The 132,535-nt window shown below is 41.7% G+C and overlaps 6 protein-coding genes across 19 annotated transcripts; 4 read left to right on the forward strand and 2 right to left on the reverse strand.

The window, feature by feature from the left end:
* Window positions 1–5,777: 5,777 nt before the first annotated feature.
* mycbp2 (MYC binding protein 2) lies at window positions 5,778–88,899 on the forward strand. Of its 13 annotated transcripts, none has more exons than XM_050049103.1 (83): window positions 5,778–6,476; window positions 8,581–8,656; window positions 18,167–18,382; window positions 21,335–21,488; window positions 21,758–21,954; window positions 24,250–24,492; window positions 26,283–26,354; window positions 26,652–26,748; window positions 26,858–26,931; window positions 30,804–30,942; window positions 31,143–31,219; window positions 34,318–34,522; window positions 34,648–34,812; window positions 34,946–35,104; window positions 35,230–35,434; window positions 36,117–36,262; window positions 36,782–36,892; window positions 37,271–37,375; window positions 40,487–40,606; window positions 40,764–40,845; window positions 41,567–41,684; window positions 41,800–42,158; window positions 42,291–42,463; window positions 42,887–43,012; window positions 43,276–43,403; window positions 43,595–43,686; window positions 44,567–44,701; window positions 44,839–44,922; window positions 45,443–45,539; window positions 45,636–45,828; window positions 46,390–46,664; window positions 46,782–47,003; window positions 47,166–47,357; window positions 49,422–49,628; window positions 49,740–49,877; window positions 51,342–51,520; window positions 51,610–51,752; window positions 51,864–51,964; window positions 52,052–52,270; window positions 52,361–52,583; window positions 54,450–54,568; window positions 54,769–54,856; window positions 54,989–55,038; window positions 55,148–55,320; window positions 55,495–55,639; window positions 55,740–55,946; window positions 56,183–56,238; window positions 56,315–56,430; window positions 56,523–56,620; window positions 59,126–59,242; window positions 60,506–60,646; window positions 64,419–64,643; window positions 65,702–65,834; window positions 65,911–66,036; window positions 71,425–71,604; window positions 74,935–76,563; window positions 76,663–76,832; window positions 77,191–77,438; window positions 77,546–77,713; window positions 78,243–78,400; window positions 79,010–79,209; window positions 79,414–79,563; window positions 79,658–79,818; window positions 79,991–80,147; window positions 80,272–80,496; window positions 80,735–80,800; window positions 82,303–82,542; window positions 82,634–82,723; window positions 82,822–82,902; window positions 82,988–83,254; window positions 83,480–83,763; window positions 83,945–84,041; window positions 84,175–84,294; window positions 84,393–84,494; window positions 84,594–84,722; window positions 84,875–85,007; window positions 85,112–85,215; window positions 85,367–85,555; window positions 85,636–85,743; window positions 85,991–86,200; window positions 86,275–86,382; window positions 87,262–87,427; window positions 87,536–88,899. In XM_050049103.1, exons 1-83 carry the CDS (start codon window positions 6,205–6,207, stop codon window positions 87,649–87,651), a joined length of 14,169 nt encoding a protein of 4,722 aa, XP_049905060.1. In that variant the 5' UTR covers window positions 5,778–6,204; the 3' UTR covers window positions 87,652–88,899. The 13 variants fall into 13 exon arrangements, with proteins under 13 accessions (XP_049905060.1, XP_049905064.1, XP_049905063.1 ...); XM_050049107.1 differs by having other exon boundaries at window positions 77,546–77,605; XM_050049106.1 differs by having other exon boundaries at window positions 64,419–64,535.
* Window positions 88,900–90,163: 1,264 nt separating this feature from the next.
* On the forward strand, window positions 90,164–101,925 carry fbxl3a (F-box and leucine-rich repeat protein 3a). The gene is made up of 5 exons (XM_050049117.1): window positions 90,164–90,447; window positions 92,450–92,830; window positions 92,964–93,086; window positions 93,894–94,065; window positions 95,556–101,925. The coding sequence occupies exons 2-5, from the start codon at window positions 92,450–92,452 to the stop codon at window positions 96,194–96,196; spliced, it is 1,317 nt and encodes a 438-aa protein (XP_049905074.1). The 5' UTR covers window positions 90,164–90,447; the 3' UTR covers window positions 96,197–101,925.
* cln5 (CLN5 intracellular trafficking protein) lies at window positions 99,543–106,834 on the reverse strand. The gene is made up of 4 exons (XM_050049118.1): window positions 106,617–106,834; window positions 105,779–105,953; window positions 104,028–104,253; window positions 99,543–103,840 (listed from the first exon to the last, which is right to left on the reverse strand). Exons 1-4 carry the CDS (start codon window positions 106,724–106,726, stop codon window positions 103,353–103,355), a joined length of 999 nt encoding a protein of 332 aa, XP_049905075.1. The 5' UTR covers window positions 106,727–106,834; the 3' UTR covers window positions 99,543–103,352.
* Window positions 106,835–108,353: 1,519 nt separating this feature from the next.
* Window positions 108,354–112,266, forward strand: zgc:162944 (uncharacterized protein LOC569993 homolog). Its single transcript, XM_050049144.1, has 4 exons — window positions 108,354–108,597; window positions 109,470–109,641; window positions 109,865–110,063; window positions 111,778–112,266. The coding sequence occupies exons 1-4, from the start codon at window positions 108,403–108,405 to the stop codon at window positions 111,971–111,973; spliced, it is 762 nt and encodes a 253-aa protein (XP_049905101.1). The 5' UTR covers window positions 108,354–108,402; the 3' UTR covers window positions 111,974–112,266.
* Window positions 112,263–118,068, reverse strand: acod1 (aconitate decarboxylase 1). Of its 2 annotated transcripts, none has more exons than XM_050049143.1 (5): window positions 117,947–118,068; window positions 115,583–115,744; window positions 115,104–115,193; window positions 114,805–115,004; window positions 112,263–113,374 (listed from the first exon to the last, which is right to left on the reverse strand). In XM_050049143.1, the coding sequence occupies exons 2-5, from the start codon at window positions 115,658–115,660 to the stop codon at window positions 112,414–112,416; spliced, it is 1,329 nt and encodes a 442-aa protein (XP_049905100.1). In that variant the 5' UTR covers window positions 115,661–115,744; window positions 117,947–118,068; the 3' UTR covers window positions 112,263–112,413. The 2 variants fall into 2 exon arrangements, with proteins under 2 accessions (XP_049905100.1, XP_049905099.1); XM_050049142.1 differs by lacking the exon at window positions 117,947–118,068 and adding an exon at window positions 115,958–116,070.
* Window positions 118,069–119,674: 1,606 nt separating this feature from the next.
* On the forward strand, window positions 119,675–121,340 carry kctd12.1 (potassium channel tetramerisation domain containing 12.1). The gene has a single exon (XM_050048863.1). It carries the CDS (start codon window positions 119,895–119,897, stop codon window positions 120,756–120,758), a length of 864 nt encoding a protein of 287 aa, XP_049904820.1. The 5' UTR covers window positions 119,675–119,894; the 3' UTR covers window positions 120,759–121,340.
* Window positions 121,341–132,535: the final 11,195 nt, after the last annotated feature.

Here is a 132,535-nt window from a genome sequence, read left to right on the forward strand (position 1 = left end):
CGAGTTCAGCAATTTGGCCGTCACTATCTTGGTTGTCTGAGCCAGAAGTGACCATATTTGGACAAGAGGCTGGCGCTATGGAGGAGCGAGGGGTGGGTCTGACTGAGAAGCTGAGGACATGATCAGCAGACAGCCTGTCACTGAAACCGGCCACGCCCTTAATTATGCGTAACTTCAGGTCTTAACAAAATTTAAACAGGTGAGTTATATAAAAATTCATCCCCCGACCGCCTGACCAGTTGTCATTATGGGGGAAATTAGGTACTTACTTAGGACTTAAACAGTTGACTGCGTTTTGGAGCCAGCCTCAAGTGGCCATTCAAAGAACTGCAGTTTTTGGCACTTACATGTTAGCTACGTATTTCAGCCCTGGAGGTTGTGGCTTTATTGAACAGGAGGTTTTTACAGAGAGCCAAATCATTAGCAGAGGTCTCTTCCCCTCCAAAACAAATGGATCAGGTGATTTAAACCGGTGAAAACACTGAATAAAGCAGTTTCACGTACAAATCAATGCTTCTCCGACACTGTTCAGCCCGTCGCAGACAGGCTGCTGATGCCTGCTAATGTATGCCCTCCTCTTTCCTCTGACAACTTAAGATCCAGATGTTCAGGAGGTTTTTACCTGGACCCACATTATCAGCAGAGGTCTCTTCCTCTCCAGAACAAACAGGTGCAGTGATTTAAACCAACAAAAACACTGAATAAAGCAGTCTCACATTAATTTTTTTTTCCAACACTGCTTCTTGTGGAGGGGCCTCTAACCACGGTTATCGATGACAAAATGGGCTGAGCTACTGTAGAAACATGGTGGTGCAACATGACAATCTGCGTAGATAAGGAAGTGCTCCCTATGTAGATAAAAACAACAGATTTTAAGGCAGAGGTGTATAAACTTTTTTGAATGGGTGCCATATCAGATCATGTGTGTTCCTGGGAGCGAGCTACTTCTGTTATCATACAGATTATCTAAAAAACAAAAATCACATACAAATGAAACAAACACAACTGTTTCATCTTTACATAAAAAAGTATTAAACTTTCTAGCGCTCCTGAAAGCAGCAGCCCTCGCTGTCGACGTAACACTTCTTTGTTGTGACCATGTCTGTGACCCAGCAGGAAAAATGTCTGCTGTTAGGTAACCATTCCGTTTGCTTGTTTACTGTCTGTTGATGAAAACACTTCAGTTCCACCTGCGTAATTCCCACTTGATGCATGTCTACAAACAGTATGATAGCCCTGCATCGTGAAGTGAACAGAAAAAATGCAAAGTGATCTTACTTCAATAAACCACATTATGTGCCAGGCCACATAGTATATTTTGAACAACAACCCGCAGGCCTTGTAAAATATTCTGCAGGCCACAATTTGCCCCCTTTGGCTTGTTCTAAGGTAATAAAAACATGACAATTCATATTTTCAGGTGATTGTACACTAAAGAAAACATGCTTATTATATCATATTCAATTTCTGCCAGTATACCCCCCCTACATCCTACACACTGGACCTTTAAATAACAAAATAACAACAATCAAATCTAGATTTTGCTTCTTTTTTTCATTAAATAAGAGCAGGGATGTCCAAAGATTACTTCCGACAATCAACAATAATCTCCTGCGCTCTTTATGGATGCATAAACTCAAGTGGGAATGGCTGACACTGGGTGGTGCTAGAGCTATAATGATAGAAATGACAATACTGGTTGTGCAACTGTGTTAAGACAGACAAATGTAGCAGGTTGCCCGAGGCAAGTTAGTCAAAGCAGCACAAATGAGTTCAACCAGTTGTACTGTGGTGACTGTGAGAGATAATAGTGAGTATGAAAGTCGAGACAAAGCATAAAGGCTTTAGGCAGTATGTCTCGTTTCCACAGAGATAAAACAAACTGCCGCGATAGTTTTTACCTTACTTATGAGAATCATCACTCCAGTATTTCTGAACTGAAGCACATTAGGTGTTATTGTGCCAGCTGATGACAGTGACACACTTTCATTTCGTTCCAACAACCTATCTGGACTTTGTATCCCTTTGTATCCCAGCCCCACTTCCTGGATGTGTGTATACCAACTGGATTTCATCTCCGCCAGCTCATCTCGTGCTTGTGACATTCTTGCTTGACCTATGGCATCATCTTGGCCTAGATATCCCACCCCTCCTCTTTCCATTTGCCCTAACAGCACAGAGCTTAGTCAACCAGGGGTTAAACTAGCAGCCTCTGGATGTGGCTGCATCCTCAGGCTACACAATTCAGTGCCAAACCTTTTTATATATAACCTTCTACCTAAAGACCACTGGGGAGAGGAGGGGCGACAAACATCAGCAGCTTGTGATCGTGCAAACACAATGGACTTTTAATACACTTCAGCTGAGCTGCTTTTCACGTCCAATATTTCAAGCTGAGCTCTTAATGGGACAATCCCTCAGTTTTATGGCAGTAAATTCTTGTGTTAAGAGTCACTTGTCATCACTGATACATGGTGTCACTCTGATACTGCCCATGATAATCTCTGAATGCTTTCTGGGTTGCTATGAGAAGAGGCTGTAGACCAGCCCCTCTATTGTCATTGGCCCACTGCAACGCCTGGCAGCCAATAAAGCACCAGTAGGGCCTGTGTAAATCTCTTTCTCTATTTCTCTCTGACTCTCTCTCCCTATAAACATGCATGCACATCCACACGTACATACATTTATACCACCATTTTTAAAGAGATGACATAGGGAGATTCAGTAGCATTTTGCAAATTCACTTTCTATATAGTTTTATTTATATAGCCCAATATCACAAATAACATATTTGCCTCAAGGGGCTTTACAAAGGGTACTCGACTTACTTTGCCTGGGGGCCACTTCTGCAAAATAACAGGAAACCAGGATCCAGTTAATAAGCAATTGTAAATATGCTGGTTTTCAACATTTCAACGCTTGTTGTCCTCACTCCTTTTGACCAAGAGGCAAATTCACCAGCAGCCCCATGCAGGTCAAGCATACAAGGGCATTTCTAGAGTCTGAGGGCTTTCAAGGCGTAGCCTGGACCTCTGTTGGGGGATCCTCCCATGGCAGCTTTATTTTAATTTTTAAGAGATCTTGCCTTTGCTGTAGCTGCTGTAAAGCTTTGGAATAGCCTTCCACTCTCAATTGCAATCCTGCATTGACACTTTTAAGACAAATCTTATAACGTACATGTCTTCAGTGGCCTTTGGTTGCTTGTAGTGATTTCAATATTTTAGTATTTCATAATCTTTTTAACGTATGTAATTTTTCTTACTGGTTTTAGTCTGTTTTATATTTGTGCACATTTCATATTGCTATACACTGATCAGCCAAAAAATTAGAACCACTGTCAGGTGAAGTGAGTAATATTGATCATCTTGTTACAATGCAATGTTCTCCTGGGGAACTTTTGGTCCAGAAATTCACGAGGATGCCATATGATGCGCTTGACCCACCTGAACACCTCTACAGATCACGTCGCTCTCCTCATGGCTGCAGAACTCCCCGATGTCAGTGGCCCCCCAGCAGGAAAATGCACCATGTTACACTGCAGAAACTGCTCAAGAATGGCCCAAGGAACGACACAAAAAGCTAAAGGTATCAACCTGGCCTCCTAATTCCCCAGATCCAAATCTGAGTGAGCATCCATGGGACGTGCTGGTACCTCAGAGGTACCCCTAATCCATGGTGGGGCTTTTCTGGATCAGACTTGTCTCTGACATGTCAAGGCATGGACACATGACTTCTGGAAGGTGTTCTGAGGTGTCTGGCACAAGGGTGCTGGCTTCGGATCATTTGAAGCCTGTCAGTTGTGAGGTGGGGTATCAGCACTTCCCAAGATGCTCAATCAGATTGGGGTGCAGGAGATTTGGAGGCCAGGTCCACACCTTAAGCTTTTTGTCACGTTCCTCAGGCCATTCCTGAACAGTTTTTGTGGTGTGGCATGGCGCCCTTTTCAGCTGGGGGGGACACTGCCATCAAGGAGTACTGTTGCAGTGGGTGTAGTTCTTTTATTTTGTACAGCACTTTGGTCAGCTGTCGTTGTTTTTAAATGTGCTATATAAATAAACCTGATTTGATCCTGATTTGAATAAACATACTCTATTTTGATGCTTTTGACCAGGCGCTTTGATGTCGATATTGCAGCAGTATTGCAGGGTTGACTATTGGTGCTTCCACAAAATATTTACACAATAAGATTTCTGGTAAATAATCATCAGTACTGTGGATGTAATGACTAAGTGGTGTTATGGCCCGAGGGCACCCGCAAGGTTTGGTGTCTGTTGTGTTGTTGCTGTGTGTTGTATTTTGTGTTTTTAGTATTGGAGGCAGCTGGCCACTGTCTCCAGGTTCCTATAAACCCACCTCATCCTGGTCTTCTTTGTTAGATTCTTCTCTCTGGCACCATGTCATGTTACTTTGAAGTTCTTTTGCTTGGCTCTATGGCTCCTTTTTGCATTATTCTACTTTATCTGGCAGTACGTTTTTCAGCCAGTATCGTTTGTTGGCTTCAAAATTGTTGCATTTGTTAAACTTTAACTTTTGATAAATAAAATTCCTCTGCTATAGTTTAATTCCTGCGTGTGCTTCTTTCATTTGTTATGGTTTCAGAGCCAGGCCGTAACTAATTGGGGGCTCGTCTGGGATTTGAACTCTGGACGTCTCACAGAACAGCTTGAACAGTCTGGTAAGTTTAGAAAATGACATCACTTTACTGTAATGCAGCCTTTAAAACCAGGAAAAGACAACACTATCGACTAAGATGGTATTCAGCCTCATGTCACAATATAATAAAATTACAGTGTGGACAACATTATTTAAAGACTGTAAGCACAGGCTATATGAAGAATATGGATCACACATGCACTCAGGCTTACCTGTTTAAGTGTCATGCACAGCCCTCACCTGTTCTCTGTGTCCATCTTTGCATGGCAGCGTGTTTCGGACTTTCATTTAGACTGATTTTACTCCACACAGTGTCTCCCCCTGCAGCGCTCCTATTCCACCTTGTGTCGCCCCTGTCAAAAGGTGAAACGCAAGTGTTACTATCGTTATGATGAGCATATTGCATTACTGAAGCACCTCTGTATCCCCATGCAATTTCATTATAACTAAGTGTGAGCCACTGAGCTGTAGGTAGACAGAGCTGTGTAGGCCTCAGCATGGGCCTGCTCGGTGACAAGGACCACTGTACCACTAATATTCAAATAAAATATGGCTGCGATCCTTATGGCAACTAATGACTTGTTTAAGAAGGCATGCTGGAGACAAAATGGCAACATTTCACAGTTAGTGGCCACTGGAGAGGGAAGTACAGTACTAACTCTGAACATTGTTCCAGCTGCTATTTATGGAACAGTAGTAAATGGGTTGTAAATGACAGTGGCAGGGAAGAAATGATGAGCAGTGAGGCCTTAGCAGTCTTAACAGTATGCAACACTGCTTTTAAAGGCCAGGCTGGAGTGTGTCAGTATGTTTTTTTTGCGCACAACAAAGCATTTGATCTCTTTTAAAAGTATTTCAGTGAGCCAATTTTAGATCAAACTGGGAGGGGCCCTGGATGGACCTCTGCAAATTAAATGTCCACAGTCCAACTGTGCACACAGTGCAAAATAGATCTATCAATGACGTTATATTTCACTTGATTGTGGATGTTTGTTGTAAAAAATTAAGTATGCATTAGAGGATGTATAACAGAGGGAGGTAAATGTTGAAATAAATCAATGATAGCATCGCCCGGTTATGGTCGTATGAAAATATCCCGGCATGCTAGCGACGCAACACTCAGCCGGGGAGGGGAGGGATGATGGAGCTAAGATGGCAGCCCAACTGAGGGTGCTGCCTCTCTGGGGTCAAGAAATATTCAAGGAACGAATAAAACACGACAAGGCGGTTTTTGGAAATTAACGGCGCGGTTTCTGCTATTTTAAAACACAATCTGGTATGGCTTGAGAAGAAATATTTTCGGGAGCACCGTGTTGACGCTGTGGCCGGGGATCGGAAGGACTGTACGTTGTAGTTGCACCACCAGGTTGGCTACAATTTGCGCTTATAATAACCGGGGACCGTGGATGGTAATTGTGGCATTTCTGCACCTCGGGACGGACACATAATGTGACATGCGGCGGATTCAGTGACAAATGGATCGCATCTGATGGCTAGTTACTATCTAGCTGTGATATCTGTTGTGTGATATATGCATTGTTCTCCAAAACGATGATGTGTGCTGCTGCGGCAGCGGCCGCCGGTGGAGGGATTCTGCCCTCCTCATCGCCGTCGATGGGGCTGGGTGTCAGGGTCATTTCTGGAGCAGGAGCCGAGCTCTCCACCATCGGTTCGGGAATGGGTTCCTGCCCGACACCCGGAGCCCAGTCGGATTGTCGGACTCGGTACCAGCTTTTACTCTCAGGGCGAGCTCTGGCCGAAAGATACAGGCGGATTTATACCACCGCTATCAATGATAAGGAGCAAGGGATAAATCAAGGGAGGTGAGTGCCCTAACGTGAAAAATATACATATCGCAGAGGCTGGTCTGTCATTTGTGGGGCTAGCTATGCTAACGACCGTATGCTAACATTAACCCTTGCTTAGCGGCACGTCAGTTAACATCACTTACACCTTAATTTAATTGTTATGTACAGCTCTTGAGCTAGCCTCACATTTATCACACAAGTCATTGTTTTATCCTCAAACATTAACGTTACCCCAGGAGCTACATAATTTGGGAGCACCCTGATGCAGGGGTCAGCTTGCTAGGTAGCATTTTGGCGTTGACTTCCCTAGCTTAGTAGCCAGCTAAGCTAATGTTAGTTCACCCTTGCGAGAGTAGCTCGCCCCTGGGTGCTCTGGACATTGTGTTATCGCTAAATATTCACACATGGAATTGAAATCACCACCCACCTGAGCCATAACGACACGTAAAGCTACACCATCGGCTAGTAGCCAAAACAAGCTAGCAGGCTAACTGTCATAACAGCAATTTGTTTTCAGCAATAGCCGTTACCCAGCTAAACGTAAACAAACGTAACATTTCCGCCCGTGTTTTACGTTAATATCTAATTAAACACATTTAAACAGCCACTGCTTGCGTTGTCACCACATTTTACACCACATAGTCATTTTAAATATTTTAATATAGTAAGCTGTGTGTATGTAGGCCCAACGGCGTCACTGTTCCGATAGCTAGCTAACGTTTACTAACGTTGAGGAGCATCAGCCCTTCCCCATTGATGTATTTATCACAACACCTGGAGCTGATAATGACAAGATATAAGTTTGAACACATAATAAATGCAGCATATTCTTCCAATGCACCAAATGGCCTAAAGACGTTAGACATGTATGGGTGAGGATGTGTTGGGGTGGTGGATGAACTCATTTGCTTTTCTGGCATAAGCGGGTAATACAGTTACGTCATTCAGTCAGTCTGTCAGGTTGTAGACTGAGTGGCTGGATCATTGCAGCATCCTCCCTCTCAATCTGAGTTGTTATTCTCAACCCCCATCACCATATACAATCCCCACTTTAAGCATGGGCTAATATACTGTTGAAGGGTCTAACATTGTGCTCCTTTCATAACCATCTCCTGAGTTCAAAGGTCCTGATGCCAGTCTTTCAATGTTTATGTGACAGTGAGATATGTTGCTTGTACATGAGATGCAGATTGTCCTCAGAGAGATGCAACCTGTTTTGGAAGCCCCTTAAAGCAAGTGCCAGTTCGTTTTATCTCCCATTGATTTGTCGATGTTTACCTACCACTGTATAGACGTTTTTGTCTATCTGATATGGCCAGCCTGATTTACGTTTGGTATTTTAATTAGTAAAACTAACCCAGCTTGTCCCTGCATGCACACAGGATTTAAGAATTTGAAGCTACTTTGACAGGGTATTAGAAATCAATATTCAGTTGCTGACAGTGCACCTACAGTACTAGTGATAAATCTTGTGAAACAAGAAGTGCACAGAATGATTATATCAAGCCTTTCAAAACAGCCAATTTGGGAGCAGCAGCATTGTTTTTCTGTATTTGTAGCGAGCAATAATGGTTAATAATTCATGCACTGCCTTTATTTTTTTTAGTAGTAGTTCTATTTTTGCTCCCTGGCACTTGTCACTGGCAGCCTGATTTATAAGTGAAATATTATCATTAAAAGCTAATGCAAAACACAGATTTCACAGTTCAAAAGCACCCAAAAGGGAGTTTTTGCAAAACCAAACTTCTCCTTGTTTTGAGCATTAGTCAAGATGAGAAACACTGAATCTGGTGACACCTGCTACATGCGTCTGATGGTTAAGAAGGGTATATTGTACTTAAAGGGACATGAACTCTGCCAGCTGCATAAGATGTAGGCTGAAAGTTAAAGCAAGGTTATGCTTGTAGACACTTGGAATGGATTCAAGGTTTCAGCAGCTATTCTAAAATGAAAGCATGAATGATTTTTTTCTGGCTTGAAGGATGTGGTGATGACAAGGAGCTTTACTTCCTATTCTCCTGTAATAAAGCTTGTGATATGATGCTATGTGTTTGAGTATAACTGTTACCTAAGCATGCAATATACTTCGTAATACTGAGATATCGCTATATGCTTTCAGGGGAAAGAAGGCTTTGAGTAAGAAGAAACTGAAAAGGCGACAAAAGGTCAAGTCAAAAGTTAAATCAAGAACAAAGGTAAGGAATGAACAACTGTCATTACACTTGTCCTTCTATATAAAGCCAGTATTGCTGTATTAATGTTTGGATGTTTTTTATAGATCTGTCAGTCTTGAGACTTTGGACAAAACCTTTTTTACTCTTCAACAAGGCTTGGAAAATATATTTTAAAATATTAAAGTCTTGAGTGTTTAACCTTGTAATGGGCCAACCTCCTCGCAAATTATTTTTTGAATTGAATTGAATGCCTTCATTGTCATTGCACTTTACAATTCTACGAAATTAGGAGTGCTACTCCACCGTGGTGCATACAATAAATGCAACTTATAAACACAATAACAATCATGAAATAAAGTGCAGGTGTTGACGTGTAAGAAGTGGCAGTGAGTGGACTGAATTTGGTTAACAATGTTTGTTTAGTGAAAGTGTTGCATTTGGGAAGAAGCTTAAATGGCAAACATAATGGATGTCAGAGGTAAGATCTGACAGAGCTGACAAAAAGTTATATATTTGTTGATTTCACAGAAGTCCTAGCGAGTAGCCATTTCATTTTTAAAGGTTGCTAGAGTTCTCTTAATGCTAATCAAAGTAGTCAATTTTATGCCATAATTCTTACTTAGTTTTGTCAGGATCAGAAAGCTTACCAGCACCTTAGCAACATTCCTGCCATTTTGGAAACCAGGAAGTGCCTGATTAAATTATGTTTTTGTAGAAATCGGAGTTGACTAAAAACTGGGACACATCTTGTTGGACAGTACATTTTTACACCGATATTATCAGTATGTACTGTTAGATTTAGATTTTGAAGGCTTTTAACAGATTTTTTAATTGTTTGAAGTTGTGAATTATTGTCTAGGACAAGGATGTTTTCTGGCTCAGGGCAAATTTAGAAGTTAACAGAATGAAAGCAGATCAAAATGTTTTATAAATCATATTTATTTCATATATATGAATCCTTTAAAAACAATGGGTCACCCCAAAACAGAATTAGTGCTTTGATAAGATATAATTTTAAGGGTTGTTTTAGGACATGATCAGTCCCAAATCTCAAGGATGGGTGAGATATGTTCAGAGGGCGTGTAAGGCCATGGGTCCATTGTTGAATGGCTGTTTTTAAACCATTACAAAACTGCCTCTCGATAAATACACAATGTTTAACAGCACACAGTGTTACTTGTTGTCGTATTAAATCACAGATAGGTGCAATATTTATAAGTGGGACATAGCCCTGCCTCACATTATCAGCACTACTTAAAGCCTTTTAATTAAATATCTACATGCAGTATTTTGCATTTTCTCTTTATAATAATAAGAACAACTTGACTGACAGTTTTAATTTGGAACTGTCACAGCCTCAGGTACGCACCGATAAGTCTTTCCAGCTGGGTTGACGCTCTGCTGAATTAAATTAACAGATTGAGGATAAGATTAAAGATAAGGTTAAATTCCCTGAAACCTGGAAGGTGTTTGGCAGAAACGTTATTGTCATTGGCGTGTCTGGTCAGGTGCCAGAGAGCCCCATGCACACATGTAGCCGGAGAGGTGGATAGGCAGAATGTGAAACACATGGGAGTGGCTCTGGCTTGTGCATGATGGCCTGTTGCCGAGCGACCTAATGTGTTCCACATCTCCACGGCAACAGTTGCCTGCCTCCATCTCCTTCGTCCAGAGAGGGAACCTGGTCTGTACCAGTGGATGTGGTTGTGGTTTTTGCTTCTGGTGTGGACTTTGCATGGATGACATAAAATAATTGATATAGTCATTAAATAATGAATATAATCCACTTAGATTACATTGACTCATTGTCATTTCCTTGGTATTTTTCTCTGAGAAAGAGAGAGTAGCCTGCTCTGTGGTTGGTCTGTAATATTGTTAGCCAGTGTTTGGATTTAATTCTATTACACTGATTTTTTTTCCAGCTACTTGGCAGGCAAGATAGATTGATGTGAAACTAGCAGAGAAGGACAGAGGGTCTAGTGCTTTGTCATGTTTCACCCCAAGACTATTTCAGACTGGAAATTCAACGTAGAGTGGGCTAGTCAGTCAAGTTCTCTTCAGGTTGACTTGTTTGGTGAGTTGATGTCCTGGAACAGCAGAGGATCCTCTGTAGAGACGGAGCACGGACAAGGCTGGCAAGCAGGCAGGCATAAAAAACGTGGGTAGCTACATAGGCAGTCATGCTGTATTTGTGTATGTGTTGTGCTCACTCTTGCTCTGTCACGCCTCTCACACCGGCGTAGTCAGACAAGAGTGTGGTTTGAAAGAGTGTCTTCTCACCCTTTGTCTGCCTCTGTGCTTATGAACACATGAAAGTGGAAAGAAAAGACAGTGCATAAACGCTTATCATCCGTATGAAGAGGGTGATGTAACAGCTTTTGTGCAGGCAGATCTATGTGTGATGTGCCTTTTTCAAAACCTGTAATTTTAATAATTACTTAATGGTACAAAATGATATATTCAGTGGAGTAACATCAGAAAGCTATATACTAACTATATAATCTGATCTAAAACCTACCTGACAGCAGTGGTACCTGTGCTGTTTGATTTCCAAAACCAAACTGAACATGACATACTTCATAAAGTGGATCTACAGATGCCAAGTAGTTTATAAATTCATGCTGTGGTCATCCTCACATCAAACCATGAATCCTTGATTCTGGGCCTCTCTTTGAATTTTGGGGATTCTCCACTGCCTACCACTACTTACTGTTGAGCCCAGCATATAGCACTTGCTGTTACTATGCACTTAACACTTATGTATTAGAACCTTTTAATCAGGAGGAGGAAGTGTGTGTGTTTGCTCCGTGTATACTGTTTTTATTGCCTCATTGGAAATAACTGATTTGATCTAAAAGAAATGAATTCTTTATATGAATATGTGTGTAAGGTACAGTATGCTGTCTTTAACATACAAAACAGTTTAAGATAACCAACAGTTTCTGCTGCAGATTACATTCATAAGCAGCTTTACTGCACTGGCAATATAATTTCAGCGTAATTTTAATATTTCAAGGGTTACATATCTCTTTATTGTTGTACCTGCAAAAAATTAACTGCAAACTTTTTTGAGCTGGTCCTATAATGTTAGTACTTGGGAGGGTTAGGCATCTATAACCAGTTAGAAAAATATTGTGGTCATAATTAGAATATATAAAATGGCTAAAAATGGAGATGCCGATGTTGAAGGGAAGTGCTCGTATGCACGTCCACCAACATGATCTGCATATCCTTACATTTTACCCTACTATAGATATGACACACTACTTCTTGCATTTAAACTGAATATTGCTATTCATTTTTACTGCAAAGTCGCTGCATATTGGGGCTTGGCAATATGGAGAAAATCACATGTCACAATATTTTTGACCTGATATCTCGAGATCAGTATTGCTCTGTAATGATATTGTGCATTCATAAAATATTTACATCATAAATAAATGATAAATAATCGTCAGTAATATGGATATAATGACTAAATGGGCAAAGCCAAATAATACAACTAGAACAGTCTGGTATGTTTGGAAGATTACATCACTTTACTGTAATGCAGCCTTTAAAACCAGGAAAATACATCACTTAAAATATTCTGATATCCAAAATCTAAAACGATATTTTGCCTCATATCATGATATCGATATGATGTTGATATTGATACTGTATATCTCACACTACTGTCTGCATTAAACTGAATATTTCCTTTTATTGCCACTGCAGAGTAGCTACATATAATCTTATTTTGTAAGACCGAATTGAATATCATGTACTCGTAACCTGTGGTGCACAAAAGTTATACCTGGGTAAACTGAGATGGGTATGACAAAGAACAATGGTGTTGTCTATTAGGGGAAGTTAAATGGCAAAATAAGTCGGTCAGTCAAGTAGTATACAATTGTACAGCATCTCACTTTTTAAATACTTGCTAAAGAACAACAGATATTAACAGTATTGATTATGTAATCTAAATTATTTGCCATTGTTCAGTATGAGAACTGGTAGCCCCACTTTGTGCCTCTCATGTATTAGCATTAGCGTTTCACTTAAGTCACAGAGCGAAGCATCCGTTTTCTTGAAAGATAAATATCCAGCAATGTTTGTAAAGCCCAGAAGGTTCTTTCACACAATGTACCCTTGTTCTGCAAGTATTTCTGGAATCTTCCAGTACTCTTTAAACCATCTGCATGAAAAATATTAGTCTGCTGCATAATTAAAATTATTTTTAACTCGTTTCCAAACTGGCTTTGTTTCTAAATCCACACAAACATAGTAGCCATGTGCACGGACAGACATGTGGACTAGAGGTGATTTTGTGCAATCAAAGGTTAAGTCTAAATAAACACAGCCATGGTTGCTCTTTAACACCACGATTGATTATTGGACGCCTTTAATGATTTGAATATTCCCAATCTGCTGATATGGTGATGCAAACTCACAATCACTCAGCTTGAGCCTATTCTTCGGAGGAATCCACTTTTCTTCTTATTTTTCCATAAAGCCAGCAGTCTGTAATGTGTAGCTGTCTAAGTGCGGTCAGTGACTCCATACCAGCTTTCTCCAAAGCTTTTAGATGGCCATTAAATCATCAGTGAAGTGCAGACAGAAACACAAAAGAAACCCACCAGATGAGCAGCATGTTTGGGCTGGTGCTGTTACAAAGTGAGAAGAAACCACAAAACATCAGCAGGTCACGGGGCTTTTTCATAGTTGTGTCTGCTGCTGCTCGTGCGCATTATGACGTAGCTTGAAGATGCCACTTTCAATGACCAGTTTGTGTTGATTTGTTGAGTTTTAAATTGGGGACTGTCGGCTCTGGTGAAAGCTGTCAAATACAATTTTCAGTCGCAGTGTGAGGACTGTGTTTCAGCAGCTTCGTGTTCTGTTTACAAGATGTAGCCTAACCTATCAGATATAGTGCAACATATCAGAATTGTTCACTCAATCTACAATCTTTCATTGACCTGTTATATGATGGAAACAATAACTTCTAGACTTTTAAAATCTATTGATCTGAACATCAGATTATTTTACAGCTGCCTCTTTTGTGATGATTATTTATGGGACAAAGTCCTATTGGGGCAGAGTGAGTCACATAATCCTGCCATACAGAGTGTGGCCACTGTGTCAAATGTACCTCACATCTGAGTGCTGCTCCTGGGGGCTTGTTATAAACACATACAGATGTACGCCAGCTACATCACAGGCATTTTCTTATTAAAAAATGACAGTTATTAAAATGACAGCAGCCTTAACTTAACTTTCCTGTAAATGAGGACAAGAAGTCTGTATCTGCAGATCAAAACTGTTGTTGCTTTATGTTTTTCTGACATATTAATATGGTAAATTTACACAATTGTTTGCTGAAATAAAGACATGTTATTCCTGTATTAATGTGAATTTAAAACCACGTAATAGCAGGAAACACAACCACATTTAATGTAATTGTGAGTGATAGAGGGGTTTGTTTGTTGTGGATCACAGATGTTGTCTTTAACTTGTGTTTACCAGCTTTAAAGGTCCAGAGTGTAGGATTTAGGGGGGGATATATTGGCAGAAATTGAATACAGTATATTTTCTTTATTGTATAATCACCTGAAAATAAGAATCAATTTGTTTTGATTACATCACAATGAGCTGTTTATGTAGGCAGCCGGTCCCTGTCCATGGAGTTGGCCATCTTGCACTGCCATGTTTCTACAGTAGCCCAGAGCAGACAAACCAAACACTTGCTCTAGGTAGGGCCATTTGCATTTTGACGTTGGCCATTATAGTTGGCAGCCCCTCCGCGATGAGCCGAGCAACGTTGACAAAACACCAATTTTTAATGTGAAACTGATTTATTCAGTGTGTTTACTGGTTTAAATCACCTGGTTCAGATCATTAGGCTCATGGTAAAACACTCCTCAACATCTGGATCTTGAGTTACCGGAGCAAAAAGGTGAGCACACATTAGCAGGTGCTAAGCTAGTGGCCCATCTGTGGCGAACCAAACGACACAGATTTTTAATGTGAAACTGCTTTATTCAGTGTTTTTACTGATTTTAAACACCTGGCCCATTTGTATTGGAGAGGAAGAGACTGTCAGTTCCCAGTAAAAGGAAGGAAGGAAGAAGGAATCCTAACCCAGACGTCATGCTTGGCACACAGGAGAACTTTCAGCTGGTTGCAGTCTGCAATCCTCACTGCTAGATGCCACTAAATCTTGCTTATTGCTCCTTTAACAATACTACTCCCCTATAATATGTAACAGAGTCTCCTGTTATGTAATAATATCATATTTGATCTCATGAATATGAGGTTAATGAGGTTCTTTGAAGTGCTGTCAAACAATGGAGACAGCCAAAACACTGCATGCTTAAAGGAAGTAGACAAGACAACCACCAGTATCTTTGTGGGGACTATCTTTGATTGTATGGGTCAGAAATGCTAAGCTTCCTATATCCAATGCACAGCATCTTTAATGCAGTGTTTTGGTCTATACTCCATCCTTTTGTTTTGCTGTCACCTCCCAAGAAACCCATTTCCTCTGTCTTGCTTTATGGGGTTGGGTTATTATAGCATCTCTAGGTTTTAAATCGTTGAAGTGCTCTTTCCAGGCAAAGTGCTCCTTTGTGAACGCTGCACAGTCACTTGGTCACAACTGCTCCTGTAGCAGCGAGGCAGGAGAGCAGTAGACGGTACTGTTAGACGAGAGGGGAGCTAATATCCTCCCCACTGGTTTGAGCTGAGAATGAATGACCTTTCTCCCCAAATAGATGACATCACCCTCTGTGATTGGGATGCCAAAAGCACAACACTGCAAGAGAGGCACAATCGATCATTATGATTCTCTAGAGGTTGCCTCAAGACTGGAGTTAAAAATGCTTCGCTTGGTGGGATGGAGAAAGCTTATCAATTAGTTACTTTATGAAGTTTCGGTGTGCAGTGTCGTTTCTCTAATCATAATGACGATTTGGATGTAAGTGCTTAAGCTTTGCTGTAATGATTTTATCCTAAGTCTTCCCTTTTGGCTTATCCACCTCATTTGTATCAATGAGGGTAGACTTAATATTGGAAACATCTCCCAGTATCAAGGAATACAATACAACAACACCACTAACTAAATCCCCTTAATGACCATTAAAGTGGCTGTAATGAATGTTTTACAATATAAAAACAATTTGAAAACAATGTGCAAGGAGTTGCTCTTAGTGATGAACCCACAGAGTACTGTCTCACAAAATTGAATTATCCTAAAATAAGGTATTTGTCTCATTTGTTTACAATCTGTGCAAAATGCAGTACCCTCTTTGTGTGGTCCCTTAACTTGGATAAGAAGAAACTCTTTAACAGGTGCAGAAATCTGCGTAAATTGCTAATTCAGCCCAGTTACCAGAAGAAAATGTTGGCATTGTACAGTTCTGCAAACCATTAATACGTTAAGTTTTCACGTTTCATACCTATTATATGCCTGCCAAGCTGCAGACTACTGTTTAAGATCAACAAACAGCAAAACCGCTTGTGATTTAAAGACTCATTACTGTTTCCAGCAGCTTCATAGGCACAAAAAGCAGTTGTTTTTTTACTGCTTTTCCTACCGTGTTTGTGCCCCAAAACTGGGGATTTTAAGCCAAAAGATGATGTTTTCATGACCACAACTAAGTGGTTGTTGTCCCTAAACCACACATTAATCACAATGTTGTTGAAATGTAAAGCTGCAGCGATCCGCTACATAAAAATGTGCAAATGAAGCATATCCATGGTTTGCAGAAACACACAATGCCAACTTTTTTTTTTTTTGCTGATTGGGTTGCCAAAGATAAGCTAAAACTTGCCATTCTGATTTATCAGTTGTCATTCGACTACCTTTTTGTCAACTGAAAAAATCAACTGTTTCTTTTGCATCTTATTGCTTTTTGCAGTCGTAGTAAACATCTTTTGAAGCTGTGGTACAGTTTGATTTCTCTTAAATTTAACTTAAAGGCAGCTCATTTCTTTTCTGCACTGGTTATGTAAAACATTGGGTAAGCCATTTTGTAACAGCAAAAGCTGTGCTGAGCTGATCTTGAAATGGGTAAACACTTGCCAAGCCCAGTGTGTACAAAAGTGAGCCTCCTGAAGCGGTCAAAGCAAAGTGAGGAGTCATTTCACGCCACAAATGTGTCACTGACGAGACACGAGGACACGACACATTGTACAAAGACTAACTGTGTTCACCAGAGGTTTTACGCTCCCCAACCTAGTAGTTATATAACTTTGTTAAGTCAATTGTGAACGCTAACATCTGTCCAGAGTCCCTTAGGTTTAGGAACCTATGCCTCTGAGGAATTTTCAGATGTTACTTTTCGTGTGAAGCCAGATGAGAAATTACCCCACTAATTGTACCACTTGCTTTGGTGTGTCATTTGTGGACGCACACTGAAACTGCTTCTTAGGCAGCTGCATGAGTCATAAACAGTTGAGAGACACAACCCAAAATAAACAAATTAACTGCCTTTCCATGTGATGTAATGTTTACAACTCATGGTATAAATAAGGCGGTCGAAGCATGGAACAGACAGGAACCACAATGCAGCGATGTGTCACTTTGAACCTGTGCACATCTGGTATTAACATGCGTCATGGGTGATCCGATCACAAGTGGACAGCTGTTTGTCTGTTCACACATGGCAGTAGAACGTGTCTCCATCAGATCTTGCTTCCCCACTCTATATGCAAATAAACAGATGAATCCTTCCTGTTTGCAAAGACCAAATGTATTGTTGTTTTTAACCTACGAGAGGTTTGTTGTGCTGTATGCACACTTACAGCCGTTACTATTTAGAATCTTAATTGTAGGGCTGTGTGCAGCGGACTGATTAGCAGTCTCTGTCCCCTTTTCTCTGTTTATCATGAGGCAAGTGCCGCCAAGTGACTACTGCTGCTGGAGTGTGAAGTCTGTGAAAAGTTTGTGAGAGTCGGCCCGGCTGCACACACACAGTGACAGGGCTAGCTTTTATTATCACACGGCTAACATTACCCAATGGTTATTAACAGGTAGAGCTGTTTCGGTGGTGGTGGCGGTGTGAGGTTGATGGGGCTGTTTAACAGCTGCTGCTGCTGTGTTAGCACGTGCTAACTAGGTAGGCGTTAAACTGACTGTTCGCTGGGAGGAGAGCAGCTCTAAGGATTGTCCCTCAGCTCTGCGTCTGTGTCACTGCATCAACAGAAAGTTTCTTATCCAGTGGGTAGTCAGATAAGCAAGGATGACAGCTGTGTAGGTGGTCCTTCAGTGTGGCCCAAGACACATTAGCGTACACACTGGCTGAAAGAATGTCTCTTTTATACTTTTTGAATTGTATCTACAACGTTAAGGCTTAACGTGAGGTAAATATTTACTGGCACAAGAAAACTACACTACAGGTGTAAACACAACAGACTGTAACTCTTAAAATTAGACGCAGTTATACAGAATTGACATTGCTGTATGTGAACGACTATAGGTTGTGCTGAATAGTTTACCATTACACCAAATAATATACTTGCTGACCTGCTTCACCTTCTGTTTTTCCACAGGGTGAGAGTCTAGATGGAGCCCTCTGCGTGCCGGACATCAAGCTGCACAGCAACCCATCCGCATTCAATGTCTACTGCAACGTGCGGCACTGTGTGCTGGACTGGCAGCAGAGAGAGGCCTCCCTCGTGCTGGCGTCCAGGAGCTCGGTGCAAAGCGGCGACTCAGACAGCGAGGAGGAGGAAGAGTACCGCGAGCCAGCCGTGAAGCTGCCAAAGGTACGAGCAGGAGGCAGTATTAGCTGCTAATGTGGCGGCTGCAGTGCTCGGCGTCGAGGCGAGAGCCAACCTATGCCCTTTATCGTAGGGGTATAACAATGCTTTATCTCCCTGGGCTCGTCTGCAGGGCTCATCCTTTTTATTGTTGTGATAATTAGAGTCTCTTTACCAGAGGTTTGAAACCCCCCCCCCGTCCTAAGAGGATTGCAGTGTCTGCTTGGTTTCCCCAACTCTCTCTCCCTCTTCTACTGCCAGTTTATCTTTCTTACTTCATATCAGGGCTGTCAGTTTTCATTTAAGATGCATATGGGTTTTTTCCACTGGATTTTGGATTATTGCAGAAAATAAGGTCTGTGGCAAACAAGTTTCTTTGTTCAGCAAGATAATCTTCACAAATGAACACCACTTATATTTTTAAAGCATAAATGCAATCGGCAGAAGTAAAAAGCTAACGTCAGGCTATAAACAAACTACACCACTGGTGCATCACTTAACATCACCACCACAGCAAAGGCTTTAAAGCCATGTTTGGTGGTTGACGCTCTGTAGTTTCATTTAGCCTCTTGCTAGCAACTGCCTTTTCTGAGACACCTAAAACATTCAAAATCCATGATGTATTTTATGTCATAGACCAAAATGTGAAAATCCCTTAAGCTTGTATTAACCACAGACCGCATTTCATGCATTTAACCAAAAACACGTTAAAAATAAACCATCAGGGTGCCGAGTGGGAGCCCCATGTGCAAAGGCTATGTCCTTGCTGCAGCTGCCCTTTGCTGCATGTCATCCCCTCACACTCAGCCCCTCGATGCCACCACTGTCCCATCAAATAAAGGCCAAAAAGCCCAAAAGGATGACTTCAGGATGAGGGAAACAGAAGTGCTAAAATGCTAACTAATTTCCGGGTTTTACGATTAATCTCTGCAGCACTCTGTATCTCTATGTTTGATCTGTAACTGCAATAATTTTCTAGTTCTCTGTCTATAAGCATATTGCACTGTTTTAATTAATTCGCTCAATTAGTTGTACTCAAGTTGGGTGTCTCTAAAATGCAAAGTCACCTCAACTTACTGCATGCCCTAAGTCCCTGTCTGTACACTCGGCTATTATTGCTGTTCTCTTTGATTGCATAAAATAGAAGAGACTAGAAGGCCATACTGACCAGACAGTTATAACACCCAAACTTCTGAAAGGCAACGTGTCAAAGGATCCACTTAGGTTCTGTGACATAATGAAAGAGTGAAGGCTGTTGTTCGCTCTCTTTTTAAAAGGAAACTGCTTCCCAGCACCACCGCAACAAATCTGAGGAGTCATATGTTACATCAAAGGACTGTTCAAGCAATTTCACTGTTGCAGACAAATTTCCATTGTTGGAATAAGGTCATAACCAAGCAGAGAGTAGACATGGAGAGGAAGATTAGGAGAAACTAGTGGAGTTGTAGAGTGAAGTGTTATATTCGGCGTGTATCTGATCCATTAACCAGCGCTTATTTTGGTGAGAAATCAATTTTTGAAATGTTTGCCTCTCATTTCTATGGTCTGCTCTCACTAAAACAGTGCAGCTAACCAACAGAGGCTGGTAGTGAATCAAGGGAACATAACAACACAAGAATACTGTCAACATATAACGCCTTTTATCTTGTGTGTCTTGAGTTATGTGTTTTTGCGAACGAGTAAGGATGAGTTGATATTTCATTTTTGTCAGACTTTAGTCTTCTCTTGTATGGTAGGCAGTGGCTTGTCACCCAAGTCATGCAGCAGGGGCACCATGAACAATTGTACAATATAGTTTAGTATTGGGCCACAGGTGGCTTCAAATTACCTGAATTATGCCCCACTTTTCTTTATCACTCATGCAGTCAGTGTTTAAGACCTGCTGCTTTAAATGGCTCACTAAACAGGACAAACCTTCCTACAGTGTGACAGCACAGTAATTGAACAGTCATTTCAGCTCGTGTTGATCGCACACTGTTTATATTTGTTAGCAGGTAAATACTGGAATGTCATGGATGGATTGGATTAACTTTTAGTCGTCATTATGGGTAACAGGAAAGGCTGTATGCATTTTATCCTGTGTCAGACAAATTAAATAGGCTGCTGTTGATATATGTTCGGGTGATTTAGTTTTAATTTCAAAGCATATGTTAAGAGCCTTTGTTGTGTGTGTGTGTGTGTGTGTGTGTGTGTGTGTGTGTGTGTGCTTTAAATAAGTAACACTGAATGAGCACCTGCCTTGACAAAATATTATTATGTCATGTACACAAATCTAACAAGCTTAAAGATCACATAAATTAATCTATATCTATTCAGTTAGGTGTACGTTATTATCTTGATATATCTTTTCTAACTGGCTGTATCTTTAAGTTTTTTTTATTACTTATACACTGATGCTGAGCTCTCAATTCTCTGTTACAAAACAAATTCTTCAGGGAGATAGGAGGGAACATTGGAGCATAATTTGATTCACTAACAAGCCATACTGAGAGCGAGCGGCATCCTTTTCTAGGCCAAACTCCTTCGCCAGCCTCCCTTCTCCCCGCTCTCAAGTGGGTCTGTCATTATACAAAATGTTAATAGTGGATGTTGAAGTCAGCGGTTGTAATTGTACATACTGCGAGCCCCCGGGTAAATGTAGGTTGTTCTACTGTAGGATCATGAGGCCGTGCTGTTACAAGAAAAACATCCGCTCCAAGCTTCTGTTTATCATTTTGGTTTCGTTTACAATGAAAAGAAAGACATTTCCTATAATCAATAGTAACAAGGCAATTAAATGTAAAAATAAAGAGCTGACAGGAAGTGGTGATTGTTTTTTCATCTATGCAACATGTTGGTATGTTTCATCTTAATTTGCTATATAAAGTGGCATCACAGCTTTATAGACCTGGGCTGTGGTCCGGCAGCATGGTGTTCATTAGCTCATAGACATATACTCCTTTCTCTCTCTGTGTACAGATCATTGGCATCGGCCTGTGTGGGGTATTTGAGCTGATAAAAGAGACTCGGTTCTCTCACCCCTCGCTGTGCCTGCGCAGCCTGCAGGCCTTGTTGGACATGCTGCAGGGACAACAGCCTGAGGGCTTTCAGACTGAGCCTCCTGATGTGCTAGGTAAGGCTGAAAATGCGGACACATGAGAGTTTACTCGGTGCATGTGTAGAATCTAATGCAATCTAAAGCACTGGCCTTGCAACTGATCTTTCTTGTGAAGCTTAAACTGTTCAGTTTTATTGTCAAAGATCATTTTGAAGGAGCAGCTAGTTGCAGTGTTGTCTTGCACTGCATTTGCTGCTAGTATTTTCTTCAGCTTTACGCACAGCACTCCCACTTGTCTCTTTTTATAAATATCTAACCTGCCCACCTCTTGTGTGCTTCCTCAGAGTCTCTTTTCCAGCTGTTATTGGAGACCACGGTCCGCAGCACGGGACCCAACGACCCGACAGGACAGGCCATCACAGCTCTGTCCTGTGCCTGCCTCTTCAGTCTGGTGGTGGCCTGGGGGGACACCGGCAAAATCCTGCAGGCCGTCTCTGCCATCCTCACCAACAACGGCAGCCATGCCTGCCAGACGATACAGGTAATTAACAAATTTAATTCATTTACGTTGCATTTGTAAATGTGACTGCAGAATTGCCTGTGTTTTTCATCTTTTTTAGCATCTCAGTCAGTTATTTTTTTAGGCTTCCTGGCACGAGTAACTACTGTCAGTCAGATGACAGCATGTTGTTTTTATACTGATCACCTGCTCAGATCACTATCTTACCAAGGGCTGGGCGATATAACGACCATGTGTGATATACTGATACATATTCAAGCAAGATATAGATTTAGACAACACTGTTTATGTTGATATAGGGTCAAGTTGGGTTACATAACGCCACTCTTCCAAAGAGCCATGTCAGTGTGCATCTCTCCTCTCTCTCACTCTCCACACAGCTCCACCCCACTCACTCACAAGTTCTTCAGCAACACTCAGAGAGACACAGAGCTGCTACTCTGCTTAATCTCTCTGTTAATTACTCCACAGTGCGAGATCAGTCTATATGTTTCACCTGCTACGCTAAATCAGTCTGTGGGGTGAATAAAATTATTGCAGTAGCGCCTGTGCAGCATGTGCAGGAGACAGAGCAGTTTAATTGTGTCAGGAGAGCGTTTGATTGCTAGTTTGTGTGTGAGGTGGATCATAGTGCATCGCTGGTCTTCTTGTTAGTTGTCTTCGGTTTTGGGACATGGAGACAGTGCCTGGATGCAGGCGACAACACAGACATTTCATACACAAGATGTTAATGATGTGGACAAAGTGTCTTTCGCTCCTTCCCTCCCTTGGCTTCTTTGTTCATGCTGTGTACATAAATACGATTAATAGACCAGGTAAATAAAAATATTTGAATCATTTTCCAGCACTAGATTCATTTAAAAGGCCATGGAAAATGACTTTAAACTCCCCCCACAAAGATATTTAATTGTTCCAAACTACAATGGATTTAGACCTACTTCATACCTTTATACTCATGGTATAGTTTGTGTCCTGTGCAGCAAACCTTTAAACCTATGTAGCTCCAGTGCTGTGTGCAAAAAGTTACCCTACAGCCCTGCTATGTTGTGCAGCTGCATATTTTCAAACAGGGAACAAAATTCCCGTCTTTGCATTTTATTTTGATCACAGTCTGTTTTTATAAAAGTGCTTGTGACATCTCAAATGTGATTTTGACTTGCATCTGAACATGTAGAGCATACCGAGATATATATCGTGTGTCACCATTTAGCCTGAAAATACCGAGATATGAATTTTTGTCCATATCCCCGGCCCCATATCTTACACTAAACAGACATCTTTATGTTAGATGAGAAATTCCAGGTGTTCTTGATGCTTGTATTTGATGAAGCACAAGCTGGATGGTATTGTTCTCACATACCCAATTGCATTTTCCAAACCACCTCCACCAGGAAATATGTACATCTCTGTTATCCCTTGAATTTTTCAGATCAGTAGAATTGCTTCAGATCACTTTGGTGGCTTAGGTTTCTTTTTCAGAGAAACAGAAACCGAAAGAAAACTCTGGCTCCACCTAACATTTCCTCTGAGCGCAGTGACTCAGGGCAGCGTCTGGACTGCACAAATTGAGTTTTGGAAAATGTCAAGGCGCTCTGAGTCACCTGTTTGATTATGTTACCCTACCTGCATTCTTACGCCAATTAGCTGCTCTTCAGTGGGCTTTGATCTGTAGCTCGTTCTCCCTCTGTTTCTTTCTTTCTGTTTTTTTTTATCTGCTTTATATCAAAACTGCTCTTTCAAAAGTTTGGGAGTAACCTAAACAGAAAGCACTTTATTTAATTTCGTAGGCAAGCTGTTTAACCATAAAATAGTTTCACCTCTACCTGCATCCAGATAAAATTACTGCACTTCACCAGCTTGACTTTTTAGCCTAACACATCTTTCCCCCACAGATGTAGATGTGGGTGATTTTTTTTTTTCCTGGTCTTCATCTTTCAGGCACGGACTGGACTGTGAATCATCACAATGGCAGGCAGGCTGGCGGGAAGTGTGGGCTTATGAGCTGGACGTGCCTGTGTGTTTGTTTGCATGTGTGTGAGATCAGCGGTGTGGTGTCATAGCTGCCATGGGACTGGTGTGAGAAATGTGTGTGTGAAAATGCTTTCAGGCGGACTGAAAATAGCGCAGATATGCAGGTACAGTAACCACAGTCTCAGTCACTAATATGAGACTTTGACTCAGTAGCAACAAAGAAGCTCAGAGGCGAGTTCCTACCTGTTGCAGTGTACTTCACTGAATACACCCCATTATGTCACATTAGATGTTTGCAGTCCTGCAATATTTCATCGCCCTCCTTGTCTCCCTGAATCTCACCAGGTGCCCACCATACTGAATGCCCTACAGAGGAGTGTACAGGCTGTCCTGGTGGGAAAGATTCAAATCCAGGATTGGTTCGGGAATGGCATCAAGCGCGCTGCCCTGATGAACAAGTGGGTCCTGAAAGAGGTGGCCATTGATGAGGATGAGCGCTGTCTTCTACAGACTGATGGCTCCTTCCTGTACTTGCTCTGCAAGGACGGACTCTACAAAGTGGGCTCTGGATACAGTGGCACTGTCAGGGTATGTAACATTCAAAGCCGAATGTTAAGTGATAATCAGATACTTTATCTCCAGATTTGGTGATTCAGGTGGGTTAATGAATTGAGAAAATTGTCTTAATTCTTAAGATAAATTAACAGTTAAACTGGATTATTTAAATAAATGCAGTGTCACAAATCTAAAAGGAGGGCTGCATTTTTTGACTCAGGAAAAGTTTACTTGTTAAAGATACATGGGTTTCACAGGATAGCAACTATAGCTCCCTTCCCACTGGACAAAAATCCCACTAACACCTGCGAACAGCTGGCTTTTGTATTTAATGGGAAAGGTTATAATCATCATTTACCCCCAGTAGTCACAGATACTTTAGCTCCAGCTCTGATCAGCTTGAGTGGCAGCCATGGAAACGTACCCCTTTGACGGCACAATTCATTGACAAGCCGCCACAAAACACCTTTAGTGTCCATCAAACAGTACTCAAGCATCGTTACAATTTAGTCTGTAAGGAATTTAAGATAGAGACTGAATAATTTAGACATAGAAAAAAGACGTAACCAACATAACATTTTCACCGGCCTCCATGTTGCTTTCTACTGTTTACCAACTGGATTTACAGCCTGTCTTTGATGTGGAACTTGATACACCAGAAAAAAAGACAAACGCAAAACTGAAAGGCATACTCTTGTACCCCTGAGCCGTGTACACAGCTCTGGTCTACTGGCAGTTGGAAAGGAGCCTGTTTTTCCTGGTTTTCCTGCATTTGAAAAACCTGCATACACATGCTAATTTTGGTGAAAAAATGGTTGAAGGATACTCTCTGAGTTGCCACTTTATTAGGCACACCAAGCTAAAAACAGATGCAGTTTAAAGTCCTATATGCACAGAACAAGTATCACCTGGAGACCTCTAGTAATTTATAATAATTGCAGAGGTCGTCTGTGATGTATGTCCATGCAAATCTGCCATGTTCGTAGTTTGTCAAGATAAGTTTCCACTGCAGATTACCTACCCTATTTTGCCAAACACAGAGGTCATATGATAATATTAGTCCCGTGCGAATCAGCACCTGCCTTTTGTGCATCTTTCTTCGTGGAGAATTGACATTAACACCTGTCACCGGCCATTACTTTCAAAGTACTAGAAAACAGACGGCTACTTCTCGTAGTCATGGGTGTTGTCATTGTCCATTGCTTCCAATGTCTGTGGCTGTGATGGACGGCACAATTAAAACCTTGACGTGATATCTGTGGGGACAATGTCAGGAAATATCCTGTGTCAATGTGCCACACAAAACACAGACATGGTGGAGGCAATTTCAGATACACCCAAGGTCCCCAAGTAATACTAGTCCTGTGCAAATTGGGCTTAATACAACAGGCCTACAATAAATCCCCCCTTTATGAAGGGTGTAATGTTCTGGTTTTGTTGAAACTGTTTTGGACACAACTTTCTGGACATTTTGGATGACGTAGTTTGTGGTGCTGTTGAGCTGTATTTATACTGACAGGTGTTTCTATTATTTTTGTCCAATCCATTTATATCAACGAGGCTAGACTAAATAACAGAAACGCCAGAAACAGGGGAATGCTACTAAACAGCCATAGCACTGCCTTAAAACAGAATATGCTCTTGCTTTTAAAGAGGTTAATGACTTTGATGGGTGTTAAATAAAACAGTTTTTGTGTGTGTTTCTGCCAGCATTATTATGCCAGCGTTTGTAGCTGTCTGCTGATTTTCCATCTGCCAGCAACACATTAAGGTTTGTCTGTGTTTGTGGTTTTCTGCTCATGTGTTCAATCGATGCCTCACAGGGCCACGTGTACAACTCCACGTCTCGTATCAGGAATCGGAAGGAGAAGAGATCATGGCTCGGCTTTGCTCAGGTACGTAGAGGAGCTATCATCAAGATGCTCCTTGCATACATTTTCAGTAAAAGTGGCCTTGATAAGACTTGGAGTATGTAAAAAATTCAGGTCACGTTTAAAACTTAGAGTTGACCTCCATAAGACTTTGGTGATGTTGGTAATTTGTAATCAGGGAGTACATTTCAGTTTAATAATGACAGATTTAATCACAATATCATCTTTATTACTATTAACAATATGTCAAAGTCTAAGCTTCAGTTAGAAATAGTCCGTACAGATTGTCGATCAGCAGCAGTGTTTGTCTTGTGTCTTCAGGGGTACTTGTTGTATCGGGACACAAGTAACCACTCGATGTCTGCCATCAAGATCAACCCTGAGACTCTGGAGCATGAGGGGACTGTCACCATGCCAGGTGCCAATAAAATACTTTTTTATTTTATTTTTTATTTTGACTTGTTTAAAAAAACACCCCACAGAAGCTAAAATTAAAATATTCACTGTCACTTTGCTTCTCTTTGCAGGTCAACATTCAGATGGGCAGAACATAATCTTCACAGACGGAGAGTACATCAACCAGATCGCAGCCTGCAAAGACGTAAGTTTAAAGTTCCTGCTAAAGTTGCTCATTGCCATGATGATATCCATCTATTGTCTTTTTAGGCTCTTCAAAAGAACATTTTAAATGTGAAATTGAATCAGTGTCAGTTAGGGAAATTCTCAGTGTTTCCACTTCTTCCCCGACATGTATAATTGAATTTAGAAATACTGCCTATGCTTGAAACATGGTGGAAGGAACTGACTTTATCATACACTTCAACTATTCACATGGCAGGGCTTAATGCTCAATTCAGATTATTTCCCCAGATCTGATCCTTCTATGTAGACTGTTCACTTGCATGTCTGAAGTGACCCATATCTTACATCAGTGTTAACAGATTTATGTCCTGAAACGCCTCACATGCAACCAGTAACGTCACACACATGCACGTTGGGACAACAATTTAAAACAAAGCTAACACAGGCATTTGGAGAGAAAATGACATACTGGTTCAAGTTTCATCTCCCCAATGATCACTACAGCAGGAATGTCCGATGATGTCATCCCCGCATAATAATTAGCCACGTGCTTCTGTTTGGAAGAGTGTGCAGCGTTTTTGGGAAAATGGTCCTTCAGAGCAATTGGTGTTTGTTTTCGGGATAACTGCTGTCACACAAATGAGCTTTCGGTCCACTAGCTCTATCAGCAGCTATTACTGGTAGTTCTGTGGAGACAGAGGGGTGTGGATGTGGCTGGGAGAGGAGTCAAGAGTGGTGGGGCTGTGATGTGAAGGGTTTCACAGAGGAACAGTTACTCCAGACCCAAGGATGTTCAGGGCTACATTCCAATACTGCGGTCACAGCATGTAGGCAAGCGGTCCCCGTCACAAAGCATCTAGCAGTCGGGCTTTATTGGATGGCGACTGCAGCAGCGGTACAGCTACAGCAGCCTTCTGTATTTTGAACAGACTGCTCCGTTACTGTATCGTAAATGATCTGTGTCTGAACAGTGAAGTACAATGTGGAATGACAGTTCTCACAGTGTCCAGTTTTTGGGTATGTATCGGATTTAGGACCATGTACAAAACAAGTAAAGTTCGCACACCAAATTTGGTCGGAGCAGTTGTCTTCAAAGAAAGAAATGCAAAGACCATGTTTGTAGTGGCCATTTGTCGTTAACGCACACATGAGCGCAATGAAACCCCTTCGTGCTCATCATTTGCCGTCTTTTTCATCTTGTACAGCTGAGTAACGTCTCTCTCAGAGGTCGTGTTAACCGAATATTTTCCGTCATTGACTGAATTATGCTAACAATGATGGAAAAATCTGAAGGCAGTCTGTCACTTCAATTCAGGCCCCTGTGCATTATGATTAGCTATTGTCCAGTCCTGTCTTTGAGCTCACGTGCATGACCTTGTGGTCTAGCTGGCTTAAGCCATCTCATTGGTAGGTTATATCGCTACGTACCACTGCAAAATATCACGGCAAGTCAGTAGCCGAAGTTTCTTTGCACGGTCGGTATCTCTGTGTATCTTTTCTCACCATGACCTTATAATAAAAGCATAATCTATAACCTTATTCTGTATATTTATTATTTTAAACATGCCCGCGCTGTCAAAATGACAACGAGAAAGTCAAAGGCAACCTCTGCTGTCTTTTAAATATGTGTTGTTTCCCTCTTGAGAACCAAATCTTTTGTTAGCTAAAATAAGCGTAGTAGTCCCTCTTGAAGTGCCCTGTGGAGCATCTGTCACTTCCCCTGCTGTAGAGGCCGCAGCCTCTCTTTGGAGGACTCTCAGCTGATCACCAGCTGTGCCATAGAAGGGGGGGGTTGTAGCTTTGTCTGTGTTTATATATGTGTGTGTGTGTGTGTTGTGTGTATGTGGGCGTGGCAGTGAGGGCAGTGGCACCAGATGTGGGTATTCTCCAGAGAGCTTAATCTCTCAAGCAGTTATCTGCATAAGCACTATGTAATGTCAGTGGGGGAGGGGGCGATGTGAAATCCATATATCTGGTGTTGCAGCTAGCCCGATAGCAGTTTCTAGATCCATATATCTGGTGTTGCAGCTAGCCCGATAGCAGTTTCTAGGCTAATCAAAGGGGGCGGGATACTGTATGGGGGGAGGATGGGGGAGTCCTCAGAAGCTGCTTGCATTTTTAGTGAGCAGCCAGCAAATGCAACCGCAGCGCAGACCACTTAACGGTTGAGGAAAACCATTCGAGACACACAATGAGGGGGTTTGAGATGCTGGGAAGAGGAAGAGGATGATGTGGGTAAACTGTAGGAGGTCATGGTGACAGTCAGGGGAAGGACTTAACATGTAGAGAGGAAAAGTCAAGAGGTGGGGGGTAGAGCTGGCCGGAGGACAGGGGCGCTTTTTTTAATGATATGAGTGGCACATGTGCTCCGCTCTGCAGGAATCACAGCACAATAGATGAGTGCGTCATCATTACCACACAGCAGAGACCAGACTATCCCCACGCAACCCTTCATCCTTCTGTTTATATCCCTGTTGTCTCCCAATTATTTTCTTGTTGTGCTCCTCTCTTTACTCTGTTGCTCCCCTGTAAATTGTCCCTTTCAGCCACGTCCCCTGCAGTCTGACAAAGTCACATCTCTGGCAGTTGCATCATCTGTTATGTGCCATGTACTGAGTCAGTGTGTGAGTTGTGGGTAGATGTCACACCCTGCTTGGTTTTGTGAAGAGAAATGTAAATGCTTGGGTTTTAAATTTCTGTGTCACTTATATAAAAAAACGTATGCACAGGTTTTGTACCACCAGGCCTCACCCTCAGTAGATTGATCCAAACATACTGTAGCTCCAGTTGATAGACTCCTCGATGACTCCAACAAGGTCATAATCCTCATGTTAATCCAATGCATATGTAGTGATTTACCACATTCACCACTGATGTCAGTCACAGAGTATTACGTCCACAGTGTATCCCCAGGGCTGTGATTAAGGGTGTCTCAGTAGCGCCGTATATGCGGTATTATTGCCACATTTTTTTCCCAAATCACTTCTTTTATTCTGATTTTAGTGCTTTCTTGCTTTATTGTTAGGCTATTATTGGGTATGTTGTTGTCTTTAAATGACAAAGGTGACAATTTTAAAACAAATTAAATACTCAGTCTATTGTAAAATGTAGAATACAGAGGGGCAATGAGGCGTTTTCTCCGCTGAGAGGCTTTGGTTGTGACTGGTTGCTATGATACAGAATATCCGTCCAAGTATACATGTCGGCACAATGAAAGTACCTACTTTCTCTGGATGAAAGGAAGTAGAGGGCGGACCCAATAGTCTGTGTGGGTTCAGTATTAATTTCTCCTCCTTTGTTGTTGATGTTCAGTGATGTGACAGTTGGTCTTTGAGGTATTTGTTCCGCCCCTCCTCCACTGTGATTGGACAGCTGATTAAAAAGTGACAGTGACAAATTTGTTTTCACCCATATTTGAATATTTTTCAACTTCCTGTGGGCAAAAAACCCCCAAACATGCAGCTTTAAGTGCAGAAGAGACACTCAGCGCCTCGTCACGCTGCTGGTGTTTGTAGCAATGTGTAATATAGCTGTAGTGACAGCTGCTTGCATCCCCTGCAGTTTGCTAGTCAGTAGCGCAGTATTGGAATACTGTGGTTATTGCAACAGCCCTACATGTTATTGTGATTTTGCTTTTTTGTTGCCCTCATGTATGTACTCTAAATATTCATATCTAGTGTGCATACTGTGACGGAAATATATCTTCTCTCTCCTCTTTGATTTGTTATGACTGTCACACTCAGTCAGGTTTTGTTGTACCAATATCTTTTCATGAAATCAGGGACTTCCTGTGTCCTAAAATGGTTAGAAAGACTCTTAAGTGCCACACTGTAGCAATGTCGATTCATGACACTAACCAGCGTTTCCTCCTGTCGGCCCTGACTCCTGCAGGATGGTTTTGTGGTGCGGATCTATACGATGAGCTCAGACCCGGCCCTGCAGCAGGAACTGCAGCTGAAGCTGGCAAGGAAATGTCTGCACGCCTGCGGCATCTCTCTGTTCGACCTCGAGAAGGATCTACACATCATCAGTGAGTGAAACAAAATATATGTGTGTGAGGCTGAGGGTAGTGATTTGTCATGTATATACGTACATCTGCTACAGGCATTTCATGCTGTACGTACGTCTACAAGGTTGTGAATGTGTCAAACACAAAGGAAATTAAAAAAGCACACTTTCCAGCCTTGTCTTGTTGTGTATTTGGCTCTAAATAGTATGTTGTTCTCACAGGCACCGGCTTTGATGAAGAGGCAGCGTTGCTGGGAGCAGGCAGGGAGTTTGCTTTGATGAAAACTGCCTCCGGAAAGGTGAGAGTGAAAAATCTTCTCTGGTGTGCTGTGCCTAAAATGTTTAACAAAAATGAAAGTTGGAACCGGTTCAACCGCTGAGCGTTAACAGCTTTTGTCTCGCTAATGACAGGCCAAACACTTTAGAGGTCGAACCTGGGGAAAAAGCCTCTAAATTAATTGTTTTCCTGCATGCGTTTTGTTCCGTCTTTGTCACACTGGCCACATGAAGCCCATCATAGAAAATTACCTTCCTTTTGTTCATAACATCTGTGTGTAGTTAGCTATAGTCAGAGTTTCCTAGGATCAGGCTGTACTAAGGCATAACAATAAGACACGTCTTCTTGTTGTGGAAATATTTGGTGGCCGTTGAAGCTAAATTGCCTGTAAATAATACAGAATGAGGGAGCTATATAGTTTTTTTGGATGTCTTATGGTGTTTACACTGTTGATTGTGCTCTGGACCCAACTTTTGTCAGCGGTTATATGAGTTATATGAGCTTGTATAGTGACATCTCTGCTTAAATAACTGGAAGTGATTAAAGTATTTCACCCAGCTAAGCAGTAGCTCTGACCTCATGTCCACTTTCAGGAAAAAAACACCAAGGCCGACTACAAGTAAAGCTTTCTGTGTTTATGAACTTGTGCAAAAGTAGAAACACAAACATGGAATAACAAGAATTAAAGGGACAGTTCACCCCAAAATTAAAAATACGTATTTTTCCTCTTACTTGTAGTACTGTTTATTAGCTTAGATTGTTTTGGTGTGAGTTGCAGAGTGTTGGAGATATCAGCTGTAGAGATGTCTGCCTTCTCTTGAATATAATGGAACTAGATGGCACTCGGCTTGTGGTGATACAGTTGGCGGGTATAGTCTAGCAGAGAAAAAATAGTTCCTACATGAAACTGCTCTCAGCAAGGTCTGTGGATTATCTTGAATAACCAGGTCATGATTTCTGGAAAGAGACATTGCTGTCGAGTGTCAAGTGTATTTTTTTGGCACTTTGAGCACCACACGCCGAGTGCCGTCTTGTTCCATTATGTCAGAGAGAAGGCAGACATTTACAACTCTCGGCAACTCAAAACAATTAGACTGATAAATAGCGCTACAGGTAAGAGTAAAAATGTATTTTTGATTTGGAGGTGAACTGTCCCTTTAACACGTTTTAATGAAGATAGAGTAAACAGTATGGATATAATGTTTGTGTCTGTGCGCAGAGGAATCGACCCAGCATACCGTTTGACTCAGCGTTAGACTGCAAGCTCTGTAATCAGGCAAAGTAGGTCCAATCACTGTAGGGAGGCCTTGCTTTGTTGAAGAAGATGTGTCACATTTTTTATGCTCTCTGTATCAGTAAGAAGAGAATGCTAACTATGTAGTTGGTTGGGCTGTGTGGAGGGTGTGGTTTTGTGTATCAGTGCTGTAGGTGTGGTACAGCTTGCCTCTCTTGTAGATAGCACTCCGGGGCAGTTGCCTGTTGCACATTTCTGTGTCTGTGTAGAAGCCCTAATCTCACAGCACACTTTATCTGCAGATTACCCTAACCCAGACCGACTGGATGGGTAAAAATAGGAGCAGCTGACCTGTATCTTGGGACAAAGTTCACTCATCACTCGGGCTGGTCATTATGCCAGACACGTGATACAAAGAAAGGAGTCCAAGGCTCAGTGTTTATGGTCTACAAGCCACTGTGTTGTGGTTATGTAATTTGCAAAGTCAACCTCAGATGATTTGAGTTATAAAACATCTCCTCCAGCAGCAGCCTTTGTACGTGTGTCGTCACAATTTACCCCTGCTGTTTGAACTGTGTATCAAAGGTTACTTTAAAAATGGATTCCACTACAGATTACTGAATACCTGACCTATAATTTATAACAAATAGCATTAGATTACTCAAAGTGAGTAACATATTCTGAGTGGCAACAAAAATATCAATATTTTTTAAGTGTTGTTTTAAGTATTGTTATTACAACATGGTTCATATTGTGATATTTACTGGAAGAGGCATCCAGTATAGCCAGCAACAAGTAGGTTGTTATTAGCGACGGTCATTTTCCAGGATTTTTCAGCTCCCTGGCGATCTCCCTCCAGCCAGCTGCCACCTGATTTAAGCTTTTGTAGTGAAATGAGGAGATGTTGTGTATGTAGTGCCTCATTTCAACATCACAAATCAGCCATTCTTCGTCCATTGCGGTGCTTTTAAAGCAGCCAATTAGGATATTACAATAGAAAGCAATACAATCAAACTGATGTTTGCTCCCATTGCATTCATTGAGGACAGGCTTTAGAGCAAATAAAAGAAAAATAAATAAAGTAATCCCTTATAAAATGGGAAATGGACTGCCCTTGTATAATGCTTTTCTAGTTTTTGAACCACTCAAAGTGCTTTTATACTACATGTCACATTCACCCATTCACACACACATTCACACACTGGTGGCCGAGGCTACGATACTTGGTGCCACCTGCTACTCGGTAACCTTTCACAAGCTCTCACACACTGATAGAAAAGCCATCGTGAGCACTTTGGGGTTCAGCGTCTTGCCCAAAGATTCTTCGACATGTGGGCTGGAGGAGCCAGAGGTCGAACTGCTGATGTTCTGATTAGTGGATGACTGTCTCTATCTCTGAGCCACAGCCGTCCAAGTAATCTATTTTTAAAGACGGTAACTGTATTCTGAATACCATCAATTTAAAGTGTAACTATAATGGAATACAGGTATTCATGTTTTGTATTTTAAAAACGTAACGCCCTGCCTTGTTTTCTGTTTCTCCCCCAACCCTGTTGAATTGTTAAAACACTATGCACAAAGGCTCAGGCCATGCTCAGACCTAAAATAAAAACAGAGTGTCCTCATTAATTTCACTAAGGAACATTGTGTTGATGCAGCAGGCATGTTGTCTATCACACTGGCCTCAAGCAAAAGATTCTGAGCCGTCTGCCAAAAAAAATTAACCCTGGCTAAACTTTTGCCACAGCTTAGTTCAACGAAATGTACATACTGTGGATCCCCTACTCCCAAAAAACGACCACTTAAAGAAAACAGGTCCTCATTCCTAATTGTCTTTCAAATTTTTGCCATGCGTTTGATCCTCTGTCTTCATTTTTACCTCACAGATTTACTACACAGGAAAGTACCAGAGCCTGGGTATAAAGCAGGGTGGCCCGTCAGCAGGGAAATGGGTGGAACTGCCTGTTACAAAGTCTCCCAAGATCATTCAGTTCTCAGTGGGACACGATGGCTCTCATGCGCTGCTTGTGGCCGAAGACGGAAGTGTGTTCTTTACAGGCTCTGCCAGCAAGGGAGAGGATGGAGAGTCCAGTAAGTACAACTTTAAACCATCAGCAAAGATTCAACAATTCATTCTGTTCAACCTTTCATTAAACGCAAAATTAAAGCCATCTTAGTTGAATTCTGAAGGTGATCTCTGGTGTTTTTCTTTGCAGCTAAAAGTCGCAGACAGCCCAAGCCGTACAAGCCGAAGAAGATGATCAAATTAGAGACCAAGACGGCAGTGTATACAGCGTGTAACAATGGCAGCAGCAGCATTGTCACCAAGGATGGAGAGCTCTACATGTTCGGCAAAGATGCTATTTACAGTGACAGCACTTGTGAGTTGACTCATGCAAGCTATGTCAAATTCTCAACTTCAGGGAATGTCTGAGATATTTCAGGAGTTTCTCATCTTTGCCTACATTGCTTTGATAAAGACTTGGATCATCATCACTACTTTGTTGTCCACAGGCCAAGTGACAGACCTGAAAGGTCACTGTGTAACTCAGGTTGCCATGGGTAAGGCCCATACATGTGTTCTGACCAAGAGTGGTGAAGTTTGGACATTTGGGGTGAACAATAAGGGCCAGTGTGGCAGAGACACTGGAGCTATGAGTCAGGCAGGGAAAGGTGAGCAGATGGACAAACACAGACAAACAAATGCACATAACAACAAACTGTATCTGCATATATGCACATTGTCTTTGTACTCCACTCAATCTGATTGCTCTTGCCTGTGTGTGTGTTTATCGTAGCGTTTGGTGTAGAGAGCATGGCCACAGCCATGGATGAAGATCTGGAGGACGAGCTGGAAGAGAAAGAAGAGAAGAGCATGATGTGCCAGCCAGGCATGCACAAGTGGAAGCTGGACCAGTGCATGGTGTGCACGGTGTGTGGGGACTGCACCGGCTACGGTGCCAGCTGTGTCAGCAGTGGACGGCCGGACAGAGTACCAGGAGGGTAAGAAGATGCAAAAACTGGAAGGGGTGAAGGTGGTCATTGCCAGGGTTGGGTACCATTCGTATTTGAACAGATACCAGGAAGATCATATACTGGTTCCGATACCTGGAATCTGGTACCTCTTTTCAGTTGTTAACTTTCTCTGTAATAACAAAATTTAATCTTTGAACGAGTGGCAGGGGTGATATAGTAGACTAAAACGCAGTTCTGCTCCTCTGCTTTCTTCTAATCACACCTGTCTGCTTGTGTGTGTGTGTGTGTGTGTGTGTGTGTGTGTGTGTGTGTGTGTGTGTGTGTGGCTGCATGTCGAACATTGATACTAGGCTATTACTTGAATAATATAGAAAAGTAAAAAGTAGATAGTCGAGATGCCCAAACTATTACGCTTCAGGGATAATTTTGGTTGCTGGGAAGCCAATGGAGTGTCAGCAGAGTTCAGTGGCTGGCTTTGGGGTGCTTCCTCCTCCTGTCTTAAGTTGAATCCGGCGGCTTTGCAGAGCCCTGCTGCTCGCCTCAGACCTCCGTGGCTGACCTCCAGGCTTCGGGGCACTTCACAACTCTTGTTAAAGTACCGAGTTCGGTATCCAACCCTAATAACTACAGTAAAAGCTGTTGGCTAAACAGTTTATTATAATGTAAGTATATTTTTTCTCTTTGTGTTTGTGTGTTGTCCGCCTACCAGTATCTGTGGCTGTGGGTCTGGAGAGTCTGGCTGCTCCGCATGTGGCTGCTGCAAGGCCTGTGCCAGAGAGCTGGATGGTCAAGAGGCCAGACAGAGAGGCATCTTTGATGCAGTGAAGGAGATGATTCCACTGGACCTGCTGCTAGGTATGCCAACTGATATATGACTTCATGTTCCCCCTGTTATACTCTTTCATATAATATACATTTCACCTCTATCACCATTCACATTGTTTACATTTAACTGAAAAGCACAAAGTCTGATAAATCATATCATAAAATGTCATACACATAGACATGTGATGTGATATTCCAATGATCAGTGGTTTGTTACGTCCTCCATAATTGTTCAGAATGAGTTACTGTCTTGAGCAGGGTTGTGTGCAAGCTATAAATCCTTCTGAGCTGTGCCAGCGTGCTGTTTGTGCCGCACACATCGCACTGTCTGCTGCATTCGCTTGGACGCAGTATTTCGCACACTTGTCGTCGCTCATCCTTTTTGTTTGATTCATGTGTTGTGCAGTGTCATTGCTTCGCCATCACGTCTCTCCATCATTCATTGATGTGTGTCTTGTTTTGTTCTGCTCTGCTCCGTCTTCCTTCCTCCTTCTCCTCCTCCTGCATCCTGTCTTGGCTGCCTGTACCTGGGGCCTTTTTTGTTTTCAGCTGTGCCTGTCCCTCCCCCTCCAGGAGTAAACATCGAGGAGCACATTCAGATTCGCCAGGAGGAGAAAAGACAGAGGATCAACCGTCGGCACAGGCTGGAGGAGGGCAGAGGTATGGATCTAGGCTGAACAGAGGTGGGGGGGTGTTTAGGGTAGGGATGTGTGGGGTTTTTGGCTTTATGAATTTAAGATTTCTGAAACAGAGAGGTTAATCATTAACCTCCGCTCAGTCTGTAGCCTCTGCACTCTTTGTAGCTTCACCGTATTCATTTAATGAATACGGTGGAGCGACAAACAGTCCATCCCTTTTTCGCTGTGAGTAACTTTCAGGTGCTTTGTGAGCTTGGGTGTCGTGCCTTGATGACTTCCCCCTTGCTTGTGTCTTTATAATTTTTTCAGTGTGCGTGTATTGTTGTGGTCAAGTATTATCATGTGTTCTTTCCCATTTGTGAGCATTGTGCATGCATGTGAAAGTTTCTTTCTCCCCCAGGCCCCCTTGTTTTTCCTGGTCCCATTTTTATGAACCAGCGTGAGCAGGCCCTAGCCAGAATAAGACCCCTTCAGGCACTAAGGCATAAACGGGACAAGCACAAAGGTACTACGGTCTTCACTAACTCAACGGGTGCAGAGACACCCCTTTGACTCATCTCCCAATCTGGCTGTCCCGCCCACCTCCTCTCTCACTCTCTGACGGCAGGACTCTTATGTCTTCACCAGGTCTCATGGTAACAAGCAATGTAGCCTGTTGGCAAGACTGACTCTGTGGAGAAATGACTGTGAAGCCACTGAGGACCCACCTCAACAGGCTGGTTCCCTTTAGCATTTAATTAAGTTTATGCTACCTCAACGTAGGAAAGGGCTAAGGTACAATAAAGATTTGGTCTGTTAGGCTAATTCATTTTCTGGTTTAACAGTTCTAATCCTCAGAGTAGGATGCCTGCTCTGCTCACTGCTGTTGTTTGACCTAAATAGAAATCAATGTCCTTGCCTAACTGGATTTACCATCACTCCCGTAGCAGCCGATTTGTCACTTCATGGGTACACATGAAGCATTACACATTACAAGCAGACGAAACAGCCAGCACTAGGGAGAGCGAGCTTTGATGAATAATAAGCTGATAAATATGACACCGAAGGAAGGAGGCAGGGTTGTTATTTTAAAAATATGCGTGCTTTTAGATGTGAAACATCTCATGGAAATGGCTAAGAAATCACTTAACATCCATCAGACTAGTGAGTGTATGTGCTCATTGTCTGGAGTTTCTTTTCTGAAGCTAACTATTCAACCAATGAGCAACTTAGATGTGAATAATTCCACTAAGACCCACATTTATACTTAAGCTGCAACTACGGACTACAGTCAGCCTATATCTGCAGCTTACTTGCTTTGTTTTTTGTCCTCTGAATCTCAGCCTCCTAGGGTTTTTTCTTTGGGAAAACAAAATCTGGTTGTGACTAACCATCTTTCTAATGTAACCATAAGGAGGACAGAGGACACACGAGGACACTAATGCAGCATTTCCACTGCATGGTACGGCATGACTCAACTCAGGGCTGCCCCCTGAAAGTCAAAGATTTGAATCATCAATTGGAGATCACTCAGTCCACTGAGATTCTTATAGTCAAGCAGTGTTTTTGGGGATGTTTCAGACCCCAGATTTAGCTACAGAGTGAACACTCCTTGTGTTTACACTGCTCTCTAGTAAAGGCAGCTGTGGACACAGACTGGTGGGAAAAGAGGCTTTGTGGTCAGGCTCACAGATAACGTTACGTTACGTTCTGCTTAAAGTGGTGAATTAACAGCTCACAGCTACCTAACACAGTACAGTTTCTGGCTTTTGTTTGATATCTAGTGTTTGGCAAAAAAGGTTGTTGCACATTTCCAATCTGCTGTTAGCATAGTTAGCTCACATTAGACCAGAGGGCTAACTTAGTGATGTACACGTATTATAATAAATCAACCGTCACCCTGAACGTCCTGCAAACTCTGCATGGAATTCAGAGATTCGACTCACTTTTGGTCCCAGGTCCTTTTCTCTATTTTGCTCCCACTGCGAATTTTACCCCGTCAGTGTGGGTGATATTCTCAGACAATTGCTATAGTGGCGCCATGTGAGACTGGGTGACATCAGTGTGGCGCTTGCTGAATCCTTTCATTGGCAACCAAAGAGAGGAATGTCTGCACTCCATCAATTGTATGGCTTCGGTTTGCAGGCTGCCAGTTTTCAAAATCTTGGGGTTGTGACTATAGCTTGGCTGTTTCAAAATGGCGGGCTTGTGCAGGATATCCCGTGTTGGTACAAGTGACTTTTCCGTCTGATCGCTCAGTGGTCTGAAGTGCTTTAATCCACCATCTAGTAATTGCTCACCTCGCCTGGGACCTCGAATGAGGTAGTACCAAATAAATTCACCAAGTTCTATCCACAACTTTTGCCAGTGGAAAACAAAAAAAGATCGAGTCAGGTTGAGCAGAGCCGTGCCCGCCATGCAGTGGAGATGCAGCATTAGAGCCTCCTGAACTCCCTTAGTGCTCAAAACAAAATTTACTTTAGTTGACAGAAATGGAAAATATTTAAAAAGTCCACTGTATCCCTACACTAGCAGGTATCTCTGTCTTTGGACTGTGTACATCAACAGGTCTACATCTGCCTATCTGAGCTGCTGATGTTGCTTTTCTTGCCAATAGGTGGGGCAGGTTGGAGTGGAACTGCAGGTCTGAAACTGCTAGTGGATGACAGTAGCTAGGCTTGATTTTGGGTGCCTAGCACTGTGCCTGTGTTGATGTAAAGCATTAATTTAATGCACAATTTGAAAACCTTCCCAATGGAAACTAATTGTTGAGGATTAATGGCTTGTTTTATTGTCCTGCTGGTACATGTGGAAACAATTATGCCACAGTGAATTCTGTTTCACAGCAGCAGTAGTTTCATCCTGAATCTCAGTTTAGAAATTGAGGCTGTTCTACTTTGCTGAATAACTTTTCCTTTTGTGGAACCATTCATTGTGGTTGCACAGTTGTCAGGCAGCCGTAGGTTATTTGGCGTAACACCCCTGAGCATCCTGTTTCATGGTTTTAACTCGTGAAGAGGAACCGGTGCTCCAAACCCCCTCACCAACAATACTGGTGTTTCTGTTTGTGACCTCCTGTAAGCTTTAATGGTACTTTAGATGTCATTAAGAGCACTTCTGTTTTTTAACTTACATTGATGGCTGTCACCATGAGCTAAACTTTCAACCCTACCTTATACATTTGGGCCATGAGCCAAACCACAATGAGCTGGTTCGTGGTCCAAAATGGTTATTGACTGTTATTGTTTTTACAGTAATGCATGGGTCTCTATTCAACTTTTTCCCCTCACACACCACAACTGGTACCTCTCGCACAGGGCTCAGGGTAAACCAGATTCCCTCCTTCTCATTAAGCACAACAGATGTTGAGAAGAAAATCAAATTATTTGCAAAACAATCTGTAATGGGACTGGTTACCAAAAGCCTCTCTGTAATAGAGGTGTTGTTCTCTCCTTTCTTTTTCGGCATGCTTCTCCCTTTTCTCCCTCTTTTTCTTTTTGAATCCTCTTTTCCCTACAGCTCTGTTTTCCAGGACTGCGCAGAGACATCCACCTCTGTGGTCTGAAGTCACTACTAAACCTCACTCTTCCCCCGATTCTCTACTCAAATGTGCTGACTTGGAGTGTTTGTCTTGTAGATGGTAGCAGTGAGCGCGGAGAGAAGGATGCCAGCAAAATCACCACCTATCCCCCAGGGGCTGTGAGATTCGACTGCGAGCTGCGAGCTGTGCAGGTCAGCTGCGGTTTCCACCACTCAGGTAGGTTGATTTCCCTCATGGCTGCCTCTGGTCAGGCACTGAGGTAGATTTGTCTGCGTATTATTTTAAGAATATGTTTAAAACCTCTTAAGAAGTTTGGCTGACCTTGAAAGAAAGAATGTCAGTAACAAACAGTCATGATTATGTTGCTTTACAGTGGTGCTGATGGAGAATGGAGATGTCTACACGTTTGGTTATGGCCAACATGGGCAGCTTGGACATGGAGATGTCAACTCCAGGTACTGCTTCTGTTGCCTTCGTGTTTTAAATTTAATGGGAGTCATGTTCAAATGAATGAAATTGTTCCTAATATATAAACATAGTTCATCGGAAAAAAACCATACAGTGCTTTATTGCCATTTAATTAAGCGATAACAGAATGGAAACTACAGGAAATACTACATGACCTATAATTTTAGCACAAAGTTTTTTGTTGTTAGATGTATGTTAAGGATAGCTAGCTTCTTGTCGTGGGTATTAGGGCCCTGACATACCAAGCCGACAGTCGGCTGTCGGCGAGTGGCCTTGGGTGAGCGTGTGTTGCCCTAGTTTTCGTGATGTGTCCTGCATCATTGGCACTAGAGTGAAATTACTCTGGTTGGCTGTTCAGCTCAGTGCACAAGAAGAGAAACAGAAGCAAAGAAAGCAAACAAGCTAGAATCAAGAGTAATATTTGGAGAGTTCTTTACTTGTAGCCACCTAGAACATATGCTCTAGCTGGCTATTGGATGACACAGGCGACTCAAGGCGACGCAACAGCCTTAGTCGCCTTTAAATCTTTGATGTCGGTTTTGTGTGTCTGGGCCTTCATAGGCCTACTTTTGCTGATTCAGCCCATTTGTTCTATAAGGGATTAATAAATGTAAGTCCAGATTCTTGCTTTGCCATTTTGAGGTATTTTGAATAAACAAAACTGCACTCACGTGGACACACACTTAAAACAATGCTTCTACCTGCCAGGGGTTCTCCAACTCTGGTGCAGGCCCTTCCAGGTCCCAGTGTGCAGGTGACGGCGGGCAGTAACCACACGGCCGTTCTCCTCATGGATGGGCAGGTGTTTACGTTTGGCAGCTTCTCGGTAAGAAAAACACTAAACTGCATTTCTGAACTAAACTCATTTTTAAAAATTGTTTGTTGCTTTATACATATAGTTGACCACAAATTGAGTGAATATGTATCTTATTGTTTTTCAGAAAGGACAGCTGGGTCGGCCCATCCTGGACATGCCCTACTGGAATGCCAAGCCATCTCCCATGCCCAACATTGGTGCCAAATACGGACGGAAGGCCACCTGGATCGGCGCCAGCGGTGACCAGACGTTCCTGCGGATCGATGAGGCTCTTATCAACTCCCATGTCCTAGCCACTTCAGAGATCTTTGCCAGCAAACACATTATTGGCCTTGTGCCCTCCTCTGTGTCCGAGCCGCCTCCATTTAAATGCTTGCTTATCAACAAAATGGACGGGAGCTGCAGGACCTTCAACGACTCTGAGCAGGAGGACCTTCAGGGATTTGGCCTGTGTCTGGACCCTGTGTATGATGTCATATGGAGGTCAGCACAAGGACTATGCAGAGCAGAAATGCATATTGTGTGCTATTTATCCAACGTTTTAAGATTCAGTAAATCACCTGTAAGATAACTTGTCCTTTTCTATTTTTAACTCCTTCTTCTTCGTGCTTTCAGGTTCCTGCCAGCTGCCAAAGAGATGCTGTGCTACAACGCAGTGATAGCTGATGCCAGGATGCCCTCAGCTACAGATTTACAGGCTCGCTGTAGCATCCTTAGTCCAGAGCTTGCGTTGCCCTCAGGATCACATGCCACCACTACTCGCTCTCACGGAGCCCTACACATCCTCGGTAATCCTCTGCTCTAACCATTCAGCAAAGTGCTTTTGGTTCCATGAATCTTTTATGAATGTAGTATTGTCTTATGAATATGTACGTGAATGCGATGACACAAATGATGATGGACAGTTTGGACATCTGTTTCTTCAAAGCAGATGTAACCAGTGTCTAAATCCCCACACCTCTGATCAGGCTATTGTGTAGTCAGTGTAGCTGCCATATTTTTCATGTAATGGGCCTTTCATTGATGAGTGATGCACTTTCTGTTCTCCCATCAGTTTCTCTTTCAGATCGTGGGGAAATTGATTTTAGAGACAAATTTGCTCTTAGATCATAGCCAATATATGATTAAGTGTTTGCAGGAATGCGTAGGTTATTAATTTATGTTTGTCATCATTCAATGCTAAGAGGAAGTACACTTGGTTGTCCACTTAGGTTGCTTGGATACACTGGCAGCCATGCAAGAGCTGAAGATGGGTGTAGCCAGCGCAGAGGAAGAAACCCAGGCAGTGATGAAGGTCTACTCCAAGGAGGACTACAGTGTGGTGAACCGCTTTGAGAGTAAGTGGGTTCTTTGAAGAGGATTCGTGGTAAATGATGTATGATACAACACACTGAGAGATGCTTTTATGTATTTGGGTTTGATCTTGTAATTATATCAAACTAGACTAACCTTTAGCCTTTTAAGTCAAAGCTGCTAAATATGTGAAACACTTCAGATCAGTTTATTATCCTCCTTAGTAAACAACCAGAACCACTGAAAGTGGATAAACAACTTCTGTGTATCTTGCGTAACCTTATTGATCCCGTGTGTGCTGTTGTAGGTCACGGTGGTGGTTGGGGCTACTCAGCCCACTCTGTGGAGGCCATCCGCTTCTGCGCTGATGCAGACATCCTGCTGGGTGGGCTGGGACTGTTCGGGGGACGAGGGGAGTACACTGCAAAGATCAAGGTAAGCCTGCTTGTGACCCTAAACAAAAATACATTTAGATATATGTATTTTTTTGCCATGTACATAATGTTCATTTCATGCTGTTTTTTGTCCTACCTGTAATTTTAGATTTCACTTTATTTGTCATAGGACACACAAGACTGCCAAAAACATTGATTAGATTATTAATTAACAAAATTAACATTGTGCAGCTTTTTGAGCTGGGACCTGACGGCGGTGACCATGAGACAGATGGTGATCTGCTCGCTGAGACTGACGTGCTGGCCTATGACTGCGCTGCCAGGTAAAGTTTGTGGATTCCTTACGTTTCTCTTCTGTTCTCACAACTATTTCTTGTAAAGAAGGAGGAAGGATATTGAATATCTATTTATGTTGGTCTCTGTTTTTTTAATGTCTCCACACCAGCGAAAGCCTCGGCCGAAGGCATTATGTTTTTGGGTTGTCCATATGTCTGTCTGTCCATCCCTCTCATTGTTAGCATTCTTGTGAATGCGACATCTGCACACAACGATTCACTGATAAAATTTTGGTGGTCAAATGTCAAGGTTACTGTGACCTTGCATCCATCTCATTCTCGTGAACGTGATGTCTCAAAAACACCTTGAGGGACTTTGTGACATTTGTCACAAATGTTTACTTGATCTCAAAAATAAAGTGATTAGAATTTGGTGGTCAAAGGTCAAGGTTACTGTGACCTTGCATCTGTCTCATTCTCGTGAACGTGATGTCTCAGAAACACCTTGAGGGACTTTCCTCGGAATTGTCACAAATGTTTACTTGGACTCAAGAACGAACAGTTTAGATTGTGGTGGTCAAAGGTCACAGGTCAAGTTCACTGTGACCTCGTTTTTTCCACAACTCAAGAATTCTTCAGCTAGTTATGACAAAATTTGACGCAAATGTCTGATAGAATAAGATGTCTCAACATCATATCTCAGGAACAGAAGGGGTGACATTTGGTCAGATGCTGAATTGGTGACACTAATCTTGGGTGTCCACCTTGAAACTGTTGATTGTATAGATCTTCTGTGCTGCTGGGGGGAGATGTGTGTGTGAAGCATCCATGTTTTCACAGACAGGGATATAAACTGTAAATGCAACTTGACTGGTCTGTGGAGGCATACAACCACAAAGCGGTAATTGTTGTTTATTGTATTTTTAAGGGAGAAATATGCCATGATGTTTGACGAGCCGGTGCTGCTGCAGCTTGGCTGGTGGTATGTGGCGTGGGCCCGAGTGTCTGGACCCAGCAGTGACTGCGGCTCCCATGGACAAGCTACCATTACTACTGATGACGGGTAAAACGGATTTCACAATATATATAATACTTATGAACTAATAGGCATTTTCCATATGTATCATTAGGCCACATTTCATGTTTTATGAGTTGATGTTAACAGCCCTTAAATTTGTCTTTTTTCCTGTTTCTCTTTAGTGTGGTCTTCCAGTTCAAAAGCTCTAAGAAGTCAAACAATGGTACAGATGTTAACGCGGGTCAAATACCTCAGCTACTTTACAGGTAAGTAAAATTCTTTAAATTTTAACAGTGTTTAAAGCTTATTTTGTCTCAGGGCCAGGGTGTTTCAGTAAAAACCAAGGTATGACAATGTGACATGATATCAATGACCTACTTTGCTGTTGAAAACTATTTTAACAGACATTTAGGCAGCTTTCTCTCACATTCACAGTGCCTATTGTTTACATGTAATGCACCACTTAAAAGGAGAGCAGTGAAAACTGCCTTTCATCGTGTCAATTTTGGTACATATTTTAGCACCATGGACAGAGAGGGCGGTGTAATTATCATTTGCCATTTGTTTAACTACACATAAAATAAGAAATTCATTGAATAACATGCAAATTTTTACTAGAAAATGTGTCAAGCACAAATTATCATTTTTAAGGCAATACAAATGAAATCAGTTTCTTATTTTTTATTTTCCATGGCAGCTGCCATCCTTTGCCATATGCAGCTAATGCCTATGCTATGAGCTTGTCAAGTAAATGATTCTAAATGTGTCTTCATATTTTAACCTCAGGCTCCCTTCAAATGATGGCAATGCATCTAAAGGCAAACAGCAGACCAGCGAACCAGTGCACATCCTCAAACGCTCATTTGCTCGTACCGTCTCAGTGGTGAGTAATGTCTCCGTTTCTACCTGCTTGAGTGTCTTGACAGGTGATTGTTTAATACACTGTGTGTGACCTGTGTCTACCTCTGTCCTTCCGTAGGAGTGTTTTGAGTCTCTGCTGAGCGTCCTTCACTGGAGCTGGACCACCTTAGTTTTGGGTGTGGAGGAACTGCGAGGGCTGAAGGGCTTCCAGTACACGGCCACCCTGCTGGACCTGGAGAGGCTGCGCTTTGTCGGCACGTGCTGTCTCCGCCTGCTCAGGGTCTACATCTGTGAGATCTTCCCCATTGCTGGTAGGAACATAGAGACCTTAAAGAAATACTTCACCCCCTTGGTATGGGCTGCCTCTTTGGGAAGTTAAACACGGACCCCTAAGGCTTCCATTCATTAAGCATTTTCTCCACTTTGGGTTCTTCATTCATGTTGGAGGCATTCGAGAAAAAGTTGTCTTAATTAATTCAGTGTAACACGGGGTGAGTAATTGATACACAAATGGTCGTTTGGCAGGAGAAATATTCTTTCAACAGCACTTTATCCTCAGCAGTATAATGGCTGCTTTCAATCTACTGGTGACAATGCTTTTTCCTGTTCAGTTATGAATGTCTTTGAATGAAAAACAATCGACAGTATTCATTGTTATTAATTTTAGAATGGAATACCCAGACTGCCAATACTTCTACATGTGTGACCCAGAAAATATAAAAACCTTATTTCGGTTTCACAGATGTAAAATAGTAAACTGCAGAAAGATTTTTAATGTCAAAAAGTACATTTCCATTGAACTCTCTATATAGAGTGTAGCTTCTGAAAAGCTCTCACAATGTTTTCTCTTTTTCTCTTTGTTTGATTTCTAGCCAGCACCAAAGCTGTGGTGGAGGAGTCGAGCAAGCTGGCAGAGTGCGTGGGAAAGACACGCAGCCTGCTGAAGAAGATTCTGTCAGAAGGCATGGACAACTGCCTGACTAAGCTGGACAACGACCCTCAGGGCTACTTGTCTCAACCTCTGACCCTGCTGGAGGCTGTGCTACAGGAGTGCCACAACACCTTCACTGCCTGCTTTCACTCGTTCTACCCAACCCCGGCTCTGCAGTGGGCCTGCCTCTGTGACCTGCTCAACTGCCTTGACCAGGTCAGCGACGGCAGACCATGTCATTGTAGTTTTAAATAGGATTTAAGTGGTTACAGTATTATTCTCATCAGCAATAATAAAACCAGAGATTCATTCTTGTCCTCCCTGTTTTTTTAGGACATTGCCGAGGCCAACTTTCGCACATCCAGCAGCCGTCTGCTGGCAGCTGTAATGTCAGCTCTGTGCAACACCTCAGTCAAGCTGACATCCATCCTGCCCATCGCATATGACGGGGAAGTGCTACTGCGTTCACTGGTCAAACAAGTCAGCACAGAGAATGACTCTGCCCTCGCTCACCGCTTCCCCCTGCTGGTGGCCCACATGGAGAAACTAAGCCATGTGAGTCATTGCACATCATGCACTGTACAACAGGTTTCCTCACTTCAAAATGGTGGACATGGTTGTGGTCAGTGACCCAGGAAATGTTTGGTAGATGGAGAGGATATGGTCTTTATAACATTGTGTTCTCATCAAATACCAAAATAACTTTTCCTCCTTTAGACGGAGGAGAACCTGATGGGCATGACCAGTTTCCGGGAGGTGCTGGAGAAGATGCTGGTGATTGTGGTGCTGCCAGTGAGGAAGAGTTTGAGGAAGGAGGTGGAGCTGTTCTCTCCACACTTGGTCTCCAACACCTGTGGTCTGCTGGCCTCCATCGTCTCTGAGCTCACTGCCTCTGCCCTGGGCTCCGAGGTAACTTAACTCACGCTGATACTCACATGCACCCGCACAAACACACACATATATACGTAAGTAGGGCCAAACAGCTTGGCTCTGGCAAATTTATACCCTAGTCTAGAATCTTTTTAAGATCCTTAATCCTGATGTGCTCTTATTGGGGGGGCTGCTTCCACTGTAATCAGTGAAACTGGCTACATGTGAGAGCAGCACATAAGTTTTGCATATGTGCCACAGAGACCCGCTTTACAAATGTAAAAATAGAAAACACAGATAGAAGACTGGCCTTTTACATGAGGTGTGTGTGGCCCTTATACATGGAAATGGGCCTACCTACCTACCTACCTAAATGAATGAATATGAATTTAAACATTAGCTGCATTTCCGTAATGCCAACAAGTTGATGAAAAACTCCCATTTTAAGTCAGTATTTTCTTTTAATGTATAATTATCTTTGATAAGTATGTTAGCCATACTGTATGTTGGCAGCTTTGTATCAAACAGGGCTTCCACTTTGAGGTCTTGATCACCTCTTGGCATTTTTTTTGCAACTATCAGCTGGCGGTTGCTTATTAACTTTATTCCTCACAGAGTGTACTGTAATAATAATAACAATAATAATAAAAATAATTTGTTATAAAGCCCTTTTCAAAACAGAGTCACAAAATGCTTTACATGGTTGAACTCGCATTCAAAATAACGCAGGATTTAACCAAATAAAGTCAGGCCATTTTAAGAAATATAAAGAAAAAGGAACCCCAACAATAAAGATAAATACAAACAATGAAACAATAAGCCTTTTTTGAGCAGAGTTGCAAAGTGTGAAGAAGTGATTTAAAAGATGTTACTGATTCTGTAGTCTGTAGATGTTAACGTACTGATATTACACATATTTCACAGTGCTGTGCTGGGTCCAAAAATTGAAGAAACAATCCCAAAGCTAAAGCTCACTGTTTTGTTTTGCCTGTGGCTCACACAACACTAAGGTGTACTTGCTCTGCAGGTGTAGCCAGTGAAAAGATACATTCCTGTGGCACATCCACTCCACGAACGACCCACATCCATCAGGTTTTCAGCGTAGCCGAATTGTGGAGCTTTTTTGTCCAGGAACATAAACAGAATCTGTGGTGTCTCGTTTTTGTTATCCTTTGTTGTCTTTGTACCAGCCATTCACATTGTAATCACAGCCCTTTGACACATTCATTTGTTGTGTTTTAAACAGCCAAATCACAGTTGTATCCACTCCTAACTTTGTTAAATTCATCACAGTGTAGCTTTATACATTAGGGATGAGATCTGACATCAAGACTACTTTCTGTCCTCATTCTTCTTCCGTCCTCCTCCTTCCTTGTGCCATATCACTTTATGTAAAGCTCTGTTGTTATCAGACACATTTTTCACTGTGACAGCTTTTGCTTGGAACAAGGTGGAGCTTTTTCTGATGCCAAAAAACCAAAAACACAAAAAAAGGAAATTAGATTTTCTTTATTGTTTTGACGGCATGCTGAGTCATTAGGTGGGTGGGACAGATGTCCGTCACCCTCCCTCTCTCACACTCATTTAATTATCGTCACACACGCATACCCTTGTTGCTGCAGTCAGGACTCCTCAACTTGCATTGCCATGGTAACTGTCACTTGGCGGCAGCGCCCGACACCACTGTTTTTCTGTTGAGTCTGTTGTCAGGGAAACAGCTCTTCCTCCCCTTGAGCACCTGGATCTGTCCCTTTGCTGTTGTGTCTGGCTTTCTGTTGTCAGCAGGGTGATATAAATAGTTTGTACACACGCCAGACATGAGGTGTTTTTATTTTAGACTTTATTTTTCAGTCTATTTCAGACAATTTCTGTTCTAGGGAGCATCCATTTTCTCTCTGCTCTGTTTCTGTATCTAAATAAAGGACATTTAGATGACATCCATTATTTGAACAGCAGTATTAATGTGTATATATACATGATTGTGAAAGGTCTTTATTTAGGATGTTATTGCTTGCTCATATTTGCAGTAAAACTCCTCAAATGTGGTTATGGACTTAGTTTGATATGTTTGGCTGCATCTCTCATTGTGTTCTTGCGTGTCAGGTTGATGGACTGAACTCGCTCCACTCCGTGAAAGCATCCCCCAACCGTTTCACCAAAACCAGCCAGGGCCGGAGTTGGAACACGGGCAACGGCTCTCCTGACGCCATCTGTATGACAGTGGACAAGCCAGGCGTTGTGCTGGTGGGCGTCTGTGTCTACGGAGGAGGGGGCATCCATGAGTATGAACTGGAGGTGCTGGCTGATGATGTAAGTGATTACAAATCATTTTCAGCTTGTATTTTCTTATATTTCATAAAGTTTCTGGTGTTGCTTGACTAGTTTTCAACCTTGGCAACCTTTTGTTCCCTTTCTCTTCAGGCGCAGACAGAGCACCCAGGGGACTCAGCACATTCTCACAGGTGGACGTCCCTGGAGCTGGTGAAGGGCACCTACAGCACTGATGATTCTCCCAGTGATATCGCTGAGATTCGCCTGGACAAGGCCGTGCCACTTAAGGTACATAGAATCTCAAGAATATAATACAGGCATATGATTCACTGTTGGGACACAAACATTAGGACGCAACATGCTCTAACTGTTTTCTAACTTTTGTGTGTAATTGTGTGCTGGTTTTGTTAAGATACATGTAGTCTCATGATTCTGACTTTGATTTTACTCCAAACAAATTGGATGCGAGCTATAAGGGATGGGCTAAGGGGGACTTCTCCTTATACTGCACCTTTTTTCATCAGGGGACACTGAATGATTTTCAGACATTAACAAGACTACACTGGTTAAATAATTGTGACTTTTTTTTTGGTACACCATTACATAAAATAGTTCTATGTTAGAGAGTTAAAGGGGTTGAAAACAACATTGAAAGTTGTTCTAGGGCCTATAGGACAGATTCAGGGCTTCAAATGATTTCAGGACCACACAGGGAATTTAAGGAGGTTGAAAAAGCAAGTACCAACATGAAAGGTAACATAACAGTTGCATTTCAGAGGATATCTGGACAGAATGTTGTAAATGTAAAATAGAAAGTATCAAGCTCAGCTTTATAGAGTGTTTGGCTGGAAGAGTCACTTGTCACTCAGGCTCTTAAAGCTACTGGAGAAACTGTGGCTCCCAGTAAGCCAATCACTACCACTTGTTTTGGGCCTGTCAAAAAGTAAATGCTTCTTTGGCAACAGATTTATACAGAATAAGTAACTATATGTGTGACAAATATTACATTTAAGTGGGACGAACTCTTACTTCTAACATCTACAAATACTAAAACAAAATACTGATTGTAGCTGTTAAAAAGCAATTACAAAGAAATAGATTGTGCCAGAAACCCCATCTTTAGGGAAATATTATGATATAATTTACCCTGCACACTGCTCTTGCTTAGCACGACAATTTATTGGTTGTACAAACATTTCGGTCCCTCTAGACTTCGTCAAGGGTATTGAAATATCTAATGTCTTCTATTATCTCCAGTGGATGATATTCCTAAGATGTGAAGTTCCCCTAGTGTTTTGGTCCCTCTGGTCCAAAATGTTAGTTTAACAAATAAGTTGTAATGCTGAGCAAGAGCAGTGTGTGGGATCCATTTGAGACAGTATGCAAGTCCATTTGAGACAGAGTTGGATGGGCGAAGATGTGCGTTGAAACATGATATGAAATCTTTGTAAAGGAAATAATTACCTTCATAAAGAGGATCCAGGATTAAATTTAAGGAAATTTGGAAGAAGTGAAAATTGTATATTACTCCGAAACTCCTTTCTTTTGTTTAAATTCAATTCTATTTATTTGTCTTAAGTGAAAAATGCTGCATGTTCTATGTTTGTTTTCAATAGTTACATTGTAAAAACCTGATAAAGATAAAGATAAATCACTGTGTAAAAGTATCTAACTAAACATGACTGTGTGAACTGTTGATATTAAGGATAAAAATAAATAAAATGCATGTCTTACTGATTTATTATGTTGCAGGAGGGTGTCAAGTACGCTGTGCGATTGCGGAACTATGGCAGCCGGACAGCCAATGGAGATGGAGGTATGACCACAGTGCAGTGCTCTGATGGCGTGTCCTTCACCTTCAGCACCTGCAGCTTGAGTAGCAACGGCACCAACCAGACCAGAGGGCAGATCCCACAGATTCTCTACTACAGGTAAACACAAAGGCAGCATTTTGTCATATTTAATCTCACAAGTATTTGGGTTTTGATTTTTCTGACTTGAATGTTTCTCGTGGCTCCAGGAGTGAGTATGACGGGGATCTCCAGTCTCAGCTGCTGAGCAAAGCCAATGAGGAGGACAAGAACTGTAGCAGAGCTCTGTCTGTGGTCAGCGCCGTGGTCAGAGCTGCAAAGGACCTGCTTCACAGAGCTTTTGCTGTCGATGGTAAGCACAACAAACATGTATTACAAAAGCATTGCTGTAGAGCCATTTGTGTTGAATTTGGATTGTACCTGTTCAGCCTCTCTTCAGTTTAATGTCCTTTATTATCTCCAGTGGATGATATCCCTGAGCTGTTAAGTTCCTCCAGCCTGTTCTCCATGCTCCTGCCCCTTATCCTGGCTTACATCGGCCCTGTCGCTGCATCTGTACCTAAGGTAAGAGGTCAAACCAGGAGGGCAAACCTAAATTGTCTGTCTCTGATGTGGCATTGTGTGTTGAAATACCTCTTGTTCCTCATCCAGGCTGCTGTCGAGGTCTTTGGACTTGTCCAGGAGCTGTTACCTGCTGTCTCTGCCCTCAACCAAAAGTACGCCCCACCCACCTTCAATCCTAACCAGTCAACAGACAGCACGACTGGCAACCAGCCTGAGCAGGGCCTGTCTGCTTGCACCACCTCAAACCACTACGCAGTCATTGAGAGTGACCACCCGTACAAACAAGCCGGCGTCACACAGTACAGGGTAAGGTGTCCTATGGCATGCTAAATAAGAAAAAGTAAATGACACAGATATAATTTAATTCTAAACTAATCTCGTCTCACCTTGCCTCAGGTATCGTTTCCAGACTGTGTCCGCTGGACCACCATTGAGTTTGATCAGCAGTGCGGCACTGCGCAGCCAGAGGACGTCCTACGCCTGCTCATCCCCAGCCGGACCCTCCACCTGTCCAGCCTGGGGGGCAAACCTTTGATCCATGACACCATCAACACCTGGACGGAGCTCAAGAAGTTCTCAGGCTCCACGGGCTGGCCGACCACCGTACTAGTGCTGCCAGGTAAGAGAGCATTGAACATTTATGAACATCACGACTGCTGTTTTGACGATAACAGAATCACAATAAATCCTAAAGTTCCAAAAGCAGAGAGACTCAATTTAATATACAGCAGTGAGGTAGAATAAAAACAGTTTACCAAATTAAATAAAAGATACGTTCCTTATTTTAAAATCAAGTTATCAACCTTTATGAAGACAATTACACTTGGCAACTTCTGCTTTTCGCTGTAAGTGCTTTTTAACATCATCACTGGCTAATAAGTGATAAGATAAAGATGTTGCGCTTTTCTGATATTTAACTTCATCAGCACTGAGACTGCTTGTAGCAGTATTTGACATTCATTTTCATTTGAAGTGTTTGTTAGACTTGAAATTCAGGCTTGCCTGAAGTTCGGCTGGATGGCCAATCATGGCCTGTGGCTGGTGTTTCAAAATATACTATATGTAGCTCACCACCCAATATTTGTTTACTCAAGCAAGTTCACTTTGCATTTTTTCCATTAGCCTCACGATGGCAGGACTGTCAAACAGTTTGTAGACATGCACCAAGTATTAACTACGCAGATGGAACAAATAATTTTCATAAACAGACAGTAAACAAACAAACAGTTACCTAGCAACAGGCATTTCTGGCTCAGTATGAGACATGGCCACAGCAAAGAAGCATGAACTCGACAGTGAGGGCTGCTGCTTTCAGGAGCGATGGAAAAGTAAATACTTTTTTACTGCAAGATGAAACAGTTGCGTTTGTCTTATGTGATTTTTGTTAATAACAAAAATAGTTTCACATTAATTCATCTGGCACCTGTTAACCCTTTGAAACCTTGGCTTGATCTCTTTTAAAAACATGGGAAGACAGCAATGAACAACAAAAGAAATTTAGCAACAAATTAGTAAAAAGAGAAAATTGAAAACAAGAAAAATTTGTAAGATTAAAAAAAAGAAAAGTTAAAAACAAGGAAATTACCTTGAAAGAGTGCTCAAAAATTAATTTTAAAATGGAATAATTCTAATATTTATAAATCTATTTTTTCTAGCTTTTTCTATTTTTTTTGTAGTTTTTTTTTTAATATAATTTTCTATATCTTCAAAAAAAATTTTTTTTTTTTTTTTGCAATTTGTGGGACAATTCTTACCAAGTTGCTCAGTGCCTTTTTTCTCATGTTTTTGAAAGAAATCGCTCCAGTTTGCTCAGGGAGGATTCAAAGGGTCAAATACTTGCGTAATGCATCTGAAAGCAGCACCAGAAAAGTTTTCAAAGGGAAAAAAAAGTTTGGATACTCCTGTGAAAGCAGTCATCCCAAACATTTATTAAAAAGGTCTGGAAAAGCATGCAGCTTTATTATACTCTTGACAGGATAATAACTTGCTAAGCTAGCATGTATTGCCCAACCAACTTTATTGCCCTGAAGCTGGCCTGTAAAGCTGCAGTCTGGTATGATGTGCTACATATGTGTCTTAATGGGGAAACTGAGGGTAGAAATTTCCAAAAGCTGCCTCTACTGTGGTGAGCAAAAAGGCAGATTCTGTACTGAGCAACAGGCAAACACGTATTCTTTATTGAGTCAATGCATTAATGGATAAATTGACAGAACTAACGATAATCACGAAGAAATGTGCAGTATGATGGAGCATAAACAAGTAGTGATTGAGCAATAACACCCCTCTAAACAGTTATTCTTCCAACCTAGTTATAATTCATTGGTCTAAATTGTTCTCATATGTGCTTTAATCTCCTCACTGATGCTTCACTGAGCCACCTGCCACAGCAGGCAGCCATTAGTTTACCAGTGATTACCAACATAACTCTGCCCACCTGTCATTCGTTTCTTTTCATCTTTGAGTTTTCTGTCCTCTTTACTTTCAGGAAACGAAGTTCTGTTCTCACTGGAAACAGCCTCGGACTACGTTAAAGATGAGAAGGCTTGCTTTTATGGCTTCAAGTGTGTGGCTGTGGGATATGAGTTCAACCCTGGCCCCGATGAGGTACAGAGACACTCATGTATCCCTCTGTCATTTGTGTAGCAGGCTGGTCTTCCATCTGTCTCTGTAATGAGTCTGAGATTCCTTAGATCTCATGACTGAGCTATGTCATCTGTTAAATGTTAAGTTTGTTCATTGTTCCAGGTAGAAAAAATGTTGAATTTTACAATACCTTTATAAGCATAGCATTATGGACGTTTCAGGGTATCATCCAGCTGGAGAAAGAGTTGGCCTACCTGGGTAGTGTGTGTGCTGCAGCTCTGATGAAGAAGGACCTGGCGCTCCCTATAGGTATGGAAAACAGTGGATGAGATGAATTTGCTGTGATGATACACGTTGTGTGTGTTACTGCTGGCTGCAAATTAATATTGTATAACATATCGAGTAAATAATTAATTTGTTATTCTAATTTTTTAATTCAAGGTAATGAATTAGAGGAGGATCTTGAGATTCTTGAGGAAGCCTCTCTTCAGGTGTGTCATCTCTTAAATTCAGAAATATTCTTTTGGACTTATTGTGGTCTTGTGAGAAGGCTTTTTGTGTCTTCCCTCCTTGACTCTTATTTCCTTTGACCTCACTCAGGTGTGCAAGGCCCACTCAGGGATCCTGGGGAAGGGTCTGGCCTTGTCTCACTCCCCCACCATCCTGGAGGCCCTGGAGGGAAATCTGCCCCTGCACCTCCAAACCAATGAGCACTCTTTCCTTGAGGATTTCATCACGTGTGTGCAGTCCTCAAGCGGAGGACGTCTGGCAAGGTAAGGGTTTGTCTTGTCAAGTCTAGCTAATTCACGAGAGCAGAATATGAACTATGCATTTTACGTTTTGAAATGTGACTTGTTTGAAAATTTTAGCTTTCCCTCTGTAATTTAAGTGTTGATTGATGACTCTCTCATTACAAATTTACAACCCTGTCCTTTCCCTCCGTCCAGGTGGCTGCAGCCAGACTCCTACGCAGACCCCCAGAAGACATCTCTGATCCTGAACAAAGATGACATACGCTGTGGATGGCCGACCACTGTGGTCGTACAGACCAAAGACCAGTATGGAGATGTGGTGCACGTTCCTCACATGAAGGTCAGGATGATTGGCTTTTCTGCTTCCAAGACATAAATATTTTATATTTGTATAAATGGAACGACAGAATCATTGTGTTTCTTATCTCTCTCATGTCCAGGTGGAGGTAAAGGCCGTACCTGTTTCACAGAAGAAGTCGATGCAGCCTGACAATGTGAAGAGGCTGCAGCGGTTACCTGGAAGCTCCTCACCTTCGTCCTCTGGCCCTGACCTAACCTTTGGTGGTTTGCCGATGCCCAAACTGGAGGCCACATACGAGCCCATGATCGTGAAAGAGGCTCGATACATTGCTATTACCATGATGAAGGTCAGCCTCTTGTAATTGGCTCATAACTCTTACTATGTAAAATAAGATTATTATGATAAGATAAAATTTAATTGGAGAAGAAATAAAGGAGTGTTAACTGTCTGAATAAAGACATGAAGATTAAAATGGCTGAATAACAGCCAAATATTTAATATAAACATAATTTATAGAGTTTCAAGAGCCTGGGATACACATCATAGACCTGTTAATAAGTTTTGTACTCTTGTCTTTTACAGGCTTATGAAAACTACTCATTTGAAGAGCTGCGCTTTGCTTCCCCTACCCCAAAGAGGTAAGTAAGGTGCTGAAGAAACAAAAACACATTTTCCAGTAAGATACAATCTACTTATAGATCATTTCCCACACAGACCCAGCGAGAACATGCTGATTCGTGCCAACACTGATGGAACCTACAGCGCCAACTGGACTCCAGGAGCCGTCGGACTCTATACAATTCATGTCACCATTGATGGCATTGAAATAGGTATGTCGATGTAATTGCTCAAGTATTTCTGTCACAGTGAATAGAGGCTGTGCACTGACGACCATCACCAAACCCCCCTTCTTTTCTTTTAGATGCTGGTCTGGAGGTAGAAGTCAAAGACCCTCCCAAAGGCATGATACCACCTGGCACTCAGATGGTCAAACCAAAGGCTGAACCTCAGCCAAGCAAGGTGAGCTTTTTCTTTTGATTACCCAACCAAGGGGGCATGAACATGCTCATAAACACACCTGTGTGCTCATAAACACACCTGTTAGCACCTGCATGCTTGCTTGCAGTCACCCATCAAATACACCAGAGACCAGGAATGGTTTGCCCTGTCTTATTCACCTGTCAACTCCAATTTGTGGCTTTAATTAAACTCTCACCCTAAAAGCCGCATTAAAGAAGTAGTAGATTACGTTTTTGCTTTAACTTATCATTATGAACTAAATGTTGATTGCACAATGTAATGGCTTTAGAATAATGACTCCATCATCATTTAGACTGGTTCCCTATAAGTCTTACTTTCACTATACAATTCTATCTGCCTCCTGGGAAAATGAATGCTCAAGTTACGACACAAAGGAAGTTTGTCATTCATTGTGCAACAAAAACAGGAAGGGGAAAGCGCTTTTGTTTTCCCCGGTAGTTATCTGTAGCTATCCCCAGTTATAAAAGAGTATCAATGTAGGTTCTTTGCAGTTACTATCCCCAGTAGCAGAAATGGCGGATGGTGGAACAGCCAAAAGAACTGAACCAACTTTGGTGGTTGCTAGGTTGTAAAGAAAACACAAAGCATATCTTTGTGACAGCAAAGCGCCAAGGATTCTATTTAGAAATGCCGGGGGGGGGTTGTGTATTTCTACTTTAAGCAACACTGAGACAAGGAACTCCCTGTTATGTGAAAGGGTTATTAGTGCTGCCCACTCACACTGAGAATCATCTTATTTTGCACCTCTGTGCAGCTTTTAGCTGTTTCCACCTGCTTGTTTTTATGCCTCCGTACCAGCAATAGCCGTTGCTAGAAGGAACATGTTTTCGGGTTGTCTGTCCATGTGTTCGTACGACCCAGTCTTGTGAACACAATATCTCAAGAAAGCCTTGAGGGAATTTCTTCAAATTGGCACAACGTCACTGTGACCTCACAAAACATGTTTTTGAACATAACTTAAGAATTCATAGCCTAATCATGACAAAAGTTCACACAAATGTCTGATAGGATAAAATCATGAAGTGATGACATTTTATATCCAAAAGGTCGAAGGTCAGCTTCACTGTGACATCATAATATTCTGCATAAAACACTTTTCTGGCCATTTCTGAACTTCATATCTCAGGAACAGAAGGGGACGCGTTTGGCCAGATTCTGAATTAGTGACACTAATCTTGAAATTGTGCTGATTGTATAGATCATCTGTGCTGTTGGGGGGAAGATGTGAAGCATCCGTGTTAAAACAGGCATGGATTTAAACTGTAAGAAAAACTTGACTGGTGTGCGGTGACATACAACGGCAGGGTGGTAATTCTAGTTTTTTGTTGGTCTGACACACTAATGCTGGTCCATAGAAAGCGATGAACAAAAACTGATGGTAAGCTATCTGTCCAGTGTAAGGTGATGGAAATCCAGAATAAGCTTGACATTTGGAGAGGTAAAGCAAGGTCAGATATTTTTAGCAAGACTTGGCAGACTAAACCAGTACTACAAGTCTCCGACCTCCTTTGTATTCATTAGATGATAAGAAGGAGAACTCCACTGAGATGTTGCTTTAATTTGTTGAGTGTGCAAATAAGCAATTGTCATATACTGCATTAAAGCTAATCCCTGTGAGTTTATTGAGTCTTTTTGTCACGTTGTTGTAGGCCTGGGCAATATGTTAATGTTATATTGACTTGTGTTATAAGACTAGATATCATTAGATTTTGGATATCGTAATATTGTCAGTGTTGTTCCTGGTTTTAAAGGCTGCATTACAGCAGTCAGTAGTCAACCCTACAATATTGTCGACATTGAGGAAATTGCTTTTATCATCGAGGTATTTAATTTTCTTCCTATCACCCAGCCCTACTTTGTGGTAGAAAATCCCAGTGTAGATTTAAATATGGTTATTTGCGGTACCCGGGTTATAGTGTATATGTAAACACACTGACTGTTGGCACTGTATCTCAACCTCGTCATCTATTCAAGCTGCAGTGATTTATTATTACTCATATTAACAAGAGTAATCAAAAGAGTGATTTCAAATTTCGTCACATGCAGATGATGCATTAAACTGATATTAGGCATGTTGGGGTCATCATCATTTGTGAAACTTGTCCTGTTTTGATTTTTCAATACATAATGGGGAAACAAGCAAAATTACGCACCTTAAATTCGCACTTTTTACATTCCTTCTTAACGTGTGTTCCATGGTTTTCCACACACCAGTATGAATGTGAATTGGAGTAACAAAACAAACGTCATCCAACTGGTGCTGCTGAAAATACATCTCTTAAAGTTTCCACATCTTTCGCTGTTTGTATGTGTGTACTTGGAAGCAGGCTCTGTGTGGGTTAACGCATGCTATCTCCCACAGTCGACTTGTCCTGCTTCCTCTTCTCTCTCCTCCTGCTGCCCACTTCTTGTCTTTGTTTTTTCTTTCTTTATATCCTTTGCCTCTGCTGCTCACGGTCTCCATCTCCCCTCTGCTTCTCTCAGGTCCGCAAATTTGTGTCCAAGGACAGCGCAGGCCTGCGTGTGCGTAGTCACCCCTCCCTGCAGAGTGAACAGATAGGCATAGTGCATGTCAATGGCACCATCACTTTCACTGACGAGGTAATTGACTCTAGACCAGGCAGAATATAAGTTGTGTTATATAAGTAGACCAGCTGGAGCACAACTTATTTCTTTTATTCTGTTTCCATAGTTCTTCTTTTAATCAGTAAGGACAGAATAATAAATATTGTAATCTTTTTTTGTCTAGATTACTAGTTTTAAGTAGTTTTGAATCCTGCTTCGTGGCTTCTGTGTATTATATGTTATTACCTCTTCTAATTATGATAATTACTTTTCTTTTAAAGCTTATAAATTTGTTGCTCTTACTTTAATTTGCTTCATTCTCTTGCAAAGCACTCTGAGGCTACATGAAAGGCTTGAGCACCAGCACCATAAATCAAAAGGATGTGATGCATTTAAAAAACTTAAAACGAAACTTAAAATCAAAGCATTACATAAAGGTCCAGTGTGTAAGCTTTAGGGGGATTTAGTGACATCTAGTGGTGATGATTACCGATTTCAAGCAGCTGGAACTTCTTCCGGTTAGAATTCCTGCAGTGTTGATTGTTCAGGAGGGGTTTTTTTGGTTTGAAAATACAGGCCAGTGTGGCAGCGATGCAGAAATCCGCTCGGGACTAGAAAACATCAGCAAGGAGATAAGAGGTTTAAAAGCTGAGATGAACGCTGACCAAAAAAAAAACAGTTTCAAATGGGAAAAACATCAGTGTTTTTCCAACACTCTTGTGGATTGTCTTCTGACTATGGTAACCAACGCAAAAACACATTGCCGCTGTCTAGTGCCAGTGTTTGGTTTGTCCGTTCTGGGTTACTGTAGAGACAAGGCAGTGCAACCTGGCAATTTCAGTAGATGAGGAGCAGCTCCCTATGTAGACAAATGGCTCATTCTAAGGTAACGAAAAAGCAACGATTCTTATTTTCAGGCGATTATACACTAAAGAAAACATACTTATTATATTATATACATTTTCTGCCAATATATCCCCCTAAATCCTACACACTGGAACTTTAATGATTGTACTGAAACAAAACACATATTCAGCATATTTGCCAGTCCTGAACAATATCTGTTCTCATACCCTTTAGCCTTCAGCACACCTGACATTTTCTATATGTCTTATGTCAACCCTGCTATGACCTCAATTTACTCTCCTCTAATTTGACTTGAGACTTTCTTGCAACCTCAGAGGTGGTGTGTGGGTGTATGTGTGTGTGAGGGTGTGTGTGTGAGGGTGCTGCCCATCCTGTTTCCATAGTAACAGGACGGCATGGCTCTGCTCTGCTCTGTTGCTTGTTTTCCCGTAGATCCACAATGATGATGGTGTGTGGCTCAGGCTCAATGATGAAACAGTAAAGAAGTATGTTCCCAGCATGAATGGGTACACTGAAGCCTGGTGCCTCTCTTTTAACCAGCACCTGGGCCGGAGCCTACTGGTCCCAGCCGACGTAAGTAGAAGAAGGCCTGCCGAGCAGTCTGTCCCACTTTAATAATGACAGAGGCTCCTGTGCTGTTCATTGGGGGGGGGGGGAGCTCAGAGATCATCTTTATTGTTTGACAATAATGGTTTTTCAAGGACTCTGGTGTTTGGCGCCCACTCCCCAAATGTACCCGCAGCATGGTAACTTGAGAACTTCACCAGAGTTTAACTGTTGGGGTGTTCTCTTGCATGAAACATCAACTTGAGCAACACTGAGTATGAAATGTTCACTAACGCACTGTACAAAGGAAACAGCAGCTGGGAGCATGCATGCATTAACTCATGTATGAAGGCAGAAAGTTTAACATAAAGTAACCACAGCACTTGGAAATGCTCACATGCTTAGGTTAGTATATGAGTAGTGCATTGAAGTGAACCCCAATGCAGGAATTGACAGCCAAGGTAAAAAGGTAGTAAAGGAGCAATTTCATCCTGTGGTGAAGTTGGTTAGTCTGCACTGTTCAGTCTTCTTTCCCTCATTGCCTCTCACTCACAACCCATAAAACACTTGCACACCACGGCATGTTGAAATAATAATAAGGGTTTCTCTCACATTTTGCTCCATGCCACAAAAACCGCCACGATATGCAACAGAATAAAAAAACTAAGGAATGTGACTGGGTTTAATTTAAGATATATTACTGCAGTTAACAGTTAAGTTGTTAATATCAGGGTGGTTTTCTGTCATGAAGCAATCACTGGTCCACAAAAAGTTCTAATGGGAAATTGTACCTCTACTGCTCTACAATTCCACCTTTGCATTGGGATGCTTTAGGTGCTACGAGGCTTCCATGTAAGGTCTCTGTCTGAACAGCATGACACACTACATCATCCAAGTGGGGAATTTTTTTGGAAGTTTCTTCTTTATATGTATGGAAGGATTTGGAAATAACAACCCTGTGGTGTTTGGAGTGAAATTTTAATTTTATTTGTGCCCCGGAACGGGGTTTTGTATTTTTCTTTTCAAATGCATTTGGTCCTACACTTATTGTTAAGTGTTCAAACATGTGACTTGGCCTGTATTTGCAGTTCCTCTTGCCCCCTTTTTATCAGTGCTCCACAGTTTCTGGACAATCAGATTCTGTCCTTTCTTCTTCACCTGCTCAAACAACCTCTGATGCTGAATTCCAGAGGAGCCAAGCCAAATTTCTTTTTCTTCCAAAAAAATACACAAGCGCCTTCCCCCATCCTGTTTTCTCTCCTCTCTCGAGTCGTCTACTGTTTCTTGACTGTCTTACGATCTGTTGCTCAGAATGTCTTTAACGCTAGCCAAGGAGTCAGAGATATCGGCTTTTTGTCGTGGACTCCCTTAACTATATTCCCGCCACAGGTGAGTTGTATGGAGGGACACATAGCTTGACTGCCCCATAGCTTATCATCTATATGTGACTTTACCTGTCCTCTTGAACCCCTTGTGACTCTGTAGTCTTTCCCCACAGTGTTACAATCAGGCATAAGAGGTCGAACCACAGTTGCATGGTTGTCTGTTTTGTTAAATTTTGATGATTACAATATGTCAGCGGCCACTGGCCCATAGATTCCTGCAGTGATCACAATTACTGTTCAAGCTTGTATGTTGCATGGGGTTGAAGATACTAATGTCCAGTGTGTTGCATGAGGTCCTGACTGAAAGGCTTGTCATACGTAGTCCTGTATCCTTGTGTGTTATAGCATGCCTCCCTTTAGACTGGATGAAAATAGGTGAACATTCTGCTGATTGTCTATTGGTCATTCAACTGCATCACCACAACATTGACTGTGTTGAGTGTTGAATTCTTACGCTGTATCCACTATGAGAACATGGATCTTTAGTTATATCAAAACTTGTGTAGTGTATGTACACTACATGCATTTTAATATCAAGGGGAATAAGTGTAGTTTTGTAATACCACTGATAAGGTGGAAGTTGAGGTTTTCAGTTATCCATGTCTAGTAAAAACAAAGAGTATCTCATCTGAGCATGACAAAGCCTCTCAAAGTACTTCAAAGGAATAGTTTGACATTTTGTAAATATGCTTTCTGTTGAAAGGTTAATGAGAAGATAGATACCTCTCTCATTCTGTAAATATAAAGCTGCAGCTGGCAAGAGTGGAAACAAGGGAGAAGGTGCAAGCCTGACTGTCCTGTAACAAAGTCCACTTACCAGTACCTCTCAAGGTCACGATTTAACATGTTATATCTTGATTAATCAATACAAAAACTGAACTGCAGAAACAGCAGGTCGGGTTTTATCAGGGTTATGAGATGGACTATCTATTTGTGGGGAACAGTAACAAGAAGGTTCCAAGAACTTGAAATGCCTGGCCAAGAAATAGTCCCATCCATGACCCGGATGTAAAACTACAACTACAACTACATTTTTACACTTGGGCTCTTGTACAGATTAAACGTGGGAACTGTCTGTCACTTATTGAAGTTGCTCTTAATCCCCGTCCTCTCCTTCAGTGCCCACCAACGAAAGACACTCTTGTTTTGGAACGAGCTTTACTGTCTTGGCATTTCACCTCACTATGTTTGCGTTTTTTTCACCACTGCGTCTGCAATTTTGGTAGCTTATTCTTGGATGCAGGCTGTCACTACTTGAGTCTTGACCTTAGCAGCCCGCTGTTATTGGAACACACCCAAAAATGTCCTGAACACAGCAACATAAGAAGGAGATAAGGAAATAGAGGCAGAGGGCAGAGTGTCTGTTTGACTTGCTTTAGTTTCTTGAAGACGTTTTGTCTGTCTTCCAAGAAGCTTTTTCAGTTCTAACGCACTGGTGCGGAGTTGCAGGCTTTAAAGTCTGTGTGGGTGTGAACCCTTTCAGAGTCGTTAAGGTCACATGTGAGTCGTTGACCCACCTGGCCATCTTGTGTGTCATTAGGGTTAGATGGGTCCAGGTGTGAATGGGTGTTAATTCATCTGGGGAGGGATCCCAAGACTGCATTGTGGGTTGGTAATAAGTGCCTCCTCTGTTCAACCATGGTCGCTCCGGTTTGATGGAGCTGGCTACTTTCACGCCTCTTTCAAACCATCTGTCTTCTCTGGCCAAGATGTGGACATTGCTGTCCTCGAAAGAGTGTCCCTTCTCCTTTAGATGTAAATGGACAGCTGAGTCAGATGTCCGCACCAGTCCGTTAGAACCAAAGAAGCCTCTTGGATGAGAGGCGAAACTTCTTCAAGAAACTCAACCAAGTCCAGTTGCCTACAATATAGCCCTTTAGATTGCCATGACCTGGATGACTGAGAATCTTCACCGACAAGATTGAGAGGAATTACCTGTGTATAGGTAGCACACCATTCAATAAACAACATATAACAGTTAGGTGTTTCCAGTCTTTGTGCTGAGTTAAGCTAACTGCCCGCTGGCTGTTGCTTCATATTTAATGGACAGATATCGGAGTCGTATCAATCATCTCTAACATCAAGCAAGAAAGCAAATAATTCCAAAAATGTTGCTTAAAGGCCTTGAAGATCACACAGCGGGCATGTCCAGATGAATGACTTCTGACTGCTCTATGAGAAATGAACTAGGGTCCACAACTTAACAAATAATTTTATTTTTACAGGGTAGGTTGGCTGAGCAAACATGCTCTTGTCCCTGTTACACTGCTAACAGCAGCTCTTTACCATAATATTTCAGGACTTAGTTTGAAACCTGTCCTGGACTTATACTTTTTTTTTTTTTTTTTTTTTTTTTGCAGCCTGTTGTTGTGTTACTGTGCTTTGGTTTTAATCCATGGTCTTAACTCTTGCAGGAGGTCAGGGGCCCATCGGAGGAGAACGTAAAGGAGGTGAGCAGCTGCCCTTCCCACGAGGCCCCCATTCGGGTGCAGAACAGGGCAGGGCAGGGCGGCGGCCCGGGGCTTTATAAGGTAGTGAAGACCGGCCCCTCTGGTCACAACATCAGAAGCTGCCCAAACCTTAGGGGTATCCCCATTGGAATGTTAGTTCTTGGCAACAAGGTCAAGGCCATAGGCGAGGTACGCACTCACCCCAAATAATGCAATGTATTTTCTGTGGCTAGAGTTGAATAAATCAGCCTGTTTAGATCACGTCATGTAATATGTCAGTAGATTTTGGCCTTAATTCTCAGAAATCAGAGTTCCCTCTTTGCCTAAACTGAACTGATTTTGAATGTAAAGAATGTAATCTGTCTTTCTAAGGGGAATACATCAGGTGCTTCTGGGTGTGGGTGTGTGTTGTGTATCTTTCCACCCGTTGAGGTCTTACCAACTCCTGCGGCTGCAACATTTACGCGTGCTTCCTGACTTACTAATTCCAGTGTGTCTATAAATCCATTGCAGTTTCAGGGTGTCATATTCAGCTGCCTCAAGATTTCTCAGTGGAAGTCTGATCACAAAATGCTGGAGCCTTTCCGTGCCTTGACCGTATCTTTCTTGCACTTTTAACAATCCTGTCAATAACTTTGGTACTTAAAACTTGCTAAATTGTGTTTGGCTTGGTGATGAGTGGAGCCTCCCCCTCTTTTTGGATATCATTGGCTGCTGCTGTGGTGTGTCATGCTGTTCAATAGTTTTCCTCTCTTGAGCCTGTACTGGAATGCCCTGTCTGAGACCTGAGAGGTGCAGCCTGCACATACTAATACTTCCGTCTATGTCTGTTTTTCCAAAATGATAATATTTCAGGGAATTGAGAAAAAACAACCTCATGCATTTACCTTTCAATAAGCTACCCCTTTCTTAGAGTAAGTTTATTTTTAATTTTAGCTACATCAGTTTTGTCCCGCAGTGTCTGCTGATACACAAAATCAAATTCATGTGATCTACTGCTTTAGTTTTTGTATGTGTAATCAGATGAATTGAATGTTTGCATGTTAATGATCTACTGTAGTTGAGTGTGTGTCATGGTTTTGTCTGTGCATTAATAACATGGATGTACTGGGGTTGATGATGAAAAATGGCTATGACTGTTTTTTTTGTTTTTTTAAATAGATGAGGGTTTGTGTGAATGTGCTGTGTGTGTGTGAAGTGTTCATTGTGTTTGTGAGTATGGATAAAGAGTGTTGTTTGTGTACCAGGTGGTCAACTCAGAGGGGACCTGGGTACAGCTGGATAAGAACAGTGTAGTGGAGTTCTGTGAGAGTGATGAAGGAGAGGCCTGGTCATTGGCCAGAGACCGCGGCGGAAATCAATACCTTCGCCATGATGACGGTAAGCCACACTCAATCGGGGAAACCACTGAACCTTCAAATGTGATAAACTCTAACAATTTATTTTGCTCTTATAGAACAAGCACTGCTTGAGCACGGGGCCCAGACCCCACCGCCCAGCCCTTTCTCTGTGCAGGCCTTCAACAGAGCCACAACCTCAAATGGAGCACAGGGCTTTGACTACGGCATCTCCAACAACAAAGGTGAGGTCAACTTGGTGTAGAGTTTTTACTTTCTTTAACATATCCTTAATCTGCATATCAACTTGCTTTCAACATCCACTTTGCTTTCTGCTGTCCATTTACGTCAGAAGTCGTATAGTCGTCAGGCTGTAGTTAAAGATTTTGAGTGATGTTTTGTCGTTACTGATGTATACCTCACCTCTGACTTCACTCTGCACTCCCTATCTTTATTACTCCCTGCTTTACTTTAACATACCTTATATCTGACTCTCCCTGTGCTTTGGACTGAGACTTTCACAAGTTCTCATGCAGCTGCCATTGTTGTGTGTAGGCCTGTCACGATAATTAGCAACTTATCACAGTCACCAAGAATGGTTGAGGTCATGTCCATATATTGTATGATATTACATAAAATATTATTGCCTGTTCAGGAATAGCTCAGTATATCTCTTTGCTGAATGTATATTTATTTAGGTGCATTTTCTGTTAACAGGGCCTGAGGGTCCATTTTATTTGTGTTTTAGTTGTGTGGTTCTATATATGTTTTATTTCTTTAAGCTGGGCTCAGACTACAGGAATTTTAAGATCCTAACCCATTTTGAAATCAGGTTGCGCATAAGGAAGAAATTCACAGATGTTCTTCTCTCTAATCTTAAACATGCCCAGGCAACAAGGTTTGAAAATAATTGCGCATTACGCACTACAGGATATTATTAAGGTTATCGTGTCACAGGGAGCATAAATGCGCCAACCCATGTGATGTCATGGGGACGCAGATGGAAACAAAATGGAAACTGACATGGTGCGACATCTTGCTGTAATGTAAACAACGCTTTGCAGTGAGAAAACAAAAAACAAAAGAAGAAGACTAAATGAGTCTGGGTGAAAAAAATGGTAGACACAGATTGTCTATTCTTCAGTGAGAACTGAAGGTGAGATATTAACTCTCAGTTTTAATACATGTTAAGAGTTCATGCTAGCTAACGTTAGCCTCAAGGCCTAGAATGTTTACCATTGCTTTGCAACACTGTTGGCTGCTCTGTACCGATGTAATCATTATTGTAATCATCCAGATTTTTAATCCTAAATATCAAACATGTTTGAAATTATGGCAACGGCCCCGATGAGTCTGCGGGCAGTTGAGGAAATTTAAGAATGTATCTGCAACCCTCTGACATCACCAGAGAAATCTGGACCAAATATCAGTACTGACCAAGGTCCCAGACCAGATTTCTCCTGTAATTCTTGGGAGGGGTGAATGTGGTTTATATCATCCCAAAACTCCTGTAGTCTGAGCCCGGCTTTCGGATATATTACTTTCTCATTTCAGTGTCAGAATATTTAAAGTTCATTGCTCTTTGACAGGGTGTACTTACATTATTCTGCTGTTACTTTAGCATTATATCAGTGCCATAAAATGGTCTAAATCACTTTATTTCAGTGACAATATATAGTCCAACAAAAGTAGTTATCATGACAGGCCTAGTTGTTTGATACATTACCCCATGTTAGTTGTAGAAATGTAGAAATTTTCACCATCTTTGGTTATGCAGTTATATCACAATAACAAGTCAAATCAACACTCACTTCACCTCCATACTTTATGACAGCACAACCACGAGGTATATGTGATCCAGTATGGGTCAGTCAATCTCTTTAAAATCACAGATGCCACCAGTCACTGATCTATCATCTCTATTTTGTTTAAGCATGCTTTAATCGTGTCTACTGTTGATACTTCATGCCTAACATCTCTGCAATGTCAGGCATATGTGTATGTCTGTGTGCATGGGTCAGTCAGTGTGCTTCCATTCATTTCGATGACTCTGGGCTCTGTTTGTTGGGCGCTGTGGGCTCGCCCAACACAGATAACTGGCCCTGGACATGTGTCGGTGATTTCACCCTTTGCCCTTTGTTGCCTTAAAGGGTAACTTGGGTATCTTTCAACCTGAACCCTATTTTCCCATGTTTTGTGTCGAAGTGACTAATGGGAACAATAACTTTTGAAAATGGTCCAGTATTGAGTGAGAACCCTGCAGCCACAAAACAAGCTGCAATGATGCCACTTGGGGCAAAATGGCACCATCATTTTGTTGTTCCAATTAGTCACTTAGACACAAAAACATTGGAAAATCGGGTCCAGGTTGAAAAATACCAAAGTTTCCCTTTTAGTTTAGTCTTTTAAAAACATTTGATCATACACATAATCCTTGTTTTCTTAAGAATTTTGTTGAACACTGAACACATCACTTGAATGAACTCATCAGCTCTGCTACACCATGAAAGATTGGCTGGCCCCAAATGTGTCTGTGTATCTTTTCTGCCTGAATATCATGCTGTGTCAGTCGTTTTCAAAACGGCATACCTCTTCTTCGCTGCTTGAAAAAGGAGGCTGACCTGTTGAGACACTTCGCCATGCTAATCAGAGAACCATGGTTTTTCAGATAATGCAATGTGATCGTACAGTAGAATAAAGGCTCCATGCAGACTTGTCATTTCAAGTGTCTGGATTAAAGCCAGATGCAATTTTATACTTGGACACATTATGTGTCTTTGTTAGGCAGATCACAACTCTGATTGCCTTTTCCTCAAGTGTGCCAAATGCAAATCTGTGTAGGCTTTACTCCATTTGCTACACAGAGCACTAACATGCTATTAAGCCTTGTGTTTGACTGCCAATGTTTCTGCTGCTTTAACATGACAAGTGGAAAGATGACTAGTTTCTGTGTCAATTTGGCTGACATTGACACAGGAAAGATCCTGTAAATGGCTGCTTGCACAGACCAGCAGAGAAGTAAAGACTAGGTTTGTGACATGGGAGAGATGGATGCTTTTATGCCTTTTCAACATCACCTTTTCAAGGTGGTTTGAACGGTTAGATGGCACTAGGTCTCGAATGCGTCTTGATTGCATTCACGCTGGGCGTTTTTGATGCTGGATGACCAATCTGCCCTGCAGTGCATAAATTGGAAAAGTGTATTAATGCCCAGACACACCAAACTGACATCAAAGAACCAGTGGCAACAAAGGCAGACCGTTGCATCACCTGTGTCCTGGCTACAAAGCTGCACTTGAATTCACAGCAAAGACTACAGCTAATGGCCAACTAGCACGTACGTTCGGTACCTGTGTGAGAGGAAATGTCTCTCCATACTAGTCTAGCAGGCGGCGGTAGTCTGTATTCATCATTCAAAAAGGGAAACCAGGAACCGGAAGACCAACAGGATAGATTCAAGACCCCTCTTGACTTTTGTCATTTGTTTGCTTTCCTCACTTCCATTTCTTTTCTCATCCACTGAGCTGAACTGCCAATCAGAGTGATTTCTCTCACTTATGGGCTCCTTCATCCCTGACACAGATTCAGCATACTGAATCGGCCGAAAAGCAGCCAAAAATTGCTAACTAGTGCCAATGGTGCAGGACACTCTGTCACTGACGGCACAACATTGACCAACAGCATACTGTCTGTTTAGAGTGTCACGGCCCCATGAGGTGAATGGTTTAGGCTCCACTATTCTGCTTTAGAGTGGACAAAGTGTAGACCCTGCACTCAATACAGAATGAGTCAAAAAAGTATTGTGACATTTAATTTTGAAACCTCAGATGTTTGTCGGCCATCACATCCTCCTCGATCTCCAAACACCCTAAGTACGCTGCATGTCTGTGCAAGCCCTTAGGAGGCCGCAGGCCTTCGCAACTCCAGGTGAACGTCATAGCTCCTGCCGTACAATCTGATGGAAGGTTTGAATCACTAGCCCACCTGTGTGATGGATCCATCATGCTGTGAGGCAGCATTACAGAATGATCGCCTTCAGAATGGTCAGCTTGAGGGCCAGCCTCTGGCAAACCTCTTTGAGCAAGTTGGAGAGCAACCTTACTGACAGGTCTCTCAGGCTCCAATGTTCAGCCATTGTGGTTGATTTCCCCACCTCGGCTTCATCCAGGCAGCTTCCCTTTTCTGGATCCAGCAATTGATGAAATAGCAACACACACAGACTTCTGTTACATGTGACAAGAGTTCTTGAATCAGTGTCAGCTCAACAAACAGTATATGGAGAAAGGTCCAGTTTCTCCCAGCATATTTTTGGAACTTCTAATGAGGACTCACAGACGTTTTTTTTTTTTTGTTTTTTTTTCCCGAAGAGTGACTCTTGAAATGAATACTCTGCCCCTCCCTCAATATACCCTTTTCCCAAATACAGCTGTGAAATGGGAGGAGCTGCTGGTTCCGAAAGCATTTTTTGTAGAACCTTGTATGAAAAGGTTTCTGTTGATAATATCATCAGTGCTCTGCAGTACAGGAACACAAGTTTTACTGGATAATTTGAAAATAGTATGAGTTTTTGTTAGTTGCATTTCTTTCTTTTTTTTTAGTCTGCTACAGCATACATTTTCATTCTGTGAATCACCTGTCTTGTGCTCTCCTCTAAGGAAAAACTCAGAAACCAAATAGGAGAAATGTTGATTTTTTTTTTGTTTTGTTTAATGGTGCCGGCCCAAAGTTTTGCATTAATTTGACGTTCCCAATACTGATTCCGAAACCTAAACTTGTGTATTGGCTGATGCCTTTTTACAGGAACGCGGTTACTCTTGGCCGCTTTAAAACAGTAGTTGCCAGTGGCTGCACAGTGTAACTTGCTATGTGGGCTGCTGTTTTAGAGTGTCAAAGAAGAATTGATTTTACTGGAAGACTGGAGTTTTATCCGGTTGTGAAATGACTTTTAAGTTTATTAATTAATTGTATGGTATCGGTTCAGTGCTCGTCAGTACCTGATCCATCATTTTAGGCATTATCAGAGGCATTTCCGATACTGTTATCGGTATCGGAACAACTCTGGTGGAGAACTTATTTTGAAACAACTAGTCAAATCTTGCATAAAGCACTTATGTTAGAGTGACCATCTAAAGTTGCTAAAGTCTCCTTCTTATTTAATTCACAAACATGAGCATACGCCTCGTCCTGTGCCTTAGCGAGCCATCAAACATTCACTGCGGGAAAGAGTACTGCTCATTAAACATCATTTGAACTTGGCCGCAGATGTTATTTGCTAATGTGTCTTGGGAGGTGTAGTTCAGATCTTTCCTTGTGTTTGTCACCCCGGGATGGTATCTTTTCGGCTTTTCAATCATACAGTAGGACCAGATGATTCTTGACCCATTTGCTCACTTTTTGGATTCCCATCCAACCCTTGGACGTGCTCCTACTGTCAGTCCTCTTACAGAAAACAAATAGGACTTTCACTTCTGGGACCTGGCAGCTCCTCCCATTTCGCACATATGTTGCGTCCTAGGAGATGACTGAATGACTGATAGAAGATAAACTCTGAATGATCCTCATCCCCCCTTTGGAAACCTCAAACCATAGTATAAGCTGTAGTTTTTCCCCATCCTCTGTCTCCATGTTTGCAGGTGACCGGTTGAGTGCCATACTGAATTCCATTCAGTCTGGGCCCTTCCTCTCAGCAGCTCCCTCCTCCTCCGTATTTGAGCAAGCCGCCCAACCTCCCTCCTCCTCCTCCCTTGTCCACAGCCCATTTGTGTTTGGACAATCCCCCTCCCAACTGTCTCAGCCACAACCACAGCTTCTGAGTAAGTCTGTCCTGCTTTCTGACAGCGCTTGCTTGCACAGGTGTTGATCCTTTTTCCTCCCAGCTTTTTGTTTTCCTAATTTGTTCTGTATTTATTTATGTATTTTCTGGGTAGGGCTCCAACGATGTGCGACACATAACAGCGCAGTTATGTTCTCCAGTGCAGAAATATCCCCAACAAGCCAACATGTCTGTTATTTAATGTTTAAATCTTGTTTATAAAAAAACAAATCAGGTGACAATGCCTTCAAAAATATGCATTGAAGGGTGTTTTCACTTGTTTTTGAAAACAAGATTTCAAACTTAAATACTCGACTAAGCGTTTTGTTAAAAGGGATATTCTTGCCATGTGCTGAAGTAACAGGCTGAACTGCTTATTTTTCTGCTTGCTCTCTTGTTAAGTCAGCTTTATTCTTCTTTTCCTCATCTTCCTCGCTGCTTTGATTTCAGATCTGCATTTTTCATCCCTGATTAACAACTGGTTTCATTTTCTGCCTCAGCCAGCCCAGGGCTTCACTGCAAATGTAAAACAGTACTCTAAATAGCTCAGTCTACGATAACCTCCTAAAACAGCAAATTTCAGCCCAGTAATTAAGTGACAATATTACATATAACACATTTTAGTAGCTTGTACTTTCCCTAGTTAATTCAGATACAAAGAACCACAATTTAGTATTAAGATTATCTTAGAACAGGATCCAAAATATCTGTTTATTTGTATATGACCTTTTCAGCCTGTGTAGCTCTCTCTTCCTGTCGGTCTTTTCTTCTGTATTGCTTCCTCTCTACTTGTGGTCATCTTTTTTTTTTCTAATTTAACCTGGTTGCCTCTTTCATACGGAGCCCCAGAGGTGAGAGACAAAACTAATTTGTGTGCATAAGTTAACAATCTGTGCTCTTAATTTAGCTTACAGGTAACTTATCACCTTCTTCCTATCAGTCATGCACCCATTCCATGCACTATGGATCACTTTAGTGGATTTAATGCAGTTTTATTTTGATCCTGGACTGAGATTTTAGCTGTTAAAAACAATGCTTTGAGACCTCTTAAGTCTTATTTTACAGGATAAAGGACTGTTTTGCCATTTGATCATACTGAGGATGTTCATAAAAACTCAGCTTCAGGGGTGTGGAGCACTTCACAAAGGTTTTCTTTGTTGTCTTCAAACTTCCAGCTGACTAAATGCAGCATGTCAAAGGTTTGCTGCCCTCTACAAGCAAGGAAGAGGGAAAAATATATATGATATTAAATTGAGAGCATAAATTGTGTACACAGATTAGTTTTATTTCCATGTCACCTCCAGGGCTCTGTAACTTCTTTTTCTCCTCTATAAGTGTCTCTTTTCATGTTTCTATCCGTTGATCTTTCCGTCATTTTAACTTGTTGTCCTCTTTCTACTCCACCTTCTTGACTTGACCCCATTGCCTCTCTGTGCCTCTGTCTTTCTCTCTGTTGTGGCCCCTCTTTGCGCTCCATGCCTTGTTTGTTTACCTGCTCCACTGTTTTCCGCTGTAGATGGTTCATCGCGCAGCCTTGCTTCTCGCGAGCGTGTGCACAAAAGCAATGTGTCCGTGGCTGGGCATGGTACTGCTCTCTCATCTCTCGCTCTAAGGCAAAAGGGTGGGTAATCACAGCATGCATGCCTCCCTCTGACTGAACAGAGGGTGGGTAGGAACCCAAAGAAAAAACAACAGTCTGCTCTGTGACGAACAAAGGGCTTTGTATTTTAGCTTGTCAAAAACATTTTGGGCATCTTGTGTTAGTGCCAACTTTAAAAACTGTGGCCCTAAAGTGAGACATGGCCAAACACAATATTACAATAAAATTGAAAAGCTGAAGGTGCATAAAAAACACATATGAAAATAGGTGGACCTTAAGTGCTGTTGACTTCCAGGATGTTTGTGGTTACTAAACTGATGGTTATTAAAAGTTTCCACTCTTAAGTTAAAGGGATAGTTCGTATTTTTTGATGTGGGGTTGTATTAGGCACTTATCTATAATCAGTGTATAACATACAGCAGATGTTGGTTGGCATGCCCCCAGTTTGGAGAAGCAGGCAGGAGTACCGCCATGGAAGCTACACAATGTACCGCTGTGGACGGGGGCAGCAACGAAATGTATTTTAGCTACCTCAAAAACGTCCTATCTAAAAGTCAATATCAGATAAAGTATATGCTATATTTAGAATATTTTCACTGCTTTATCTTGTCGTCAGACAGTAATTTCCGACAGGCAGCTGAAGCTGTTATATCACTCTCTTATAGATGAAGCTGCTTCCCTGTTGGAAAAGGCTGTCTGCAGCAAGGTGAAGCAATAAAGATATTCTCAGTATACCGTACGCTTAAACTCAGAGGTTGACTGATAGTGGAATTTTCAAAGCTGATATAACAACAATAGTTTCGGACAAAGAAAAGGAAAAAGCAATAGCCGATCAATCAGCCAATATCATCTCCCACTATATTAGAAACTGAATACCTGTTGAGCAAGTGAAAGTAATAAGTACCTAAATAAATAAAAAAAACTGGATCTCTAAATATCAATCTCAAAGTCTGGTATCATTTGAATCAAATCTGCAACAAGATAATGGAAAAAATTAGATGGCAGTGATTTTTCAAAATTTTTAATGTTATTTTCCCTCAAAGTCAACCTCAGATCCTCAGGTACACATAATTTTACCTTGACTTCGTGCATGAAGCCTCCATGCAAAATGGTGATCACAGATGGGTTGTATTTCTGTTACTTGTATTTGGAATATGTATATTTTGAATTATGTATATGGTTGCTGCCACCCTTCCACAGCAGTATGCTTAGCCTCTGTGTCGATTCTTCTGCCTGCTTCTCCAAACTGGGGGCATGCTGACTAACATCTCCTGTATGTAATACACTGACTGGATAAATACCTCATACAACCCCACTTTAAAAAATCCAAGTGATCCCTTTAAGGCTAGATCCAGTATTAGTATTAGAGGTCCCAGGACTGGGCTGGAATCCATCTTTCATCAGCTCTTCCATGGTCCACCAGCTATCTTCATCCATATCAGAGTTTTTGTCTCATACAGTAATAGACAGACCGAGCTGTGGGAGAAACACCCAGCTTGTAAAGTAGAAAATATTTTACTCACTGTTGCCATGTGCTTTACAAGACTTAACATCTTTCACCTTCTGGACTTACATTCTTCTGCCCTTCATTGCATTTAATTTTATACTTTCAACATTACATTTTTTCCCACTCAGGTTTTGAGTGTTGTGTTTAGAGTTACATGGTTGCACTCTTACCGCTGATTTAGTCCTCTGTTGTGGTGTAACTGTATTTGAAATGTTAACGTTTAGGTGAGCGAGGGAACCTGATGCCCGGCGCACGGCCAATGTCCCCAGCCTCCAAACACCGCCAGGAGAATCGCTCACCCAAGCAGGACAGGCAGGGAAGCCGCTCGTCAGAGCAGAGCAGGATCAAGCAAGGGGAGGGTGGACTGTCGGCCAGTGAAGCCCTCATCCTGCGGTCAGACACAGCCAAACTGAGGTCTGACTCCCACAGCCGCTCTCACTCGCCCAATCACAACACTCTGCAGGCCCTGAAGGCAGACAGTAGAACTCCAGGACTTCGGGCTGAGTCCCCAAACCCTGGCTCTCGCTCCTCCTCTCCCAAACAGAAATCCTCTTCAGGCAGGTCTAGTCCCTCCAGCACCTCGTCCCAGCACTCCTCTTCATCCCACCATGACAAGAACCTCCCACCTAAAGTTAGCCCTTCCTCCAAAGCCCGGCTAGACCCTCCCAGAGAGAGGTCCAAGTCAGATTCATACACTCTGGACCCAGACACACTTAGAAAGAAGAAGGTTCCACTTACGGAGCCACTTCGAGGCAGGTCTACCTCTCCTAAACCTAAACTGTCTCCTAAAGATCCAAATAAAGGATTGATCAGTAATGCAGAGAACCGTGTTCCTTCTCCACATGTGACCCAGGAGAACCTCCACAGTGAAGTGGTGGAGGTGTGCACTTCTAGCGCACTCCTCTCAGAGGACGGAAACGATGAAAACGCAGAGGCCCGTAATGCTGAGGAGGGGTCATGCAAGGTGCACTTCAGCATTGGCAAAGCTCCTGTGAAAGAGGAGCTAGAGAGCCGCTCTTCACCCAAAGTCAGCCGCAAAACCTCCAGTCGACATACACGCCCTAAGAAGGACAAATCTGGGCCTCTGTTTAAAGGTGAGAGTACATCCAGGGCCACAGAGCCCGCCAAACAGGCCATGTCACCTTCTGTGGCTGAATGTGCGCGAGCAGTTTTCGCAGCATTCCTGTGGCATGAAGGGATCGTCCACGATGCCATGGCCTGCTCCTCCTTCCTCAAGTTTAACCCAGATTTAACCAAAGAGCACGCCCCCATCCGCAGCTCCCTGGGAGGACAGGGTGCTGAGGAGAAGGAGAGCAAGTTAAAGAACCGCCACTCCTTAGAGATTTCCTCTGCACTTAACATGTTTAATATTGCTCCACATGGCCCGGACATCTCCAAAATGGGAAGCATCAACAAAAATAAGGTGCTGTCCATGCTGAAAGAACCTCCACTGCCAGAGAAGTGTGAGGAGGGGAAAGGAGAGGCCACTTCCTATGAGATGACCTCTCACCCTGCTATGAGGGCAAAGTCAATCTTACCGTTGACGTTACAACATCTGGTGGCATTCTGGGAGGACATCTCTATGGCGACCATCAAGGCAGCCACTCAGAACATGATCTTCCCGAGCCCGGGGTCCAGCGCCATCCTAAAGAAGAAGGAACACGAGAAAGACAGCAAAAAGGCGAAGAAGGAGAAGAAGAAGAGGGAGAAGGCAGAGGTGCGTCCAAGAGGGAATCTGTTTGGAGAGATGGCACAGCTCGCCATGGGCGGACCGGAGAAAGACACCATCTGTGAGCTGTGTGGGGAGTCTCACCCTTACCCTGTCACCTACCATATGAGACAGGCTCACCCAGGTCAGAATACAGAAAGTTTTGGTTTGTGTTTTATACTCAAACATCTTTCCAAAATGTGCTCTGTGCCTTTAACATCCCTCCTTGGTATTTCTGTGACAGGTTGTGGCCGCTATGCTGGAGGCCAGGGCTACAACAGCATTGGCCACTTCTGTGGTGGTTGGGCTGGGAACTGTGGAGACGGAGGCATAGGAGGCAGCACCTGGTACTTGGTGTGTGATCGCTGTCGGGAGAAATACCTGAGAGAGAAACAGACTGCCGCCAGGGAGAAGGTAGCCTACTTTTGCAAGGCTGTGGTGCTAGAAGGGTAACTTCAATGTTTTCCAACCTGGACCCTATTTTCCCCTGTTTTTGTGTCTAAGTGACTAATGAGATACTCTTTGTGTTCATGATGGTGGCGGCATGGGTGGCGGAGAACACAAAAATGATGAAGTGGAGCCTGTAGTTAAAGCAGCAGTCCAGGGAAGCCAGCGAACATGTCACTTAGACACAAAAACATGGGAAAACAGGGTCCAGGTTGAAAAATACCGAGGTTACCTTTTAAATGCATGTCCCTTTTTCACTCTCAGATTCTTTCATCATAATGGCTTCTTCAACTTAACTCAAAACCGCTCTGCATGTCTTTGCCAGGTGAAGCAATCCAGGAAGAAACCCCTGCAGGTGAAGACTCCTCGAGCGCTGCCCACTATGGAGGCCCACCAGGTTATTCGGGCAAACGCTTTGTTCCTGCTGTCCCTCAGCAGCGCTGCCGAGCCCAGCATGCTCTGCCACCACCCTCCGCGGCCCCTGCACTCCCACCTGCTTCCCAGCCTCAAGGAGGGCGTGTCGGACGAACTCCCCAATAAAATGGGCTGTCTCTACCTGCAGACACTAGCTAGGTAGCTAACAGCTCAGTTAATAACAGGGTGTTTTTTATACAGCTCAGAAAACCCCTACAGTAGCATGTGCTGACATAATGATTTATCACTCTCTTCTCATCCCTCAGGCAACACACTGAGAACTTTGGGGCCTACCAAGACGATAACCTCTTCCAAGATGAGATGAGGTATTTGCGTTCAACATCTGTTCCTGCACCTTACATTTCAGTTACTCCTGATGCCTGTCCCAATGTGTTTGAGGAGCCAGAAAGCAACATGAAATCAATGCCGCCCAGGTAACACATCGTAGTACGACATTACTGCTTCCACCTGCTTGTTTGCATGCTTACAAAATGAGTAAATTGTGGATGTTATTATTAAAGATTTTCTCATACACCTACTGTTCATACGTGACATAGAAACACATACATGCATGATATTTAAGTCGTGGCAGATCAGGTTAGTTGTTAAAATATCGAAGCATTTTCTCCTGCTGATATATGCTGTACAAATAGTTAGTTCTGTGTCTCCCAGTTTCGCCCCTGCACCCTACCGTACATAGTTTGACAGCAAGCTTAATTATCATACGTCCTCATCATAACCAGCCTCATTGTGTACAATACAAAAGCGCCTGACTGCTCCATTCTCTGTTTAATGTAAGTGTTTGGTGTGAAATTAGCCTTCCTTAGTGGTGGCCTGTATCTCCTTTGCTCCTTCTAGTGCTGTATTTAAACTCTCAACAGTTAACGTCTTTATGGTCTTTGTGTTGTGGGCTAAAGTGTGTCCTCATCTTGTGTAACGTAAATGCTCTATGCTCTCTTTTAGTCTTGAGACCAGTCCAATCACAGACAGCGACACAGCAAAGCGTACAGTGTTTCAGAGGTCTTACTCAGTCGTAGCATCCGAGTATGACAAGCAGCACTCACCGTCTCCAGCCCGGGTCAAAGCTGTGCCCAGACGCAGGGTCCATAGCGGAGATGCAGGTAATCACACATGATCGTTTCAGAAGTGATACTTGAAGGGGAAATTGTGTGGATGTCCAGTGTTGATGGTGAATATAGTTGATGGAAGCATTAAACTCCTCAGTGTGTGCGTGATAGTGACTGAGAAAGCCGAGTACTGCTGCTCGCACTGCCTACATGTACCAAGGTGCATTACATGTGAGCTTCTGGCATCTATAGCTGTTACTAGCCTATTAGCATATGGCCGTCTTAAGCTTACTTTGTTGGCCAAAATACAGTGTGACTTTTGCTGTTGAAACTGAGCTAGTGTGCAGTACAAACTAAGAGAACACGGGAGTTCTGTTTTTGAGCAACATCTAGAGCACGCCCCCAGGTTACCTGAGGCAAAATCTATGTCTCTTTCACGTCGAATGACAGTGCTGGATGCAGGAAAAACAACAGATTTTACAGCTGCAGACTGACCCCTCTTATTAGATATTGCAGGCACTGAGGAAATTATTATTTCAATTTACTACATTTACCTTCAGCACTCATTGGACATCCACATAAAAGGCAGTAAGTTTTCTTTTTCTAAGTATTAGCGAGTTGCAACATCATTTGTAACACCCTCCTGCTCTGTCCCCCACACAGAGGTGGGATCTTCCCTGTTACGGCACCCATCTCCTGAGCTGTCCAGGCTGATCTCGGCCCACGGCTCCCTCAGTAAGGGGGAGAGGAACTTCCAGTGGCCTGTCCTGGCTTTTGTTATCCAGCACCATGACCTGGAGGGACTGGAGGTGGCCATGAGGCATGCGCTGAGGAAGTCTGCCTGTAGAGTGTTTGCCATGGAGGTACAGGCTGCAGAATCTCTCTAAATCTCAGAGCTCAGTCATGCTTTAATTGTTGCTATTTATCCAGCAGTGACTCAAGGTTATAGGCAGTTAGTTAGTCAATTAGATTTGTACACTCAATTAGCTAATAGACATAAGTTGGCTTGTAGTATTGTTTGTACATGGTAAGGAGACTAATTATTTTTCTCTTGGTGTCCCTGTCAGGCATTCAACTGGCTGCTGTGTAATGTGATCCAGACCACCTCCCTGCACGACATCCTTTGGCACTTTGTAGCATCTCTCACCCCATCGCCCTTTGAACCTGAGGACGAGGAGGAGGATGAGAACAAGGGGAACAAAGAAAACATTGAACAGGTAATGAGTGGTTAAATGTCAAAACCATGCAGCATTACTTTTGCTTTTCTTTTGCTTCCTCTAAGTATGACCACCTCCACTCTGTGCCCTACAGGAAAGAGACCTTGGCGTTTGTGAACACCCGCTGTCGGACATTGTTATCGCTGGGGAGGCAGCTCATCCTCTCCCGCACACCTTCCATCGGCTCCTTCAGACCATCTCAGACCTCATGATGTCACTTCCCAGTGGCAGCTCACTGCAGCAGATGGCACTTAGGTACACTTCCTGAATCATTTAAAAATGATACTGATTTCAAATTACATTAACTTAGGGGCAATGTTATAGATTTCGCCTTCTTTCTCTATATATTTCTCTACTATATTTGACATGTTAATTCAATCAGAGATTCATGCACATATCAAGATATCTTGGTGACTTGTTCTTCTAGGTGCTGGAGTCTCAAGTTCAAGCAGTCTGACCACCAGTTCCTCCACCAGAGCAACGTTTTCCATCACATCAACAACATCTTGTCCAAGTCAGATGACGGAGACAGCGAGGAGAGCTTCAACATCAGCGTGCAGTCAGGCTACGAAGCAATGAGCCAGGCAAGACAACAGCCAACCTTACTTGAGATCTATCTTCTATTAGTCAACACAGGTTGAACCAACATATTGTTTGTTATGCATCTGTGTTAATGACATGCCCTAATCCGACTGTGTGTGACAATAGGACCTCTGCCTGGTGACCTGTCTGAAGGATCTGACCAGTGTAGTAGACATCAAGACGTCCAGTCGTCCCGCCATGATTGGCAGCCTGACAGATGGCTCCACAGAGACCTTCTGGGAATCTGGAGATGAGGACAAGAACAAAACCAAGAGCATCACCATCTCCTGTGTGAAAGGCATAAATGCCACCAATGTGACTGTTCATGTGGACAACTCCAGAGACATCGGGGTGAGAGGGAACAGCAGTGTCATTATTATATCAGAGTGTCTGCAGGACCTAAAAAGTCTATTTGTCCAAAAATCAGTCCTAAATTTGTTTAAAATTATCTTAAAAGGTCTTAAAAAGCATTAGATATACGTGTTTGACACTTGTAGACACCCTGTGTATAAATGCAAAGTTAAAACCAAGTTGAAATTGATGATAATATATTTATAAAAGTTGAATTTTCCCTCTGTCATATCCACAGAACAAAGTCACATCAGTTACATTCCTATGTGGCAAAGCGATCGAGGACCTCTGCAGAATCAAACAGGTAAGTTTCTTTGGTATTGTGGGAATACAGTGTAACCAGTGTAATGTGTGCTTTAATAAATGCTGTTAGAAATGTGTCTGTTTAACATCTGAACACCCGTGGTATGCTGCAAACGTATTCCTTTGTCCTTCTCTAAATCCAATGACTTCTTAAGTAAAGAAGTAATTAAGTATTAGAATAGGGGCTTGTTTTTGTAAGGTGTGCCTCAGTTAATCTAGTGTAACAATACTCTACAGATCTACGTGCACATTGAGCTCGCTTGCGTAGTCAGTGTTACTGGTGTAAAACATCATTTGGGCATACACTGGATTACATTACTTGCCTGCCTCCCACCATCGTTTTGCTGTTTTGAAATTTTTTAATCAGTACTTAGTTGGAACACGGCCCTTTCAATTATAAACTGGAAGTGTCTGTTCCGTACAGCAGCAGCAGAGTCGCAGCACAGGGTAGCAGAAGTCAGATTTCATTTATAAGGAGAGACAAGACGATGGTGAAGGATTTAGTGTCAAAGCAAAAAGCAATATTTCAGATTGGAACCTAATGCTAATAGGGAACCTGAAAATGAGTGAAAAGGAGTCTGTGACATTGCTAAGAAGTTTGAGGTGTGCAGTCTGTTGCCTGCAGCTCATCATCTAACAGCCCACTGTGGCTGCTCCTTCTTGTTCCATTTAGGGCTGGCATGATACCAGATTTTTACTACACAATGATTGTGGCCAAAAGAGTTCACAATAATGATTTCTATAAAAAATTAGAAGGAAAAAATAATAATGTTATCAGTAAAAATCATTGACATAGCTTTTCGTACTGTGCATATTGTCTCTTTTTGGCAAATGAAATACACTCAAAAAATGAGTGTTGGGAGGTGAAGAAAGAGTCTGTATCCATAACTGTACAAATGGACACTTAATGGAAAGTGAAAAGGCAACAAGATGGTATTGGGGGAGGGAGAGAATGGAAAGAAACAGAAATTATTTAAGAGGCGCTGGATTATTTACACAATATTATCATATGTATAGTATTAACATAACATTTAATTTTTAAATGTCACGGTTATTGTCAATACAGGTATGTCGCAACACCTGTCTTCCATTGCTCTATGCAATATTTCAAACTGATGTGCTGTCAACAAATGCTGGAAATGATCGTCGTCTTGTTTTGTAGAGGCATTTTTGATGAACGGTAGCTGTAGCTGAGTTAATCTCACTGACAAACACCTTGCATTTACTGTTACGACTTAATAATGAAAGTCAACTCGTGTTTTGCCAATTAAATGTTTTCAATGTGAAGCTATAGCCGTGAGAAATGTTCAGCTTGCAATAACTTAATACAGCACTCAATACAGATATTGAGCATCATTGATGAATATCGTTTCTTGTAAAATGTCCAGTGTAATAGGCAACGTAAATGTTATCATAAGTTTATTAACTGGTGGGAGAATTTCCTCACCGTGGCATCCCCACATGTAGCAGAACACTGAACATCCCCATGCTTTTTCATCCAAGGTGGACCTCGACTCGCGTCACATGGGCTGGGTGACAAGCGAGCTCCCTGGAGGCGATCATCACGTGATCAAGGTGGAACTAAAAGGTCCAGAGAACACCCTGAGGGTGCGCCAGGTGAAGGTCCTCGGCTGGAAAGAGGGCGAGAGCATCAAGATTCTAGGACAGATCTCAGCCAGCATGGCCCAGCAGAAGAACTGCGAGGCCGAGACTCTCCGAGTATTTCGCCTCATCACCTCACAGGTCTGTCCAGCAGCTTCATAGCTATGACTTATAATAACCTGACAGTATATCAGGAGTCTCTTGGAAACTTTACTTTGTTGTGCACATGTAGGTCTTTGGAAAACTTATCTGTGGAGACGCAGAGCCGACTCCAGAGCAAGAGGAGAAAAACCTCCTTTCATCACCCGAGGGAGAAGACAAGGTCTGCACTGTGACACCTTGTCTGTGCTGTTTAACTGACTCACATTTCGTGACCTTTAAGCTGATGATGTTTTACACTTTGTACAATTTCATGAATAGGTGCCATCTGACGCAGACCTTAAAGAGCACATGGTGGGAATCATTTTCAGCAGGAGCAAACTCACCAACCTCCAGAAACAGGTGAGCAGTCAGATCCTGGGACCGCTCAGCAGGATGAGTTATTACAGTCTCAGGCCTCTTATCTAACGCGTGTATTCATTCCCAGGTGTGTGCGCACATCGTTCAGGCCATCCGCATGGAGGCCACGCGTGTGAGGGAGGAGTGGGAGCACGCCATTTCCAGCAAGGAGAACGCAAACTCTCAGCCCAGTGACGATGACGCCTCCTCAGACGCCTACTGCTTTGAGCTCCTGTCCATGGTCCTGGCTCTGAGTGGCTCCAACGTCGGCCGCCAGTACCTTGCTCAGCAGCTAACACTCATGCAAGATCTGTTTTCTCTGCTGCACACGGCTTCCCCGAGAGTACAGAGACAGGTGGGTAGTGTACACGCACACATACAACTCGAGGTTTAGTCATGTGCAACTGTTTCTCCTCTTAAAGATATTTTAAAACCTGTATTGTTAGTGTTCAGGTGTAACACTTTCTTTCAAATAATGTGTTTTATAAGCATCTCTTCTGTGTGTACGTGTTAATGTAAATACCTTGTGACGCTATTTAAATTATGTTCTTGTTTGTCATCTGATCTGACCTTACCTCAGGTCACATCACTGCTCAGACGCGTCCTTCCCGAGGTTTCACCAGTGCGGCTTGCCAGCATCATCGGGGTGAAGGCTCTGCCACCAGCAGACATCAGCGACATCATCCACTCCACAGAAAAGGGCGACTGGAACAAGCTCTGCATCCTTGACATGTTCCTGGGCTGCATCGCAAAAGCCCTCACCGTGCAGCTGAAAGCCAAAGGCACCACCATCTCTGGCACGGCCGGCATGGCTGCGGGTAAAGGGGTCACCACTGTCACTCTGCCCATGATCTTCAACTCCAGGTAAGTTAGTTTCTACTAGACCTACGCAGTGACAGAGAGAGTAGATCTGCTTCTAGACCCTTTTCATAGTTTTTTTTCTCCACTATTAATGTGGGAAAACCATGTTAAACTAAATATTAATCATAGCAGAGGCAAATTGACTTTTATTTTAATACTTATTTGCCCCTTTTTTCATGCTTAGCTACATCCGCAGAGGGGAGAGCCACTGGTGGATGAAAGGCTCCACTCCTCCTCAGATCGCAGAGATCATCATAAAGCTGGTTAAAGACATGGCAGCTGTAAGTTCTGTTTTTTAAATGTACCTTTCCATCTAATACTCTGCAAACCTAATTTGATATGGACATCCATTTTTATCTTTTGTGTTGTATTACACTTTCAAAATACCTCTAAGACCCTCATTTGTATTTTTAGGGCCACCTTTCAGACAGTTGGTCCAGAGTCACCAAAAATGCAATAGCTGAGACCATCATAGCCCTGACCAAAATGGAGGAGGAGCATCGGTCTCCTGTGCGCTGTATCGCCACCACAAGGGTATGAACTCAAGTATCGTCACATACAAAGCATGTTTTTATGTTTACAAATACTCTGCATTCGTTAATCATAAATTAAATCCCCGTTTGGTCTCGTAGCTGTGGCTGGCCTTAGCTTCACTGTGTGTGCTGGACCAGGACCACGTCGACAGGCTGTCCTCTGGTCGTTGGATGGGCAAAGACGGACAGCAGAAGCAGATGGTGAGAACGATATATAAGGCCAAGAGCTGCACTGTGTGAAAATAACTGGCAGATGATCAAAAGAATAAAAAGTTGATGTCCTGCTCCTTTTATCCGCAGCCTATGTGTGACAATCACGACGATGGTGAGACAGCAGCCATCATCCTGTGCAACATGTGTGGCAACCTCTGCACCGACTGCGACCGCTTCCTCCACCTGCACCGACGCACGCGCTCTCACCAGAGACAGGTCAGTGTTTCCATGAGGATTCTACCACTAGTGTCAATATGAAGTCCTTCCAGGATTATGAAGGCTGTTTTTGGAATTGCTGATTTCATGGCAGCTTTTCTAAAAGATTTAAAATGAGTAGTGTTTAATTTTGTCCTTATGGCTGCATTCAGGTGTTCAAGGAGGAAGAGGAGGCCATAAAGGTGGATCTCCATGAAGGCTGTGGGAGGACCAAGCTCTTCTGGCTCATGGCTCTGGCCGACTCTAAGACCATGAAGGCCATGGTGGAGTTCAGAGAGCACACAGGTAATGAAACAGCACAGCATACCACTGTGTTTTTTAGATATATATTGCTGCGAATTAGTTTAAATTGTGTAAGTATATTAATAATAAAGTTGTTATTTTTGCAGGTAAACCAGCGTCCAGCAGCTCAGACGCCTGCAGGTTCTGTGGTACAAGGAATGGAACCGAGCTGTCGGCGGTCGGCAGTGTCTGCTCAGACCCAGACTGCCAGGTACTGAACGTCAACTCTCCACACTTGTCATCTGTGTAGTTCATTCAAATGTGATCCGTGCAATCAATTCAGTAAAATTTTTCAATCATCATCATCATATTTTAAGCCCTGTATTTCCTAAGCCTCACCAGTTTCTCTGCTGTTATCCCAGGAGTACGCCAAGCTAGCCTGCAGTAAAACTCATCCGTGTGGACACCCCTGTGGTGGAGTCAAGAATGAGGAGGCCTGCCTTCCGTGTCTGCACGGCTGCGACAAGAACACCGGCTGTCTCAAACAGGATGCAGACGACATGTGTATGATCTGCTTCACAGAGGCTCTCTCTGCTGCTCCTGCAGTACAGGTAGCTGTATACGGAGTGTTTGTCATTCAGTCGGAAGAGTTTCACTTCAAATCTCATTTAACTCCTTGTTCTGTTCTCAGCTGGACTGCACCCACGTGTTCCACCTCCAGTGTACCCGTCGTGTTCTTGAGAATCGCTGGCTCGGGCCACGAATCACGTTTGGATTCATGTTGTGTCCCATCTGCAAGGTAAGGTGTTACCTGAGCCGCTCTGATTGAGGAGATTAACTCAACAAAGAGGCTGTCAAGTGTCTCCACCACACCTTAAAGTTGATTCAGCTCAGTTTGCTGACATACTTTGTCAAAGCTCAGTCTACTGAGTGACTGTATGACTGCTTTGTTCACTGTCAACACTGTAAAATGCCGTTGACACCATACAGTAAACTCAACAGGACTACATTTATGAACATGGGCTGGTTTGTTTGTTTCTCCCCAGAACAAAATAAATCACTCAGTCATCAAGGACCTTCTCGACCCTATCAAGGAGCTCTATGAGGACGTGAGGAGAAAGGCTCTGATGAGGCTGGAGTACGAGGGTCTACATAAGAGCGAGGCAATAACTACACCAGGAGCACGCTTCCACAACGACCCTGCAGGCTTTGCCATGAACAGATACGCATACTATGTCTGCTACAAATGCAAGAAGGTACTTAAGAAACTGTAATTCATATGTTAATATGTAAAGGGGAAGCTAAAACTAATGGTTGCCCTTATCTCCAGGCCTATTTTGGAGGAGAGGCTCGCTGCGATGCGGAGGCCGGACAGGGAGATGACTACGACCCCAGTGAGCTGATCTGTGGAGCTTGCTCAGATGTCTCCAGGGCTCAGGTGGGTTAATATTAGTTTGGCAATGCACTTTCTTGCCAAGAGTTAGATGAGAGGATTGATACTGACAAGAAGTGGAAGTGTCACTAAACACCCGAAAGCCAGGAAGCCAGCCACGGAGCTCCGCTGCTGCTGTGTCAGTTTTCCAGTGAGCCAGAACTGCTGCAGCTCCGATCTGCTGCCACAGCTTCAATGTCTCATCTATTTTCTTTTCTATATTATTTTAGTAATAGCCTAGTGTCACTGCTAGAGGAGCAGACACACACATTAGCTCTATATGTGATTAGAAAAGAGCAGAGGAGCAGAATTGGTTTTTGGTCCAGCCCATCACTCCTGCAGCTTGGTCAAAAATTAAATTTAGTTATTACAGAGAAGGTAAAGTACCAGAAGATATTGGACAGAATTGTCAAATCGTTACACTCTGTTTCCATCTTCAGTCTGACATAGCGTCCACTCTGATATCCGTGGGAGAGGGGTGATGATTTTCCCTAACCAATCACAGGAGACCCACACAGCCATGAAAATGTACCTGATATGCCAGGGTTGTAAGAGTGGAGTGGAGTGAAGAAACAAACTACGATGTCAGGCGATATTAAGAAGGCATGCCCCACTTTGCTCCCTCAAACAAGCATGTTAAGCGACACTCAACTCCTGTCTGTGCAGGAGACTAGAGAGAAAGGCGCTGATTGGTTAATCGTTTGTCCCTCTTTGGCGCACATTTGCTGTTTGTTATTTCAACCGAAAATCTGTTGTTTCATGTCTTGATGCCAGACCAGAATCGGTCAACTACCAGATACCAGTATTGGTTCAAACGTGAATGGTACCCAACCCTAATGCTTAAATTTACTCTTCCTCTGATGATTCTTCTTTACTTGTCACCAGATGTGTTCCAAGCACGGCACAGACTTCCTGGAGTATAAATGCCGGTACTGCTGCTCGGTGGCTGTTTTCTTCTGCTTTGGCACCACACACTTCTGTAACGCCTGCCATGATGACTTCCAGAGGATGACCAGTGTCCCTAAGGAGGAGCTGCCTCATTGTCCTGCAGGTGCTTAACAATTCTGTTGACTACACTTTTCTGGAAAATAATAAATCATTTAGACTGACAGCAAATAACTAAAAGAGAAAAATGTCATCCTTGTCATTTTTATTACAGGGCCCAAAGGCAAGCAGCTGGAGGGTACTGAGTGCCCTTTGCATGTGGTTCACCCACCAACGGGGGAGGAGTTCGCCCTGGGCTGTGGGGTGTGCAGAAATGCCCACACCTTCTAAACTTTTACTGAAAACCAGTTTGTCTACTGTGATTTCTGGCTGATGCTGCCGAAGCTCAGCCGTGAAGCTTGGCTCTTGCATTGTCAAGTCTCCTGGACACTGGACCAGGTTTCTGTCCTGCGCCAAGAGTCCTCAGGTCTGCTCTCCTTACCAACATCAGTATCCGGGCTCTGCCACAAACATGGGCTGTGGCTCCTTTGGATTCAGAGTAACCTGAACGAAAAAAAAAAAATGAACAACAGAATTTTAAAAAAAGAAGAAAAAAAAAATAAAGAAAATATCTTGTGACGTGTTTGCATGCGGCCGTTGTATTCCCTCGGCTTCTATAGACGTTGCACACCTCCTGATCACTGAAGTGTAACAAGATTAAACATTGAATACGAAATAAATTTGCTTAAAGGCAACTGTGGATCAGCGTTGATTTAAAGAAAAGAAAAAAAACAAACGGAACAGGCCGTATTTCCAGCTTCCTAACTATAAATTTAAAATATTGTTGTATGTAAACTTTTTTCGTAATCTTGTACAGTATTCTCCACTGTCAAGTGCATCCGGGGTTGACGGACAAAAAAAGCGGAGGTGGATAAGACTGTTAAGAATACTATGTTTGGGAGGAAAATAGTGTACGATTTATCTAATCTTGTATATAATGATACTATTCAAAATAGCTGTATTCCGAAGTTGCTACTCTTCACTTCAGTTTTGTTTGATATTCTGGGTTATGTTTTGAGCCAGAACTTTTAATGAAGTGCAATACTGGGTGTGCCTCCTATTTTGCAGCTGTTTAACCTATGGAATGTATGTCAATAAAGCCACTGTACATTTTTATACAGTAGACAGTCGTAATTCCCCCCCTCTTCTAAATGTCAGATCTCTTCTGTTGTCTGGACACGAGAAGGAGGAGCCTGGCGCCTGCAGTGAATGACGGTGGATGTAAATCCTGTTTGCAGCTTGGTTGAAAAAAAAAAGAAAAGAGTACCAAAATCTTACAGTAATACAAAAACAAACAAAGAACCTCACAGTGAGACTGATTACAGCTGAACGATTAGAGGGGCCAGTCGTCACACCAAATAAAATTGTGCACCTGTAATGCTTTTCCCTAGTAGGAGGCAGGGGGGTCGGGGAGAAGAGAGTGTGGAAAAAAGCAGCTGCTGTTATATAAAAAAGCTTAATACTTGTGAATCTGCTCTGTAATATCTGTGGTGGATGGAGTTGAATGGTAATAAACCAGGTTCTCTGTTTCGCAAAGTATACATGGTGTCATTAATGAGTGGTGACGTCTCAATTAAATTATCTGCTGTAACTGTGGGCCTGTGGTTTCTTTCATAGCAGGTGTGCCCAAATTTTTATTCTTGGAGGACCATAACTGAAACTTAATGGTGGGCCAGGGGCCAAAAGCAAACACCTATTGTGGTGAATTGTGTTTTTAAAAGCCGCTGTCTCTGCCTCTCCATTGTTTTTTTATTTAATTGAAACTGACTTCCTGTGCAAAGTGTTCATATTATGAAAAAATATAATAATTAGGGATCCTACAGATTTAAAGGTATTTACCCCACAAAAGAAAAACAGCATTAACAGCAATTTATATTATTATTTCTTTTAAATTATTTGTATTCTTTTTAAACATGGGAAAACCAGCTAAAAATAAGCTGTAGACCTCTTTTTTGCAAGTAGACTGGTGCCTTGTATGCAACTCTGCAGCAGACAAATAAAAACCTGGTGCAGACTTATTTGGAACAATGTTTGAGCCCTGCTTGGGCAGGGCCAAACTGTATTTTGTAATGGCTGGTTGTTGCATCTATGCTGAAGGGGCTATTATGCTAGGGGCGGTTATGAGGGCCCTCTACAAGTCCAGGCTCAGGGGCCCATTGTTTCATAGTCTGCCTGTGGCTGCAATTTATATCAGTTCATTCAGAAACAGATAACCAATTCTTTATATCACAACAAAATGATATGTAAATCATTAAAAATATCAAAAAGGAAAAAAAAAAAATTAAGGAAAAGATGGTGTGTGTTTGACATGATCTAAAAGTGAGTCCCTTTCACTTAGGAAAATATATATATATTTTTTTATTATCTCTATTTTGAGCTTTTTACATAATGTGAACAAAAACACAGATGCAGTGACTTCTGACCAAAAGTTCAATGTACATCTATAATATTTAACATTATAAAGAAATGTTTCACTGGATAAAATCTGTAGGTCAATTTAAATTAAACTTATTCCCCTTGTTTGTTAGAAGAAACTTGTTGTAAGGACCAAACTTTCCTCCAGTAAATATCATAAGAAAAGAATATATATTAAAATGAAATAAAAAATAATAAAATGTTGCTGCAGGAGTAGAAACCATGTTGTCTTGAAACAAAGCCCTTATTCTGGAGTTGATAGCGCCATTAAAGGGAAACAAGACAAGACAATGGCTGACATATGTGTGTATTATTTTAACCACAGAGTGAGCCATCTTCCTTACACAGACGATCTTTACCAACAGCCATTTCGCTTTGCATTTCCCATGATGCACCGCTGCTGTCACAACAACACTTCGCCATTTCAGAATCAGGGGGGCCGAAACAACTCCCGCGAAGGAATTAGGTCAACCGAGTGGAGGTGCCACGCTTCATTGAAAACATCTCTTACCTCTTCTTTAGCGTCAGACGGCTTGGCTACCGGGTTCCGATGCGTGTTATCTGGTTGGTGCGGATGAGCTTTCCCAGCGTGGGCCCGGGCTGAAGTGTCAAGTGTCAGTTGTCGGATTTTTCTGCTAACAGCTAGCAAGCTAGCTGTGTGTAAACAACAAGGTAGGATGGGTGGCAAAGCTGGCTAGCTGTTTTGGTTAGCTGTTTTGGCTAGCTGAGTTGTAGTGAAATAACTCAGTAGGAAACTAACTGCGGGTCATTCTGTTAAAGTGTCGAGTATTATATGGACTATATATCATTATGAGGCTCGAGTTTGTTTCATAGCTAGCTTAAAATACAATTAACGTTAATACTAGCTAAGTAAGCTAACAGCTAGTTACCTTAATTGACACTGTCACTGCGTTAGCTAGCTCGGTGAGTCATGTAAGCAATGCCTTCATTCAGTTTAACCCGGTCATTGATGCACATAGCTAAGTTTCAGCTATTTGATACTGATTGAAATGTTTTATCTTGCGTGTAATTTCAATATATTGACGGTTACATGCTCAAGCATGGTCTCGGGCTAATGTAGTTTAACGTCATATCAGATGACAGATACATTGTGTCAGATACAAGCAGTGCCAGATGTAACGGTACTGTGTAATAAAACAACTTCATATATATATATTTTTAGAAAATCTGGAACTAACTTAAACTATTTACATCTTTCATATATTGACCATGCTCTCCTAGGGTGTCTGCAGTCCATTAAAAGGTCTTAAAATGACTTAAATTCAGTTTAGTAGACTTAAGACCTCAAAGGTCAATAAATAGTTTTGAATAAGACTTTGTGATATCTTAAATGCAACAAACATATTATCTTATTTAATTTAGCCATCTTTTAATTTCTCATTGTCTGATGAGTCAAGCCTCCTGCGTGAAAGCCCACATTTCTGTTGTTAGAAAATCTGAAACAAACAGTGTCTTTTTAATTCATTCTTGCACTTACCTGTTGGCAAAATATAGATTAATCTAACTCACTTTAATAACCATGTTGCTACATCAAACCTACCATTGCATGGTACTTCATATATACTGCTTACCTGTAGTGCTTGAAGAAGAAAAAAAAACATTATTTGTCCAAAAATCAATCTTAAATTTGCTTCAAAAATGATCTTGAAAAGGTCTTATAAAGCATTTTTAATATAGGCGTCAGATACCTGTAGATACCCTGTTTCATTTTGTTCTAAAATGAACCTATCCATATCAAAATGTAAAAACAGTAAGTATTGACGCACACTTTGAAACAGCTGTATGATACATAAAGGATTCATGGATACATCTACATATGTTTAAATTTACAAGTGAAAGCACACCTCTACATTTACATGAAATATCAAAGGGTGTGATTTTTATACTTGATAGATAGATAGATAGATATTTTATTGATCCAGAGGGAAATTTAGGCAGCCAATAACTAATGACACATACAAAACACAGAAACGCAAGGTAATAGAGAAGATAAACACATGACTAAAAACATACAAGAAAAAGCTGTGAAAATGATAGTCTGACCACCAAGACTACTACAGAGCTGTTAATAAAATAGATGTGCTAATGGCAATACTGCTTATGTAGATCTTGACAGTGCAGGTATTGCAATGTAAGGAGATTAAATTGATATGTAAGGGCAGTGCAGGAGTAATGACGGCTATGGATAATATAAAACACAAATGCTAAAGCTAATTAGTCAGTGACTTGAAGTCCATTTTTTTTCTCTGAAGGTGTTAAAAAGTAAAATTCATGTGAAAATTTGAAATGTAAAAAGTAGGTAAGTATCTAAATAAATACAAATGCAAAGGTTAACATAACCATTAAGTGAATGACAGTCCAGCAGCCTATGTCAGAGCACAGGTGAGCATTTAAATTATAGGGTGTGTTTGTTTTGGAGAAGGAGAGACCTCTGCAGATAATGCAACTCCAGGTAGAAACCTTCTGAATGTCTAGATCTTAAGTTATATATTTGGAGAGGGGATTGAAATTTGGAACATGCAAGGTGAAACTGTGACTGTTTGGATCTACTTTCACATCAGATGGAGTTAAACTGAACTGACTTAAAAATCTGTATAATTGCTGTCTAGTTATGTGCTGGACTTTAACAGTGTTATTATCTCCATTTTTCAAGATGAAGCGGATGAAAGGAGGAGAGGAGGACAGCAACAGCTCCTCCAGTAACAGCCCACCGGAGGCTTGCAAGAAGGTACGGAAGCAGACGGGCGAGGAGTCAGAAGCAGTTGTGGTCAGTGAGTCACCACAGAGTGACTGGGCACGACTGCCTCAGGAGCTCCTGCTACACGTCTTCCAGTACCTTCCACTGCTGGATCGGGCTTATGCCTCTCAGGTGTGCCGCGGGTGGAACCAGGCTTTCCACATGCCTGAGCTGTGGAGATGCTTTGAGTTTGAGCTCAACCAGCCAGCCAGCTCTTACCTGAAAGCCACACATCCAGACCTCATCAAGCAGATCATAAAGAGGCACTCCAACCACCTGCAGTATGTCAGCTTCAAGGTAAGGGTGGAAAAGTGGTTGTGTCTGTGTCAGAATATGAGTTCTGACACTGGGCTTTAGTGTCAGAACAATTTGCAGGCACGATCGTTCATGTTCCTGAAGTGATGTTCAGTCTTTGCTTGTACTTTTCCAGGTGGACAGCAGTACAGAGTCTGCAGAAGCAGCATGTGACATCCTTTCACAGTTGGTGAATTGCTCACTGAAGACCCTTGGGCTCATCTCAACAGCCAGGCCCAGTTTCATGGAGGTTCCAAAGGTACAATTAACTTTATCCCCAAGGGGGCTGAGTCAGATATATGAGGAAAATCAAAGGAATTCTTGTCACTGTAGTTTAGAATTAAATTTTAATATACACTGCCAATGCCTTTCTATGGTGGTGTCCTTAAAGCTGAGACTCAGCATGTTGACTGGATAGGCTTTGCATTCTCCTCTTATCTGAGCATGCGGCTGTAAAGCAGCGTCTGTTCCCATGCACAGCCAAGGACAAAGATGTTATTGCTTCCAGGGCCTCAGAAGGACACAGGATGTTATTTCTGCAAGTTTTATTTTGTCTGTCTCTGTGCACTGTGAGATTCTTTTTATGAACTCTTTAAAAATCAAACTACCCTGGGAAGCTGTCACCACATGTCCACTCACACATGTACAGTCTACAATACAGGTGCGGTTCTGTTTTATATGGCTCACACATCCTGTAGTTATCACACTTGAGGTACAATGAAGTGCACCAAGGCTCAAGAGCAATTGTTCAGTTAGTAGTTGTTGACCAAACCTGAGGAGGCAGAGTGCGGCAGCTGATGCACCCACACAATGGACACAAAGACTTGTTGCAATGTGTTCTCACCTTGTTTAACTTGTTTGCCACATCTTAAAAGATATCTCTCTAAATCTGGAAGTAAATAACAGATCTGGACAGGCTTGCGTGAGAAAAAGACGTTTGCTCATTGTATTCTAAACCTTTAAATACATGAACTTTGAAATGTTATAAATGTAGTGATCTAAATTTATCATGTTAGTTTTTTATTGATTATTATACTTGTCTTTTGCTGTCTTTATCCCTCCACAGTCTCATTTCATCTCAGCTCTGACCGTGGTGTTTGTCAACTCCAAATCGTTGTCTTCACTGAAGATTGACGACACGCCGGTCGATGATCCATCTCTGAAGGTGCTTGTGGCAAACAACAGTGACACCCTGAAACTGCTGAAAATGAGCAGCTGCCCTCACGTCTCCCCTGCAGGTACAGAGAGCGCAATGTCTTTAGTAGCTGTTTTAGTGCTTAAGATAAGAAGAAGCAGCTTTGTCATGTTTGTTTTGTTTTGTTTTTTATTGTGGTTTTTGGATAATATTCAAAGCAAAATATTTTCAAGTAGGGCTGCCACGATTAATCTACTAATCGATGACTAATCGACTATTAAAATAATCGGTGACTATTTTAGTAGGCGACTAATTGGTTTGAGTCATTTTTCATAGAAAAGCACTATAAAAGTACCCCAAAATACTCTTATTGCAGCTTCTTACATTCAGATATTGGCAGCTTCACACACACTCCTGTGACAGTGAACTAAAACCCTTTGGCGTGAGTATGAAACAAGACATTAGATGACATAATTTTGGGGTTTGGGAGAGACAGACCGACATTTTTCAACATTTTAACACATTTTTTCGATGAAATGATTAGTCGACTAATCGAAGAAATAATCGACAGATTAGTCGACAATGAAAATAATCGTTAGTGGCAGCCCTATTTTCAAGCCATGTCTGTGTTGCACTTTCAGTCATATGTTTTCGATTTAACTTCAAAAATATGAGTCACGAGGCTGTGTGTGTTTTCCATCCAGTGGCTTATTCAGAGCCTGTAATTTTTGGTCTGCCCTCGTACAGTGTTGTCATTTCATGTGGTGGAAAGGCAGAAGTCGTATGATATATTGTGAATGAACTGTATTCTGTTTCTCCCTCTTGCATACATTTTCCTGGAACTGGTGTTTAATTGTCAGCATGATAATGACTGCTGATTCAACTGCAACATTTCTGGCGAATACAGTCGACCTTTGAATTGTTCAGGAGCAATATTTATCACCAGGGATATTCCTAATGACTTAATTCCCAGATGTTTTGCACCATGCATTAAGAACATGGCACATTATCCTACAAAACATGACAACTCACTTAGTCAAAGTTACAGTGTATTTAACGTCCTGACTCATCTTTATTCAAAAACACTTGCGCTAACTCTGTCATGCATGAGTGTGCATGCAGATTGACACACACATGTCGAGGCTTCTCAGGATCTCCCACACGCCCAAAAGCACCACTCTCATTCAGCCTAGTGAGAAGACATCCAGGCAGTGTAAGTGTGTCTCGGACATTCTTTCCGCGTTGACGCAGCTGTCCGTGGTTTCATCCACTGAGTCAGAGAGCACGTGTGTTTGTGTGTGTGTGAAATGCAGACAGAGAGAGGGAGAGCCGTTGATGATCAGAGCTGCTAGTTAGTTGCATGCTAATCCAAACTTATTTTCCTCTGGGTATCTTAGTTATAAGATCAACCAACTAGTATTTCCGGTGCCAATTAGTGAGGGTAGCAACATTTGATCGACTACCTGACTAATCGTGCACATTCCCTATTTTTCACCACTGTTACTCGCCGTGTTTTCAGGAATTCTTTATCCTTTGCAGAAAAGAGAAAAACTCACAATGAGTTGGATTAAAAAAATCTGTTCATGTTTGCAGGGATCCTGTGTGTGGCAGACCAGTGTCACGGCCTGAGAGAGCTTGCACTAAACTACCACCTCTTGAGTGATGAACTCCTGCTGGCCCTGTCCTCGGAGAAACACGTCCACCTGGAACACTTGCGGATCGACGTCGTGAGTGAGAACCCCGGCCAGCACTTCCACACCATCAAGAAGAGCAGCTGGGATGCCATGGTGCGGCACTCGCCCAAATTCAACCTGGTCATGTACTTCTTCCTCTATGAGGATGAGTTTGTCCCTTTCTTTAATGACGAGATCCCGGTCACGCACCTCTACTTCGGCCGCTCAGTCAGTAAGGAGGTGCTGGGCCGCGTTGGACTTCACTGCCCTCGTCTTGTGGAGCTGGTGGTGTGCGCCAACGGCCTGCGTCCTCTGGACGAGGAGCTGATCCGCATCGCCCAGCACTGCACCCAGCTGTCAGCCATCGGCCTGGGCGAGTGCGAGGTGTCCTGCAGCGCATTTGTGGAGTTTGTCAAGATGTGTGGGCGCAGGCTTTCTCAGCTGTCCATCATGGAGGAGGTGCTGATTCCAGATCACAAATACTCCCTGGATGAGATCCACTGGGAGGTCTCAAAGCACCTGGGCCGCGTCTGGTTCCCGGACATGATGCCGACCTGGTAAAGCGAAGCCAAAGAGGCACACAGAGTTCAGTGCGTCTAGTGTCGTGGTGTGGAACATTCATGGCCTCCATGTTTGCATAGAAAAGCCTTTAAATGCTCAGCTGTAGTGGAATGTTTGGTGCTAACATGGAGGGCATAAACTTGCTAAGCTCCTGTGTGGAGGGTAGGGTAGGGCAGTGATGTGATGTTGCACCTGACTGCTACACAATGCTATCATGACATGCAAACACCACAAAAATCTCTGCCTGCTAGCTTCAAAATAGACTGTGGAATCCTGTTTTGCCTAATCTGAAGACAGAACTCGCGAAGCCGGCTTCTTTACATATTGAACAATCAGCGCACAGACCAGTAGGTGGAAATATTGACTAAAAAACAATGTTTTTATAACTGCAAATTGAGTTATATGGACATTGTAGCTTGGTTGTGATAATCTATATATGAGAGATGAGTGTATGTGTATGTATGCATATGTGAGTGTGTGTTAAACGTTTTTTTTTAACATTGTGGAGTCATTTGAGACGATTAGGTGCACAGTTGCATGTTGTAACACTACCACTTGGCCTGTCTGAGATAGCAGATCTGCACTCTAACAAAATATGGCATTGGACGTTTTCAAACGGCTGTGATGTTATTTGTACATAGCATGTGACAGAAGGTGTTTTGCAGGTGTAGTCGAAGGGGAGGATTCACTTAATTTTTGCAGAAGTGGCTGGGTCCGACACCGCCATTTTAATTCAGTCATAGACAGCGGCAGTGGTGTTGACGACATCTTGCTTTTCCTCCTCGCCTGAGCTCAGTCATGCATCAAAATAGAAGACATGATTGTTAAAAATGTTGGAAGTTGGCCGAGGGAGACAGTAAAATGTGTATATAGGTCTCTATCTTTGTGACGTGAAGGTGTACAGTGTTGATGTCATGGGTTTTTATTTTCTCCTGATTATGCAGATTTTTTTGTTCTTTTCATGCATAGCACATCGATTGGCTGGACAAATGAATTACTCAGTTTAGTTTCAAAGAAGGGTTCTGTACAGTAGATTATTTTAAGCACCTTAAATAAATACCAAATGATAAGCGGGACAAAACAAGTCCCTTTGACCGAACGAAAATAATCTTTATAATGCTTAAATTTAGTAGGTGGACCCAGTTTTCAATGATGATTACTCACACTGTACTGAGGTTCTGTTGAATCAGATACTGTGGACAGTTTATTGAAGTAATAGAGTTATAATTACTCATATAAAAAATAGATATAATTTTTTTATGTAAATATAGATAGTGCACAGATAGTTTGAATTTGGAGGTAGAGATTGCTTCGCAATAATTCAATAGACTTGTCTCTGTAGCTATTTGCTTACAATGCACCCTGGGAATGATCAGACAGAGCGTGTTTTTCCAGCCTGACGCAACTTTTCCTCATTGTTTTCAATCAGTGCGAACCGTATCGCTCGCTGATTTTGCTTTGCTGAGTGCCTCACATTTTTGTAGGTGCACCCTGAACGCCTATTAGATGAAAAAATAGAAACTCTGAGCAGAAAAGCGAATGACATGAGTGGCATTTTTTTCCTGTTGTCCAATCAAATGAACTGAGAGGCAGGCCTTCTGTGGGGGTGTAAAGTGTTGGTGCATGCAGGCGAGCGTGACCATCGCCTGCTGAGGCGATATTCGTGCTGAATGTGTGCAGCGCCGATTTGATGCACATGGAAAGCTAGCTTGCTCGCTAATGTTAGCTAGCTTGCTAAAATGACTATAGCAAAATCTGATATTTTCAGTGTTGTTAGGTTCCATGCCTGTCTCCTGACGCATCTCCCATGCTGTTTGAGTTTTTCATAGCCAATATCATACAGCATCAGCCCATTGGGTACAGGAACAATCAGTGACTGCTCCACACATGTTTCTTTGCCATGGGTTGAGGCTGTGACTTCACTAAATTTGAACTCCACGTGATGTGAAGATGCGAATTTGCTTTGGCCGGAAGCAAATGTTGTATTTGCCCCCTTTGCTCGCATTGAAGGGAAGTGAACGGGCGGCAAATATTTGCCAATGATAATTTCACTCACGTGTGACCATCCTCTTAAGCTAATGCTCACTTTCATCATCGCCCTATTAGTCAAGCTGCAAGACACATCTTGATCTGACCAATTTGTAGCCTCAACTACTTTTATAATGTTTTCTCAGCTGTAGTTAGGCCCGACGCTTCACAGCAGGTTGTCAAAGTGTCCACAAATAAACCCTGAACCAACCATCATCCACGTGAAGCTCCTGGACCAGCTGCTGGTCCCTCCTGAGGGTCTCATGTACCCACACAGGTCTCCGTTGACCTGTGTCCAGTTCCCAAATGCCCTCTGCCTGTCCATTTTTTACGCAGATTTTAAGATACAGATCTGCGAATTAGCCTCACAACAAATTAGCGGTTCGTGGTTGCAACAATAATAAAAAAGACGCAGCAAGCTACAAAATGCGCCCTCTGTCTGATCAGGTCTGAACCCTCTGTGTGTCCCAGGTGCATTAAATGAGTTTATTTCCCTATTAAGAGGTTTCATTTGTATCTTCTGCTATTTGCCTGTTCAAGCTCTAAACCCTGGCTCTATGTTGTGAATACCTGCCCTCCTGTTAGCCCACGTTCTGCTCTGTATCATGCAACCACATCGTACATACAGGAGAGGATGCAGTATTCATGTTGTCATTACCAACACTATCTTTGCAGACATCGCCCCTGACCATAAAACATCCATTCATTTCAGTCGAAAGAGATTTGGCAAGTCAGATGAGTGAAACAAAAGTTTTTTTCCTTTAAGAAGGAAGTCAAAAGGATTCTGTATATAAAATGCTGTGTGTTTGATTATTCTGAATAGAAATGCACTTATTTCTTTATTTCGCCCTCTGTCAGGGTTTGAAGTTTCCTTAACCGGCGGCTTGTGTCTTTTATAAAACCAGAGTGCGAGTTATCCTTTACTAGATGGATCTTTTTCATACTGTAGTCACTAGAGAAGATGAGCTATGTAATTTATTGATATGGATACTGCTTTTGTAATTAATTTGTGTTTTTCAGTTATTCAAAAGAAGCAATCATGATAATAACCAGCAAGCAGATAAGACCAGCAGCGCGAGTAGTTTTTCTGGATTTGACAGTTTCACCTCTGTCACTACGATTTTGTTGCATGTGGGTGGTCCACAAGTTTAGAGTCCACTGTCATGAGCTTTTAATCATGCATCAACAAATGAGAGATTTTAACAACTAATTTTAATCCAAAACAACAGAGTCATTACTTTAAACATGTATTACTTATAAGTAATATTACTCATTATTCCCTGATAAAATTAATTAGTTATACTACTTGGTATATTACTTTTTCGCTACACCCCCAAAAACTGTTAATTGCATCTTTCCTTCTGTAATTTCAGACTTGCATACCTCTGTGTAAATGTCAGGATGATTTCTGGTAAGCACAGCTGAGGCTGGACAGCTTGTAAATTATTTTTTTATCAGGGCTCTGTTGCTTGTGACCGGTATTTTAGCAAGGAGCTGTTTGAAAAATAGAGAGTCAGTCATGGAGATAGGCAACTTTTTATTCATCACATTTTGGCCACAAGCTTTCCCACTGTCAGGTACATCCTGTTTTTCTGGTCTGGAAATAGTTTGGAGTTAACTGATTGTTTGAACATAAATTGTTTTGGCTTTTGTTTAAAATATGTCAATGAAAATCCCAAAACATTTTTTTTTTTAAATTTAAAATAAGTTTCTAGTATCACTAATTGAAAATCTTGTGCTGCGCTGTGTGACAGTTGAAATGTCAGTAGTGTCACATGATACACATCAGCATATGCAGCCAGTTGGTGGTGGGAATGTCTAATGAGCAAGTAAAGTTAGCAAGTGCTAGTGTTATCTTATCTGCAAATGCCTGGGAAGACTGAATTTAATAATTTATGGCTTTCAAATGACAAATATAAAACATGGCTCAAAAGAGAGGCAGACCATAGCTGCACCAAAACGTTTGACGTTTCCAACATGGGGGAGGAGCTGTGGTCAGCCATGCTAAAAGGAAAAACATTAAGACAACCAAAAGGCGGCACAAAGGTCTGCCAACCTGTTTTAAACTACTTAAAAAGTAATGCAAACAGAATACATTATTATGGAAAATTTGTGGAAAAGTTTGGAAAATTCATTGGTAAAAATATGTGTGAAACCCTGTTAGCCTGCAGCTGTCCAAGATTAAAATCCTGTTCTGGGTGTTCAGCCAGGGTAGAGCTACAGCCATCCTACAAGGAGGGTGTATTTCTGCAAGCTTTATGTGATTGCACTGTCGGTCATACTAGGTGGTTCAGGAGGTTTGAGGTTGTGTTTTTCACTGTGGAAATAGTCTTAGTACGACTAACTGGAACGATGACGTTCTTGTCATCTTTTCTCCTGACAAAATATAAGTAATGGCAATATTTTCAGCTCCTGAATGTAAATGTTTTCATCTTTCAGACATGCTTGCTGCTTGGTGACGTGCATGTGCGATGATTTTGAAAATGAAGTCAGGGATGTAATTGGTTGACTTTCAAATCAGTAGGGGGTGACAACAAAAGTAAGGCTGTTATAAGTTTATTTTGGGGGTAACTGTAGTAATATTACTGACATTTTAGTAGTAATGTGTTGAAAGGAAAAGGTAATACTAGTGATGTCTCCAACACTGCTTAAAGGTTACACTCATGTTAATAAATCAAACCCTGCACTCTCAAATGGCACAAAAAAACCCATAGTAGGTCTACAGCTGTTGAATTTCAGGAAGAGAAATAGTGCTGACCTCTATGGCTTTCTCTTCACAGTCACCAGATCTGATTCTATCTGATCAAATTCATGTGAAAGTTAATTTAACATCGGATGAAACTTTTCTCAGGCTTAAAGAAAAACCCGCCAAAATAAAAGAAAAACGTGCAGAAAGGGGTAGAAAGTCAATCAAATAATACGAAATTATTAGCAAAAATCACAATCAAACTATTAAAAAATGTCATTAATACATGTCATCAGAAGATAGATAATTCGACATCATATGTATTTTCATTAAAAAGTTATCAGTAGTGGACAAACTTTTGGACCACACCGCATGTCAACGGCATCTAGATTTTCGTTTTCTACCAGACTTCATTCCTTCGATCCTTGTCGTACTACACGTCATGTAACCAAACAGTAACGTAGATTAAAACTGAGACACACGCTGCAGGAAGTGCAAACTCTAGTTTCATTGGACTGACCTAACAGTCTATTGATGAGTAATCGGTGTCTTTATCACTGACGTTAGATACCTGTGCTGATCGTCTGTGCTCTCGTGCATTAGCATCTCAGTGGTACAGTAACATATCTCCTGATTTATCTCTCAGAATTTGTGCAGTGCGTTTAACGGTTGCGGTGACAGCAGCTCTAAAGTGAAGGTTGTGTCTCAGTACTGTACTGGTTTAATCATTTTCCTGTTATTGGCTTTTATTGGGAGAATTCAGTTAAACACAGATAAGAGGCATCTTAATGAGGTGTGTCGTCAGCGACTGTCATTTGAACCTGATTTTTACAGAGAGTCCTCCAGTGAAGTTTCATTAGGAGTAAACTGGTGTTGACAACGCTGTCCTTTTAGTTTTGCTTCTGTATGACAAATGCTTTGTCTACTTTGCTTAACTGGTCACCTGTCTTGAAATTAAATTTATTGTTTTGGACATATGATCTTATACTGGTTAATAAAAATTTGTGAATGTAAACTTTGCATGTCATTTTATTGTTTTCTAAACACTCCAGTCATTACAGTTATTAAATAAAATGCACGAGTAGGCTCTGTGAAATGTTATGCAATTAAAAAAAATTGAAAACCAAGTTGACATATTTAACAGGGGGGGGAAAAATCTATACATACAATTAACCTGAACAAATCTGAATGTTAAACATTAAGGCCACACCTGATGAGCTGATTAATTGACACTATATTAATGTGACACATCAGTGCAAAATCCTAATAATCAAAAAGTATCTTTAGTGCTTACATTTGGAGTTAAAGCGTAAAAACATCTGAAAATACCACTAAAATATTAGAAATGCAGAACATACAGTCCTTGTTGGAGTCACATTGGTGAGCGTCACTTCCTGTGCATTTGCAATACTTTGTGTTTGTATTTATCAAACATCTCAGAACCTCTGCTGGGAAATGTGCCCAACTTGCAATAGTTTAAGAGTATGACATGGGATAGTTACGATATTCATGATACTCACGACAGATCCAGAAAAACTTCTGATGTAGTTTTCTGTCCTTTAGTTGTCATGATGGAGGGAATAATTATTTCACTACTGTAAACTGTGAGTAGTTTGTTTCTATAGATGGAAAAATTCATAAAGTAAGTATTTTCTTTTCTCTTTTGTGTTAAAAGAATCCCTTTTCTTCCAGTACCTGAGTAGTTTACAGTATTAAAGTACCTGCACGAGCTGGGAAAACATCTGACCTCTTCAACTGGTGCAGAAAAACTTACAACACGTCATCCCATCTCATGCACATAGACCCTGCCAAACTTGACATCATAAACCTTGTAAATGGGTCTCTTTGTATTTCCTGTGGGAATGTTTTGCTGTGTTTGTGAATGACATCATCTGTCAGGAAGTAAACATGGATCCAAGCTGTTGCCTAGCAATCCAACTCCAGTGAAAACCTCTAGAGAATAAACTTTGCACACATTTCCCGCTATGAGACATTTGATCGATACAGACTGGTCACATTCCATACAGAGAAAAAGAGTAGTCAATTAATCAGTTATAGCATTGACTGAAAATTTCTCAAGCACTATTTTGTTCAATAAATAGAAATAATCTCACCACAGGGTCCATTTAGTGGACTTCTCGTACATGTTGGCTCAAGATTTGACTTTCAAATGCAGCAGTGCACCAACAGAGGGAGGGAAGAGGAGGACTGCAAGCTGACAAATGGATGTAAACAGCACAATTTAAAATAAAAAATGTTTTATGCGCATTAAATGGTTGAAAAAAGCTGGATTAATAATTTGTTAAAGTCATTCATGAAGCAAGAATAACTTCTCAGTCACTGTTTTAAATTCTGAAACGTGCACTTCTGATGTTTGTCTTTGCTTCTTGTTGTTAAAATCTTTGGTTTTGGCTTAATAAACAAAAACATTAATTATTTATGTCATGGTAAAGGCACCTCTTCATATGTAACACGCACATATGGAGGCTTCATGGGCAGATGCCAGTACTCGAAGTTGTAGTAGAGGTAGAAGCTCTTGTCCAACACCACCTTCTCATACGCCTCCAGCAGACTGATGACCGCCTCTGTGAACGACTGGTGCGGTCTGAACGTGTGGTAAAATTTACGGATGTCCACGGCCAGATTCTTCAGGGCGGGCTGTCCGAAGATGGCGCTGTCGTTACCGAGGTAGGTGGGCTCTCCGCTGTACAGGTAGAGCTTGGTGTAGTTGGTTTGTGACCTGCTGGACAGCTTGGCTCCCAGCTCGGTCAGCTTCCTGAATGTGCGGTGGACGAACTGGGAGCAGTCGTAAGACTCGAACCACACTGTGGCGTTGGGGCCGGGGTCGGAGAGCACAGTCCACGTCTCATAGTAGATCCCGGTCTCGTTGTCGTCCTGGATCCACTGGGCCACGTCGTTGAACTGGTTTCCTGGACAAAGACATATTAAAGTATTTTAATTCCAGAGAGGTGTCGAGCAGAGAGTCCAAGCTTTGGTTCCAGTTTTCCCCACAGTCCAAAGACATACTGATTAACTGGTGACTCTAAATTGGCCGCAGGTGTCCACTCTCACTTTTATTTTGGCCTCTATGAGCAAAGACACAAGATGAAGTCTCACCTGTGAGTTCTCCTATTTTCTCCAAGGTGCCATTTTGGGACCAGTGTAAGTCATCGATGCCTTCAAAGAAGCAGGCAGCTCCCTGGTTGCACCAGAAAGGAGCGTACATGTCAGGTCTGAGGTGAGGGAAGGTGCAGTTCCCCAGCTGAAACAGCTCGTACCACTCCACAGTGAAGTTGGCCCCAGTTTCTGAGCTGCTGAACCCGATGGCATCGTGCATGATGTGCTGTGAACCGAGCAGAAACATTACATTAGCTGTGTGTGTGTGTGTGTGTACAGACATCTGGAGAGAGTGAGCAGCTGTGTTTCTATGAATAAAGTCACAAGTTGCACTTCCATTTTAACAGCTCTGCTATGTTTTTGGTAATTTGGTAATATTTTACCAATATTTTTCACTGACAAAAGCTCAAAAGCTGTATTTCAATACTGATATTAATTAATTTTATTTTATTTATTATTGTTATTTTGTTTATTATTCATTTTTTAAATTTGTTTTTTATTAATTTTGATTAATTTTAATACTTAAATTAATCAATAGTGAACACAGGATGAATTACTTTACGTAATAAAAAAAGGTACATTTAAAACAAAATCCTTACACAGTGACACATTTCTTATTTCAACTTGAAAACTACGATTTTCAAGTTCATTAATATTAATAATATTAATAATAATAATAATAATAAAATTAATAATGATAATACAAAAAGAAAAATAACAGTTCCAACTAATTTCTGCTTTCAACAAAAAAGACAAATTATTTTTAGTGTTGTCAAAAATATTCATTTATCAATATACATAATTCTGAATATTTCAAACAGTTCCAATACTGATTTTCTGCAGTATCAACACACCTGTGCCAGCTGCACGTTCACATTCATTCTGCTGTTCTCTGCTACTAACCAAGAAAATCAAAGTCACTGTCATTATGTTATAGCCTTGTTATTTTTATCTTTTAATACCTTTTTTAAATGTTATGCCTTCAATATCAATGTTCTCCATGGTATCAAAATGGTATTGATATTTTTCCAGGGTACTGTATTAAAGTCTGCGGTAATTAAATGAAATGAAATACTTACAGGAGCATAGTCTGGTGTGTGGACTCTATTTTTTTCCTCTCTTGGATGATCTCTTGTCCAGTAGTTTTTAAAAATGTATTAATTGATTTTTTATTGTCTGGACATATGTGCTTCTCTAAACTTATTGTATCTAGGGTTGCAACGGTATGAGATTTTCACAGCACGATAACCATCTCAGAGGATATCACAGTATCACAGAATTATTATCATTATCAGTCAGAATGGCCCTTAAAGTAATGGAAATGGAAGGGTTATTGCTGGTTGAACAAATGTTAAATTACTATATTTGAAACTTGAAACCATTTTTTAAATGGATGTCCATGTAGAAAAAGTCTCCCCTTAGAAAATAATATACACAGTATGATAACCATCAACATTAATATCACAGTATACCTTGAAAGAGGTATACCATTGCAATCCGAATTGTATCCAAGTTAGAAATTCCAGTATGACACTAATTCTTTTTGTGATTTTATTCAGGACTACAACATACAGACAGCATATTCCTTCAGATTTATTCTGATTTTAGTCCAATAAGTCCAAAATTAAACTACAGCACATAAAGATGATGTATCTTCAGCAGCATCACCAGGTTTTTTGATGCGTTTCTACAGAAAGTGACCTCAACATGGTGAAATATCAGCTGATAACAAGAGGATTAAACGTACTTACAATTTTCCCCAGCAGATCTCCATACTTGAATTCCCACACGGGTGTTTGCAGTCGATAAACTGAGATGACATCGCTGTCTCTCATGTAGGGGATCCGTCCATCTCTGTCTCCAGTGGGACAGAACGGGTAGAGGGCTTCACAGTAAGAGTCCACATCAGGGCGACGATCAAACCGTCTGTGGATGAAGATTATTGAAGCATTAATGTGTGTGCATCACTTTAATATTGCAGGCTATGAATGTGGGGATAATTTTCATTTATTCATATTTTATATATTAACTTAAAATACTGCTGGATAGTTTGAGAATTTCCCCCTAGGTATCAATCATGTCTTATTGATGTAACAATTAATCTAGAAAGCAGCAAGTAAATAAAGGTATATTTGTGTCTGACATGTGGTGTTGTAACAGCACAGTATAAAGTACCATAAAATGGAAATACTCAAGTAAAGTACAAGTATTTAACAATTAAACTTAAGTATTTGAGTAATTGTACCTATTTTTCCCCCACTGATCAAATTCAAAACAGCCATTGTTCAAAACTTGTTGTCTCACACGTCACTCAAATTAGATTTATCATGTGCTGCTGAGATGCTCCAGAGTCCAGAGTTCCCAAAGTCATATGAACGCACCACACATAACTTGGACCTCAGATCAGCTAAAAGTCCATTTACACTAAATAATGAACAATAATCTTATCCGAACACTTAGTCAATCGAAAGTTAGGTCAGAAACTTTAACGTTTAAACTTTCACCAAACAGATACGTTATTATTTTCTAGCTGAATCTATCGCAACAGAGCAGAAACAGCATGTAGAGTAAAGGTTTATGTCTTCCTACCTGTAGGGAACGGGCCACTGCTGCTGTCCATTATGACTGAACTCAGCAAGAACACGTAGAAACAGCAGCAGCAGCAGGTTTAAACACACAGCAGCCTCCGAGTGAGTCATGTTAGAGCCCCAAAAACTGACAGAGGAAAGAAGAAGTTAGCGTCTCAGCCAGAAAGCGCTCCCATGATCCCTCTGCACGGACTTCCTCATTACTGGTCACGTGGTTTTGTTGATGATTTGAAAAAAAAAAAAAAAAAATCACATGACGGAAGTTACCCACGTGAAAGTTGTACAAACATGCAGAAATAGGTTTGAAAATATAAATAAATAAATTAATAAATATGAATACACGCGGAAATAAACTAATACAAAATAAATATAAAAAGAAATCAATACATTCAGGAAAATATAAATAAATATTAACACACGTGGAAATAAATTAATACAAAAAGAATTATAAAAGAAATCAATAAATGCAGAAAAAAGTTTTAAAATATAGATAAATATTAACACCCATGTAAATAAATTAATCCAAAATCAAATATTAAAAGAAATCATTAAATGCAAGAAAAAGTTTAAAAATATAAATAAACACATAAATAAATAAATAAATATATATATGTATATATATATATATATATATATATATATATATATATATATATATAAATGTTAATACATGTGGAAATAAATTAATACAAAATTGAATAGAAAAAGAAATCAATAAATCCAGAAAATAAGTTTAAAAATATAGATAAATAAATATGAATGCATGTGGAAATAAATTAATACAAATTAAATATAAAAGGAAATCAATAAATGCATAAAACAGTTTAAAAAATTAAATAACTGAATGAATAAATAAATAAATAAATATGAATGCATGTGGAAATAGATTTATACAAAATTAAATATTAAAAAGAAATCAATGAATGCAGAAAATAAAATATAGTGTCACTTTTGAGAGCAATACCCTAGGATTAACTTGGACAAGATTATATTGAATCAATTACTAGATATATAATAAATAATAATAAAAATAATAATAATAATAATGATAGTCATAATAATAATAATTATATATATATAATGAAAATAAATTAGAGAAGAAAAGAAAGCAATATTTAAATCAGTAATTAATAAGTAAAGTAGTAGAAAAAAAACATGAGAGAATTAAGGCAAATCACTAACACATATTCAGAATAGATGCAATAGATGAGTAAACATTATGCCCTATGTACTCTAATTTAATTCTGCCATCTAGTGGACTCTTTTGTGAATACAATGTAAACCGAATACTATTAATCAGCTCCCCCTCCGAAACTGGTGAAATGGTTGCACCCAATATTAAACGTTAAAAGCAGAGTGATAGATAAGGACAAAAGGTAACAAATAAGATTAATTATTTACTATTATTATTGTTATTATTATTATTTACTATTTATTATTTACTTTATTTAAATGTTCTTATCCATCGCTCTGGTTAAAAGACGTTAGAAATGTACTTGTTAACAGGGTGTTTTCCGTCGTCTTAACGCGTTATATTTTTACTTGTTAAGACATTTTTACTTTATTTTTATATATTTTTTTATCTTTATTTCTACCGTCTATAGTTAAGAAGAACAATTTTGACTTGTTAATACGAACAAAACAGACGTTAAGAGCCCTTTCAGTGTTCCACTTGTTGCAGCAGTGCTCAGGTTCAGACACAAGATGGCGCCGACCAACCGTTAGCTTGTTAGCGCAGAGGAAGAAGACGTAGAAGAAGGGGGCGTCCTCTCCGCTGACAGTCCGCCATGCTCACCCTGCTGCACCACTGTGGTCGTAACTTGCTGACATTCAGGACCGTCCAGACAGTCAATAAAAGTTACTACACGACACAGATGGGTAAGCGCGTGGCCGTGGTGCTGGCGGGCTGCGGGGTTTATGATGGCAGTGAGATCCACGAGGCCTCCGCTGTTCTGGTCCACCTGAGCAGAGGAGGTGCAAGTGTAAGTTCGTTGAGACTGGTTTGATCTGCAAGTATTGCATTGACTGTGCTGTGTGTTTTATTTGAGATATATGCACATTTATATACATCACTTTGTTATCAGGAGCTTCCTGTGTGGCCTGATAGAGTGCAACATGTTTGCTCTTTCATTATTTTTATTGTTTGTGACTACATAAAGTTAATACACATGCTGCAGGGTTTGGGGTCAGGTCATGTAGCTCAGACTGTGATTCACATTGTTGATGCACTCTGACTCTGGTCGCTGAAGTTACACAAATTGTGTATAACTTTTTAAAAGGGGCTTTAGGGGCATCTAGCAGTGAGGACTGCAGATTGCAACCAGCTGAAACTTCTCCTGGTTAGAATTCCTTCAGTGTTCATTGTTCAGGAGGTGTGTACCAGGAGCCATATCATCCACAGAGGTCCCTTCCTCTCTAAACAAACGGACCAGGTGAATTAAACTGGTAAAATCACTGAATAAAGCCGTTTCAGCCAGGAACACTCGTCATAGATTTAATCATTTATTGCAGCAAATGGAAATACAGTTATGTTTGGTGCTGAGGACTCCACTGGGTTGGACAAGCAGCATTGATGGGAAAACAAAAGCCATTATGAGGCTTCAGCAGTCCAAGTTAGACAAAAAAATAAAGTGTGTGTCAGCCAAAGTTTCAGTCTTTTTACTATCCTCCTTGTTTCACTTTTAGGTAATAGTAAATTGAATATCTTTAGACTAGAAAATGTTGGTCTGACCAAACAAACAAGTAGCAAACATCATGTTGGATTTCATGTACTTATTGTGATGGACATTTCTTTCAATTAATTGCTAATTAAAAAAAACTATAACCAGTCGTCGCCTTTGCTTTTTCACTGCAGGTCAACATGTTTGCCCCAAACATCGACCAGATGCACGTGGTGAATCACCTGAAAGGCCAACCGTCTGAGGAGAAGAGAAACGTGTTGGTGGAGAGTGCAAGGCTGGCCCGTGGAAACATCCAGGACCTGTCTAAGCTCAGTGTCAAAGACCACGATGCCATTATATTCCCAGGTTTGTTCACTACAACACGATAGCCTGCTCCCTTACCACCAGGATCTCATCATGCTGTGTTGCTTTGTTGATACACTGCAAAGTCCTGGAGGCACTCAATTTAATAAAAGATTGTGTCCATCCTGATTTAAAGCCCCATGAGACTTAAGTTTACCAGTTAATATTCATGACTGAAAACATCTCTCCATGACCTGAATAATCAAATTTTTGCAATGTCTCATAGGTGGTTTTGGGGCAGCGAAGAACCTCTGCACATGGGCAGTGCAGGGGAAGGACTGCTCTGTTAATGACGAGGTCAAGGCCACGCTGCAGGCATTTCATGGCGAGGGGAAACCCATCGGTCTCTGCTGCATCTCACCTGTCCTGGCTGCCAAGGTGTTTCCCGGCTGTGAGGTCACTGTCGGTATCGAGAAGGATGAGAAGTGAGTCTAACTGGCCTGAGCACCCCAAATTTATAGCAAAAGGGAACTCCACTGATTTTACACATCAAAGTTAGTATTGGGGAGTACAGCTGCATATGTGAAAGCAGTTGTTTAAAACCCTTTGTGGCTCCAGAGGGAGCTGTGTGAAGTCTGACAAATTGACGTCAAGTTTGAAAATGATGACTGAAAATTAATGGGTGTGGAGTTAAAAAGAAATGAGCTTACAAAACCTGTGTAGCCCGCTCCTCATCTCTGCTTCAGGCTAGAAACTTAAGGATGATACTACTATAAGACTGACTAGATGCATTGTGGGTAATGTAGGCGGCAGAATATGTGTAATAAAGAACACAATATACAGTGTTACAGTCAAGGGGTTATCTCTGGGTCTGAAAAGTGATGCCAATGCAGAAGTGCCTAAAGCGCATTCTTTCTAATGACCAGCAGAGGGCGGCTCCATCTGATTGTATAGAAGGCTATGGGAAGAAGACCCAACTTCTTACTTGATTTATAATTACCTCAGTAAACATTTTCCTCATGAGTTTATAGTCTTAATCGCTAGTTTCAAGTCGTCTTCTCTCTTTGCAAAATATCAACTTTTATCAACTTTTAATTGGAACTTATACCAGATTTGTGTATTCATGTGTAAATATGTACATCTTACTCATGACTTGCCAGGGTTTTGCACAACCTTTTAAAGTCTTCCTCAGACATTCACTCATATTCCACAAAGCACTCTTACGGACTTTTATCTTCCGTGGACTTTCCTTAATCAATATTTATTGAAATACAAAGGATCATCTCTTTGGAGCAAACTACTTCCATCTCTACAATCAACACTTATATTATTATTTAAAAACATCTGAAAAGGACTCTAATGTGAAAGTACTCTTAACACTTTGTTGAATCATTTGTACAGCGACTAAGCCTAAACTTAAAGCCACTGAGGGGCTGCATTGACAGGATACTTACTAATTGAAACGCTAACCGACTGCTACTCATCAGGTGAAAACACTCCTTCTTCTTTGATGCATACTTTATTTGTCACCACTGTAGTCTTTAATGAATCTGTGTCCATAAACCATTCAAAGGTACAAACTTTCACCATTACATTGAGCAGCGTACATCTGACTTGATGTTTTCCTCAGTCTAGCAACACCAGTCCCTCAGTGAATGGTTCCTACCTACATTAGCAGACACCCATGACAGTACAGTGACCCCTACTGGACAAATTAGCAACCTACACACGCTTCACTCCATGGATGGCTCCTATAAATTGTAATGCATTTTAGCTTGTGAATATTCTAACATTTTTGTATTACTGCTTACACTGGAACTCTTGTTCAATTATGCAATCTTTGTTTTTATCTTATTCTTTTTATATAGGATTGTAGTTATTGAACAGGGGGAGGTATCTTCATATGCCATTTTTGGCTTCTGACCTCCCCTGCACAATGATTAAACCTTTAATTTATTTTTCCCTGTGTTTTCTTTCTAGGTATGTTCAAATAAATTAATCAAACTTGTAGCCTGGAATTTGAGAGTATTTGATTTTACAGTATAGTAAAACCTAGAACTGTGACACTTGTCTTTTCTAAAGAGCATGACACGTCTTTTCACTACACATATTGTTTGTGTGTGTGACATATAAACCTCTGAATCCTTTAAAGCAGTTAAATATTGTGCAATGCTTCTTTTTCTTCTCTCTCTCTCTCAGGTATCCCGACACTACCGACACTGCAGCGGCCATCAACCAGCTGGGCTGCAAGCACGTGAGTAAGGGCGTCGGCGAGAGCCACGTGGACGAGAAGAACAAGCTGGTCACCACGTCTGCATTCATGTGCAACGCTCCCATACATGAGATATTTGATGGGATTGGAGCGATGGTGAAGGACGTGTTGAAACTCGCTTAATTGCACTAATACCCAAACAGAAAAGAATGGGGGGCTGTCGTTTTAGAGAGCTTGTGTCACAGTAACTCCTTCATCAAAAGCACGTTCAGATGCTCTTAAAATATACACGTTTGTACAAGTAATGTGCACAACATGGTCTGATTTATTTTGCAGAAATTTCTGTTTGACTCAGTTTTACTGGATTATGTTGTGATGCATTCGATCAGCATCGTGTCGGCAATGTTAATCACATTTTAGAAAATCAACAGCAGCTGTGGTGAAGTACAAACAATGCAATAAAACAAAGAAGTTCACTTTTCAGTTCCTTTATTTCTTAGTCCATGAAAGAAAAAGGATGAATAAATATTTACATTATGATTCTTGTGGAAAAGTTAAAGTATTATTTGACATCACACACATATAACACACTCACTACACCGGCCTCATCACACACTGTATAATCACACTCTCTGTGTGCTGTATAACTGCTCCTGTTGACCACTTGTCATTCTCAGATATGAACCCAAGACTGAGCACCTTCTCACTCTCTCAATGTTTCCTATCACATCAATCACACCCTCCACTCCCTCTGAGCACAACACTGAGGAAGCGTTCATGCAAAACTTCTCCACCAGGTCCTCCTGACTGAGCGGCTTCCTCCAGTGGCCATAAAAGGTATCACACCTGGCTGTAAAACTCTGCCCCTGCTCTGTTTCTATCTCCACCTCACAGTACATCTTGTCAAAGCTGGGCTGATTATCTTTCGGGGTCTCCACCTCCACTTTGGACAAGAGCTCCTTCAGAGCAGGCTGGTTAATCTGAGCATCACTGAAAGAAGAAACTGTCACTTTGTTATCCAGCAGGGCGGAAGAGGCGTTGAACTGGAATGAGTGCCTCGCTTGGTGCTCTGTGGCAGGTAAGGGGCAGTCAACGTACTTAGATGGAGGCACTCGAAGTGTGACATGTCTGATCTGGCTGAGGTCAAAGTGCCCCAGTGTGTTTTCAAGCTTTTCACGGGCTGCCAGCGCCGCATCCACAACCCAGTGCATCCCCAGGTGAGCAGGGATGCGCTTGATGGCCACATCCTGGTCTTCCAGAATCCATTTAAAGTCAGCAGAAGGAGAAACTTCCATGGGTGAAGGACTGTAGTCTTTGTAGTAAACGCCAAACCCAGAGTTCAGATCCAGGATTGCCGGATTCCCCTCCAGTCCCATCTGGGCCAGCCGAGCGGCCTCCAGGCCTCTCTGAGCAGCATTACCAATATGGAGAGGTTTGGTTTGTGTGGCGGCGTTGGCTAAGGGAGCCCCAGCGGAGGAGGCTGCGACAGCCAGAGCATGACTGCACTGTGCGGGGGACAGACCCAGGAGCTTAGCTGAGGCTGCGGCACTGCCCATCACGCCAACAACACTGGGAGGGTGGAATCTGAGTGTGGGAAAGAGAAGGAAAGATGAAGAGAACATTCAGATCTAACTGAGTTTAACGACTGAACTGATGATGATTTGAGCCAGATGATTGATGTTGATTTATTTATTAGCTGATTGACGGAAAATTAATTGGCAGCTATTTTCAGAATCAAAATGTGAGAGTAACTTTTCCAACATAAATGCTAAACATTTATTGTTTTCAGTCTCTCAAATTGGAGTGTTGATGAGTCTTGATGAACTGAAGTCATAGGGGTCTGCTGTTAACAACAGCAGAACTACACCTAAAACATTGGTGTATAAACTGTCCCACAACTGGTGCAGTATAATTCAAGTCTCATTTATCATTGTATGCTCATCAGCACTTCCCAAACACATGCATTTTTTGCAAAAACAGTACCATTTAGCTTAAAGTAAAATTTATCTTTGCGCTCTTCAAAGCCAGACTTCATTTTTAAAAAACAGTAATTTTACCTTGCTGAACACAGGAGCTGCTGGTCTACCACTGCCTCAATCAGTTAGTTTGTGTTATTGTGTGACTTTGTTAAATCGAAACTGACTGTTTCACACATCAAAGTTTCTGAAAATTACAGTTTTTCTCAATGGAGTCTGGCTTTGAAGAGAGCACGGATAAGTGTCAGTTTTAGTTCCTCATCGGAAAAAGCTGTGTGTTTGGGGAGTACAGACTACAGAGCATAAGACTGGATAAATGAAACTTAGATTACTGCATGAGTTGTGTGGGAGTTTGTAAACGGATGTTTTAATATAGTTTGGCTAATGTTGCACGAGGAACCCCGATGACTTTAATTCATCAAGTAGTTTCATGAAGAGTTTTTGGATTCTTTGGTCACTGTAGAATCGTGGGAGAAATTAACAAAGTCAAGGTAACACAGGGTGTTTAACTGATATACAAATGGTCATTTTGTGGGTGAAGTATTTCTTTAACAGAATTTGTGATGGACATTTTTCACTACTTTCTGACATTTTATAAGCTGAATGATTAATTGATTTGTCAAGAAAATATTGGATGCAGTGGTTAACATTGTTGCCTCACACCACGAGGGTTCCTGGTTCGAACCCCAGGGTGGGGGAGTCTCCTTGTGCGGAGTTTACATGTTCTCCCCCGTGTCAGCGTGGGTTTTCTCCGTGTACTCCGGCTTCCTCCCACAGTCCAAAGACATGCAGGCTAGATTAACTGATGACTCTAAAATTGTCTGTGAGTGTGAATGGTTGTCTGTCTCTATGTGTCAGCCCTGTGATAGTCTGGTGACCTGTCCAGGGTGTACCCGACCTCTCACCAAATGTCAGCTGGGATAGGCTCCAGCCCCCCAAATACCACCTGAGGTAGGTGTTGTTCTTTTAGCAATCTGGGTGAATCAACCCTTGAACACTCAACAGTGTGATGTTGGTTAATATGACAAAATACCTCACCTCTCTGGGATGTTGTAGGCCTCTCTGGAGAACCTCATGAGTCTACCCTGCACCTCGATGCCAACGTTAAAGGCCAGCAGCAGGTCGAGACCAGAGGGCTGACTGGGCAGCGTCTCTGCCAGAGCCAGCAGGGCCGGTAGCACAGCGCCTGAGGGATGAGTAGCAGGGTGCCAAGTGTCGTCAAAGTCCATGGAGTGAACCTAAACAATGTGACAGAGCGGATAACCACAGGTCAAATCACCACCATATCATGCTTATGTTTACTTTATATCATAATGCACTTATTTGACCGAGCTTACCGCGATGCCGTTGACAAATGCTGCATAATGGGGAGGAAGAGTTATCTCTGATCTACCCCAAACACTGCTCCGCTCATGAGATGTGAACAACTGCAATCAGGCAAGGACAAGTTTGCAATTAAATATGGATGTGAGCTCAACAAACAAAAATGATGGACAAATAGCAGCATAAAAGGGATTGTATCAGCTAATTGGACTAAGGAAGCAGACTTATAGTGTCAACATCCCATAGAAAGGGAAATTAATCACAGTACACAACAGTTAATTAGAGGTTTTGTTCTGTAGAAGACAGTGCCTGAGTTTCTGATCAACACAGACAACTTCTGATGAGGCCAAATAAATAAAAAATGGGGACAAATATTACTAGGACAAATTTTGAATAAAATATAAGCCATCTTCTTAGTGTTTTAAATCAAATCTGTTGTCATATGCCATGTTTTAGTAGGTACACACCACTCCAGTCGAGCAGTTTGCCATACCTGGCTGTACGTGAGAGCCTTGTTAAAGACAGCTGTCCTGGTTCCTAACAGCCCAACGCCCAGGTTGTCCAGCATCATCCTTTTGCTCCTGTTAATCACACCATCTGTCAGCTGGGTGATGTTAAGGGCATGGATGGCAGCTCCAAAGCTCTCTGTAATACCCTGGAAAGGTGAAACAGGGTCAGTCAGATGCAAACATCCCCAGAGACAGCACAGTTGTTCAGGATGTAATCAGGCTCAAATATGCAGCATCTATTCGTCTTTAAACACAAAATACTCTCCAAAAGCTGCCTGAGGATTATCTCAAACAGTGAAATGCTGAAAAAATAATGCAATCTATGGAAAATATCTAAGTATGAATGACAATAGAAATACCTTGCGTAGCATTGTTGTAGCTCAACAATGTCTTCAAGTGATAAAGCATCCAAGTGCTGCCACCTTTTATACGCAACAACACAATCTGAGCACTGACTGGCCAAATTTCCAGAGTGGCTAAAACTCACCATGATGAGAAGTGGGAACTTTCACAATGACTGGCCATCACCACATCGAATTGGGAAATGAGTCTCCAAGCACTCACAGACAATCACATGACAATGAAGATGTCACATTTTTAAACAGCTGGGAAAGTAATAATTACTAAATACCAGCTTTGACCCCAGCTGTGGGGTCCTAAAAGTTTGTGATGACTGCAGACCCTGTAGGCTGCTAAACTCAGATCTAGACCCATTAATGTTTGCACGTAGACACAGGAGGAACAACTCTGACCAACTTTCAGTGGTTAATGAAGTTCTCAGGTCCTTTATTTAAGTGGAAGTGGAAATACTGTGGTCAGTTAATGAGGGTTTATGTTATGTCTTAACATTGGAGGGGGATACATATGAAACGGGGGAACTGAGGGGCCTCTACCAGCAATTAATTACTGCATCCTGATGAATTTTTATGCACCAGTTTGTAAAAAGTAACTTTAAGTGTCAAATAATTGTAATGGAGTAAAAAGTACTGACCTGTAATTAAATAGAGGTAAAATGTAGCACAAAATAGACATATTCAAGTAAAGACCAAGCATGTTTAAAATTAGTCCTCTGTAGGGGACATGACACTGAGGGCTCTAATTTTAACACCATGCATGCAGTCTATTTGAGTCCTGATGAACTGTACAAAGGACATCTTGGACTTTCTAGTGATGTAACGCACATGAGGATGTGACCAACAGTGTCTCTTCAACATGGTGGGAATTTTATGACAGTGAGAGAGATCTGGGAGCAAATTAATGAAGATATATTGTTTTCATAAGGATGTTTTTTTTTTTACTTTAAAAAGTCTTAAGTATACAATATTAAGATTTTAGAAGTCTATGTTGATTTAAAACATATATATAAAACATATATATGCCAATCCATTTGTTTTATTTATCAAACCATTTCCAAACTCCAGATACTCTATTGTTCTATAACTGGGCCCAATCATTGACCCTGACCTGGGGAGCACACTGGTTGTTGCTGGTTGTGAACGTTAAATTGTGGTTACTGTACTTCGTGTTGCTGTAATTTGAAGCATTGTCTGGCACAAGAATTTCCTTCAGGATAAATAAAGTTCTAGTCAATTGAACTGAACTAAATTAACCAAAGGAACACAAGATGTTAAAGTCCTGGTTGTCTAGGATTTAAAGTCGCTGACCATGAATTCACAACGCCTTAACAGCGTATAAATATCTGATACAGACAAAGTGTAACCACTGATTTAGTCCCAGTTCATAAGAAGCACTGCTGTCAGTTCACACAGTCACGTAAAGAGAACTTATCCTCCATTTGTTGACAAAAAGCCAGACCTCACAAGGTTAACTATTTCAAGGTTAAGGTTTCTGGTGAAGATTAGGGTTAAGTGAAAGTTAAGGAGAGGTTTGGGGTTAGGTGAGTCATGGTTATGGTTTATCTTAAATACGTTTTCAGGGAATTAATTTCTTTCAGACATCAACACAACGTCCTCTTTGGTCTGAGTCATGGTTATTATAGTTCACTAAAACTAGGTGTTTCACAACACTGAAATACTGAATTGAAATAAAAATGAAGACAACTTTAGAGATAAACAAATGAGCTGAAATGATATTGTATACTTAAAACATAAAATAAAATAAATTATACAGGAAATCTTTAGTGTTAGTCTTTGTCAGTTTGGTCAATATTTGTTAGCACAACAAGCTTAAGGAAGATGAGGAAAAATAGGGAAGTGGTGCACTGGGTTAAAGCCCTGTGTAGTTAATTGTAAAAAAAATATATATATAGATATAGATATATATATATCAGATGTTCTTCAAGCATAAGGCAAATAATCACATAAAGATGAAAGAATTGGCCGGCTCACTCAGTGTGAAAGTCCATGGTGCAGGCAGGCAGTCCACAAATACATCCGAAGCACTCTGACTGTAGTTAAAAATCCATTTTTGATACATGGATAAACCAGCACGTTTTGACTAGAGAGTCTTCATCAGGGTGTAAAATGCATTGGAAACAGGTGTGCAATGACAGAATTCATGTGGAGGTCATGTGACACAGGTCCCATGATATCTGAAAGGAATTGCAAAATGAGGGAAATGCACTCTGCACACATCTAGTAACAAGAATTGTTTTATATTGTGACAAACCTGCACATTAAGTGAAGCAAAATGAAAAATATCCGGTAAAATATATGACAAAGACAAGAAACAATATGTACAATAGTGTGGACAGACAACAAACTCATAACATGTATATGGTTGAAATATTCATAAAGAGTTTGATAACTAATTAAAGGACATGACGGTAGGGATATACAGTAAGCATGAGGAGGTATTGGTGCACATTTTTATTGAGGTTTGAATTTCTACATCTGAGGCAACTGCCTTCACAAAGTGTTTTGTTTGTAATATTTATTCTGAACTTCCTAAATCTTGCCCCTGACAAAGCCACCACCCTAAAACTATATCGAAACTAATAAAAACTAAAGCCTAACTTTTTTTCCCCACAAAAAAACTGAACTGAAACGAGGAAACACACTCTAGGAACTAACTGAAACTAGACTGAGCTGAAAAATAAAAAAAATAAAAAAATAAAAGTTAATGAAAAATAAAAAAAGACTATAATATCTCTGGTCTGAGTTATGCTCTGGACAAGAAGGTGCAGAGCCACCTCCTCTTCCTCAGGAGGCTCAGATCTTTCGGCTTTTGCAAGGATTTGCTGTTCAGGTTTTATGGTGGCAAGTGCCCTGTTTTATGCTGCAGTCTGTTGGGGAAGCAGCATGACAGACCAAAACAACAGACGCCTGGACAGGGTGGTTAAAAAGGCCAGCTCAGTGATGGGCAGGGGACTGGACTCACTGGGAATGGTGGTGGAGGGGCGCACATGGAATAAGCTGCAAGCCATAATGGACAATGTCAGCCACCCTCTCCACAACATCTTGGCTGGACAGAGGAGCAGCTGCAATGAGCGACTGGTCTCACTGCGCTGCAGGACTGAGAGGTTTAGAAGATCACTTTACCCTACAGCCATTAGGCTTTCTAACACCTCACAACACGAGTTCAGCAGTATGGCTGGCGCCATCTTGGCTTTTTGGAGCCAGTGGTGACCATATTGGACAAGAGGTTGGCACTTTGGAAGAGCAGTGAGGTGTGGACTATCTGTCTATCTATCTATCTATCTATCTATCTATCTATCTATCTATCTATCTTCTGCTCTTGTAGCCTACCTCTAACTTCGTGGGTGCCTTGATAATTGGTATTTTCACTTCACCAGAGGGCTGTTTGAGGGTGTGTGTGATGGCTGCATTTCCATCAGAGCTGCAATAGGTGTCACTCTTTCCATATTTTGCAAACATGTCTTGACTTCAAAGCTAAAATAACTGTATTGTTGAGAACACACAATAAGAGATATTGTGTGTTCTTGTGGATTTCTGTAACACATGTCATTAATTAAATAATTACCAGGAGGTGAACTACATTTATATTTGTGCCAGACAGGGCAGGAGAAAAACTAAATGACTCATAACCAGATGTGGATGTTTGCTCAAAGTGATGCTGGAAGACACACACACACACACACACACACACAAAGACAGAGAGAGAAGGCTGCACATGCACTGACACACGAGACCGCTCGCTTATATTTTGGGCAGGACCGTCATGTCATAGTTACATGTTAATTTTACAGTCAACCCCTCCGTCGCGCTCGCGCACTCACGCACGCACGCGGTAAGCCCAGGCTTTATAAACACGCCGCTGCCACTTAGTTGCTCAGTGTTTCCACTGATCCCACATCAGTGCAGCGGCTCAGAGAAGATGGCACTGGCCGACACAGAGCGCGGAGTGTCCAGCTGCGGCGGTGACTCCCCGTTCTCAGAGATCATCGAGCTGAATGTCGGCGGACAGGTTTATGTCACCAGGCACAAAACTCTCATCGCAGTCCCAGACTCGCTGCTGTGGACCATGTTCAGCAAGAAGTCACCCAAGGAGTTGGCGAGAGACAGCAAAGGGCGCTTCTTCTTGGATAGAGACGGGTTCCTGTTCCGCTACATCCTAGATTATCTCCGGGACTTGAACTTGGTGCTGCCGGACTACTTCCCCGAGAAAAGTCGGCTGCAGAGGGAGGCTGACTTTTTCCAGCTGCGGGACCTCGCCAAGCGCCTCAGCCCCCGGGTGAGTAAGGACAACTCAATCAGCGAGGAGATCAGCCAGAGCGACACTGAGGAGGGCGCGCAGCAGTGCGGCTCATCCGGCGGCATGGAGACTTTACGCGCCATGTCGGTCAGCGGGGCCATGCGCTCCCCATCCCTGGACTCCAGAAAGTCGGGCTATATCACGATAGGATACCGCGGCTCGTACACCATTGGCAGGGACATCCAAACCGACGCCAAGTTCAGGAGAGTGGCGCGCATCACGGTTTGCGGGAAGACGTCTCTGGCCAAAGAGGTGTTTGGGGACACGCTGAATGAGAGCAGGGACCCGGACAGGCCCCCGGAGAGATACACATCCCGGTACTATCTCAAGTATAATTTTCTAGAGCAGGCGTTTGACAAGCTGACAGAGGTGGGCTTCCACATGGTGGCCTGCAGCTCCACAGGCACCTGCGCCTACACCAGCAATGATCCAAACGAGGACAAAATCTGGACAAGCTACACTGAATATGTCTTCTGTCGGGATTAACAGCAGCAGCAAACACGTCGAGTTGATGTACATAGACATTTCATAACCTAGAGGGGAATGTCTTTACATAGTCTTGCATTTGCTGTGTTGAATGGTGAAATTTGTCAAGGGCGACTGCAAAAATATTGCTCCATTATTCTAAGAATAGCCAGTATTACCACTTCTGTGGTCAAATCAGAGACAAAACATCCCTAAAAAGATTCATGGAAATTTGGATGTTCAAAGTGAGCTGAGCATTGTTTGAGTTTGACACACCCATGCTAAAAAACACCCAACAAAATGCCATCATGTCCACCCCACAGAACTGCATATCAATGTTTCAGTCACATCTGACTCAGTGCTGTGTGAATTGAGCGGCATCCAAGAACAGAGAAGCAGCAATTAGTATTCAGTGTCATTGTAACTTCTAGGCTTGCTTGATCACGTTTTGGCCAAGTTTTGTATTATCTAATAGGGTCTTCTTATACATAGCAGTTCCATCGCTGACATGACTGTAAGTGTATGTGCTTGCTTGGTAGAGTTGTGCTTGTTAAACCTGTTCAGATGAAATAAAATCTTACACTCGGCTCTTCTCAGCCCCCTTTTGCCAATCATATCGTCTTCTTGAAACGTCTCTGCACAGAATAACAAAAGTGCTGGCATTTATCTCCCTCCAACCTTTTCAACTTTACTCAGTGGAGAATCAAAGAGTCAGCCTCAAAGAGAGATGCCCTACCCAGGGACGTCAGCGCGTCATGGCACTGAAGCTGCCAGCTCAACAAAATCTGTCACACGGTTTTAACCCCAGAAGAAGCTGCACAGAGCTGAAATGTGATCAGCAGCAAGGATGACTTAGAAAATCCTGACAGGAACTTTCCTTTGCTCTGACTTCGTCTATCACGTTGTATCTATTTTCTCTTCGGCTCAGCCCTGTTATTAAATCACCCAAGCAGAAAACCTCCACATCTGAATATAGTTTGCATGTAAATACTGGAGGAGGAACCGTGTCCACCTATTTATTTTGTCACACACATTCAGTCGAACGCCATGTGGATGCAAATAGTGCAGCTGCGCACACATGATGTCATTATCATTTCAAGTGTAAATAATGAAAGGGTCCAGCTGCACACAAATAGGAGGGTCCAGTCTGCCAGGGAGAATGAATGGAGAGCGGATTGGTGCACCTCTGCAGCAAGAGCAGAATTGCTTGACTGCCTAGTGTACAGCCAGCTCTGGATTATGTGTTTCATTCAAACAGGCATGGAAAAAAATGGCCTTACATTCAGAGCCATGAGTGGGATGATAGAACACCAGAGGCTTATAGACCAGATGCAGTGATGTAACCCCCAGTAGGGGTCCGGGGACATCCTCAGAGGGGGAACATCTTCAGTTTCATGTGCTAAATCTGTCAGTATGGTTTGGCTGAATTTTAGTTATAAAAAGTTGGGAAATCTGCTGTTTGGACAGGATAAAAAAAATATCTCTGAGACAGAGATCTGCTCAGTTTAGGGATCGTTGTGGATACAGAAATGACTCAAAAGAAGATTACTGTAATTATCTAGGCAGGCCTTTTTCATTGAAGACAGTTTGGTCACAGGTGTAAAAAATAAATTCAATGTTAGCTACTTCAGTTTCAGGGTGCTGGTGTTGTGCGTGCTGGCCCACTGTCACTGTGTCATGGCTTACTGGGACACCTGAATAGAACAGAGACATTGCTATTGTTATTAGTGATGTCTGTGCTTTCCCTACAATGACAGGTTGACCCAGAGGCCGTCTTGCAATGGAATCACTCCAGCTGTGACTTAAAACATTTTATTATTTATTGTATTTAACCAGATAAAAACCAACTGAGATAAAATGTTCATTAATGGTGACCTGGCCAAGAGGGCAACAATCGATTACACGTCGATTATATGTCGATTACATGTCGATTACACATTGATTACACATTGATTACATGTCGATTACGTGTCGAGTACACCCTGATGAGACATCGATTACATACTTAACACAGAATACAATACAGCACATCATAATCGGTATTTTGCGTGCAGGACAAGAAGACGAATGTACACAGATAATGTACAAAACATACAGATAAAAAGGCATTAACACATGTTAAAATTGTTATGCTTTGTAGCAACAACAGTTTGTGGTAAGGACTTCTGTTGGCTTTTGTTTAAATCCATAGACTGTAAAAATACTGGACGTAGCTACTGTGACATCACCCATAGTTTGTGGACTCCTGTGCATCAGCATTATGGCTGTCACCATCGCCATCTTGGCTTTTTGGAGCCAGAAGTGACCATACTGGGCAAGATGTTGGCACTGAAGAGCAAGGGGTGGACTTGACTGAGAACCCCAGGACACTATCAGCAGACAGCCTGTCACTCAAAAGCAGCCTGTCCTTAATTATACTTACCTTTTAGCCTTAATAAAATGTAAACTGTTGAGTTACATAAAATAATTCATTAGGAAGGGGGGAATTAGCTTTAGAGATCAAAACCTTTTTTTGTACTAGGCTGTAAATGTGCTGTAGAGAAGGGCGTTTTAACATGAGGGTTTATGGGGATTGACTGGCTTCTGGAGCCAGCCTCAAGTAGGAGTCTAGATTAAGTCTAGCCTGCAGGTCATTCCAAGACCAAGGCCCCCCCCCCCAGTCCGCACAGGGGCCACCTTTAAGTAATGTCAGCTGGGGCCCCCCCACACATGTAGAGTTTTGTGACTGCATCTTGCACAGTTGCATTGTTATTGCCTTGACAAAAACCTGTCCACAGACAGACAGACATATGTGGTGGTTCTCGCCACAATAGATGTCTCCAGAACGACATTTCACCATGATGACACACACACACAGACTCACTAGGAGAAAACAACACCAGCTGCGTCACGTTGTTGCCACGGCTGGTAAATATCTGGTGTGAAAATGGCCTAAATGGTCAGCTTCAACTTCATAAAAACAAACTTAAATCAAGCGTGACGAGCAGTTTGTCGTCCTTTACAAGCACGTTGACAGTCGGTCAACAAGTAAATTAAAAATAGACATGACTGAGCTTTGATGCTTGCCTTAACACTAATCTGGATTTCCTGACAGTTATCTTGAAGTGAAGTGGATGATTTTGGGGAAGCATGCTTTATTTGAATACCTAAATTAGCTCCATTATTTGTTTCAGTATTACAACAAAAAGCTTAAATGTACTTGTGGCTTCTTTGAGTTAAATTCCCAAAAACATGAGGCAGTCTACATGACTATGCAGGTCAACCGTATCCAGATTGGGTGACACACCGCAGAAGTAGCAGCTGTAACTGAGATGATTGTCCACGGACATCTGCAGAAATATCAACTGTGATACACACAAATATATCTGCTGCTGTAAACCGATAGCCAAGATATTGTCACACTTCATGTAAATTAGTCTTTGTCCTATAGGTGTTGTTTCAACAAGCTTTAAATCAATGTGTTGCATCCTCGAAAACAAAGACTTCTCAGACACAATCAGGCGAAACAATCAGGGCGAACACATGATGTCTCATAAAATATGTCCAATTTCAAACAATCCCATTTTGGATGGATTTTGTTTGCCATGGTGTTCAGAGCTGGCAACACATGTAGTGATCTTGAGATTTGAATAACTGTAACGCCAAACCCTGCACGGTCCAGTTCTCTCCAGACACTGATAATATTAAAATTTGGAAATAGGCCCAGAGCTTATATTAAACCTCTTTGATGTTTTTTTTCTTGTAAATGTACAAAAAAAGTACCAGACAGTAATAATTACTCTGTATCAGCTTTCATCTGACCACATACAAGGAAACACACTGAATCTGTCACCAGTCCATCCCAGATATCAGCCTACAAACAATCACTGACTCACACCCACATTTACACACAGTACAGTATGAGTATCTGCACAACACTTGCATATCTCTGGACTGTGGGAGGAAACCCACTCGAACATGTGCAGCAAAGGCTGTCATTCAATGCTGAACAAAAAACGTTCAAGCTGTTGCAACACATGCAGATACAATCCCATCGTATGCTTGCGGGAATGATTACATTTCAGCCAGGATTTTATACCTCCCCTACGGATGCTTATTATCTGTAATTTGAATTAAATGATAAGAAAATACATAATAAGAAAGTCCAGTTGAATATAAAGACATCACCCCACTATCCCTCTGCTTCACTCTCCACTGCTGTGGACTGCTTCCGTAGGAGGAGACTGGGCAGCAGCTTGGGAGATGGACCTCCAGTTGGTGGCTGAAGCACCTTGAATTTGGCCAGCTTAAACCCAACAGTGCTGGGCGTCACAGCAGGTTGGTGGCCAGCGGCAGAGCTGGGTCTAACTTGTGTAACTGCAGCAACAGGAAGTTTGCTAATCCGAGGAAAGTTGGGGCCATGTACTATATGATAAAGATGGAAGACATGACAACTTCCACAAAACTGAGGCCAAAACATTCAGGCATTCAGATGTCCTGTCCCCGACAGCTGGGGTTAGCATTGGCTGGATTCGGGTTGCTTCAGCCACTGACTGAGGCTCAGTCTCCGGAGCTGCTGCCTGCTATCCTCGTGGTGAGGTGGTCTGTAGTGGCAGGGAGTGAGGCAGAGAAGACGCAAGGCTCTAGCTTACGTTAGTTACATAAACATGAACTTTGATTAGCCGCAGCCACGCACCTTTGGCTTTGGCTAGCACAGTGGTAGGCAACCTGCAGCACTGGAGCCATATGTGGCTCTTTAGCCCCTCTCCAGTGGCTCTCGGTGGCTTTGACAAAAAACATCACATGAAAATGAATAACTTTCCTCTAAATTTTTCCAGACCTCAACAGCGGTGGCTAGTCTTGAGCCTCCCTAGCTAGGCCAGCAATGGATTCCAAATCCATAAAAGTAAAAGTCTCAGAGGAAAACACAAATCAAAATATCATAGATATCCCACTGCAGAGGAGCCATCTTGTGTAAAAACATGATTTAACTGCTCATGTAGACCTATAGGCTAATTTAGACCTAATAATACCGTAAGGCTCAAATATGTTTTGCGACTCCAAGCAGATTTTTAAAAATTATTTCTGGTCAAAAATGGCTCTTTTCATAGTTAATATTGCAGACCCCTGGGTTGGCAGAAAGCTAAACTCTTAATATTTTCTCTTAATTTCTGAAAAGCTTTGCTTCGTCGCTTTTGATATGTCCTTCTTCCTTTTTTGGGTTGCTTTGCAGTGCTGGCAGGTGTTGCCAATGCTAGAATAGCAACTTTGTCTGCAGAAATCTCAACCACTGAATCTGTCTTTCGCTGAAGGGAAGTGCACATGCATCAGAACAGCCAATAGGAACATCCTCTCTCTTTGAACTGACCTGTGACTCCTGGCTAGATTTTCTAAAGTCTGAAAATAGAGCCAAAAGCAGGCTCAGTTTTCTCCCAGACCACCTGAATTACAATGTGCTCAAAAGTTTTGCCTGGTGTTGCCAAATGAAACTGCCTACCTCACCTTTAATGGGTAATTATTTGGATAGGCATGTTATCTGATTGTAAACTGAATGTTATTTCTTCATTTATTTTCTGCCGTTTGTGTTGAGAAGTTCTGTTTGACAAATATTAGAGAGGAAAAATGGAAAGAAAACAACAGAGCAAAACAATGTGACTTCAGTCCACAGTATGATATAGTAAACAAGAATGAGTTACTGACAATTACTTAAAACCCCCATGACTGTTACCTCTCAGTGAAATGGAAATGCAATAAATGGGTTGTCAGGTTTTTCAGTGTGAGTGATGACGGGATAACAAAGAACAAAAGACGGGAGCTGTGAGACAAAGTGAGTCAAGGACTGGAGGAAAATAGCAGGATTGAGAGTGGAATTACTTTTTATTGTCAGCCATTGTTCCGGTTCTTTCCTCTTCTCCTTATCTCTATTTGCAATATTCATTCTTCTCTCTGCTCTCTGTGCGCATGTCCCATGTTGAGCTCCCCGACATGAACCTCAGCAGATCAGGACTATTTGAATTCCATGCATGGGTCCAGGATGCGTTTCAGCTTCCTGAGTTATTTTAGATCAAAGTCGCTTTCATTAGCACATCACAACAGTAACTCCGGACCAAAGGCTTCATTATTCTAATGAAATTCTGAGTCGGAAATACATTTTAAACTTGACTTCACAACAGGGGATATGCATCAGTCAGTGCTCATAGGAGGATAGTTCCCGCTGTTGTGTGAAAGCATAACATTATGGTGTTTCACGGGGTACAAAGGCTCATGGTGTTAACAGAGCCCAGGAGCCAAAGAAAATCCATCAGTGAATGTGGTATTAGAGGATCAATCAAAAAATATTGCACATCTATTTTTGGTTTTAAACACAATCTTCTTTTACAGTCAAATGCATGACACTTGGATTTTTGTAATAAAAGAACGTTGATATCTTATTCCTCAACCAAGTTATCATCACTCACTGCACATTTATCCCTCACAGTTGAATGACAGAACAAAGGCAGGGTCTCTACAGGTATCAGACACTTAAATTTAATGCTTTTTAGGACAAATTTTAACCATATGAACACTGATTTTTGGACAAATATTTTTTTTTTCTTATTCAAGCATTGCAGGTAAGTCAGTAAATGTGGTCCGTTGCAGAGGTAGATTTATTGTTAGTATATATATCTGGTTATTGAGGTGAGTTAGGTAATCTACATTTTGCAAACAGGTAAGTGCAAGTACAAAGTAAAAAAATGTTATGGATTCAGCTTTGCCTCTCCCTTGAGCTTCCTGTTCCCCCTTCCCAGTGTCTCATGTTTGTTTTCAGAGTGGCTGAATCCAGATGTCCGCCCTCTGGACTTGCAGACTGAGCCCTCGTACGTAGTGTGACGTATTTACTGTCATCATGTAAAGTCTGCGAGGGCAGACACTGCAAGCGGCTAATAGACAGCCCTTGACTGTTTGACTCATTGCCGTGGAAACGTTCAACTATTGCTGCTGTCATATTCATATATATGTCATAAAAGTTGATGAACAGTGCCTACTCATCTGTCCCTGTAGATAACAATATATATATCCCATGTATAGCCTAATTTTGTGACCAAATGAAAATGTATTAATACATCTCTATATAACAGGCTACACACGTTTAAAAACAGAAATGTTTGCACATAAGGACAGGACTATAACTCAGTAATTGGGCATTACTTCCATTTAAAGACCATTTTTTGGTTGTTTTTCGGCCAGTTATTTTAGCCTATTTTACTGCGCAGCCTGATGGGCCGCAATTATGAAATGTTTTATCAGTCCCTCTACAGCCTATAGTTATACATATCTCTGTATCATGCTGTGGTTGAATGTTATTTCTGGCACACACAATTCAAGCAACATTTTAATAGCCCTAACTATATTAACTATTTTACACATTTAAAGTTTTTTTATTTTTGGGGGGGGCAGACCAAAAACCCACAATATCACATCCTTATGGCAATGAATTGTGGGTTAATAAATCAGTGAGGTCTGCACCCCAAGCGAACTCTCTGGCAGTCTGCACAAAGTCTGCTTGAGGCCCCTTGTGGACTGGTTGAATTGTGGATTTAGACAGCCCTAAGCACTCGCAGACTTCCCAGGAACGCGCTGGCAACGTCTGCAACATGTGGATTCAGCCTCTGTCTCTGTGTGTTTGCTGGCAACGTCTGCAACATGTGGATTCAGCCTCTGTCTCTGTGTGTTTGCTGGGCTTGGCCTTCTGGTTCCCTCCTCCTGCCAATCCTCCTGACGACCAGCAGCTGCTGAACCTGCACACCTGAACCTCATCTACAATCAAGCCACTGCAGTGTAAAACACAGGCTCAAACATCCAGACTCTGCCAGATCGTTCAGACTTGTTTGCAGTACAGACATCTAGGCCAAGTTTTTTGACACTTTTTTTTGTAGTTTTTGTACATCAATTCACACTCTGTTCTGTGTCTCAGGTTCACCACACTAGCTTCAACCATAACCCACCATGTCCAGTCTTGTTCTTGTCGTCTGCCTCTGGATGTGGACTGCTCGGCCTGCTCTGCTTCACCATTCCCTGCCCACCACAGCCATCATTTCATTCAAGCCTTCAGCTCCACTTATTGGTTACACAAGAAATGTGGACTTTGACCAGAGGAGCTTGACTCATTTTGGCAATAATAAATTGAAAGATGGATAAATGAAAGTAGATAAAATGTTTGTGACAATTAAGACCTCACAAATAAAATTTAAGACTTTCATGACTTTTAAGGTCTAATATTTATAAAATTGAATTAAAGACTTTTTAAGGTGCTGCAGACACCCTGACAGGTCCCCTACTAAAATCGAACCAGGAGGACACTGTGTATCATATGCACCCCAACAACTCGGGAACATGACACCCTTTAAATGGCATACTGTTGTACCTTGCTAAAAACAAGAAGATTACTGATTTCTCATAGTATATGAACGAAGATGCATTATTTGCTCAATTAAAGTATAAAATTCTTTTTACATAATATACACTTGCCTGTAGTCTCGCAAGGCTAGCTATGGATTCTAAATCCAATAAAGGAAAAGTCTTAAAATAAAGGATTTAATAGAGTGTGGACAGATTCATTTGCTTTCACCACCAACGCTGCAAAGTTAAAGTACTAAATAATTATAAATAGCCCACGGCGGAGTGGTCACCTTGTAGTAAATCATATTAATGAATGCTCATTTAGGCTGTTATCTTCATTTTAATATGTTTTTTTCTTTTTTTGGCCAATAATGGCTCTTTTAACAGTTAAGGCTGCCGACCCCTGTTTTAACCACAATCTTTTCCTCAACTCTAAACCTAACCAAGTGATTTTCTTTCCCTAAACTTGACCAAACTGTGAGCGTTCATAACTGACTTTGCATTGGAATTGTTTGTGTTGTGAGCAGGTAATTTCAACACCTTCTGTGCCCACCACCATGTCATAAGAGGTCGTGTCCATTTCATACATTTCTGTGAGACTGTGTTGGACTGTCAGCTTTGCTATCTGAGAATAGAGAACATGATCAGATTGATGGACTTATGAATGGATCATAAGAAGGTCATGAACTATACAAAATGATCACACAATCCCAGCATCAGTTAAACATACAATTACTGCAAAGAGAGGGCAAGAATGAAGGCATAAAGTGGAAACATTCTTACTCATACTACTAAAGGAATGAGTGCCGACAGTGAAAATGATAACCTCTGCTTCCTTGTTAAATGATAGCTTGGCATGAATGGGAGCTTTCTCACTATTATGAGAACAACAGCAGCAGGAACAACAATAATAATATCGCCAAATATCACATCAGTGATAGTAATGATTATGATTTATGTGGTTCAGAGGGACACTTCAGCCAAAGAAGGAGAAGGGACAGTAGCTGGAGCCACTATGTGTGTGCATGTGCCTGCATTCAGATAAAAGACCTGAATTACAGAAACAAAAATATTAGACGACATAAGAGAGAGAAAAACGCCCCGTCCTGCTGAGCCTTAAGTGTGCTGTCACTGCCACTGCTGATATTGTTATAACACCAGTAACATCAGACTGAGCACATCTCAACTACGGCAAATGATGTTGCTGAGAGTGAGTTCGAATTTTCTTGAGAATTTCTAATGTGCGCGGCACTCTTATTATAGACTCCTTTTATTTTAGCCTTCCCCTAGACAACCGCAAATGTCATCATTTGTGATCGGCAGCATCCAGACTAATGCAATGTGCCCTGATCACCTGAGCCGAGATGCTGCTCCATCCATTCACATGGCCATTAAACCTCCCACCTTTCATAGCAGCTGAGTTCTTTTGAAAATTACAGTCATCAAACAGAAAATGCTCTTTCCACAGCTGCTTTATATACTGAGGCCACTTGTCTCACATGGAGGCCTTTCATTTGAGTGTTCCCCGCATTCCAAGCATTAGTGCAAATCAGATGTCCTTTTAAGCAAGCAAGAGATTTGTTTTCTGCTTGATGCTCCGCGCAGTTTTAATTCGTATCTGGCTGTACATGATTGCAGATATACCCTTTATGCCTTATTCCATTTAATCCCTGCACCAAAAACAGAATTTATGAACCATTTTTGTCTTTGCATGGTCGTGCTTTTAAATGAAAATGTCTCTTTTCTTTTTCAAGGGAAGGCAACATATGTTGTTTTTCTCTGTTTTGGTCACAACAAAAAGTATTTCCAGTGTATGTTGTACAACATACTATAAATAATGGGTACATAATGACCCAATCCTAATTTTGCCCCCTGAGGACTTGTGCCCTGAACCCCTCGAGGACTTCACTGACGTCACCTGGTAAATATTCGAGTGTGAGAGGCCCAAGGGTTTGAAATGATATAAATCGAGTGGAGCCGCACTTTGTGGTGAGATATCACATTAGTTTGATGGTGCCAAAACATGTTACATATGGTAAAATTGTGGGTTTGGGACTTATTATTTTACATTTTGTACCTTCTTTATGGCCAAGGAGCATCTTCCAGACTTTTGTGTTACAGAGTGAACGAGAGATAATAGTCAATTTACTCATTTTTGTCAAAGTAAATCAAAAGAAATTGCTGATAAATAAACCAGGTGTGTAATATAGCCTGAGCTCACATTCGTCTGACATCTTAAATCCTTAATTTTAATGTAGTGTGTCAGTGTAAATTCAATTTTCCAAGCTAAAACACCAAAGCACCACTCCACCTTGTTAAACTTTTCTTATTTACACACTTCTGGACTTCTCCTGGTAACTCCATATTTTGATGTCACAACCTCACACCACCATGAATTATGGGCAATTTCCTCAGGCAAAGTCTGCAGAAATGCAGACTTACGGAAAGTTTGCACCAAGGGCTCAAAATGTCTGCGGGAGAAGCCTCATGCACTTTATGTCGTGGAATTGGGGCAGCCCTAAGCTCTTATACTTTGCGGGAATGCACCTCAAAATCTGTAAATGCGTAGATTAGTACAGGGCCAGTGTCATATAATGTATAGTATAATGTCAGGAATATTTCTCTTTTCTTACTAGGTATATCCCTGGTTTAGAAATGTTGGAATCTAGACGTAACATGCAGTGTGACTCCCCACTTTACCCACCCAAAGCAACATACAAAAAACTTCCTAAATTTAACAAAACAAAAATGAAACCTGAGCATCTAACCTAAGACAAGAGATAAAAAGGTTAATCTGCAACAACAAAAAGTTCATCTCACTCCTACTACAAATTATGGACCTTTTAAATTCAAAAGACAGTAACAAGTTTACCAAATGGCTTTTCTACAGGTCTATACAAAATCGCAAAGTTATAGTGGGGAAGGTGGGAGGGAAGATTTTCTTTCAGCTGGAGTTTAAACAGAGCGATGTTTTGCCACCATGGAAATAAGCTCATATTAGCTTGTGGGTCATTATACGAAAACGTGCCATTTTGTGTCTGTCGAACAAAACTGTGCTATAAATGTCAATAAACAATAAATACACTATAATCATTTTAGAATTTATTTTCCATGATATCTCTTGTAACATTAAAACAATGTAAAATTTTATTTATTTTGTTTTCAAAGAGTTTTAAACACCTTTTTGTACGAAGCATCATTCAAAAACTGTAAAAATGGCCCGTCGCACAATATGATTGTTCTACTTTTACTAGCTATTAAAGGCGCTTTATGTAAGAATGTGGCCAAAACGGTTACCGCACTCAAATTCAAAATACTGCCGCGAGTCGTGTCCGTCCCCCCTCCCCTACAGATTTGAGGTTGCTGGACAGCGGCACGCTGGAGACTGATTTGTTTGCCCACGGGCGGCTGCCGTGGCAGGGCCGCGTCGCCGCGTCCTT

The sequence above is a fragment of the Epinephelus moara genome, chromosome 7, assembly GCF_006386435.1.
Source record: "Epinephelus moara isolate mb chromosome 7, YSFRI_EMoa_1.0, whole genome shotgun sequence".
In the NCBI taxonomy this organism is placed as follows: Eukaryota; Metazoa; Chordata; class Actinopteri; order Perciformes; family Serranidae; genus Epinephelus; species Epinephelus moara.

What these genes read in the sequence shown, in the direction of transcription:
- mycbp2 (XM_050049103.1), top strand. Translation starts at nt 6,205, where the DNA reads ATGATGTGTGCTGCTGCGGCAGCGGCCGCCGGTGGAGGGATTCTGCCC. An exon ending in ACCATTACTACTGATGACGG is followed by an intron (nt 44,702 to 44,838) that starts GTAAAACGGATT and finishes GTTTCTCTTTAG; the next exon opens with TGTGGTCTTCCAGTTCAAAA. An exon ending in TGGAGGTGCTGGCTGATGAT is followed by an intron (nt 49,629 to 49,739) that starts GTAAGTGATTAC and finishes CTTTCTCTTCAG; the next exon opens with GCGCAGACAGAGCACCCAGG.
- fbxl3a (XM_050049117.1), top strand. Translation starts at nt 92,450, where the DNA reads ATGAAGCGGATGAAAGGAGGAGAGGAGGACAGCAACAGCTCCTCCAGT. An exon ending in TGCAGTATGTCAGCTTCAAG is followed by an intron (nt 92,831 to 92,963) that starts GTAAGGGTGGAA and finishes GTACTTTTCCAG; the next exon opens with GTGGACAGCAGTACAGAGTC. An exon ending in GTTTCATGGAGGTTCCAAAG is followed by an intron (nt 93,087 to 93,893) that starts GTACAATTAACT and finishes ATCCCTCCACAG; the next exon opens with TCTCATTTCATCTCAGCTCT.
- cln5 (XM_050049118.1), bottom strand. Translation starts at nt 106,726, where the DNA reads ATGACTCACTCGGAGGCTGCTGTGTGTTTAAACCTGCTGCTGCTGCTG. An exon ending in GAGATCTGCTGGGGAAAATT is followed by an intron (nt 104,254 to 105,778) that starts GTAAGTACGTTT and finishes CTCGGTTCACAG; the next exon opens with CACATCATGCACGATGCCAT. An exon ending in GAAAATAGGAGAACTCACAG is followed by an intron (nt 103,841 to 104,027) that starts GTGAGACTTCAT and finishes GTCTTTGTCCAG; the next exon opens with GAAACCAGTTCAACGACGTG.
- zgc:162944 (XM_050049144.1), top strand. Translation starts at nt 108,403, where the DNA reads ATGCTCACCCTGCTGCACCACTGTGGTCGTAACTTGCTGACATTCAGG. An exon ending in TGAGCAGAGGAGGTGCAAGT is followed by an intron (nt 108,598 to 109,469) that starts GTAAGTTCGTTG and finishes TTTTCACTGCAG; the next exon opens with GTCAACATGTTTGCCCCAAA. An exon ending in GGTATCGAGAAGGATGAGAA is followed by an intron (nt 110,064 to 111,777) that starts GTGAGTCTAACT and finishes TCTCTCTCTCAG; the next exon opens with GTATCCCGACACTACCGACA.
- acod1 (XM_050049142.1), bottom strand. An exon ending in CATTTGTCAACGGCATCGCG is followed by an intron (nt 115,005 to 115,103) that starts GTAAGCTCGGTC and finishes CACATTGTTTAG; the next exon opens with GTTCACTCCATGGACTTTGA. An exon ending in GCCTACAACATCCCAGAGAG is followed by an intron (nt 113,375 to 114,804) that starts GTGAGGTATTTT and finishes TCCCACACTCAG; the next exon opens with ATTCCACCCTCCCAGTGTTG.
- kctd12.1 (XM_050048863.1), top strand. Translation starts at nt 119,895, where the DNA reads ATGGCACTGGCCGACACAGAGCGCGGAGTGTCCAGCTGCGGCGGTGAC.